The 128,983-nt window shown below is 44.4% G+C and overlaps 5 protein-coding genes across 7 annotated transcripts; 2 read left to right on the top strand and 3 right to left on the bottom strand.

Moving 5' to 3' along the window:
• Positions 1–2,633: 2,633 nt before the first annotated feature.
• On the top strand, positions 2,634–23,017 carry LRRC75B (leucine rich repeat containing 75B; the record flags this gene model as incomplete). The annotated part of the gene is made up of 4 exons (XM_080628915.1): positions 2,634–3,515; positions 8,220–8,348; positions 11,553–11,665; positions 22,495–23,017. Exons 1-4 carry the CDS (start codon positions 3,258–3,260, stop codon positions 23,015–23,017), a joined length of 1,023 nt encoding a protein of 340 aa, XP_080485041.1. The 5' UTR covers positions 2,634–3,257.
• Positions 23,018–37,378: 14,361 nt separating this feature from the next.
• Positions 37,379–41,183, bottom strand: SNRPD3 (small nuclear ribonucleoprotein D3 polypeptide). Of its 3 annotated transcripts, none has more exons than XM_080628517.1 (4): positions 41,088–41,183; positions 40,289–40,438; positions 39,367–39,559; positions 37,379–38,507 (listed from the first exon to the last, which is right to left on the bottom strand). In XM_080628517.1, the coding sequence occupies exons 2-4, from the start codon at positions 40,412–40,414 to the stop codon at positions 38,446–38,448; spliced, it is 381 nt and encodes a 126-aa protein (XP_080484643.1). In that variant the 5' UTR covers positions 40,415–40,438; positions 41,088–41,183; the 3' UTR covers positions 37,379–38,445. The 3 variants fall into 3 exon arrangements, with proteins under 3 accessions (XP_080484643.1, XP_080484641.1, XP_080484642.1); XM_080628515.1 differs by having other exon boundaries at positions 41,066–41,148; XM_080628516.1 differs by having other exon boundaries at positions 41,046–41,103.
• A 6-nt stretch (positions 41,184–41,189) lies between these two features.
• Positions 41,190–51,060, top strand: GUCD1 (guanylyl cyclase domain containing 1). Its single transcript, XM_080628518.1, has 6 exons — positions 41,190–41,608; positions 43,378–43,462; positions 44,945–45,110; positions 45,823–45,914; positions 47,563–47,804; positions 48,430–51,060. The coding sequence occupies exons 1-6, from the start codon at positions 41,572–41,574 to the stop codon at positions 48,519–48,521; spliced, it is 714 nt and encodes a 237-aa protein (XP_080484644.1). The 5' UTR covers positions 41,190–41,571; the 3' UTR covers positions 48,522–51,060.
• A 1,202-nt stretch (positions 51,061–52,262) lies between these two features.
• Positions 52,263–68,564, bottom strand: UPB1 (beta-ureidopropionase 1; the record flags this gene model as incomplete). Its single annotated transcript, XM_080628624.1, has 10 exons — positions 52,263–52,385; positions 54,592–54,746; positions 55,824–55,866; positions 56,691–56,772; positions 59,929–60,098; positions 64,064–64,225; positions 65,265–65,359; positions 66,066–66,153; positions 67,657–67,828; positions 68,464–68,564. The coding sequence occupies 10 exons, from the start codon at positions 68,562–68,564 to the stop codon at positions 52,290–52,292; spliced, it is 1,164 nt and encodes a 387-aa protein (XP_080484750.1). The 3' UTR covers positions 52,263–52,289.
• Positions 68,565–92,878: 24,314 nt separating this feature from the next.
• ADORA2A (adenosine A2a receptor) lies at positions 92,879–117,476 on the bottom strand. Its single transcript, XM_080628867.1, has 3 exons — positions 117,343–117,476; positions 101,319–102,212; positions 92,879–93,877 (listed from the first exon to the last, which is right to left on the bottom strand). Exons 2-3 carry the CDS (start codon positions 101,666–101,668, stop codon positions 92,917–92,919), a joined length of 1,311 nt encoding a protein of 436 aa, XP_080484993.1. The 5' UTR covers positions 101,669–102,212; positions 117,343–117,476; the 3' UTR covers positions 92,879–92,916.
• Positions 117,477–128,983: the final 11,507 nt, after the last annotated feature.

Consider the following 128,983-nt stretch of genomic DNA (forward strand, 5'->3'; position numbering starts at 1 on the left):
GGCTACAGCAGGACTAGAGAAGGCGGAGGGAGGTGGTTAGGGGTGATCTAAGGACTAAAAAGGCTTCTGGATGAGACCAAGATTCTTCAGCCTAGGAAACAGAAACTTGAGAGGTTTATCATTTCAGAGTACAGAAGATGAATAAGGAATGACTGCCTGCTGCCTCTTTCAAAAGCTACAAAGCACTAAAAGAAAACTATAAATGACAGATTCAGAACAAAGTAAATATTTCTTCACGCAACACACAGCTGAACAGTAGAACTCATGGCCATAAGATGCTGTGCATGCCCCAAATTTGCTCAGGCTCAAAAATATTCAGGAAAAACCTGTGAAAGACTATGAAATGTAGAGATCCCCACCTCAGGAAATTTGCAGATTACAGATGGTTGATGGTAAGGAGGGTATTGATATATGATTGATATATGATGTACGTTTTTATGCTCCTTGCTAGTTATCCTCTATTAACCACTAGTAATTCAGGATTCCAGGGGAAAGAGGCCTGCAGTCTGATCCAGTACAGTTACTATTCTGCTCCTGCCACTGACTGATCTATCCTTACTTGCCCAAAAGGCCAGGAGCTGGGACTTTTCCCATTACTGGAAACCAGGATGACAACAAGCAGATGTGCTTACAGCACAGAATTGAGTGACTAGTGAGAGGATTTCTGTTTACCTTCCATTTTTCCCATTTCTCACTTTACGAAAGACTTTTGGTAAAACTCTTTTGTCAGCTATGCTGCACCCAGCCAGTTGCAGTTGGCAGCACCATGTACAGCTGTGTTAAGGTTAGAACAAATTAATATCCTTCTGAGAAGTGCTAATATATCCAGCGGGATGAGGTGGGACCTCAAAACCCTAGCTTGTGGTGACTGTGAGAGACCCTGCAGTCCTCACTCTGTGCTACCCAACAAGCTCGTGAGCTGATCTATCTCCCTGTAATGCAACCACAGCAAAGAGGAAAGGGAAGATGGGAACACTCCTGTAGATTGGTATCCCTCAGGTATCCATCCTTGCCTACTTGCTCAGTCTCTCCTGGGGCTGCACAGGACCAGAGGATGCACTTTTTGACAGAGTCTACTCTTCCCAAGCAAACTCCTGCCTCCTCCCCATACAGGCAGCAAACCTTGTTGACTACCTTAGCTACAGAAATACATCCACTAGCTGTCATATGCCCTTCACACAGATAGGGCAGAATCATTTCTTAGTCTACAAAGAGCTGCCATCCAGCCATTCTCCCTCAGTAAACCCAAGCACTGGTGTGTTTCTCTGTAGCTCCTATTATTCATGCTATCGCAGTGTCTCCAGTTTTAAAGCACACAGACCAGAGAGAGCTGAACTGCTCCTGCAAGTGTTTGTTTGTTAAGAGGATTTGATCTGTGGCAGGATATTTCAAAGTGGCACTCACTTGGAAGTAGAAGGTGTCCTGATACTACTGCCATTCTCTGAGGCGCTTGCTTGCCTTGGTTCTCCCATTGCCTTGAAACAATGCACACAAGCTCATCCTTGCCTACATGTAAACTGCAGATTATGTTTCTTTCTCCTGACTCTTGGAGATAAGTTATGAGACAATTCAGCCATACAAAGCCATTCAGCTTTTAAAATGACCCTTTGGTTACAAACCCTGTTATTGCCACTTCTCCTTTCAGCAGCACTTGCACAACAGAGCAGGCAGAAGCACAAATCTAAGGCAGCCTGTTTAGTTGCCTCCGCTGACACCTTTACCCATCGCTCCAGTCAGTTATTGTCCTTCCCTTTGCTCCCAGTGACACTCCTGCAGCCATAATGCTGCACCCCAAACAAGTGATTTTCTCTTGACCCAGCCTCTCTCAAAGCTCTCCAACCAGATCCTTAAATTCTTACTCAGCATCTACTCCCTCCAAATGGAATCAGCCTGAATCAGGCGCAGTGACATCTCAGGATCTGTCATGCTAATTTCTGTCTTGCAGGTTCTGAGATAGAGCAGGTCTGATCAAACATTGAGTAAAACACTAAGAAGGGCTGTCAGGATTTGGCCTGTCAGGATTAGAGACCCGCATAAATGCTGTGACAAAACTGATGCATTGGCCAGGCTGCTGTAGAGTCCAGCCCCATTTTGTCCCTGTCTCTTCAAGCCAGACTGAGGTCACCCATAGCGCATTTGAAAGAGGCTGCAATGATGCAGAACACACACATCTCCAGCCCCATTCATGGCTGAGGAATGCTGAGAAAGAAAACAAACCTTGCTGGCTCTGTACAGCAAAGAGCCATAGCCACCCCCATTCCCCCAAAGTGAAGATTCAATGACCACAAGAACAGATTCTACTGCATATGCATCTGATGATACTTGTCTAATAGATGCACAAGGCAGTGAGAACCTCAGGTTGTTCCTATAGCTGTGTGCCCTCACATTACAGCTATCACACATCTCCTCTGTGTGCAGGACTTACGGTCCATCATGGGCACCTGGGCTCAGTGTGGTGATAGTTCTGAACAGAAGTGAGCCTATGGCTCCAGCTCCAGAGCAGGTCAGACTGAGCCACCACCACTCAGTTGCCTGCAAAACCTCAGTGGTTTCAGGTGGAATTCGAGCGTTGTTTTCTACCATCCTGTCGCATGGCAGTGATTTTAAACTTGCTGTGCTCTGCTGGAGGCGGGAGGAATGCATAAGAGGAAAACACTTCTGCTTACAGCAGGTAAGGAATAGTGCCAGCATCATACTATCACTTGGAGACAATGGGTGGTGGGCAAAATTCCTGCCACTTTCTAGATTGTTAGAAACACCTCCTCTGGGTCCAACAGCAGACCAAGAGAAAACACAGCCCACAGAAGAAGTCCTAGACAGATGGCGTGTTTTGAACCACTATTAATCTTGACAACCTTTTGCAGCGTTCAAACAGTTTGCCTAGGGGAAAAAAAAAAAACAAAAAAAAAAACAACAAAACTCTCCAAAATGCCTGGATGCAAGGGGCGCTCCCGGCAGCATCCGCTTCTCTCGTTGTCTTTTCCACCGAGCATTTCCCGGCACAGGAGGCACCTTCGGGAGAAGAGGCAGCGAGGGCTGCCCAGCCGCTGGGGAGGCGGGTGCTGGGGCTGGGACCCGAGCAAATAAAATACCCCTGAGGCGTTGCTCCTCCGGGAGCGTCGGGAACCACCAGCGGGGAGCACGGGGAGCCGGGGCGGAGCTGCCCAGACCCCCCGCCTCCCCCGGCGCCTCCCCCGGCCCACAGCCCCGTACCCGCCTGGCCCGAAGCACGACGGCATCGCGGTCGAAACGCGGCCATGGGCTCCCGCCTTAGCCGGCAGAGCAGCCTGGAAGAGGAGAGCACCGAGGAGCCCTGCGTCGGCAGGCTGGAGGGCGGCCGGGGCGACTTCCACCTCTCCTCCCTGCTCCTCCATCCGCAGAAGCTGCCCGGGGTGCTGCGGAAAGCCTCGCCGGCGCCCTACGTGCGGCGGGTAGGGTGGCTGCGGGAGATCCAGGCCACCATCCGGGAGCACAAGCGGGAGCACGCCGTGCACATCCTCAGGCTGCTTCGCAAGGTAAATGATGAGAGCGATGAGGGGCCCCGGCCGCCACCTCCGGGGCAGAGCGGGCAACAAAGGGCTGTGCGCGGCGCGGGCGGTGCCGGCCGGGCCGGGGTCTGCAGACTGGGGCGGGGAGTCGGGGTTTACAAGCTCCCCTCCTCGGCAGTGTGGGGTTTGCAGCTCTCCTCGGCGGGGCGGGGCGGGCTCTTTGTGCTGCCTTTCTCCGCTCCTCGCCCCGGCGGTGCGGGAGCTGCCTCGCTAAGTGCCCGCCGCAGCAGGCACAAGCGGCTGCGGGAGGCGACACCCACCCGGGCTCCCGGCCACCAGCCCGGCTCCCTGTCCGGGCGGAGGGGCTGGAGGATTCGGCTGCTCGCAGGAAAAGGGGGATCCAAGTCTCAGCTATGCCCATCCACACCCCTCAATGCAAGTTGCTGGGTGCACTCAGGATTGATGTCCCCCGGACAAAAGCTAATGCCATCCCGCTGCCACCACATCCCATTATGCCCATCCAGCCAGGGTGGCCAAAATCTGGTTTTTGGGAGAACCCAAAATGGGTTTGGAGAGGAAGAGGACCTGTGGGGCAGTCTTCACTGAAAGGAGAGGTAAAGGGGTCAGTGTATCAGTGGAAGCTTTTTTCTGTCTGCTACTATTCAGGAACAGAAAAGCCAGTGTGCAGACAGTGTGGTGCCAAACTGATGCTGAGGACAGAGCCCTGCTGCTGGAACAGAGCCATCTACTCCATCGCTCAGTGCTACCATCACTTTCCAGGCAAACTCGGCTCCCTCAGCTGCAGGCAACTCTGCAGTCAGTAGCAAATCCCTCTGATTTGGACATAAACCACCATCAGTTCTTAGCTTTCATCTTTGTTAGATAATGACCTACATAATCTTGGGAACATACTGAGTTTCTCACCATAGTGGCAAGTAATCTTTGGGTTACTCGGGGGGTATGCTGGAGCAGGACTGGCTTGCTGGGATGCTTGCAGCCATGTTACCAGGTGCAGGGAGCTGCATTAGCAGCCCTCTCTGCTCTGAATGTCCTGGGCTTCGCTACACATCCAACAATGGTGGTCAGCGCCCTGTGTTCCCAGCAAGTTGCACACTTAGAAGTAAGAACTTACAGGACCAAAACCTACATCTCTACTTTTCCTGTTCACTGCCTTAGCATTCACATGAGGATTGCCAGCAGCTCAACAAACACTGTTCTTGCCACACATGTAGACAGATAAACCCTCAGCAGAAAGTCTGTACCAGTGTGGCAGAAAAAGGTGGAATAACATTTCAAAGGCAGTTTGGAGAGGCACAATTACAAGAAGCTTCTGAAGAGAGAGGCAGCCACTGACTTCATGAATGCAGCAATGTAACATGAACAGACTTTTGTAGTGTATGCCCGAGGCCAGAACTACAGAATGTTATTTTCTATAGTGCTCAGCACCTCTCCTTGAGACTGAAGCACTGAAATCCTCCACAGAACTTGGAGGTTTCCAGAAGATCCAACTGTGAAAAGTCAGGGTTTGAATGCTAAGTCACAGGGCCATCTGGCATGGAGGGTCATTTCTAAGCCCTCCTTTCAGGACCAGTTAAACACTAAGCACATCTGCACTGAGAATCATCATGTCCTGAACATCAGATTTTGTCCACTGCCTTTCCAGTTCCTCTTGTTATTCCTGGTCCCCATCCCTGCCTGTCCATGTCAAAACAGTGACCCTCTGTTCATCTGCTCATGACAGAGCAGTGAGACGTGCATCCTGTAGCCAGAACACCAGCATCCAACACCACCCCAAAGACTCCAGTTCGTTGTGTGCTCAGATATTTCAGAGGCACAAGGCTACACCACTAATACATACCACAAACTTCAACAACTAAACACAACTGTCAGCCAGTCTGGGGTCATGTAACTGTCAACCAGTCAATAAATGTCAACCAGTCCTCTTCACATGTCTAGCATCAGCTTAGAGAGTACAACGATCGGCCTTTTTTCCCATTTACAAATTTACCTCATTCCTCAACTAAATTCAGCCCTTAGCTTGGTCCCCAGCATGTCATTCCTTACAGAGACTGGCTTACCTTGGCAGTAAGATGCTCTAAGGAGTCACGGATTAATGTGTCCCAGGTAAGGGTCTGTTTGTAACCTGTAAAAAGAAAGATACCTTGTTTAGTGGCCAGTGATATTTAACACCATACCTCATCACTGTGCCTTGGGCAGGGTACAAACACCCCAGAGAAGGCAAAGCAATGGTAAGACCAGAATCACAGCCTCCTCAGGTGAGCAGACACGCTCAGCCAGACCAGAGCTCACGGGCTGCTGGTGCATGCCTCCTGCTGCAGGCAGCCTACTGCTCCCAACAGAGAGAGACCTTGTCCAGCCCTGCAGGTGCACCCTGCAGGGTGTAATTGTATCTGCTAGTGGGTTTTGCCCTGTGTCTGCAGACCCCAAAGGGCTGTGGACTGCTCTAGGATGTGGGGAAGGTGTAATAAAGTACAGCAAACCAGGCAGAAGCAGATCCACTAACAGAGATGCAGGGTCCCACCATTTTAGAAGACTGCACTGAGAATAACCGCAAACCACAGGTGTACACTCAGGCACACTTGCTTTGTACAGGAACGCTTGGACAACTTCACTGCACATCACCTTACCAATCTCAGAAATACCACTTCCAAAAGGCAGCCCAGATTTCTGCTGGTCTAAATGGACATCACTCAGCTGAAGCCAAGGGAGACAATGGATTTATACCAGTACAAAGTCTGGTACAATCTGATTTCCCTGCACCCAGACAATGGCCAAGTATAATTTTTAAGATAACAGCACTAAGCAAACTGATCTGGCAAGACTTACAATATTCTGCTGTCTGCAGCCATCCTTTATGTGGTACAAAATTTTCCAAGAAATGATAGAGAGGGAGGGAGGGAGGGAAGTAAGTAAAAAATGAACCAGAAAACATCCCTGGGCTAAGAATTTATGGAGTATCAACATGAAGTGAATATTTACAGCTATATTACTTACAAAGCCCTTGCAGGCAGGATTTATAATGGGAATGCAGATTCATCTTAATAGTATAGCTCCAACTGGGGGAGTTTAATTACTGCTCTGACATCCACTGCTGCATGCCCAGCCATGCCATCCACTCGGCAGCTTTCTTCATCTGCGCATATTACACTTGGTGTAGGAGGCTCCATTTCCCTGAAGCCTTATGGTTAAGGAAGACATTGGCATGGTGCCTTGGTATGCTCCTGGCCCACATCCAGCTGTGTCTGGCTGGCTGTCTTTCGGGACTGATCCACTGCTTGGGTTCCTTGCTTGCTTATAGGTGTCATCTGTGTACACACAGTAACGGGGCTGTAAAGCATTTGATTTATTATCCCTTTCTCCACTAGATCGGTAGCCAGGGTCTCTCCAGTATTTTGCTCTCTGCTCAATCCAGGCAGGAGAGAGTAGATACAACACTGGCTGTACTTGTTGCTTAGGGTTAATATCCCACACCTCTGCTAGCTACAGCTCTGTCCCTGCTGCTGATGGATGTGTGTATACCCAGCTGTTTTTTTTCTGTCTCTCTTCTTCCCTCTTTTTCCCCTGAGCTCTCAGTGCACCTTTCACTGGTGGCGCACACATTCCGTGGAGCAGCGCGAACATATGGGGCACCCATTTGCTTATTCATTTCTCCTGGCAGCAGCATACAGAATGTGCATAGGACTTGTTTTATTCCTCAGCCTAGCCTTCCTTGTCAACTGAATCAAAACCAGCACTATCCCTATTAGGGAGCTCCTTTGTTCTACATTCCTAATCATGGGTTATTCTTTTTCTGTCCTTGAGGTATTTTCAATGTGTGTGGTCTCTCTTTACCGGATGCCCTTTTTTATTTTCGCAGCCCTGTGGCACCTCCTGATTGGAAGTAACTGTGCCATATATTAGATCTTAGCTTTCCTCTTAGCAAGAAACAGCTTAGTTCTTTGCAGTATCACCCATCTGATGCCCCTCAGGGGCTTTTTTGTTCCCAAGGGTGCTGAGGTTTCTTCCAGCATGTCCAAAGGTGCCCCATACTCAAAGTCCGTGCAGGTTAGTTGCATGAACTACAGATATTCCCCTAGCTCACGCTGTGGAAAACAGGAAGAGGACTCCCCATGACTGTCATGGTAGAGCTACCTATAAATTTACCGTTACACCCAAAAGGCAATACTGGCAGTGTTAGCACTTAGTGAGAAATTCAAAGCACAGCTAAACTCCTATTGATGGGCAGGACTTCTGCTCTGACAGCCACCACCAGGGCATATGGCAACATCTAAATACCTGAGAAAGGTTTGATTCTTCCTGGAAAGCTGAGATGGGAGATGCAGGTTTAGAGCCAGCCTTCCTGCACAGCTCCTTTAGTAGATTCACACATACAGGCTGACAAAACTGTGAGCTTCTCTGGAGCTAATTCTCTCTGGGCTCCAGCCAGCCTGGGAATGATACCACTCTCACCTTCCTACGGTAAGTGGAAACAAGGTGCTCAGCCCATAGGCTGACTAGCTGAACTTAACACTCCATCTCATTCAGCTCTTTGGCTGTCCACATTCCCCATCACAGTAATGCTGAGTCAGACACAGCTGCTTCACCTTTGTTGGATAGTTTCCTGCATTGAACAACCAGCTGGCACCTCATCACATTTACTTTCTGGTTTCAAAACACCTCATGATTATAGGTTCAAGGAAGCCCATGTATCTGACTGTGTTTTTCCTGTAGGACCTGGGACTGGAAGGAACATTTCTCAATGAAGTGCTCTACAAAAATGCAACTTTCCTCAACTTGGTGGATCCCATCTCCCATGATTTGCTGATGAGCCTCGCTAGAGATCTGCAGTGTCCCAAAAAGGTGAACCCTTCCCGCCAGCCCAATGAATACTTTGCAACATAGCATTGATGCAAAGAGCACTAATGCAGTGGTGGGTGATGCTCTGCAGTCTTTCAGAACCAGCCACTGTATGCCCTTGGAGTGGTAGCATACAGATTACATATAGATACAGCATAGATTGTAGTGTATGTTTCTGTAGAAATTAGTTAAAACTACCTCAGAACATTAATGCAACTGAAGGAGAGGGTGGTTATGTGCACAGAAATCACTGGTTTTGTGCCAACAGTAAACTTGATGACAGGGTACAGGCCAGATAAAAATATATGGGGTGGACAGTGGTGCCATATTGACTGGGACGCCCCAGAGGTTCCAAGCAGGTAGCTTATCAGGGGGCTTATGGAGCTGCAGAGGGGAACAGAGATCTCTGTGCACCTCTGCCCAGACTGGTGCCTCTGCAGGAAAACAATCTCTCTCTTGCCAGGCCCTTTGCTATATGTAACTGCCCTCACCCAGCATTACATCCCCACTATAACCTTCCAGATCCCTAAGAGCAGTGCTGTAGGAATACATTACAACTCAGGGTCAAGAAGCAAACATATTAGTGCACAGTAACCCTGCATTGATTCAGCATGTTCCTTGAGAGACTGAGGAGAGCAGAGGCAAGGCTGGGTGTAGACAAACATCAGGGATACACAGTTCCACTGCAACATCAGTATCTTTTTGCTACCAGTTTTGTTTTGTAACACCAGTAACTTTTGTTACTCTTTGCCACCACAAATGCTTAGATTTGCAATAACACCCATTTACTCATCAAGCTTGCAAGTGTCATGTTTGCTTTATAAGGACAGCAATAGAGCGAATTTCTTTATTCAAAGAGAGATATTACTTACACAAAACTCAAAGCAAACAGCAGGGCCCTAGGGAATACATCAAATGCTTGCTGTAGATTACTGGCATTTCTAACCTTGTTCATCTGTCATCTCCTGAGGCTCTCATAACAACTAACCTGTCAGGTGTCAATAGACAAAGTACACTGAGACAAAGTTCAATCCTCATAATTGGGCTGCAATGCAGCCTAAATAAGATCTTCTAAAGTGTAGTTTTAGTGCAAATTTTATAAGCATCCCAAAAGGAAGGGGGTGGGTTGCAGCAGCACCTCTTAACCATACTTCACTTGACCTCACCTCCAGCTGTTGTACCAGACCATCTCCAGCCTCACAATGTGTAGAGTCCTTCAAAGGTGGCAGCATGAGGTGACATGACCTTACACAGGGACCTAGCAAATACACACTACAATTCTTACCTATCTGCATATAGTTCTCCTCCTCCATTTTCCATGTGTTATGTGACACACGTACCATTATATAGATAAGATTTTCCCCAATATTGAGGAAAATTTTGAGTACCTGAGCTGACCCTCAAAACCAACAGGAAGGCTGGAGACACTCAGTAAGTACCCTACAGCACTAGCACAAACACCAGCAGTCCATGTCCCCTCTCTGACCCTAGCTGAGCATCTGGTGGGTGTAAATGCATTACAGGCAAGCAGGCTGAGTGCAATTCCCAGTCCGTCAGTGGAAATTAAATCAATGAGGACATGGGAAAGAACAGGAGGGTAATTCTCAGTTGTGAGCCAACAAATGCTTGCAGAGCATTGTGCCAGCTTCTGCGCTGAAGCTTACAGTGCACATGCACCCACTTGGAAGGGTTTGCTGTTTTGGTGACAGCAGGGTGCCACTTGCCGTCTTGCCAGCATTGTAGTAGCCTAAGACAAGGCACCTAACGCAAGGGCATGGGCCAGTCCTTGTGAGGTCCCTAAGGGACCTGTGACAGGGATGAGGGAGTGCTCAGCTGAGCACTTAGGCTGGGATCCCTCCCCACTTGGCACAGCACAACAGCCACATGCTGGTAGCGCATCCCTGGAGAGTTGAGCTGATTCAGTGACTGCTGAGGAAAGCCACAGTGCAGCTGCTGGCCCACAGCACAGCACTGTAACCACTTGCCATAAAGAATGAATTAGCATATTCCCCTACAGCTTTACTATGTGTTTACCTACCAAATCCCTAAATGCACATGTTGCACAACAGCTGGAGGGCTGAGGAATGGGAATGCAGGTGTCTGCCAGCATTTGGAAAATATGATAAAGAGGACAGAAATACCAGCCTTCAGCAGCTGCCATTTGCCATTCTGCTTCAACAGAGAAAGAGAGGTGCTGTTCAAAGTCATGGCAATAGAGAATACATGCAAAAATAAACTCAGGAAGGTATCAATCATGTTGGTGCCATCTTTTTCTGATAAGTTACTATTGCAGGGGCTGGAGGAAACTGCTGGCATTAGAAAGCACCCAAACTCAAACCTCCAGGAGCAGAATGGACACAAGGATATAAGATGGAATATGGGGTACTCACTGATCCCTTGTCCTGCTATCTCTCAGCTGGAACGTGGGAGGAAACAAAGTCAGGGTGCTGCTGCAGGTGGAGCAGGGATATCCCAGGGCACATCTCTCCCAGCAAGCAACATCTCAGGAATAAGGCAAGATGCTGATTGCTAAACTTTCCATATCAGGGTAACAGATAAGTCAGTCCAAAGACAGTTTGTAGCAAGGGTTTGGGAAGCATGGCAACAAGGGTCATTAAGAGAAATTTTGCAGAGTCCTGTACCACATTGTTGGCAGCTTGTCTGCACAGCTGGGGACAAGTGCTGCTGAGGATACAGCAGTGAGGAGCTGAGACACCCGTGCTGTCCCTGCACTAGGCTCTAAACAACAGTGGAGGTCTTCTGAGGAAAAGGGTGTGGGGGGTCCCCACACAGAGCCCCTCACACTGTCAGCCACCTCTGCCCTCCTGGGTGTTGCCTGGCCTAGAGCTAGACTCCCTGCCACAGCTCTAGAAAATAACCCCTCTTCTGAGCTTTGCTTGCTCCTGGGTAGACTGTGAAAGTGTAGCCCCACTTTGGGCAAGAACATACTTGGATGGGCTGGGGTCTTTCCTGGCAGTGCACAGCTCTTGCTGCTCCTCCTCCACCTCAGGAGGAGTTGGCATGTAGCAGAGGCACCTCAGGCCTTCTCACCATTCTTTTCTCATGCTCTCTTTCTCTTCATCTCCGTTATATACATGCACCTGCTCCACTACCACCTCTGCTCCTTTCCTATCTTCCTCTGTTTTCCCCCTTGCCTCCTCCTCTGCTGTGGTGCACACAGAGTCTAAGCTGTCCCTTTGCTTTCAGGAATATGACCCCTGGAAATCCTCAGACAGGATCTGCAGGCAGCTGATTTACCACCTAACCCCCCACTCGAAATGGCACCGGCACGGCATGCCCCGGAGGAAGTCCCAAGTGTGGTAAGCAGCATTGCAGGGATACTGTGGATGGGCATGGAGGGGGATCTACCAGGAGAAACTGTGCTGAAGCCCAGCACCATCCCAGTCTGCCACTGGGATGCCACTGACCTTCTCAGAGAAAGGTAGGACTGAAAACCTGCATGGCAGCCACTGCTCAGTTTCTTAGAAAGCCTCAAGCAAGCAGCACAGGGTCAGAGCCAACACCCCTCTCTTTGGCCTGGCTTGCTATTTACTCCTTTTTATATAGTCTTACAGTTCTTCAACCTCTTCCAAGTGCATCAAAATCAATCCCACTGATTGCAAAGTGCAGACAACTCTCTAGGCAGGGCTTGCAGAGTATTTGGCCTCCAGCTCTGCATCCCACTTTGTCCTTGTTTATCCCAGTAAAACTTCCCAGCCTGTTGGGAAGATCTTCCATTAAAAGGCACTACCACAAGCTGATCACCCCACTCAGCAGGAACCACTGTGGGGTGGCTGGCAGAGAGGTGACCATCTTTACTTACCTCCCATTTCTCTGCCAGGACTAGAAGGACCTGAGATGGTGTAGAACCTCAAGTACAGGGAACCCAACTCAAAGTACAATGGCCACTGACAGCTACTGGATGGCAACTGCTTTCCACTACTACAAACATATCAGACACCCACACTACTTCTCTCCTTGCAACTTGATGGATTTTTCTAACCAGATAAAGAGCAATCCCTACTTCTTTTAAATCCATCACTTCTTTCCTACTTTTCTTCAAGCAAAGCCTGTTCTGGTGACACAGATCACCACTGCTGAAGAAAAGACAGACAAGTTACTAAGAAAAGAGCTCATGTCAGTCCCATTAGCTTCTCAGGAATATATGCAGGATTGGATAAAAAAGTGCAAAATTGGCAGCACTCTGAAAATGGCCTTGGGCTTTTCTGAGAGTGTCAGTCTTTGATGTGTGTACCAGCAACTTAAAATCCCCCATGGAGTTGCCATTTCCATCATACCTTTCATTCTGACTCAGAGGCAGCTCTCCAATGCATCTTAAGGAATAAAATCCCTAATATCATGATTTCCAGGCTATCTGCCTTTCATACCTGTAGCCCCGTTTTACCACTGTGGGTTTCAATGCTCTCGATCCCAGCACTCCACAGGGCAAGACTGTTCATGCTGGTTTGCAGGTGGAACCACAGCACAGAACAAGACCGAGGGACCAGAGATGAGCGAGTACTTTTCCAGATCCACTCAGTTAGATGGCATTTTCCCTATGGGATCCTGCAAAGCACTAGAGATGCAGGATACAGAGAGTAGATCAGACCTCATCCCCATCCCTGTCCAAGATAGACTTGAAGATAAGAAGTGCTGAAAATATGTAGAACTCTGTAGAGGGTGGCTGTCTCAATTCCGTGATAAAACTCAGCCCCATTATGTTTTTCAAAGTCAAAAATCCCTCCCTGCTGCTACTAACTCAACCCTCTGCCTCTGTACTCCTGTCTGCAGAACAAACCTCTCTTCCAGTTGGATTCCAGGATGTAGAGTCAAACTGGAGATGTTCCCTGATTGCACAGTTCAGGGAGAGCAGAGGACTGCCTGCTGCAAACTCTTCACTTACTAACAACACAGAGAGATCTGTGGCCAGAGAAAAAGCTCTGGGCCCCATGAGCCCAAATATCACACAGAGGGGTCACGCCAAAAGGTACAGGGCATTGGCCAGAAACAGAGCATCTGTGAGCAAAAGCAGAGAGCACAGCAAGACAATATGCAATGGAGGAAAATACAGGTCTAAAGCAGGCAGCCCTGCCTGGCAGTCAGGCCCAGCTGCACAGTGTTACATAAAGCACAAAATAATTGTGATTAAATATTAAAAAGCAGAGCTTTACTTTTAATACTGGAGAGGAACTGGCTTGCAGCAAAAGTTCCTGCAGAGCTGATACCCAAGGCTGCTGCAAGAAAATGGATGTTGTCAGTAGCAGGAAGGCAAGAAATAGCTGCTTCATTTGGAGATGCAAGCACCTGGTTTTGTCCAGATGGGCTGTTTTAACCTGATCCAAATACTCTGCTTCCATCTATCTGCTAGTGGGAATATTTTACTGCAGTGTCTGTCTCCGAAGCCCATGCCCTTGGCTTGCACCCTTCCTGCCATCAAGGTCCTGTAAAAAGTATGGGCGTAGCAGTAATACTTTGAAGACATTTCTAAAATCTAGTGGGCATTTGGGACAACAGAGAGGAATCAGTGCATGGAGACCACACTGAGGAACTGAATTAATTTTCCTCTTGCTTTTGTGGTCCCCTGGGCTTTGGCTTCTGGCTTTCACTGAGCTGATGGAGGACCCCCTTGTTCTCTTCTGAAATGTGATTTCTGCTTTCTGGCAGCATGTTAGATGGGCCCAGGAGATAATTAATAAGAGAGCTTCCAGCATCTGCCAGGTTCTAATTACGTTTGGGCTCTTATGGAGATGTGGTATGGCAGATAAAAAGGACCTGCAATACTGGGACCAGATCACACATTAGGTGTTCTTCCCCACTGCTAAATAGCAAACCAGCAGGTCAGAAGTAAACTAACTGTAGTTACATCCCCATGTCTCCTCAGTGGGACCCAAAGCATCCAGCAAGTAGAAACCTGAGCCACCCATGTACTAATAAAGCAGAAATAATAAGGTACATCAAGCTCTCCTGTTATGATATACAGGCCAGAAGCAGAGTCCATACAGAAACATAGGAGAAACCTTATGGCAGCACAGTGAACTCTGCAACAGTAGAAGAGATCCAGCCCATGCTGTGTCTGTTTTCTCTGCCTGGTTAAACTGTCAAAGGTGATGCTGAGAGGCAGTTGGCTCTCTGTATCTGTGCCTCTGGGTTCTTGGCAGTAGCTGTCTGCCTTGTACAATGAAGGGTTAGCAGTGTCCCAGCTGTGCAGTCAAAGAGACTATTTCAGCTCCCCAAATGATACTCAGAAAGCTTGCCATACTGAAAGCAAGGGCTTAATTCTCCTTTCCTGCAAAATCCTGTCTCAGGTCTGCAGCTTCCAGCCAACAGCCACATCTCACTTGCAGCTGACCTTATTGGGTTGGCTGCCTAACCAAACAGAGAAGGTGAGATCTTGGGGGATTTAAAATTAAAACCAGAGAAACTGGAGGATAAGATTTCACAGAAGGGACCAGCACAACTTTGCTGCGTAGTTTTCAGTCACTTACATCCTCCTGGGAATTCAGTTTTAGCACCATTTTACAGTTGTATAGATCACTCACACTTAATGAGCAGAATTCATCCTAGAGTGTTGTATAACTCCAGTTTCACTTCCTTATTAAACGGACATTTATAGTGTAAAGAGTAATGGATGAAGAAATGCTGCTCTACACACAGGAGCTTTTTAGGCTATCAACACCACTTCTGGGGAATTTTGACAGATGCAAGATTTTTTTTATATTATTAATTCTGTTTTCAGAATTTGAGACCTTCTGCAAAGCTAAATTAAGGAAAACTGTATGTGCTTGTGCAAGTGCCACCATCTGCCTCCAGAACAGGGCTAGACCCAGAGGGTGTATTACTTTCTGAGGGCAAGATACACTGGACTGCAGTTCAGAGTGGAGAGGGAGAAGGGTATCAAGTGAAGACAGTCTTTGCTTGGAGAGCTAGATCACAGCCTAGCACTGCAACCAAGCTGTGGATTACAACTGAGCTGTCTGGGCAAAAGTCATGTCAAGGAACCTTAATGGATCTTCCACTTGCCTGATCCCCAGAGCAGGCTACTTCAGTGTAACTACTTCCTTTCTTAAGTGCAAGGATCAAACCTGAATATACAGTAAACACAAGATGATATTTACAATCAGGATGTTCCTGGCACAAGAAAACAACCAAAACACCAACAGATTTTCCACATAGTGACTGGTTCTGGAAAAGCAAAGGCAGTTGTGTGTATGGAGTTAGTAACTCCCAAACTGCATGCCTCTGGGCTTTCCGTTTCACAAGCCTCACCACAATTTTACTTTGCTCATCTGAGTGAATTTCATCTTGGCTAATCCAAAGCTGGGTGGAGAACTGAATATCCCTTCTGGGCTCATGGCTCCATTTCTCAATTATTAATGCACATTGTGCAGACATTGTGGTATTAGATGCACTTTTAAAATGCAATGAAAACACTTGCGTCTAGAAGACTGCAATTAAACAGCTTTAAATGGCTTTGGATCTTTTTTTCCTGAAAACACCACTCAGGGCTGTGGGTAACAGCTCTGGCAGATTAAATCCCAGCCTTTACATGGCATGAGATGAATATTAACTACAGCTTTATGTCACCCTTATGCAACAGGGTAAACAGGCCCCATCATTCCTGTTTTAGAAATAGGAAGCCAAGTTAGAGAATACCAGTCAGTAAACTAAAACCACATGGTAATAGTCATATGGGAGTACAGGAACTACCCCACACAATGTTTTCAAGAAACTGCTGCTCGCAGAGATGTTATCTGGACAGCGATGAGCTGGTGAATAAGTTATGGAAAGGCAGGAACTGTCCCCTCATCTTACAGTGCAGAGTCCCAAACAATATGCATGATCAGGGTTCCCAGCAGCATCGAGAGGCAGGTACATCTGCAGAGGCTGTTGGAGATGGAAGAAAGGGTCATCCAGCAGCTTGACGCTGCCCTGTTACAGGTCAGAAGAGAAAGTCCAAGGCTAGCAAGCAGAAGCTGCAGGACACTCTAATAGAAAGAGAGACAATGAATGAAGCAATGGAGGCTGGGGGACAGATGGCAGTTAAAAGGAATCAGCAGAGACCTTGTGCCTTCATGACTCTTACACAGTTGAAGATCTGACAAAGACATAGGCCAATATAGGACATTTACAGTGAGGAGGCAGCACTATTTGCTGCGTTGCTAGGGTAGACCTAAATAAAGAGGAAAAACAACCAGAGGTCTTGGATGGATCACATGGCAGCAGGAGGGAGGCCAAGGGTTCACAGCTCTCTTGAGCACACCTTCAAGGACAGAGTGAAGATGACAGCAGAGCAAGGAGAAAGAGAGGTGTTCAGCTGTATCAAAACCTACAGGTACTCATGTCCCACCCCAACTGCAGAGGGAGGGTGGTAGAAGAAAGGCTGCCTTTGCACTCCCTGCTCTCCACAGTGAGGGATCTCCCACAGTTGATCAAAAGAGCTTGGGGGCAAGGATGGAGATGTGATTGAGGGACGTCTCATGGAAGTTCCTTCTCATGAAATGCTCATGGAAATGGCCTATATGTGCACTGCCTCCATCTTCACAGAGGTGCTGGGCCCAGCCTTACCAGCTCAGGCTGGGTTAGTCTAGGTCAGTGCTTTTGAGACTTCACTTTCCTTTTTCATGTCTCACTAGAAGCAGCTAAAGCCAACCATGCACAGCAGCACCCTGTGCCACAGAGAAGCAAAGCAAGCAGATTATGCTAAGTAGGTGATTAGAAAGCCCAGAGTCCATCCCCTAAATCACTGCTCAAAGCAGAGAAGCCATCCAGACATGTCTGTCACTAGGTTCTATGCAAGGAATTGCAGCCAAGAGACTTGTGGCTAATTAGCCACTACTGGCAGTGCTTGTTAATGAAGATGGAAATGCTCAGTGATGGCAGTCTCTGGCAACAAAAAATTTTACATTTGGAGGCAAATCAAAAATAGGAGGAGGAGAAGGCTGGTAATTCCTCAGAGACAGGCAAGGAATCCTGGATATCTCTCATTACTGAAATCCAGTCTGACTCAACATTTCCTCCTAGCATCCCTCCACAGCATGGAGACAAGGAAATGAGGCTGGGACTCCACAAATCTGAACATCCTTGGCCTGAACAAGCTCTTCCAAATCCCACAAAGCCAAAAAGAGGCAGCAGCCACTGCAGTGCTTGGCAAATCCCATCAGAGCAATGATCAGGAGCAGTTACACCCCTTCCCTGTAGCCACCGAATTTAGCTGATGAGCAAACCATTGAAGGGATTCAGTGCTAATAAACAAATACAAGTGCTGAGTCCTCAGCTTCATGGACTCAAAGAAGGACTTGAAAGAGGGCCTAAGGGTTAAGTCCCTTAGGACAGGTCCTGGAAACAAATTACTAGCAACCAATTTCAGGTCTCCCCATTATTTCATCTCAAGACAGCTCTGAATTTACTTATTTTAGCTGAGTTCCCAGGAGAAAGGAACAATGAGTGATCCTTATGTGGAGAGAAGAAGATTTTTACCCCAGAAAAAAAGCCAATGGAGGCACAAGATTGATTCATCCCTTTCCTGGCTCATGGTTCCAATTGAAGGAGAGCAAGCTTTATTCTGACATGTGCAGATCCCTCAGAACCCTTGCTCTCTGGGCTGATCCTGGGTGGATCTTACATGGCCAGGCTCATGGTGCAGCCTGGGGACTGCTGAAGGGTAGACTTGGCACCTAGGGAAGGGTGAAAGGAAGGTTGCCTGCCTGTCAGTGGGAGAAAGACCAGACCCCAAGGAGGGAGTTGGGAACAACACAAGAAAAAACTTGTTTTGCAAGAGAAACAAGGAGATGTACCAAGAAGGGCTCTCATCCCTCAGCAGTGCTGGACCAGGGTTGCAAGCAGGAGGGTGGGCAGGCACTGTCCCTCACTGGATGCTTCATCTAGCTGCAAGGCAGGCAGGAGGGGGCAGGTTGCTGATTATCCTTGCTTAAGGTTTCACAGAATTTCTCATTTGCAGCCATTTCTCCAGAATTTGAGGAAGTAGGGGGTTTGTTTCCTCTCTGAGCTTGCTGCAGATAATACAACACAGTCTGCTTCCCTGCAGCCAGGGTCCAGATCCTTATTAAATGCAAATCCCCACAATTATGAATCTGCACACAGCACCAGCTGCAGCAGCATTAAGTTGCTGGCATCCAGCCTCCAGTGCTTTGCAGTCCTCTGTCCACGCGTCCCATGGGCATCAAGACCCATGTCCTAAGTAGCTACCTTGTCCCACACAAAGGAAAAAACCTTCTGCAGCTGAAGTAGTCTTTAAGCCTACTTCACATGCGGAAGTTAGGGGATAATAGACGATCCATTTCCCTGGAAGTAAACCTGGCATTTTCTCAGCTGCTGCAGAAGTGTCTGAGCCTGGTGTGCTGTGTGTTGTGCACCCTCTCCCTCCTCCCTTCTTCCCTGAGAAACAGAGCTTAACAGAGCTCCAAAAAAATACTAAGTGACAGATAATTCAGAGTAAATCATCCACCCACTTCTCCCTGTCCCTTTTCTGACAACAGATATATTTATCTCTAAAGCAATAGAGGAGAATGAGTGGGCAGCTATTCTGTGCCCTGCCCTAGAGACAGTATTTAGCTGCACCTCTTGGAGCTGCACATAACCACCAAGGAGGTGAGAAGAGCTAGCATGCACGGGGCATCAGATCTCATGCTTCAGCACTTACCAGAGCTGAGGGCCTGGCTGCAGGATTAGGGGCTATGTCCACCAGGACGAGGCTTCTACAGACACATCCCTACAAGAGGCATTTTTACAGGCAAGAGAATAACTTAAACACAGAAGGAGCCCACAGTGCTGAGACAGGAGGCCCAGAGTCACCCTGGCAGGTACAGCAATGAGGGCAAAAGGAAGCAGCAAAAGCACAGGAAGGGAAAGAAAAACGAGCCAGCAAAGGAGGGAGGGCGGACTCTGGCACAGGACAGGAGGGTTTAAGCACATTCAGCCAGGAACAGTCCAGTCTGGAGAATCAATTATGGGAAGATAATTTGTCTGCTTGATTTAAGCCTCCTTGGGGTATTGGCTTGTTGCTGGAGGAGCAGCAAGAAGTACCTGCTCTGGTCAGAGCACGATACATGACTTATTACTGCAGTGCCTGCATAGCAGCCAACAGGAGGGGAGGCTTAATAGGCAGAGACAGACAAGCACATTGCGTTTGTCCTTCTGACATTTCCCCTCACGTATCACTGTCTGCATTCAGAGCCAAGTCACTCAAAATGGGACCCCAAGAGCCATCCAAACTCGCCCCCGTTAAGAAAGCTGCTGCTGCACATGCAGCAGAAAAACCGGCACCTGAATGCTGAGGCCCGACAGAGGGAGCGGTGCTGGCTCAGACGTGCCCTCCAGTGGTCCCCACTCCAACCTGGTTCCCATCCCCATACCAAACTGGGAGCACTAAGGCTTTTTCCTTGTAGCTTTGCAATAGGAAGGTTAGATGAGGCTTTGCACAGACTCAGTCAAGGCTTGGGGCTGGAGGGGCCCTATGTTTATGTCTCCTTTGTGTGCTCCCCCCACCCAGGATCTGCCATTGGTTGACAGCACTGGAGAAGAGAAATTCCAGGAGCCATAGGCTGTGTTTGCACAAAACAGGCGCTGAAGTCATTGCAGGCTTGCCTCTATGCTTGTTATCCTGTATTCCCCCAGACCTCCAACAAAGTCTTACTCTAAACCAGTACGGGCAAGAGAAAGCTTCCATCTCACCTCCTGCACCAGCCCCTACTGGATAGAGGGGACTATTTCCCCTGTGCAATCAGGCTTACATCAAGATTCATTTCTCTGTGCTTAATCTCACCAGTATGAATGCATATCTCCACTGTGCATTTGATGTTTGGTTTTGCTAGAAGTACTCCACATCAAACACCCAGGTAAAACACCTAGAACAGCTAAAGGGATAACATTGTTCCAGGGGATACTGAAGACTTCCAGCTCTGAGGCCAGTCGCGGACAGAATTTATACAGTTTGAATCCTCTTTTGTGGTAGATTGTGCCACACCACCGCTAGTCCCTGGTGACAAACTATACCAAAAAAGTGCACATTTATTTACCAGGAGAGTTGACAAAATACAGCTCCAAGGCAGCCTAGGCTGATATCAAGCATCCCTTGATTTAGCAGGAACAGAGAGGATAGTCTAGTGCCTTCCAGACTGCAGTACGCACAGTTCGCAACTCCTGCTGTTATGGCAGCAGCAAAGAGAACTGCACTGCTGCAACAAACAATGTTCTTCACAATCCTGTCTCTGAGGCACTGATACTGGAGAGATATCAAGTACCATCTTCAAATGAAGGCCTTTTGGAGAACTAATTTGTGTGACTTCAGATTAATATTTCACCAGTATATCAGTCTCTGATGTACAGTACAGATAAGCACTGCTTCCCTTGCCCCTCCTGTGATTCACTGAGGAGTAGTCTGGGTTATGTAAAGTGTAAACATTTAGTAAGTAATGCATAAGGCTCTTTTAAACCTATAGGCCTGAATGTAAGTTATTTCATATTGTTACTACCTCTCTACAATTAAAGCTCATTAACTCAAATGCAAGTTTGCAGATACAGCCTGAGCCTTGCACAGTGAATTCCTATGAGAAGCATAAGGACATACAGAAGCAGCCTGAACAATGTGCTGCTGAGCCCAGGACAGGGATTTTTGGCCTTGAGAATTGACAGGACAGGCCACAAGGTCTTCCACCTCACACTCCTACAAGGAAGCACAGCTATAGGTTTGCCATTGTTGAATGTGTCCACAAAGGGCTGTTGCCTGCACTGATGCACATTTATTCACTTGCATGACATGCTCATAGGGGATTATTAAGGACTCAGATTTCCAGGATGCCATGAACTGCATGTGTAAAGCAAAGCTACAGAAGCAGTGTCACATCCTCTTCACAACTACAGAAGGGCCTGGCAACACTAGGGCTTGTAGGGACATTCTCACCTGCCACGGGAGCTCCTGCGGTGCTGCAGCCTCCTCCGAGGAAATTGCATGTCCCCATGTACCCATTGCTTTCAGGGACTGGCTGTGCCACGGGTGTGCAGGACACTACGGAGAGCCAGATAGGAAGAGTGGGGACCTTCAAATTGCTGGTTAATTCTTAACCCACCCTGCTCCTCCCAAGCTCAACAAGGCACTTACAGATCCCACTGAGCACATGATTAGTGACACTGATTAGTGGGGGTTCCTACTAAGGCTCCCATAACCTTAAAGCTAGATCTGCCTGAAAGGACAACAAAACTAATATAATTTACACCAAGACATTAGGTTCTCCTGCAGCATATCCCCACCAGCTCCTATGGCCCCACAGCTTCCACTTCCCACAGCACTCTCACAATCCCACAATCCATCATAAAACTCCGCATCCCACTCCCCTTGCATACACAGCCCCATAGTACACCTTTGCCTTGTGCACATCTTACCTACCTCATGCTCACTCCACTTGCCAGGCAGACAACAAAAGAAATGGCTAAACCCCTCTCTCTAAATTTCTTTTAGCACCCCTATGTCCTCACAGCTGCAACAGATCCCAGATGATTTGCTGACCACAGAGACCCAAATAGGCAGCCACTGGTGCTGCTTAATGACTAAGTGCTGTTTAGGAAGGCTTTTAAAGGGACATACAGTAAATCCACTCCTGGAGTGCAGTTTGCCTATAGATTGTTTCCCTGACAAAATACCCATTTCTCAGCCTTTTAACACTGCTGTCCTCTACAGTAGCCCTGCAGCACAGTCTGTTTGCCACAGACTTTGGCATTCACCTGGAGAGGTGGTGCACAAACAGCCCACGCACAGTGCAAACCAGCGCACCTAGAAAGTTTGCTTGCCTTGGTTATTTCTGCTTTCTATGCATGAGCATTTGTACATGAGCATACATGCCCATTGAAATGCACTAGTGGAAGGCTCTTTAGCATCCTGTGTTTAGCCAGTTCTGGCAAAGTATGTGTAAGTGCTGAGAATATACAGGAAAGCCCCAGGACACAGTCTGCCCTGAGGCATGGTACAAACCTTGCACCTGTTTCTCCAATGAACTTCATTAACCCTTTGCTTAACTTTCTAGCCCATATTCTTAGTGAGTTCCCCCCTGTCCCAAGTGCTCTCTCCCTTGGGTGACAGATGGATGAGAGTGTTCTCCTTAATGATCTCTCTATCTCTCCCCCTTTCTACCATTAGCCTGAAGACCAGCCTGCAGAAGAAAGTGAGCCAGGACTCCATGGATTTGTCAGGGATCCCCCTGACCATGCGGGATGTCCACCGCATGGCCTACTACCTGCAGAACAACGGGGACCACCTCACCTCTGTGGACCTGAGCTTCACCGAGCTGAATGATGACATGGTACGCCTGCTGCTGCCCTTCCTCTGGGCACTACCCAAGCTCACTCATCTTTCCCTCAATGGCAACCGACTGACGCGGGCAACCATGAAGGAGCTGACTGATACCATGAAGGACATGAACAAATTTCCTTGCCTAGCCTGGGTTGACCTTGGCAACAACGTGGATGTCTCATCCATGCCGCAGCCATTGCTTGTGGGCCTGCGCAAGCGCCTCAGCCAGCAGACCACACTGCCTACCATCTACGAGGCGCTTGACTGCGACTCGGAGATCTCCAGCGGGCATGAGGGCAGCCAGCCAGAGGATGAAGCAGCCGGAAGCACCATGCCACGTGGTTTTTCTCAGCAGGGCTGCGAGAGGTGACTGGACAACAGGCCAGCACTGGCACACTGAAGCTGCCCCAAGAAGTCTTGAGTACAAATACCAAGCAGAGGGCCAGCTTACCGGCTTCCTTTGGCTCTTTCCTCTCGCCTTCCTTGACGTGTCCCCCCCACCTGCTGTGAGACAAAAGCCTGTCATCCCCCCACAACGTCCTCCACTCCCGTCCCTCACTGTAAAACCCATCGCCCGTGTTCCAGAGAGGAAACAATGACTTACAGTGAACCTGGTCCCCAGGCAGGGTCTCACTGGAAGACGGGAAAAGACCTGTCGGAGTCAAGAATATCCTCCAGCAGCCATTGGGTTGAGGGATATGGATGGGGAGAACCTAAAACAGAAACAGGCTTGTAGTTTACTTCCTTTCTTCCTTTTCCTGTGCACCTTGGAAACCTTGGGACCTGCAGCCTTGAGTGTGAAAGCAGGTAGCCCAAGAGCCTAGCTGCTGTGGAGCTTAGGTGAAGGGCTCAGAGGCTAGAGCTAGAGCCCGGCAGTGTGTCTCCCTCTTGTGTCTGGCTCCTTTTGTTTTGTTTTTTTCCTATTGTGTGTTTTGTATTAACCTCTGAACAAAGGGACTTGGTCAGAGACCATTGGATCGCATAGGCTGGGGCGGACACATGGCTTGGAATTGCAGCATCAGGATATTTGCTGTGTGACCGGGGTGAAAGGGAGGGGAAGGAGGTATGTGTTGGTGGGAGCATGGGGGATGGGATGAGTTGGGATGGGATGGGAGAAGGAGGGAGGAGAGGGAGTGGGAGCAGTCTCGTGGATTAGCAGGATTGGTTTCAAAACCTGTGCTTTCGTACTAAAATTACAAGTTCCAAGTGAAATGGAGGAAAAGCAGACAGCTAGGTGCATAACTGTGGCACCAGAGAAGCAAGCAGTGAATATGCCAGAGGTGGGCACTTCTCAAATGAAAGCGCAAAGCTTTGGCTCGTCATGGCATATTGCATACCTCAGACACGATGTGAGCAGCTGCATCGCCATTTCCAATGCTGTCCAAACCCCAAACCACCAATGCAATATTTCCAGTGTTTTCCACACTGCTCATGCTCTATGTAAACATAATAAACAGTTCTCTTGGACATGAGCGTGAAGCACTACAGACTCTGAGTATTTGGGTTGTTCACAGCAGCCCAGACACTACAAGAATACAGACCAGGAGTCTTCATGCAGTGCTGAGCAGCGTGGGAGAGGAGCAGCAAGTGCCATTCACATTGGTAAGAGTGGTTCATTCCTCTAATGAAAGTGAAACGTCACTATTCATTTGTAGTAGGCTGCCACCCTTAAGTGTTGCAAGGTGCTGATACAAATAAATTGATCACACTTTAGCTGGTAAGTCAAGTCCTCTCAGTTATCTGTCCCCACAGGAATTCAGAGCAGGTATGTTTCCAAAAGAGTGAAAAGTTAAAGAAATCAGACATATTAAAAAAAAACCCAAACAACCAAACAACAAACATGTAAATCCTGGCCCTCCTAAATTAACAATGGTAACTTTGCCTACCTCTGCTGATTCTCTCTGGGAGTCTCAATACACGTAAGCAACTCTCATATACTAAGCCACACAAATCCACATGAAATAGACACACCTTTCATGCTCATTGCTGATTTTACAGATTCTGCAGGAAGAAAATCAATGATATTTTTCATATGACTTATCCCCTTTGGACCAACAGTGTGAGGGCACTGGATAGTATCAGATAGGATCAACTACCAAAAGCCCCAGTAAATCCAGTCTCCTGAGGAAGAAAGCTGGGTTTAGAGACCCTGTACTGAGTATTACAGCTTGACACTACAAATGCTAGAGCCAGTCCTGTTCGTACTCCAGTCACTGGAGGAGGACCTCATGTCCTTCATGTTGTTAACTTGCAAAAATAAGTGTTGTAGAGTCTGTCCAGCTGACCAAAAGAAGCAGAAGATGTAAGAGGGTAAAGCAAATATAGCTAGGGCCAGGTGCTAGCTGCCCCATTCCAGTGGAGGAGGAAGAGAAAAGGCCCTGAGACAGCCAGAATATGATGTTTGGCCAGGAGGATGGGAAAGAGGGAATGCAAATGTAGCCAAACCCCAGCACAACCCAAGGTGGGAAGCGAGCATGTTCTCCCCTCAACAGTTGTCACTCAAGCTCACTTTTTAGCCCTTCTAGTGAATCTAGAAGTGAGTAAGTTATTTCTGCAGCAAAGACTGAGTTTGGGGAGCATGCAAGTTTTTTGCAAAAGGAAAATCAGAACTGATAAAGTGGCCATTCCCATTACTGAGGGAAAAGCCATGCTGCTTCCAGAGGTCACCAGCTGCCTCTTCTCAGAACAGGCACTTTTCCCTTCTCAGTGTGGTATGTTACAGAATTACAGGATCGTTCTGGTTGGAAAAGACCTTGAAGATCATCTAGTCCAACCGTAAAACCCAACACTGCCAAGTCCGCCACTAAATCGTGTCACTAAGTGCCACATCTACATGTCTTTTAAATACCTCCAGGGATGGTGACTCAGCCACTTCCCTGGGCAGCCTGTTCCAATGCTTGACAACCTTTTAGGAGAAGAAAGTTTTTGTAATAACCAATTTAAACGTACCCTGGCACATTCCCTCTTATCACTTGTTACTTGGGAGAAGAGACCAACACCCCTCTCGCTACAGCCTTCTTTCAGGCAGTTGTAGAGAGCAATAATTTCTCTCCTGAGCCTCCTTTTTGGCAGGCTAAAAAGCCCCACTGCCCTCAGCTGTTCCTCATAGGTCATGTTCTCCAGACCCTTGACCAGTTTCATTGCCCTTCTTTGGACAGTCTCCAGCACCTCAATACCTGCCTTGTAGTGAGGGGCCCAGAACTGACCACAGTGTTCAAGGTGCAGCCTCACAAGTGCCAAGTACAGGGGGATGATCACCTCCCTAGTCCTGCTGGCCACACTATTTCTGATTCAAGCCACAATGCCACTGGCTGCCTTGTCCCGCTGGGCACAGGCTGGCTCATGCTCAGCCAGATGTCAGCTTACACCCCCAGGTCCTTTTCCACCAAGCAGCTTTCCAGCCGCTCTTCCTCAAGCCTGTAGCATTGCATGGGGTTGTTTGACCCCAGTGCAGGACCCGGCACTGACCCTTGTTGAACCTCACACAACTGGCCTCAGCCCATCGATCTAGGCTGTCCAGATCCCTCTGCAGAGCCTTTCTGCCTTCCAGCAGACCAACACTCCCAGCCAACTTGGTGTCCTCTGTAAACTTACCGAGTGTGCTTGATCCGCTTGTCCAGATCATTGATAAAGATATTAAACAGAACTACCCCAAATACTGAGCTCTGGGGAACGCCACTTGTGGCCAGCCACCAACTGTATTTAAGTTCGTTCACTACCACTCTTTGGGCTCAGTCCTCAGTTTCCTGCCCTACTGTGGAAAAGATTACACTATTTTTTTCTTTTTTCCTTCCAAAATACCTTTCACCAAAAATGAAAACCATTTCAAATGTCAGCAAGATCTGCTTAAACTCTTAAAGCCTGAGCAGAGCAGCACTCTGTGCCAAGAAGAAAACTCAGCCATGAAGCATTTTAAATGAAGGCTTGGAGCCACCTGGTGAGTCAGTGGTGTATCTAGAAAGAGAGAGCAGGGGTGCTGAGCATTTGGTACTTGACTGAGCACTGTCTCTGTAAGGCTCTGCACCAAGGCATCTTCACAGCTTCTCCACAACAGTGGCAACCTCCTGAAATGAGGCAAGACCCCCAGCTTGCAGCCCACCACTGACAGCTCTTCCCTGCGGAGCTGCTGACTCAGCCCCAGGGAGGATCTGTGCAGCCTGTTTCAGCCCTGCTGAAAGTTGTGGTTTTGGTCTGAGCTGTGCTGTGCTAATCAGCAGAATGGAGATGAGACATTCAGCCCCTTGCAAGGGAATTTTGTACTAATCCCTGACAATGCCTGGCTGCCAGTGGGCAACTCCAGGAGCTGGAGATAAAGCACGGCTTGAAACAGACTGGTTCAGCTGAGCAGCTGTTGGACTGTGTTTATTCCTCCATAAGCACTTGATTGCTCTGCTGTAGAAACTCCCTATGGAGAACTGATTGTGAATAAATACATGCAAATGCAAATTATGAGGTCCTGGCCTAAGAAACTGCCACTGCTGCTTGGATGAGCTCCACTAGGCTGCAACTTAGCTGTGGAGAAGCTATCACAGCATAGCCAGCTGCTCCCTGCTAGCTCCTGACTGCACTGACAATGAGGGACTCTGTGAGCACAGTGGTATGCATCCAGCTCCAGAGCTGTGAAGTGCCCCACTGCCCCCTAAGATGAGATGCATGCTCAAGGAGCAGGCCTGACAGCCCCAAATACAGAGAAAGCTAGTTTCACAAAAGCCAAGTTTATAAACCAGAGAGGATGACAAACCCAAATGAGCCTTTCCTTGCACTGAATGAGAAAGCTCAGTGCTCTCAAAGGGGATTAAAGGGATGAGCTGCTAATTCAGGTCTTCTCATTGATACCAGAGGGACCAGCTTAGTTATGCTCCTAAATCAGGGGATGGCTGCCCTACAGTGAGCCTGTCTCCTGCTAGATAACACAGCAGGAGAGATCTCTGTCATACTGAATACTCTTATCAGTACCATACTTGCTGGTGCAGGGCTGTAACCTCAGCTACCTAAAGCAGCACACCCCATCATTTGCAGTTTCCCAGCCTTCCTCTCTGTGCAGGTTGCAGCTGGTCAGCCTGTGATGGGACCTTTGTCATGTAGCAGAGGGGAAGCTGGAGCTGCATAGAGTAGTATCATAGCTCTTTCCCCACTTCTGACCTCCCATCAAGTGACAGTCTCACAATAGATCTCAACGTGAGATACTTAAGCACACCTTTCAAAAGCAGGCTTCTGGAAGGAGAGGTCACCAGATGTAAAGCTATGTCACACTTTCCCACCACCTTATTTTTCCCAGGCTTTATAAAGTACCCCCAGAAAACCCTCCTCCTCCTCGAGTCTCTTTTGAGATCTACCATTGCATAACGGCAGGGTATGAGACAGTGAACTCCCACCTCCACAGCAGCTTTCTCCCCAGCACCCCTCACAACACGCAGTTTCACAGCAGACCCCCTTGCATGCTCACAGGGCCACCATCAGCACGTTACCTCTAAGTGCTGGTGTGCATGGCCAGCTGGGGTAGGGCAGGCAGCAGAAGGCTCTAACAGAGCCAGCCCGTAAAGCCCAACCACAGGGAGGTGCACTTATGTGGGGATGCTGAGCAGTATTGCTGCCAGACAGCAGAGTAAAGGAGGAACAGGCCAAACCTTTTCAGTTACCCAAACAGAAATGTGCTTGTTCCCTCCCTACCCAATTGGACACCACCTTCCTCACTCCTCCACTCTGCATTTTGCCTCAGCCTCTGACCACAAAACCCAGGGTAACCACCTCAGAATGCTCCAGGTGGCAATATGCTTAGCACTGAGGTCACCACAAGCCTCCCTTGTTTTTGTAACTCTAATAACAGGTGATCATTTTGGTGAGGTAAGGATGCAAAAACCACCTGAAAGCACAGGCTTGTCTGATCTATTTTTATTTCACACACTTCAAAATCTGTCAATCCCCTTCTCTCCTGAACACGGGGCTCTTTTTTCAACTTTTTGACCTACAACTCCTTCCTTGTCAGAAGGACTTGGAATATAAAGGAACTTGCACTGTTTGGGGCAGGCTCACAGGCTCCTTGCTGGACAGCTGCTGACACAGATGCCAAGATAGAAATTATTTAATCTTAAAGCAAACAAGAGAGGATTAAACATTTGCCTTTAGTGATCACTGTCCATCACCAGATCGTGTTTGTTTCACAGCTCAGAAGAGGCAAAGGTATGCTGCAACACAAACTTTTCTCACTATACTGTCTTGACAGTGCAGCAGGTGAACATTCTTCCAGGGCACTGGCAGACACCCCAGCTCTGAGCTGCTGGGGACAATTATCAGTGGACAAAAGAATCTGTTTTGCAGTTTTCTGGCATTAAAGAAGTGTTCTTGAAATAAATGCAGTAGCTGGTTTAAGGCTGCCAAGAGGTAGCTCACAAAACAAAATAGACCAGAACACTCTTAGCTGAGGCCAGCGCTCCAGGAAGCCATGACCACAACTTGATCTACTTCGAGACACTAAGTACTCTATTATGAATCTCCTCGGTTCCTCTCTGACTTGATAGCATTCCAGCGATGAATAGAGTTCAGTGGTGCCAATTCAAAACCAGAATAGCCACAAAACATAATAATCACACAGTAACTCTTCCCCAGGATAAGGGTGAAGAGGAAAGTCAGCTTCTCTTCCACGTGCATTTACTCCTTTCCCAAATCCCAGCACTCCCCTGCTGCACCCAAAGTGGCTTCAAAAGCAACCACAGGACCACTGACAGATCTTTCCTACAGCACCAGGTTTGTTTAGCTAGCACGCAGGGCATGTCACCAGGGTAGAGAATAGATACTTTGCTGCTCACTGATCCGCAAGTTCCTCCACTTCTGGGAGGATTATTCCTCACAGACAATTTTCGAGGCAATCTATCCCAGGTTGGATACAACGACGGGAAGCACCTGGAAAGCTATTGTGGGTAACTCAGAACCATGCAGCTGCTCGCTCACCCGCCCCCCCGAGGTACATGGGCCTTATTCCACCTATGCAACTCTCCTGAAACACACAGGGCTCTCACCAAGCACAAACATGGCACAGAAAACTGGAAAAAGGCACTTCCCTGGATGAGCAGCAGCAGCTGCCTTTGGGGCTCCACATCAGACTTCTGAGCAGAGCTTTGTTCTTGATCCCCTGAAGTCTTTTGGTTTGCAGTTTGACGTGTGCACCTTTGTCTGAACTTTGCTGTAACTGAGTAATGGAGTACATCAGAACCAACTCGTTTTACCAATAGTTTTGGGGGTTTTAGTTTTTCAGAAGCCGCAACTGAAGGAGAGCAAAATGGAGGACACCAAAGGCGCAGCTTTGCTCTGCAGATACTCAGAGGCAACAGCCCAGAGCATCTCCAGCTCTAAGGTGCCCTCTCCCAGGTCTCAGCCCTGGACTGGCCCATCGCTCAGCTCCAGGATGAAAATGAGTATTCCAGAGAGGACTGTGCTGTGCCTGCCTGTGCCAGCCTGGCATTGCCCAAACCTCCTCCCTCCCAAAGCGCGAGGACCACAGGAGTGATCGGCCATTTTGTCACCTTCTGAACTGGAAGGTCAGGAGCAGAAAAGGCAGCATCATCACCTCAGTTTTTGCACTGCTAATGCCTGTGCTGTTTCAGTCCCTTTGCAATGTTACTAGTTCACTGATTTGCCTCTCAACCAGTGGCACTCACTGACTTTCCAGGCTTTGGCTGTTTTCCAAAGACCTTCGTAGCGACTCCTTGATGGTAACATGCAGTGGGACCCTTTAAAGCAGGAGGAAGGTAATGCCGGGCTCCTACCTGCAGTTCCTGCTGCCCCTCACTAAGCAGAAACTAAGTCATGGCAGGAAATCACAATGCCTGATCACTAACCTGTGCTGTCCCATAGGAAAGGACACGTTCTGCCATGCTGTGGCAGCGGGGCTGCGGGCACTGCTCTGAGGAGAGGTCAGGCTGCCTCCGCTGGGCACGGCCGGCTCCGACCAGTTCCAGCCAGTTCCGCAGCAGCCCCTGTGCTGGGCACAGCTGAGCCCAGCTCCAGCGGTGCTGGCACCTCAGGGAAAATGCATTTAGGAAAGGGCAAAACACCTCCTGGCAGTGAGGGCTGAGGTAAAAATGTGTGAGGAATAGCCCTGTGACACCAAGGTGAGAGGAGGAGGGGGAAAAAGAGGAGGAAAAGGTGCTCCAGGCACCATAGTGCTGTGCAGCCCATGGGGTGGCCATGGTGGAGCCCTGAAGGAGCCCTACATTGGAGTAGGGGAGCAGTGTGAGGAGCAGCAGACAACCCGTTACAGACCCACCACAGCCCCCCGGTCCCCATCCTCCCTGTGCCATGCTGGGAGGGGGGGTAGAGGAGTCAGTGCTGAAGGGGTGAAACCAAGCCTGGGAAGAAGGGGAAAGTGCAAGGCGTTGTTTTAAATTAGTCTTTGTTTCTCACTGTCCAAACCCATTTTAACTGGCAATAAATTAATTCTCCCCAAGTCAAGCCTGTGTTGTCCGTGACAGCAATTGGTAAGTGACCGAAGTGATCTCCCTGTCTTTACCTTGACTCACGAGTACTTTCATCATCTTTTCTCTCCCTGTTGAGGAGGGAGGGTGGGTGCCCTGAGACCCCCAGTAAGTAACACAACTGCAGCTGTCACTGGGGTTGGGGTTCAGAGGCAGACAGCCAAGACACAAAGCAGGACTGGGGATCAGGGTGCTAAAGTAAAGCTAAGGCTGCTACTGGGATCATCCCAGTGTAACTCTTAGACTGGGGGATCAGCGTGTCCCGTAGCATTAGTTTCAGCCTCATGTTCCAAAAGAGAGAATTGAAACATACACCAAAAGCAAGGCTAAATACTGCCAGCCTCCCAAAAAACTCAGCCTCTCTCCCCAAAAAGCCTGAACGCAACAACCTTGACAGCTTAGTTTTAGACAACAAATCTCTTCTTTGTTATTTATAGATGCAAACCGCGCTCAACACACAACTGGAATACAAAGCCAATCCACATTTGTGTGGCAGAGGTCTGTTCTCTTCTGTCAAGAGGGGAGGAGAGGCTTCTACCCTGAAAACAATCAAGTCTTTTGAAAGAAGGATTATAAGTAAGACTAATCCTCTAATCGTCATCTTTGGCTGCACTTGAGCAGAGCGATTTGCAAAGTGTTCTTACCACAGTAATCAAGACCATTTGATAAGTCAATTGTCTTCCCCATATCCTTGCAAGGAATGTAGCGCAGTTATCTTGCCAAGCAACTTCCCTATAAACCTTCAGAAGAGAGGCAGAGGCTGAAACCTCTTCCCCAGTTTCACAATCTCATGTCTTTCTCTGAACACGCTCTCCATAAAGACATTTATCACTTTTACCTATAGTGAGTAAATGTGTTTGCCAAATCACAAGAACTCACAGCAGGATCGCACCCACAGCTGTTATATACTTACAGGTAACATTCCCTTATTCTCCAGAAGGGAATGTTAGCCCATGTCCTTTAAGGATGAAATTAAAAGAGGGATTAGGGAAGGAGGATGAAAATAAATCAGCATAGCATAGATTAGGCAGTCCTTACTGAAACTGCCAAACAAGGAGAATTGACGCTTGTTGCAGGAGAGCAGAGAAATCAGAAAAGGGGGTACAAACCAGCTATAACAGAAACAACAAAACTGCACTTTTCCAGATGCCACCGAAGGACTTCCAGCAAAGCAGCCTAAATATCCTACGAAGTACCCACTCCACTAAGACACCATTTAGTGGCTTACTGTTCAGCAGGAGACTGATGCAGGAGGCAATGCTCAGAGACCATCACTTCTGAGATGATCCAGCAGTTAGAGCACTCACTGGGCCTCTGGAGGCTTTGTCCCTGGTCTCCAGGGACACTGTGAGGCCTGTCACTTAAGGACGAGTATTGAACAATACTTAAGTGCTTATCTCATTGGTTTCAGCAGGAGTTGTGGGCCCAAATCTGCCTTCAGATCCTAGTCTGAAACTGTTTGTGACTTGTTCTCCATCTCCCTTTGTCTTTACACCCACTAATAGTTTTGTAAAGAAAAACACATTAAAGCAACAGCCGGGTACTTTACAGCAGGAACCATGAACAAGCTAAAGGGGCAGTTCCATATAACATGCCATCTCCCTGCAAATCCAGGCATTCCCATTGCCTTCCCTTTGCATTGCCAGCCTACTGCTGTTGATATTCCTGCCGAGCGCTGTCCCAACTCCTTGTTAACATTTTAGGCACTGCGGGACAAAACGTGAAGAGTTTTGCCTTACAAGCAGCAGTGGTTTGCTCCGGAGTAGATGTGCTAGCATCTCTCCACTGAGCTGGAAATAGGGCAAACCCTCAACCAGACAACAAGATTCTAAGTCCCCAGGCAAGGGAAAAGGAAGAACAAATTAAATGCTCGCTGCAAGCAGCTCACTAAACAAAAGGACAATAATAGTGGTTTTCTGCCACTCTTTTAATTTCTCCCAGCATAACTACACATCTTCTGGATACAGTCTGTTCCTTTGCCAGGGCTTCAACATTCTCCCCTGAATTAATGATGCTGGAAAATCTCCACTTTTCATAGACTCTGATAGTCTCTACTGAGCAGCAGAGGGCTGCACAATGCTTGCTTATGCAATGACTGGTCCTGTGCCAGGAATAATAGCCTGTCTACTAGGAACAACCAATTCACACACAAAACCAGAATACTTTTCCCATTAAATGTCTGAATTAGGTGCAGTAAAGCACTGCAAAGCTGGTCATGCTGCACATTAATGTCAGCCTCCACACTGAACTAAATAATCCCACACCCTAGTCTTTGGGAACAGTTAAGCGTGGCACTTCCTTATTCATTATCTCTGAAATACTCTTGACACTATCAAGGACTGTTATTACAGGACCAGGCAACAACAGAACACCTGAAGCAGTTAAAATGCAACTTGATCTGGGAAAGTAATTGCAGACAAGCACTGCTTTGGCTACTTCATACACTAGCAGACATGATCTGCCCCTAAGTGGATGAAGAGGTGGAGAACAGCATCATCTTACTTGCAAAGTAATATGCAGTACACTGCCCATATCAGCATGTTATAATGCTAGTCTGGGCCATGCTTTAAATGTGGTGCATCCCTACTGCCTCATAAAGAAACACTGAAGGCAGGAGGGTTCCATAAAGTTAGTTTTACCTGATATGTGAGGAGGAAGACTAGGTCTTACTGTCTGAAATCAGCTTAGCTGCAATAAGATGCCAGTCTAGTTTTTGGTCTGTCAGAACGGAAACACCAGAAATCCCTGGGAGAACCTTTCCTCCATTTTGAGCCATGGCTGAGAAATAAGAGACCAAATCACTGACACTTTCTTGCAGACCTCACAATTCCACCCTTTTCTACCTTACCAAATAATTACTCCAGTGGGATGTCAGTCTTCCATCCTTGTTCACACTGTACTGGCAAGAGGAAGTAGGACATCTCTATGTTAAATGAAAGCTCACTGTGAAGCTTAAGTAGGAAACAGGTAGAGACTGTACAGTTATCCTGACTACTAGCACCAGAAATTCATGTTTTCCACTTCACTCTTCCCTTCTAGAAGAGGTTTCCTGGAAGGCATGGGAGATCAAGGGGCCATCTCCCCTTACTTCTGCTTTCACTGGCAGAGATTAAGAGGCTGCTGCCTCTCCCGCAATTTTAAGAGTTGGTATAAGCCAAGTTCTGTTACCCTGGAGAACAGGGCTTTTACAATGGGGCATGTAATTACACTCAGAGAAGAGGCACCATGGCTTGGCACTTATCTACACAACATCCCTTCCCAGCCTCTCAGTCATAACACAACACCTCACAGACTGCTGTTTTACAGAGTACCCTTGGAAAATGACTTAAAATACAGCTTTAGGATCAAATGTAACACACACACCTGGAGAGCAGAACTGCACATGTATGGGATGAAAGCACCTGATCAGCGAGGAAGAGTACTACAGTTCTGTGCAAAGCTTTTTTTCCAAGTGATACCTGCTCCAACCATTTAACTCCTCTGTGCTGTCATCAGGATCTCCCCTCTAGTTTTGTTAACAGAGCACAACCTTGGTTTTGACTTGGGATGACTGGGTGAATTTCTACCTGCACTTCTGCACACTTCATTCTGCATGGCTGCAGTATAGTGTCTCTGTCCCACATGAGTGATGCAAAGGCATCCACACTGATGATATCAAAGTGGCGAGTTCACATCAAAGCTTCAGGCCAGTAGCTTGTCTCTCTGTCAAAAGCAGGAAGCTACGGTGAGCCCTGAACTCACTGAACAGGAAGGGGTTGACAAGCCCCCACACAAAGTAAAGGCAAAGAATGAAAAGAAATGATGCGATCTGTAAAAAAAAAACAAAGATGAAAAATGAGGGAAGATGCTAAAACCAGAGCCAGTGTCTTCCATTCCAGAGAAACAGATTAAGTTGCTGAACTCAAGAAATCTGCACAACCTACCTAAGTGCACCCCCCCAACTAGCCAAGTGCCAGGGAAACACACAGCAAAAATCAACAGCTGGTGTAACCTGACTTGTGTATGAAGCCAGCACTCTGGCAACACGGAATAACAAAGAAAATAAGCTGAGTATTTTCACGCTGCAGTTTGCAACAGTACCCAGTTCATGGATTTTATAGCAGAAGTCACATTTCTTACACTATTTTCTTTCCAGAGGGTTCTGGATTCTTGTATTTCATTCTCTTACCGACAGAGCCATCTAGTGGATGAGACATCATTTACGTGCAGGAAATTCAGATGTAGCACACTGCAAGTAAGGGTAAACCCCACTTCACACACAGAATCTTCAAAGCGGCCTGTAACAAACTAGCACATCATTTAATACAGTCAGAAATTGCTAAGAGATATGTTTGCCGTGGTGGGGCTTACGTTTCTAATTTATTTTTTTAATAATAATTTAATTCTTTTCTAATTTAATTTTCCATTTTTTCTCAAATTTTCTTAATTTTTTCAGTAGGAAACTTCAAACTTTTCAACACTAATTCACATTACCTTTCTGAAGAGGGTGAACAGTTCATCCTAGACTTAGCCTCAACCTAATTGCAAAGCTTTTCGTTTATGCAAAATCCAGTATCTTCTTCAAAGCTAACATGGATTAGAGATGTTATGTGCTTTAAATAAAGCTTCAAAGCTAAGGAAACACTGGCAAGAAAAGTTCAAGAACAAGTTTCATGGCTGTGTGCTCAGTGACAGTCAATCATATAGAAGGTGAGAAACATCAGAAGTCAGTGGTCAAAATCTGCTGCCATTTCCCTCTGCCAGCATCTAACCTTTAGGAAAGGATGCATGCTGTTTAACAGTCAGAAGGAAACACCGAGACACAAAGCCCACGGGCCAGATTTGCAGCCTTGCCAAAACGTTGAATCTCTTCCCAAAAATACTTTTAGTCAAGCTCTCCATCTGTGGCTTACGTATTTTCCCACTATTTATAGTTCTTTCTGGAGGCTTTACAGAGATAGGATGCAGAGCTTTGAGGGCTGGGAAGTACTGGAGAGTCCCAGCAAAAGAAAAAGATGTGGCAATCCTCACCACTGGTTCCCTTGAGGTTACATGGAGACCCAGCAGAAGCCAGAGCCAAGGAGATCTGGCAAGGTGAGGTCTCTTTGCTCAAGCTGGAAGTTCACCTGTCTCTCTTTGTTACTTAACAAGGCAGCAGTAACTTCGTTTGTCACCCAGCCATGGCCAAGCTGACACCCTTTAAGCAGAACAGCTTGCCATCCTTCCACACTCACATGCTCCATCTTACACTATTTATGGCAATTATTTGTTGCACTAATTAATCTCAGGTTTCTATTAGGTGTTTGCTTTATAAGAGAAGGCAGTTCTAGCTGCTGAAGAAGCATCCTATTAAATCTTGCAGCAGACACTTGACTCGTTATACAGAAAGTATTCGTATTGTGCCATTCCAGCTCTTCCTCTTGACCGTAACTCCATTGTACAAAAATTCCAACTTGACTAGCAGTACAATCCAAGCCTGATGTATGAAAAGCAGTAAGGGAGAGTTAACAGACTGAAAATAAAAGACATTTCAAATAGCCAGAATATATCACCATATACTACTGGCAACAAGGAAAGCCAGTAGATGTCAACAAGTACCTATTCTTACCTACCAACCCATCTCCAGAGATCCCAGACATTAGCATGAGATACTAGAAGCAGACAGTTCAATTCTTACTATGAAGCCCATGGTACAAAAGAACAAGATGGAATTGTTTTCTCCTTTGTGTGTTAAAACCCATCAGTTCCAGTGGGCGTAGTATAGACTCAAAATGGGTTTCAGCTTCAAGGCGACATTAAGATCGTCTTTCTCAGAAAAGTCTTGTGAAATTCAGGGGCCTTAAGCATGGGGAGGAAATCCTGTAAGAATGTCTTCTTTCCCACAGGAAGAGCTAGAACCAAACTTATTTAAGAATTCCAAACAGTACAAAGAGCTGCTATTACTAGTGATGAGAAAGGTTGTAGCTTGCATACAGACCAGTGCAGTTTTACTTGCCTGTATCTTACACAGACTCTCAGAGGGAAATTACCTGATGAACTAACACCAGTCACAGTTCTCTTCTAAGTGACCATCAGTTTGAAGAACACCAGATTTCCAAAAGAAATGTTTAATATCATTACAGGGCTTTGTGAAAACTGTTCTGTCATTTCGACAAAATCCTCCATCTAGGTGTAAGACAACTTGACAATGTTTTCATAGTTAAGCTCAAGCATATCTTAATCACATTTTAAGGAGCTTTCTAATGCAAATATTTAGGATCATGACTACCCAGAAGAACATGTAGCAGGATTTTCCTAATGGTGCACAGCTTTATTTACAGACAATTCAACAAATTAACATATAACTTTCATGTCTGCACACAAGGGAGAATCTTCACTGCATAAGAGCAAGACTAGCTGTTCTGTACAAGTACAGACTGATAGTTGATTGTATGCAAGTATATGATAAGGTACAGAAATCTTACACTTAAACTTCTCAACCATTTAAGTCAGTAAGAGCAACCACACTACATGTTAAGGAAAAAAAACTTCAGTTACTCAACTACATTTGGCTTCCTGCAGATCAGCTGATGATCTATATGACTGTTAAGACCAAGAGCTGGGGTTGATCCTAAATTTTGTTCAGAAGACTGGCAATTGTATTGAGTTGTATTTAATGGATAACCATTTATAAGACTTTTCCTGTATACCTGCATTACAAGTTTATGAAACATGTCAAATTCATCCTTCATTCCAGGCAGAGGAGAAAAAAAATACTAAGAATTCAAAATTTTCACTGCAAATATGGACTCAGGCTATCAAAGCTGTGTGTTCCTAATGAAAATTATCCTTGTATCCAAAGAGAAAGCTAAGAAACACAAGAATACAAGCTCAAAGTACAGATCTGAAGGTGGATGGACCTCTGTCTACTGTAGGTTCATATAAGCAAAAGAACATATAACGCACAAGAACATAGTGCTTTGTTTCTCAGGGAGCTGACTTTGTCTGTGTTTTCCATAAATGCAGCTGCTAATACAACGTTAAAAGGTACTGTTTAAAAATTCTTCATAAAAATACATTCCCATTCTTTAGAGAACAGATGACAACAGGACTAAACAAGAAACAGGAAACATGATCTCTAAAAGTCAATGCATCACACAAGATAGTCAAATGCAAAAATCAAGTCCACTATTTTCCAAAGCTGTTTTAAATTTGCAATCGATCTACAATGTATTTGCCCAGGAGGAGTCCTGTCATGCAAGAGCAGACAAGTTTTTGTCAGAAACATTTATTAAGCAAGACTGACACCAATACACATGTAACCAAGTTAATACCCCCAGTGAAAAAAAAATGTCACTCGAGACCAAAATTATCTTCGCTTCTGGAAGATGTTGCCACGGCCCATCCCACGGCCTCTTCCTCTGGCAGCCACTGAAGAAAGAAAACATCAAGGATGACATGAATTTGACATAACTGCTTATTCATCTCGACTGACAAGCAAAACATAAGCACCAGTCTCTAGCTTACAAGCAAGGAAACGAGGCTGTCCTATGAAGTTCAGAATGTGCTGTGACAGCAAGAAAGTTGGTGATAAGAACCAGAACTAATGGTTACACAGACTTGCTACTTAGAACAGATGAAGTGAATACTTACGCACTTTGTGTTCCTTCTAATCTGACACACAAATCTGCATACCCAAGAGATTTAAAACCCCACACTCTTCATAGGTGATGCAACAGAACTCTGAATGTTTCAGCAGATTTTACCTCCCCATATAAACTTACTGCATTTGCTAAAGTTAACCAAGGACTTTGCAGCCCATAATTATTACTCTATCTTGTTATAACTACATTGTTCTCCCAAGACAGGTACAAATGAGAGTGAGCTACAGAATGGCTAGTAATTACAGCTTTTCGGTAGGTTAAGTACTATCTTAATATCAGTTTGGTTTTCTCCAAAAGCTTATCAAGAACTCCTGAATCCTTCCCTACATATTCCAAACAGTAGTGGCCACAATCACTAGAAAACAGAAGGCAACGTTTTATATAAAGCCCCTGTTTAATAAGGATACTCACTGTATCTAAATTATTGTAGCATCAATATTACACATTCAGGTAATTGGATAGTTGGAGTCTTGACTCCAACCATAAAATGAAATATGCAGAAAAAACATGTATGAACCAATAATCTCTGTTTCTCACAGCTTACATGTCCTCAGTGATAGAGATGAGAGTTTTTCAGTTCTTTGACAGCAAAATGAGGAAGAGGGACCCATAAACAAGCTACATACCTTGAGCTTTGAGAATAGCTGCTTTTCCTCGCCCAGCTCCAGAGCCCTGGTTTTTATTCTTCATGCTCTTTAGCATAGGAGCGTTCTTCAACATATCTGGTAAAATGAGAAACCGTATCTTGCTGCCTCTGATGTAGACCTGTTCCAGCTGTGCCACTCGTCCGTCTCTGTATGTCACTGTTATGTTGGACATCTGGAAAGTAAAAATTAGTCAGTGCTCACAGAGGCCTTTAACACAGTCAGGATTCAGGTCCGAAAGCCAAAAACTTTCCAAGCACATTGCTTTCTCATCTGGAGTTGTGACGCAAGGATCCAGGACTAATTAAACATACTCCTATGCCTGCTGCTATTCAAGCAGACCCACGACTTATGCTTTCTCCCCAGTTGGTGATTCAGTTTTATCAGCTTTGTTAATTTTGTTTTCTCATATTGAATTGGTTTTAACAAAATTGATTGTTTAGTGTAGTCTAGTCCTAACTATCAAGGAAGCATTTTGATTTCAACAATACCTTACCTAAAGTCAATCAAAATTAAGTCCTCTTGAGATGACTAAAACAACAGGCATCAAAAAAAGCTTTAATTGCTTAAATCAAGGTTTGCTTGTTCTTATGCTCAGTGTCTTTAAATAAGGAAGTCCAGCAGAAACAGTGTTCACAGAACAGAACCTTAAGAACCCCGATATTATTAACAGAATTGTCCAATTAAACTCTAAAACTGAAAAGAATAAGCTCTGGCCTCTTCAGAGCACTCAGTAATCCTGAATCCATTTCACTACAGTAAGACAGTATACACACAGCAATAGTTTGCTTCATCCTAAGAATAAAAGCAATGGTCTTTTAATCATGCTGGCTACAAGCTAGCTATCAGCCATTCCAGGCACAGAGCAGAGAGCCCTCCCTTTGTCCTCCTGAAGCAGGTGTACCTGACAATTCATGTTGTCTTCAGCTTCAATAAGTTTGCCTCGGTAAACTTCTCCTGTATTGGTTTCACATGTCACAATATGGCCTTCGGCCTCATGCAGGACTTTAATAGGCACTCCAATTGACATGTTTGCAGTGCTGTGGCTCTACACCTGAGACAAGAGAAAACAAGAGACATAATTACAAAGAAAGTTGTAGACTAGATTTTACCTACACAAGCTATGATCTCTCTCATTATAAAGTAATTTTCTCTCTCGCTCAAACACACTGGATGCTTTGACAAAAAACTGACAGAACTTGCTTAGAAAGATGTTCATGGGAAGAAATTACTTGAGATGAGCAAAAGCAGGTATTTTCCAGGTCTCTTCCGGCCTAGAAAACTCACTTGCAAATACCAGGTAACGGAACACAGGTACAGCCACGCAAACCTCAAGCAGAAACAGCTACAGGTACATAACGGTGCAGCCACCCTGCCCCGCGGGGGGATGCCCCGCCGCGCTCGCAGCCCACACCACGCAAGGAACGGGCTCCTCCACACCCAGCTCACATCATCCCCCCCAGCCCTGGCACGACCTCCTTTACCTACAGACCCCAGCCCTGGCCCTACCCCAGGGCAGAGAAGGGCCCCAGCGCGGGGGAGCTCCATCCCCGCAAGAATCCGAGCAGAGTCCCCGCGGCCGGCGGCTACCCCGCTGCGCCTTCACCACCCCAGGCCTGTGCACCCCAAGGCGGCTAAAGCGATACGGCTCAAGTACGTGCCTGCAAACCCCACCACCCACCTCAAAGCAGGCCCGCGCTCACCCCTAATGGCTCCTCCAGCGTCCCGCCGTGCTCTGCGCGCCGGAACCGGAAGGCGGCGGCACGGCCATTTCCCTTCCCACCCCACCCGACTGAACACCGGGTTCCACCGCTGCCTCGTCCAACCGGGCGGGGACAGCCCCCTCAGTCGGCGGGGATCCGCCCCGGGGCAGGGCTGACCGTCGCCGCGCCCCGGTTCATCCACCCGCCTCAGGCCGCGCCCCGGCTGCCGGTCCCGTGTCCCCCGCCCGCCGTGTCATGCTCCTACCCACCCACACGCCCGAAGACCACCGCCAACACCGCCGCGACGGCGCGGGGCAGACACCCCGGGGCCCGGCCCCCCGCAGCCCCCGCCTCCGTGCCCGCCTCCGCGGCCGGGAGGAGCCAGCGCCGCGCCGAAGCATGCCGGGGTCCTGGGCCGCCCTGCGGCGCGGGCCGGCTCGCCGGAGCCGGCAGTGAGCGGGCGGCAGGAGCCGCCGTCGCCACCATGAAGAGCCCCCGGGAGGACGGGGAGCCGCCGCCAGGTTAGTGCGCGCGGGGCGGAGCCCTCCGCGGGGCTCTTGGCGGCGGAGTGGGGGCCGGGACCGGGCGGCGGGATGGGCTGCGCGCCGACTTGGGCCGGGGAGGTAGCCCTGGGTTCGGTCCAGCCCACCCCGCGGATCAGTGGCCAATGTGGTCCCCTTCGGAGGCCCGGCCGGCCTGCGACCTCCCTGAGCCGCGAAGCCGCGGGTTTCGCCAGCAGCAATGTAGAGTTACCGGCTCCGGTAAGTTCGCTCTAAGTTCGCTGCGCCGAGGAGCTGGTGAAGCAGAGAGATGGTGTTACAGCCACAGCACACACAGGCTTGTGTCTTATCTTAGCACAGTCCACAGGCACCACTGAAGAAGTCTGTGTGTGTTGGGAAACAGGGTTTAGCTGAATATACAAGAAAGTTAAAAGTTATTACCCTTTTAAGTCTTCCTATAGAAAATACGCACCTCTTCAGTGAAACTTGGCACTTGACAGTAATAACAGAAATAACAGAAAGGGGACGGAATCGTGCGTGGTACTCGGTTGCCATCTGGGATTAAACCATGACACACACCAAGAAAAAATGACAACAAAATACTCAAGAGAATCTGGGAGCTGGGTTTTCATTTTTGTTTTGAGATGCTTAACTAGATGAATCAAAACAACTGAATATACCAATGGTATGCCAGACCTCAAAGTCAACATTGAACAGTGGCACAACCATGAAAAAATATTTGGAAAGAGCCTGGAACTGGCTTGTCCCTACGGTAGGCCTGTAGCTTTGTTAAAAGTAACAAAAGATTACAAGCAACGTTATCTAAAACATTTTAGTTATAAAACAGCATCAAAACTAGAGCAGTCCACATGATGTCAAATGCGGTTTTATACCTATCTTAAAATGTAGCTGCCCTTATGTCACCAAAACTTTCAAAGGTCTTCTCTAGATCAAAGGTGAGGTTACTGAGAAAAACCCTTTATGATTAACTCACTTGGACTGATGGTGAAGCAGCACTAATAAGCAGAGCTTTTCAAGCCCTTTGAGTGCAAGGACATTTCTGAAATGGAAGCCACCACATTGCCAACCCTATAAAAATAAGAACTGAGACAGAGGGATGGAGTTATGGTATTCTGGGACTTTTTGATAGAGATTGTTCCTTCTTCCCCTCTCCCTTTGTTGAGGGAGTTAATACAAAAGGCAACTGGTGCCATTTGTGAGTTTTGTTAACCTGGAATCACTCAAAGCAAATTGCATTCCCTGAGGAAAAAGACAGCTGCAGAAAAGGCTCAAATCTGTGGGGCTTGTAGGAAATCAGTACCTGGAGGTCTTGGTTGTGTCTGTTTTCTTACAGTTAGGTTTAACTCCTTTTGTGGCACAGAAATAGATTCAGACGGAAGAGAAAGGATTAATACCTGTGCCTTACCTGCTATTATTTAGGAGGGGATACAGCTTCATAGTGTGGGCTGGTGGGATGTCACCCCATCAGGAATAACGTGAAACTTCCAAAGGAGAAGGGGGTGTATCATACAGCAGAGCAATCCAGGTATGGAACAATAAAGGAGTACAAGATTAAATCAAACACTTAACTGTACATAAGTACTAAACCTACATCCCTCTCAGAAAGACAAAAATATCTGCCAATCACATAAAGTAAAAACATGCTCCTGAGTTTCCACAACCATAGTGCTGAGGACAAGCTGTGTTTGAATGCCAAGGTATGGAAACCCCATTCCTGTCTGCACTGACATCTTCCATGTTTTACTCACACTGGGGTGTTTTCACTGCAGTTGACTGCATCCAGCTGAAAGTGCCAGTCATTCAGCAGCTCTACCACTGGGACTGTGGGCTGGCCTGCTCCAGGATGGTGCTGCAGTAAGTGACTCTCTTGGCTTGAATGGGTGAGAAATGCCATCTCATGGGATGGGGGTAGTGGGAAGCAACATCCAGGGAGAAGAGGTGTGTTGAAGCAGCTGTGAGTTGAATTTAGTCTTACCAGAGTACCTACATGCTCTCAGGTACCCTCAGAGAATTACTGCTGCTGGGCCTGGCACAGCTTTCCAGCAGGAGCAATGGAAAATTTAAACTAAGCTTAACTTCAGACCCTTTTGAGTAACTGACAGTTCTGACAGATGCAAAGTACCTGTAAGAACTGTACAGGTCAGCATGCATAAGCTGATAAAAAGTTATTCCTCTTTCCTGCTGTTAGAATTCAGAACAGATGCATAGCACAGCAATTCACCTGCCTCCTTTCTGTTGTTCCCAAGTGATTGGTAGGCATAGCCCAGTTTACAAGTACATACTTGCTCTGTCCTGCTGAGCCCCCATTCTGTGGGTGAATGTTTTTGTTCCAGGAGTAGATTCAACTCAAAACAATGCACTGTATTGCCCTTTGGGGTGGTTTTTGGTTTGGTTTTGGTTTTTCTTTTTTTGAACTAGTAGCTGTCCTGCTGAACTCCTCTTTCCTTCCACAGAGGAACATGAGCTTAGGTGCAGGAGAAATACCTATTTAGATGTCCACTTAGTAGATATGAAGCAGAAGATTTTCATTTCTCTCCATCCCTTCTGCCAAGACGTTAGTCCGTGTGCTGGTAATTTCCCATCTTGACTACTGTAACCTCTGCCTCTATTCCCTTTACCTCTTTGCCACTCCAGTCTGTCCAAAACTCAGCTTCCAAGATTAATCTTCTCACCCTGCTGATATGGCCTCATTTACCCTGTATCCTCAGTTCCAGTCCCTCCTTTTTTTTTTTTTTTTTTTCCCCATTTACTTCCATTTGTTTTCTGTCTTCCAGAACTCTCTGTTACTGCCTGTCCCTACCCCTTTGCAGCCTGTCCCAACCTTTCTATTGACTTCATCTCCCCTTTGTTGCCTTTTGTGCCATCAGTGCCTAAGACAAGCTTCCTCTGAATATTTACTGACTTCCTTTACAGTTCCTCCTTTTGAAATCCATCTATTGCGTGAAGCAAGATTTAGTCTTTAACACTTCTTTCTGTGTTTGCTCTAATATGCTTGTACATTTAGACTGTAAGCCCTTCAGGACAGCATTCTATACTTGCTCAGAATAGCTTGCCTATTGTACAGCACCTGTACACTTCCTGTCATTATAAATCAGTCAAGATACACATACATTTCCAATTTTAAAAAGTCAGCAATAAATCCAGTTAAATATTCCCTACTCCCTTCCCTTCCCTTAAATCTGTGGCTCCTTTGTGGGTTGTTTTCTTTTTGGTATTTCTTAGCCAAGTCCATTGTTTCAGTTTTTACGTTCTGTGATGTGGAAGCTTGGGCTACAGGACACATTTTGCTTCTCCTAAGATCTGTGCTTCCCTTCCCTGCCTTTCCTAATACTATAGGTACCTGAATCATTTGGACAACGATGAATTTCAGAAAGCCATCCAGGAACTCCAGTTAACAAAGAGTATTTGGACTATTGACCTGGCCTACCTAATGCGGCACTTTGGTGTCAAGCATAAGTTTTGCACCCAGACACTTGGAGTGGACAAGGGCTACAAAAATCAGGTTAGTATTCTCATGTACTGGGGGACAGCAGAACTGTAAAAGCCCTGTGTGTCATGCTGTAAAAGCTCTGCTGTGTTACTGACAATCAACCACAATCCCTGTAAACAAGGTTTGCCTGTTGCCACATCAGTTCCAAAGGCGATGCTGGATACAAACCGACATACTTAACATCTTTGATTCCATAACATGACTTTTGGAAAAGTTTTCATGTAGTGCTCGTGAAAGGTTCCACCTATTTGACAGCCTGGAGACTGAAGCCCTTTGTCTATCTACAGAACAGGTACAGCCTGGGCAGCAGCAGTGCTAGCTTCCACCCTTTCCCCACCACCGTGCCTCAGCCCTGACCTGGAAGAACCACCTCTAGAGGTGAGAGGGGAACTCAGCCTCTTCAAGACTGCCGGCAAGGGGGCCAGTGAGGGCCCATAGTGGCAATGGCTTTTCTAACGCAAGCTCCTGCCCAGTATGAACCAGTCAGGCTTCTTTCATGTAGGCAGATGAACAGCCACTGGATGAAATGACAATAACTGACCAGGAGTGAATTTAAACGATTTAGAGCAGGAATCCTTTTCCTCTTAGCAGTTAACTAAGGGAGAGATCTCTTATTTCATAGCCAGATCTCCAGCTTATGCAGGCCCTTGCTAGCAGGGATTTTAAGTGGTGGATTACCTAAGGGAAACATCATTCCAGTTCATAACTTTTATTATTTCCACAGTCGTTTTACAGGAAGCACTTTGACACAGAAGAGAATCGAGTGAATCAGCTCTTTGCACAAGCCAAAGCCTGCAAGGTGCTGGTGGAGAAGTGGTAAGCCTATTGTGTTCTTTCCTTTCTCTTTGGAGAATCTGTGGGCCCTATCCTTTACTTGGAGTCAAACTAAACTGGTGAAAGAGACTGAAATCAAGCCCTGAGCCTTTTTTTTTTGGGGGGGTGAGTTACAGTCTTTCTAATAAATCCATCTCAAAAAAGATAATGTGGACATCAAGAGTTAATATCAAAGTTTGAAGAAAAATAGCTGACATAGAATTACTATTTGAAAACCCTGACTGGAGTTGGCTATTGTTTATGTTTTGAAGTGGATTATCCACTAAAATTACCCAGTAGGGAGTGCCTACAGCACTCTAATTGGCCATTGCTAGAATTAAGGAGAGTGCTATGTGGGCACACAACTCATTGTTCCCAGAGCTATGCAAACATTATAGCTCTCTGTTCCTAGACAAACACACAAAGAAAAAGCTTGCAAACAAGCTTTTGCCAAGAGGAGGGTGAAATAAGGAACTTCTATGAAGGAACTGCAAACCCAGGGGAGGAGGAAAAACCGCAGAATTGTTTCACAGCTGACAATGATGTTCTACATGGAAAATAACAAAGTGTCCATGTTCAATTTGAGTTGCATCCCTTTTTATAGCAAAGCTGGATTTGGATCTCTGTTGTTGAAGCAGGGTAGGTGATCAGGAAAAGAAGAGAGGGTGCAGGGCAGCCACAACAGCATTTGAATGCTGTAATGCAACTTGCACTGAGCAGAGTTTTCAGTGTCCTTTTTAACACACACACACACACACACACACACAGAGTCTTTTTGGCACCACCTATTGAACTACAGCTGTGACAGGACAGAAGGTTCAGCCAGTCCATCCTGCATTAGCCATCTTAAGATCATGGCCCGGATCAAGGCAAGGACAGAGAGCATGTCTGCCTGTGTAGACACAGTACTGGCGCTCGGGTGTCAAAAGAGTGACACTGGAAAAGATTAAAAAGCACAAGTTCAGTTAGGTAGTGAAGCTTGGACATCTAGAATGTATCCAAAGAATGAGCTTCTAATGCATATGGACTGCACATGCCGCAGTGAGGGACAGCTTTTAACAGATGAGGTTATAGGTTATGTTTGGTTAACACTCATTTTCTGTAGGAGGTACTGTAGCAATAAATCCTTAAGAGCATCAGGTAGTCCAAAACTGCAAATGGGAGAAGTGTATTCCTGTGTGACAGAGTCAAATTTGGGCACGTCTTAATTTGGTTAGCGATTGTACAATCTTTAACCACACAGCCAATAAAGATTTGGTGCTTAAGAGATAAGCTTTTCTAGGAGCAGGAGAGAACGCTTCGCTTTATGATTTTCCCACAACAGAAGTCTCTCAGGTTACTGACTGAGTTGCCAGCTCCTTTAAAACTCTTCTCTGGGGCATCTGATACATTCTGAGATTACATTGATATTACTGCAGAATCCAGAGCTCTTGCTCTGCACTTCAGCAATAACAGTGAGATCAAAAGGCCTTGAATGACACAGGTTTTGTCAGGCTTTGTCTGTAGCAAAGCTTGCTGGGTTTAACAGCAAAAAGCTGTACCTGTGACAAAACATGCCAGCTGCATGTCTTAAGTACTGTCCATCACCACACACTTCATTGTGTACCAGTCTCTTCCCTGAATTTAAGCATGCCTGATCTTTTTTCTGCAGCACAGTAACTGTTCAAGACATTCAGAACCACCTGTCTCAAGGTCACGTAGCCATTGTCCTAGTGAATGCTGTCGTGCTGTTGTGTGACCTTTGCTCAAGTCCTGTCAAGTACTGCTGCTTCCTCCCCATTGGACAGAAGTGCTTCTGCAGGAATCCTGACTACCAGGGCCATTTCATTGTGCTATGTGGCTACAACAAAGCCTCAGGGAGTATTTACTACAACAACCCTGCCTATGCTGACCGTGAGTAGCCTGTTCCTTTTGGGTGGATTATCAGCCATCATTTCAGTGACATGTCTGTAATACAGAGCTACAGCTGGACCTCCTCTTAACAGTGTGCCTATGCTAACCAATTTGTCAGAAGGGGTTTTGCCACGTAAATTAAATCAGTGCTGTATTTGTGCTGTGATTTACTTGAGGAATTGAGATACTCATTCTAGCAAATGTGTTTGGCTCTCAGCTAGGTTTGTGAGAGATGCTAAACTGTTCCTATGTGCAGAATATAACAGAATGGGCAATTTAGTACCTATTTACAGCATTACTTCCATGAGCACTGGCTTTGAGCTGAAAAGATCACAGAATCAAGAATTGTTGAGGTTGGAACAGACCTTTGAGATCATCAGATCCAACCATTAACCTGGCATTGCCAAGGCCACCACTAAAGCAGGTCCCTAGTTCTGCATTTACATGTAAAGCTTGGTCCATGGTGCATCAAAATGAAACCAATGAGTAAAGCTGTAACCTAAGCTGATAGGTTTAGTCTGTATACTAGTTATTTCTCTTTGTAGAGGCTGCTAACCCCAGTATAAGAGCCTTTCACAGGCAAATTCTTCCGAATTCTTAGTAACATTTTGTTCCTCCTGAACAGGAACGTGCTGCACCAGCATCAGTAACTTTGAGGAAGCCAGGACAAGTTATGGCACTGATGAAGATATTCTGTTCATCTACACAGACAGCTGACATCCACACCTGATGCTCCTGGCCCTTTCCTGTGCAGCCTGCATGGCAGCTGGCTGCTTGTCTCAGGACTGCCCCTGCAGAGACCTTGCTCCTGAACTGCAGTGGGATCTTAAACAAGGGAGGCTTTATAGACATTGATAGGACGATATTGCAATGCTGTCTTTACCTTTTTTTCCTCATGATGTATCTAATTTTTGCATTGTATGTCTGGTTTTTGTGTTTGGTTGGTTTTTGTTTGTTGTTGGTTTTTTTTTTTCCTCAACATTGCACATTTGACAGCAGTTTTAAAATACGGCCCCAGAGCCTAATTCACTTTGAGCTTATTTTCAAATTAAACACATGAGAAAAAAAGCAGCACCAAATTTATGAACTTTAACACTTGGTAATACATGCATAGGTTTAGCTAAACAGAAACAGGAGGGGAAAAAAGAGAATACCTGTTTCTCTGTCAAAGTATCAAGGGCTGATCTTCATCCAAAATCTAGGGATTTGAGGCTCAGCAGGGTGTTATGGAAGGAAAAAAATATTAACTTAAAACCACTATTAAATTACAGAAAAAGCCTTGCTGCCTCATCAGGTCTGTATTGTAGGAATGAAACACATTTACCCAAATTCATCTTGCACAGATACAGCATTTATGCCACTGCATTCGGTTTTGAATTACAATTATTAGTATTGTTCCCTTGTCCCACAAACTTAATCTCTTTTGGCTAAATCCTCTAGGATGACTGCTCAGAGCTCTGCCTTGCCCTAGAAGTGAAGATATTTTATTTGTACCTACAAGTCTTGCTTTTTGCCAAAACCTCTGAGCATTATGCCACCCCCACGTGCCAGTTTCTGCAGAAGCCATTCCAAATATAAACTTTAAACTTCAGCCAATGCAGAAAATGAGCATCTACACTAACGGCATGCATTTTGTGTGTAAATGTAAATATCTGACAGTGTATACTGGATTATAACAAAAATGCTGAATCATTATTTGAGCCAAATTTTGCCATTGGTATTAGTTCAGAGACCTTCTAAGAACAGCTGAAATCAATTAAGAAGAGGGAATACAAGTAAAAAGGCAGGAACTCATTTCCTAGCTCTTACGATACAGTGTAAGTATTGGGGTTAAATTTGAGTTACTGTATTCAGACATCAAGTGAAACTGTTAGTGGCCCGTTCTTAATTCTTTCATGGTTTACATGCGTTTAATCACTTTGCTGAGGAGCGCTCTAGAGTGTAAGGAATAGCCACTTACTTCAGATTTCATCCATCACAATTTCCTACAAGTCCTGATTTCCAGTCCTGTGTTGAAGTGAGCAGAAAAATCAGTACTGATGTAAAGCTAGCACAAGCTTCTTTTGCACTTAAGACAGACATCCTGCACCTCTACCATGGTGTTAGGAAAAGGAACTGTTCAAGTTCTAAAACTGTGTAATAACAGTAGAAAGACATTGTTACTTAGTGGTGGAGATAACAGGAATCTACTTTAAGCATTGTAAAATCTTTTGCTAAAGAGAAAAATTTTCTTCTATCATCAGATGTTGACATACTGAATAAGTAGCTGGAAAGCATTCAGTAAGTAATATTAGTAGAATTAAGATGGTAACAGACATTTACATGCAGTAGCTTTTAAGAAGTCGTGAACAAAAAGTATCTTGACAAATTTTCAGTGTATCATATTTTGTTTATAATCGGTGAAGTTGGAATACATTGCAAAATGAGTAAAAATTAGGATGCGATTTATGAGTAGTAGAACCAGCACATTAGTCACACCCAGCAGAATCCCAGAAAAAAAGTACAAACCTATTATGGATAAGGCCTTCTGATCAGAAGTCAGTCACTGGAAGGCTACTGATGTGGGAATATTTATGCCCCAAGTCCAAATTCAGGATGTTCGATTTGGAGATTGTATTAGCTATGTTACTAATTAACAGGTATGTGTACTAGAGGCCAATAGAGTACTTTGTTAACCCCTGTGGTTTCAGGTAGGTAGTTCATTCACTACCACTGAACTGCCCCAGGATTTATTTCAGAGCAGGCTTGGTTAGCTAAATAAAAACAGTTCTTCAAAGGGCTTGTAAGTGACATTTAGCCTCTTAACTGGTTTGGTTATCCAAATATGAATCTTGAGCTTATGCATAAAACATGAACTTGAGAGCATGCTAAGTGTTCTGAAGTGCACAGATGGGTGTAACAATATTGACTCTTCAACATTTGGTACCCAGAGTTTAAATACTTCAACAAAAGTGAAAGATAAAGAAACAAAGCTGTTTAAGCTAATACAGACGGAGAGCTCCACTGCTGCAACAGGATCTCATAGCTGCCAAATGGAGGGTGGCTATGAAGGATGAAAACATAAGAAGCAAAAGCCAAGTGAAAAGGCTGAGTATTTATGTGACACAAATTCAGATTTAAAAGCAGTTCACTGCACATCTGCATTTTCTGAAACTTTTGTTTCCCATTACAAGACTGTCTATCAAAATACTCATTCTGAAAATATCACTTTGTTTCCTTCATGATGTCAATAGCAAAGTAAGGGGTATTTTACATGCAGGGATTTTATACATAAATATATTTTTATTTGTAATTAAGCCATTCTCAATAAAGGATTAAAGTCACAGATAACCCTGTAACATAATGTGGCAAGTGCATTTATTAACTAACTTACTATGAAACGTTGGAAAATCTTTAGAGCGTATGTTACATATTTAACTGGAAGTGGCAGAGCTGAAATTGTGATTTGGGAAAAAACCCTAAAAGTTCAAATATTTATTTCAGCTATGAAGTCATAGTTGCCAGGCTGTAAATTGTTTTCATTCTGCACTTCCTGAACACCGACTGTATCACCTGAATTACACTAAACCAAATTTCAAGATACACTAGGAGCTGAGAATAGCAAATGGATTGTTACTATCTATATTCAACGGCTGCTTTGTGTACGCCACAACCACCGAGTATCCTACTGGAGTGCAGTTCCAGGGAAACAGTCTTCATTACCCATCCTTATCCCTGATAGCATCTCCGTGGCTTTCTGTTCAATATGCATGGCACTGGCCTGGCCTATGCTTCAGCCAGAGTTTCCATTTTGGCCTCATAACATAGCACTGAGCTTCTGAACATACTAAAAGCCTCTGTCTGCAGCACTACTTCTGCACCTTGAAGGAGCCCATCAAAGACATTGGTCCAACTGTGCTTGTAATTCATAGTATAAAGGTAAATAGAACCAGTGATCTTGCTTTGCAGTACCCAGAGATCTTCAAACAACTCGGACATGTTTGGGACATTACTTCAGTCTAACAGGACTTTATTAAATAGTTTGTAATTAAAAGAAAAGACAGATTAAAATAATTGATACCTTCTTTCTCCCTAAATTATGCTTTTGGGTAGAGGGTAAAGAACTGGAAAGCAGAAGTGAACGACACACGATGCAGAGCTTATGTGAAAATTCTGATTTCCTCTGAATGCATCATTTCCATCAAACTATATCACAATAAACAATACTGAATACAGTTCATCATCATTTTATAGCAATGTATTCCTACTGGATATGTTTCTCATAACAAACGAAAAGTTTGGACTAATCAGTGTAAATGAAAAAAAAACCCCAAACCCAAAACCACAAATCAGAACCAAAGAAACCCTTTTGCAATCATTTTACTTAACAAAGGTTTGAGTTCTACTACTTGAAAGTTGTTTACAGGAAATTAAAATTACAACATTAAAATAACAGCTTGTGATCCACAGTAAGGCTATCATCCAACAGTACCTTTTTATTTGACATTAATGAGATGCTCTCTCTTTGATTATATTGGGTATAAAACAAGGCTGGACTGCTTCAGTGAGCTTGTCTGCATACATTTCGTATCTACCAGTCATCTGGAAAAGAAAAACCAAAACTTCAGTTCTTTTGGTGAGCTGTGGAAGTACTTCAGTAGAAAATATTTACATTCCCCCTTTTTTTAAAATGATGACATATTATTTTTCCCCAAATGTAAAATAATTCACTCAAAATGCAAGACCTCCAGTGTCTTAGCACAAACTAACATACTTTTCTAAAAGAACTCACATTGTGTTGCCTAAAACTATACTTCTACCCAAAAAAAGAAGTACATTTCTACTCTGAAAAGTACAACTTCAAATTGAACACCTTCCTGTTTTGCAGCTCTCCTTCACTGAGAGTCATATCTGCTGACTAATTACTTAAGGCTATTTTGGTTATCCTACATAGATGAAAGTTGAATGTGAAAGGTGGACGGAGTTTCTTAGCATCAACAATACTCTCTTTTAAGTAAGTTATGTCAATGAAGACAAAGGAGTGTATCTGTAATTATCTTGTCATATTATGTCCTTGACAACTGATGAATTCATGCAAACTTACTGTTGGCAGCAATGTGCCACTAATGGTATTTGAGTTGCTCTTACTTTAGCCATTAATAATACAAAATATTATCATTGCTTTGGGTGATACAGTAAGTTAGGAGGCTGGAATACAGCACTTTATGTAGTGCTATCATCCTCTTCCAAAGTGTACAGTCTACAACACTGGCTGTGAGAGGGGTGAATTACTTCTTTCTTGCCAGAGTGTAATGAAGGCTACTTGTTTAACTATTTTCCTGATGTAAGTTTAGCAAAGACATTCTACTTAACATCCCTTTCAGGCATCGTTGAATGCAAATTGCAGATACTGGAGTAGGTTAAATAGGTTCCTGCTTGCTATCAAGGGTTTTATTCAATGGATAACGGATGACTTCATATTTCCTCATTCCCCTCGTATCAAGAACTACCTCTGTCTTGGCCACAAATGAGAGGAAAAGGAAACAGATATCCCCTGTCACATGAACAAAAGCTACAGCTGTGCCTTATGTGCCAAAAGACCAACAATAGCAACCCACACCATCAACATAAAGCTAAGGTGCTGAAAACACAAGTCTTGAACACAACAAAAAATAAGCAATTCTGTCCAAAACAGCCAAAGGTCAGTGTTTTTCTTTTACTGTTTGTTTTTCCTAATCAATACAACTGCTTTTGTTCAGATACCCCTACAACACTGTGGTAAGCAATGCTCCATGTGCTTCCTGACACACTAAATCTCTACTCTGCTATCAGGGCTTCAGATTTCCATGGCAAAGCAAAACTAAACACCTGAGTTAAACAACAGAGGGAATCTCTCAGCACAATTTAATTCCACTACTACAACAACCACCTACCACTACACACATCTGTAAAATAAATGTTTGTCAAAATACATAAATAAAGTCTCATCATGCCACTAAACCAGTATTCAATGTAGCACCCCACATAGCTTGTACTGGCACTATTGAAGGGTTAGCAAATTGCAGTGCTGAGGTGGCAGTTTCTTAAACCAGCAGCGCTGCTGGACAAATTAAATGACGCTCTCAGGAAAACTGATCCAAATGAGTTTTATCTCAGAATATTAAAAAAAATAGCAATAAATAAGTTTGTTAAAGCCACGTGGAAAAGCTTGCAGCCATCTTAACTTGATCTAGGTAAATTCAAAAGTGTGTTAGGATGCTTTAGAGATGAATGCACACAGTTCTCTGTGGCTTCAACATATCCATAAAATTCAGGGAGTTAACAGTGCAAAAAGTTTCCATTCAGAAAGTTCTCAAAAGCATAAAGATTGCTGTGGGTTTCGGTTTTCACTGAATTTCATTTAAACTGACACATAAGGCCTACAGGAATATAAAGATTCACCATATTAGGACAGATCAAAGGCCCATTTCAGCTCAGTGCAAATGCCCACATACCTAAGGAAACCACATGCACTTCCCTAGCGGTCCTTGGAGCTCCTGGCACTCTACCGCAAGGACAAAGGCTAACCTTTTCATTTAAAAGCTATTGGCCTAGTTTCCCTGAGTTTGGCTACTCGTTTTAGGAATCTGTTTGTGGCTTTGGCCTCCAGAACATCCTGTTAAATTAGTTCAACAATTTAAGCCCTGGACTGTTGAGAAACAACAACAAAAAAGGCTGTCTTTAAACTACTGCAAGATCATAAAATCATTATGCAAGCTTGTTTGTTCTAATATCATATGTAAGTTTGTTTCTTTATAAGCAAGCTTACCTTAAAATTCCATTTGTCACTGACTTGCCTGCAAAGATTCAGATCCATCTCTACCACCAGAAGTCCATCCCGAACACGAGAGAGTCCTGGTGTCCTGCTGCCATCTGGTGCAGCTACATAACTTGAGCCATAAAAATAGCCCAAGTCATGGTGTGCTGAAAGAGATTTTTAAAAAGCATGTAATGCCATCTGCAAATAAGTATACAACTTAACATGCAGTGCCCCACAAAACCTGGCTCTATTTCTTGTGGCTGTTCACTAACTTGCTTTAAGCAAGGCATCATTCTGAAGAGTCACAGCATGATCCTAAGGTAACTGCTTTTTTGACCAGTAGTTACTTTAATGCAGAGTACAGCTTTCACGTATATTGAATTAACAGGAAAAAACTCCCTGCACTGCCTTCTAAATAATGTATGATTATGCCTTACCACTACTAAGTCTCTGAACTAAAGGCTTTGCTTTCACTGTTTTTTATTTAGAATTTAAATGAATTCTAATTGTCAACTCATACATTTCCAAAACAGCTGGCAAAGATGCACCCATTCCATTGTCAATACAAAGGTCAGAGGTGAAACCACTGGGATCTGAGGCACAGGAAAAATCTTCATATTGCACAGCTCTCAGTTGTGCCAAAAACCAGCCACATCTGTTGTACCACTAAGCAATGGATACCACAGACCTTTTTCACGCAGCTGCTCCGGAACTAGGTAAAAAGAGGCTCAGGCCCACTCCAGATAAAGCCAGAAGCAGTCATTGCTGCCACAGGACAAATTACAGTATTTAAACATACAAGTGAAGCAGATACAAACAGATCTCATGCTCTCCTCTTTAACTTCCAGCAAATCTGTGGAATAGGGCAAAATAGTTTGGCTGGGGATTTAGTATAGGACTATTACTGTTAATAATCTTACAACTACAAATAAGAAGTCATGCATGCAGTGACAACACAGGCTGATTTGTGGGATTTCTGTCTTCCAGTCCTACAACACTACACTGACTACAAAATGCTTCGTCCTCTGAAAATATACAGAAACCTTAGGTGTCAGCTTCTGGTGACCACATGCCGTGGTGCCTTTAGTAAGAAGTGCGCCTTCTCTCCAGCTTATAAAACAGCAGTCTTAAGTAAGACAGTTGCTGGCTAGCATAGCTGCCATGGGATAGACACTTGTGGGAGAGCTACTGTTTCTAGTTAACAATTACTAGCAACTGCTGCATGTGATTTCTGAACATACCTTTTCCACCATCTCCAGAAGTAAAGGAATTTTTGTAGTATTCCTGTGAAATAAGAAGAATCCATAGGTGGCAGTATAATTCCATTTCACTCAAGAAATCCTTGCTAGTCTATCATATTTAATATGGAAGTTTATATAAATCTAGTAAGATTTTTTTCTGGCATACTATCAGCACTGACTAAAGGGAGTCATCAGAGGGGCCTAATCTCTAAAATGGACAGAGTAGAAAGGAAGATCTTTTTGTGTCACTGCCTGTCTTTTCATACACTTTGGAGAACACGCCTCCTATCAGTTTCACAAGTCTTTCTTTAGGGGCAAAAAAGAAGACATTTAAACAAACACATCTTTGTGGATTCACATAACAGCAAGAGCAAGTCTGGATTTTTGCCAGAACCTTATAAAAGAACACACACTGAGGGTATCTGAACTAATCTGAAGGCAAGAATGAACTCTTATGTGGAATATTAATTTTTAACATAGAATTTCAACATGCAGAAAGAGGTAGTATCTGTACAACAGCAAACAGTTGTGTACCACTGACTGGAGGATGTATTTAATCTTCAGTTGTTTTGGCTAAAAGAATACTTATTTCAATACAGAAACCAGGAGAATTAGCAAAAGGGAGGGTGCCAGTTACAGAGAGCAATTCAAGAACAGGAAGCAGCTGCAACTAAAAAGTAGGCTGCCAACAATAAGGCAGCTCTCAATCTCTTTATCATTGTCCATCTTCAAATTATATTATAAACAGTAATACAGTAATTATACAGTAGAGGAATCTACGCATTCCAGCGCTATTCAGTTACCCTGAATTAACTCATGCTACAATACTTAAATTATGAAATTAAATAACAAAGTGAAGATACACACCGTTCCTACCCTGTTGATGGGACACGTAAAACAGTGATTAGCTATAGCAGCATTTCTTGCTTCGACTGGCCACATTGACTCACTGCAACACACAAAAGAGCAGGCAGGTATTCACTACTTGCTACTGCAGTGCTGAATTCAGATTGTGAGTGTCTCACACTACATTTTCTGACAAAAAAAGTCAGTTACCTACGAAGACCGATCTTGGTCTTACAACCACAATTATTTTCTCCTCAAATACAAGTTTAAGAAATTCTACCTGATATTCTGGTAAATACGGCTTTGTCATGGGAAAAAATAAAATTTAACACAACTCAAGACTTCCAAAGCAATTAAAGTGTAAAATGTTTTACATTCTGAATTATGCAAAGGATTTACACATCTGCTTTCATATTCCATTAACTTTCAATACATCAAACACAATTCTGCGGCAAAGCTGCAAGATTCATACAAGTCGCATTCTTTTCTTCCCCAGACAGTCAAGGAGAGGCTTTTGTAGCAATGATAGGGCAGAAAAAAAAAAGAGGGAGGAATAATTAAAAAAAGAAAAAAATCAAAGGAAGGAAAAAAAGCCTCTTTTCCAAAGGAGATTTCAATTCTGATTAATGTTTAAAAATGAAAGAAATCTTCCTTTTGTTAGTGTGATACACAAGGATCAGACTGGTTAATAGGATGCCTGGAAGTACTCAGAGCTCCAAAACAAAGGTGATATAATTTGTACACTCCTGTGACAGCTTGTACCTGCCAGATTCCGAATACCAAGACAAGGTTGTAAGCATCTGACTGATTAATCGCCTAGTCGGACTCAAGAATCTTAAGAGCTGGGCACTGGACTGATTGCAAGGACTTGGTTTATTGCCGCTTCTCTCAATTGCTTTGAGTCTGGCAGCCAGCTCTTCTAAGAAAAAGGGATTTTATTGAAAAGCTCCAGAACATTACAATTTCACAGAAGAGAGACAGAAAAAAAAAGCTATAGCCAAGAAGCAACCCCAGAGACAGTTTTTACAACAAATACTCTTTCTGCAGTAAAAATTTTGTGCTTAAAAACAATCGAGTGAAAGCTACTAATCTGGAGAACCTGAAGCACTAATGAAGTGCTGTGTGACAACAAGGTAATTTCTGTTTGCTGTCCTGTTAATGGGCTACAAGTAGACAAACATCACAAATATTCCAGTACTGACATAAATGACTCAAAAGCATTGTGTATTCAACTCTTTTCAAAGGACATTTCCCAACATTAATATAAACACATAAAATATCTTCTATACCACAAAAAATTAAAGGCAGTTTGAATGACAGAATCTAACTTGCAGTTCTACCCTCCAGGTTTGCAAATACATGGTTCTCTGCATCAGAACTAGCTGTAGGTATGAAAATTTTATGCCTCTAATGTATTTTCACCATTTCTACCCTGTTAAGAATGCTCATCATCCTCAGAACTTTCTAGCGGGTCAGCAAAATAAAAAATGGATTAATATTCTATGACCATGAAAACTCCAAATTTACATTAAACATGAAAAGCAAAAGGATTGGGGGAAGCTTGAAGAAACAGAAAATAGAATAAAAAGAAGATATTCCTCTTACATTTCTAACTCTGCTACTGCATACCCAGTGAGGAAGTCTATATTGCCTGAACATTTCATACATTAAGGTTTACACAGCTGACACCAGAGAAATCTATTCAAAATTCAAAATCTATTCAAATCTATTCTTTAAACCTAGAGGTTTAAAGAAATAAAAATGAAAGTATTCTGCAATTAGTCCAAGCACACAAGCTTAGCTGAAGGGAGAGAGAAATGAGAAAGAACTTTTAGCATTATAAAAGATCAATATGTGTGTGGGGCTGTTTTGTTGGTTTCTTTTCCTATTGGATATTATACTTTATACTACAATATCATCAGTAACAATGAAATATGCTCCTGTTAGCTTCCTAAAACTTATATTTGGAGTTGGAAACTAAAACACAGTTCAGCTGGCCTAAAATACGGGGGTTTTTTAACTCATAAAGGAAATTCCAAGGAACTCGCAAAGCCAGACTTCTTCCCCCATAACAAAGCTAACCACTCATGCTGAAAAGGATTAAAAATATTAATACTTAGAATTAAGCATAAATTGCCATCACTTCCTCAGCTGTATATATGTAAACACCACACACGACTAAGTTATTTTTCTGAGCCTACTGTACCAGGGAAAAGAACAAAAAAAAAACCCCATAACCCCTAACCAAAACAAGAAAATGCATAGCTGTTCCATCGTGTGCTAAGCTGATGTGCAGACACATTCTGGAATCCCACATCTCAATTTATAAATAGTCTAATTTGAATTTTAAAGTATTGAGTAGAATAGCAAAGGCCAGAATACAATGAGAACGAAAGGAAGGCATGGTGATTTTGTCTAGAGCAGTGGTGTAAAGAACCGCTGAGCCCATTTCTACCAGGTTTGTACCTAAAGAAAGCTCTCCTGCCAGCCCTGAAGCAATGCAGCTATTTTGCATCACCTTGTATCCCAAGCAATGCACAGCCTGTGTCAGGCAATGCTTTGAAAGCATGGCACATTCAAATGTGACTGATGCTAATAAGAGGCAGAGAATATTCAAGATCTAATCCCCAAATTAATCATTATGGGCTAGCTAAGAAGTGTATTTTCTTAGTTCACTGAGCTAGTTTTCTTTTGGCTTTTAGGAAATCAAGTCAGTAGGGTGCAATTAATGTCAATCTGCAGAAGATTAATCTCAAGGGAAACAGTTTACACTAGTTCAGTCTGGTTCAAGAGGTCTGATAATCACAAAATTGCCAGCAGTTAGAAAAAAATAGTTTTTGAGAAAAGCTTGGCAATTTGACACCATACTTATGGCTCCTAGGTGGCCAGTGCAAGCTGGCAAACTAAGCCTGAATGTAAATTACTACTGCCTGTCATAAAGTAAAAATATGACAGAAATAATCTTAGTAAACTCTCATTAATTTTCAGAACAGCAGCTAGATGCTGCTTAACTCTGTCTCAGAGACAAAAGACACGCAGATGTACAACTGAAGTTCCGGAAGAGAGTCAGTGACTGTGACAGACTGGTAGCCCAAAATTCCACGTGGAGAAAAATGCAGAGTACTTCATGAAGGCAAAACAAAGATTACACCTCCAGTTCCAAGACCTTAGGCAAGATGGCCGTGAGGATACAGCAAGGGACTTGGAGGTTCAGTTAACCCAGAAAGTGTGAAACAGCCTAAATCAGTGTGTATTTTACCTGAGCTTTCCAACAGTGGCTGAAGGGTTAAAGATGATCTCTGCTCCATTCATACTAAACATGAGCCAATTCAGAGGGTGATGGCGCCCATAGCAGATGTTCACAGCAATTGTTCCAAACTGGGTCTGAAACACTGGGTGTCCTGTATTTCCTTCCATATAGTAAGTAGACTACAGACAAAAAACCAAGGCAGACTTCTTAAAAAAGTGAAAACTACCACCTCCAACATTGCTTTGACACTTGCGATTTCTGATTATCAGGTTCAAGTAATTAAGCCATGAGAGAGAACGCCTTTCACTTAGTACACAGCTGCACTGTAATGGCTATATAGCAAAAAGTAGCTCTCTTCAGCTGCTGAGATCGAATTCAAGCCCATTTCCCTTCACTCAAACTACATCTAAGTACTGCTCTGATTTTAACATAAATGCTTATACTAATGCTAGAACCTCCTACAGAAGCTTAAGAGACATTCACAAATGCCCAAACTGTAAGCACCTCTCTTAGTATGTTCACCACATGAGAAAATTTTCCGAAGACATAATGATCCTTTGATTCTGGTATAAGACAGAGATGATGAACACTGTTTAAAGGACACGTTCATTCATTCCCTAACATTCCTTCAGGAACACATTCATTCCTTTACATTCACCTGTTATCCAATGACATGCAGTAAGTTTATGAATCCTATGAGGAAGTATCAGTGTATAGCCAAGATTCATTATTTAAATCTCCTATATGGCTATTGCTTTGAACAAACAGAGGGCTCGAAATAACCACCAGGAAAATAACAAGATAAAACTACAGAACACTCCTCAAAGAAACTGGAGCCAACTGTTGGCTTAAAAGATCCCGTTTACCATATGCTGTGAACTTTTATATTATGAGACATTTCTAAACAGTTAGGAATGCACTGGTTCCTATAAAAGGCACGGGTGAAGAGAAGGACAGGGCAGGTAACAGCTATCAGGAGAGACAAACATTCACAGAGGTATTCTAAATGAAAGGTACAGAAATGGTTCTTTCCAGATACAAGAAAAGGGTACATGTGGCATCACTGACAGTTGCCTGCTCAGTGGTAGTCAAAAACCCAAGAAACGTGGGACATCAGCAAGAGGTGTACTAAAATGTAACAGAAAACATTGTTTTGCTGGTTTATAAAAATTTAGTGTGCCCATGGCTTGAGTACTCCAGGCAATTCTGCTGTTTGCATCTCAATAAGGATATACTAGAGATGGAATAAGCAAAGGCAGCTGAAGGGGATGGGGCAGCTCTCTCCTGAGGAGCAACTAAAAAGCCTCTTCAATCTGCAGATGGAAGGCTGATGGTGATACGAGTAAGACTTACAAAATTACAAAGGCAGTGGATAAGATGAATACAGACAGCCTAAAGCAGCAGCAGGAGTAGTGTGTATTCACTAAAATTACACTCTTACAGCTATTTTCAACCAAAGTAACTTTCTTTTCGTGCAACAGGCAGTGTACTTCTGAAATGTGCTTCTTTGTGAAAGCAGGTATTATCACCAGCTTCAGAAGGGATTAGACAAAGTCACTAATAAGAAATGAAATAGACAGGAACATGTCACCCCAAATCCCTAAAACAATGACTATGGATACTGAGGGAGTACACAAGTCACAGTGTCCAGACTTATTCTTGGTAGTCCCTTTTTGTGATGATTTCAAGAGACAGAAAAGCAAGGTACACAATCCACCAGCCCGATCCAGTGGGGCACATCTCTTATCACATTAGAGTGGTGTGTCTGTAACCTATTCCCTTTTTATTTAAACTATCTGCCTATTGTAACAACCACTGCCATTGGTCTTGAAGGAAGCAGGCCTAGAGCAAGTGCAGTTACAGTTGAAGAACAGTCTAGGGCTTCGTGTAAGTGTGCAGGAATGGCATGATAGATACAGGGGGGTCATCTTCTGAAACCAAGGACTAGAGGGTCAGCATGCCCAGTCAAAGTCACATCTTGTGTTTCTTACTCATTATCAGGTCTCATGAAATTGCAGTCTCTTGGGCACTGATTTTACCCCTATTCATGTCTGTAGAGAGCACATGGTGGGCACTCACACAATCCTTTTTCAAAACAATTCTGCTAGTTGACTATATTTGCTTTTTGTTTTTCTTCTATTCTCAGTTTTATTTTATTACAATGGGAGAAGGAAAACAAGAATGCTGCTGCTTCAGGGAATTCATCAGTTCTTATTTGTTGCTCACCAGAGGTCACAAGACGTTGCTCATCTCCACAACAACAAACTGATGTCTCAAGAAGGACAGATTTTTGCTTATTTCTATGCCATACCACACATGGCTGAACAGGTCACAGACCAATCGCATTCCACTTTCCATTTCATTCTCATCGATTCAGCAAGGATAATTCTAACAAGGCTCCTTTCCCTACCTGTTCTACAGAGACAATCCGCAAAAAATCATTTCAAATTCAACACTTCCTTGGGCATTAACTTTGTTGATAGAGAAAACAACATTAAAATAACAGAGATGAGTATAATCCTTCCCTGTAGCCTTCGTGGTTTCTAAAGTTCCTTTATCAGAATTGCTCAGCTCAGAAGATTGGACTTACTGCTTTGCTAACAAAACTAGCTAAAAAGACAATGCTGTTTTAGGTAAACACTACTTGTTTCTGTAAGATAGGTACAACAAGAAATGTCAAATCATTATAGTATACCTGCAAGATATACAGATATAATATCGTGTTAATTCTGGCATTTAGGATTATAAGAACTAACTGCTGTTACAAATCATGCAAAACTTTTAATGAAACTCTAAAAGAGTATTTTTTTAGGTGCATTTCATTACAGTTTCATGGCTGGAAACAAGGAATTTTCTTGTAATCTGTTGATGCTCCACAGACACTAGGACATCATATTTTAGCAAGAGAACAGGAATATTTTTTTGTTTGATTACACAAGGAACAAATCAAGAATGTGGAAAGTAACCAAAATTCATTTTTGTTAGGGCTTGTATTTTATATGGGTTTGTTGGTTACTGTTTTGCAAGCTAAAAGACAGAGCTGATAAAATGGTATTAAATAACAAAAATAATTGTTAAACATAGGAGTCAACACCAGTGACTGACAGGCCTGTGCCAGAAATCTGTTGAGTAGAAACCTATTAACAGCCTCCTCTGAAGAAACACAAACCAGTCTGATCAGATGTGGGAGACCAGGTCAGAACTGCCAGTGGTCTTCAAACATGAAGCTTCAAGACACCAAAAAACTTTTTAAAATTAATAAAAATGCAGTTTGGACTCTGAAGTGTCATCTTGACTGGGGCATTTAGACAGGGAACAAAAGCAACTGCAGGTATATTGCAAACCCCAGTGCTTAGAAGCAATGTGTCTGTTAATAACTCACTTTAGCTGACAAGGAGAGATTCAGTTAGGTAAGACAATGTATTTTTAGACTTCGGTTAATTTTTAAACCCCATCTTTCTTCTTGTGATAGTTCTATGGATGGATAAACACATTTCAGATCTACCAGTTTTCCTCTGACATTGCCTTTACTACCAGTTCAGCTTCTGAAGCTGATTCTGGAGGACAGCCTAAAAACTGCTTCAGTGGAAGTAATGTGATTAGTAAACAGAAGAGGCCATAAACCAGCTATTCAGTCAGAAGAATAATGAATTAAGGGATTCTGCTCAAAGAAACATAAGCAAAGTAACTGTCATTTCCAAGACAACCTCACAGAGAAACAGAGATCAAGATCTTAATGCTTACACCTGAACCATGAAACAACTGCCTTCCAAAGTAAAGTAAGTTCAACATGCACACATGCAAAAACTTTCTAAGCCAATCATGCATAACTAACACAGCAAAGTTGTGACTAGGAACTTTGTTTTAAAGATCCTTGATTCTTCCGTAGTTTCCATCAGGCCAAGGAAGAGCACCTAACAAAGAGTCAGTGTTATTTGTCCTTTTAGAGCCATCACTCTCTGCTCCTTATAAATTAACTTACCATAATTTCACCTGAAAAAAAAAAAACCAAACCCAATTTAACACTTATTGAACCACATTTTCTAGAAATACATTCCATTTGCTGCCAACCTGACTCTGACAGAACATATGCTGACATGAACAAAAGCTGCAAGGTAAGACTACCTTGAGAATTACATCTTACCTCATTGAAATCTCCAACCCTTGGAATGTGATTTTTTCTACTTTTGCCAAGGACAGCTCCAGAACTAGAAATGACCACTGCAGTATTCCACAGAGTTCCCCCGTGTGTTTCATCTCGCTCCAGGACTGGAGATATCACAACCATATTGTATTTCTTTGCCAGCTACACAAATGAACACATTTCTTGTATCATTCAGAAGCCTGCAGTATATTCACATTTTGTTCATAAAGGATTAAAAAAAAGTTTTCATCTGGTCCATTACTCCGAGAGTTATCAAGGGCTAATGCTTAACTTGCACTGCCATGCCCACATCACCACAGTTTCTTCAGCAAACATGGACACATCACAGAGAGCCTTCCCCCTGAATCCTTCAACTAGAAATGCAAGGTACCAATAGGAAAAAGCATTTTAACAGCAATGGTCAAACTACAGAGCTGACCTCTATCTATTCACAGGTATAGGAAGAGACAGATCCCATCCCATTCTTCTGTCTGTTGAAAGACACCACAGCAAGCTGAAAACAGTTATTAAAACAAAAGTAAAATGTTAAATAACACAGATGTAAGTTTAGAAATAGAGCAACTTCTTTTCCTTCAAATCACTTTTTATCCACACTTCCCCAGTGTCATTAATTCCACCGTGAGAAGCAACATGTACTTGCCTAGATCAGACTAAAGATATTATGCTGTCTACAAATCAATGTCAGTGCACATCTGGGCAAATTTGACATCAAAAGAATCTTCTGTTGTTTCAGCCACTTGCAAAGATTTGTGTGAATGTGTTCCCTGTTTAGAAAAGCCTGGCTATTCTCACACCTTCATACAAGCATTGCTTAATGCTCAACTATTCTAGGCAAGCAAGAGCTTTTACATAGAAATGGAAATTAAAAATATTTATGTGAAGAATGGTTCCGCCCCTGAAAACTCAGGAACAGTTAAAAGGGCAGTTTCAAATGCCTTCCATGGCAAAAGGTAGTCTATAAAGGCAAATAGCTTAAAAAATAAATATTGGGCACAGTTGTTGTCCATTTCTACCTCACTCACTATCATAATGTTTGTCAAGCAAGTTGAAATTTTTACTATTTCAGTTTCCTCAGTGGTGTAAGACCAGTACACAAAGAACAAATCCGTGCTCATCAGTGGCAGGTATGGGCTGGGGTTGGAGGCTTCACTGGGGTGTTTTTGCTTCGTTGTTTTTTTACCTCTTGACAGAATTTTGTTGTTGGCCCATCCTCTGCTGACTCAGCAAATTCTGTCCAAGGAAGCTTCTCTCTTGTACAGAAAGCAAAGGGCATGGCTGCAAAACATCAATGCAAGACAAAATTGACTGGAATGTTCATGTCACTCAAGAAATACACACTGCCTGCATAAATACAGACAAAAAATAGTTAAACACTTAAGAAGGATTCAACTTTTCCCTTGTTTCAAGGCAAAAGCTAATTAAAATACTTTAAACAAGGACAAGGAGTTTTGGGCCTATACAGAGCAAAATGGAAGAGAAAGAATGCACTTAGTGAAGCCTTACTGGAGGTAAAAATACAAAATACACCCTAATCACTACTGTACACTTTCTGTGAATAACCTGTTTTCGCAAACATTTTATCAGCCTTCAGTTTGGTTTTTGCCTCTATTCAATCTCAAAGACTGCATCTTCATTAAAACTGAATTTTCTTATTACCTGTCTAGAGAAAACCCAAACATTTTAGGAGAAAAAAAAAAAAAAAAGAGGAAAGGATCGTGAAAGATGACATGAAAAAGGAGCACATCCAGAAATATCACTGTTGCAGCACACACCAGTCTTCAATATAACAGACTTCACTATAGCATCTTCCACACAGTTCTGCTAAGACTGGGTTTTCCCTTAGAAAGTAAATCAGTGAACTGTTCTATCTTGGAAGATCTCTGCTGTTTACTTAAAAACCACACTTCTAGTACAGGATATGTGTTAAAATAGAAGGAACTTGACCTCTGAAAATCTAGAAGAAATCACAGAAAATACTCACTCCAAGCCTCCTGGAAACAAACTATGTTGACCCCAGATTTTGCAGCTACTTCCACAATCTCCGCAATTCGTTTGTGCAGTGCAGCCACCTGATTGTGAGAAATGTCATGCTATAAAAAATGCTGTATGTTCTAAGTCATTTGTATATTAACAGTCTGAGTTTACAGGTTTTGTTCACACTGAATTTATCTTTTTCTATACTTAGTCTCATTGCTTTCAGGGGGAATAACTCAAGAAGTTATCATTTCTGAACACTGATAATAGAAAGAGTTAGGTTTTTAAAAGCATTTAGATGCTGAAAATAGAGAAAGCAAGCCAATGGAATTCTAATTCTACAGTTACAACATTTAAATATATAGCACTTCATTGCTTACTGATCTGCAAATAGCAAAAAATTGTAACAAAATCAGCAAAAAATGTTGCTGCTCATTGTAAACAATCTACAGAATAATGTTAAGTAAATACAAATTCAAAGTCAAATACTCAGAATCTTAAAATGTGACATAAGGACAGTATTTCCTTCATTATCCCCAAATCCTGCTCACACTTACAGATCTCGGACTTTCTCTGAGTTATTAACTCCAATCTATTTTCTAAAACCCTCTGTCATAAAACCAAAGCAGATTATTGCTAAGAAAAAAAAATCAAAGCATTTATTAATTAGTCAGAAAATATTGTTTCAAAGTACTTTTTTCTTGGGTATTCTACTTAAATATAAGCATAGGTGTAGCGCTTTGCATTGATACTTTCAGCTGTCAATAAAAAAAAGTCAACAGTGACCTATGAACTCAACAACTGTACACTGATTTACAGAAATAGTTAACTAGTTATTTATAAGGTAAAATCATGAATATAACTGGTAATCTTTCCACAGATGCTACAAAGAATCCACAAACTTGATCCATTTACTGAATTAATTATTTGCAGGTGAGACAGGTAATCTTTCCAAAAGAAATTACTTCAGAAATATTCTGTCCTGTCACTGTATAAAACTACTGCTCCAGGAGATTTTACAAATAGGGTATTTTCTTTCACTTTTTACAAGCTACTTTTAGGCTATTTCTCTACATGTGTCACCTCAGTGCTTTTGTGTCCAAGATGACGAGAAATGATGGTGATGTTGTAGTAAGATTTCATTTACTGCTGTACAAAGAATCATGAACACAGCTTTATTAATCTGTGTTTACCCTAACAGATTTTCCTACAATGGAACATTTCTCGGTTAAAGCAAGAACTGCACCTGTGCTTCCATGGCTTGATTTTGGGTAAATGATTTCCTGTTGCATTTTGGAGGCAAAGGATTTTCACGTACAAAATCAGGGACTAAGTATTTAGCTTTGGAAACACTGCAAAGCGGGGGGAGGAGCAATTCGCTAGGTGAATGCAACACAAGAGATGTTTCTGAGAAACATTAAAACTGAACATGTCATTTAAATTTCTTAGAGTATGCTGTATTAAAAGTGGTGGGTCCCCTATTGCCAGACAATCAGCAGATGCTTCACAACGGAGTTTCTAATATCAACCAGTGTGCTATGCTTCAATCCAGTAGAGCATGAGTTACACACAAACAGCCCAGATCCCAGTTTGTGTACCTGGACTGACACTGCTGTGTCTGTGGGAAGCGGGATTTTATTCTGTATCAGTCCCACTCGAACAATACGTGGCCTTCTCAATTGCTCTGGTTCAGCATCAAATCCATAGCCCTGCAGCTCAAAATCTCTTTCCTGAGCTGCTGATAGAGCAGCAGCTGGCAAACGAAGTTTTCTGAATTGAACAGGAAACAAAAACCCTTCAAGATGAGATGCAGTTAACTAAAAGGATCACAAATGCAGTCTACCTCTCAGAGACACCCGAGCTCCCATGCCCAAATACTTTGATACTTCCCAAGTATAACGGAAGTATCAGAAAGTAGCCAGGTCATGTGCAAATGTCACTGCTCTCCTCCATGACAGCAGACTCTCACTGCCCTCCTCTGTAAACGTCAGTTCCAGACATTAATACCTTGCTACAGAAATCAAGGCGCAAGTATGTACAAACCTTCCTCTACCTCCCTCGGATTATAAACACTTTTCCTCTAACACATTTTCCTCATGATAGATCCCCGCTTTTCCAGCTGCCTCGCCCCAAACCGACCAGATCCCCCCTCAGGTCTCTCACTCCAGTCAGCCACCTTCTCACAGCACCTCTGTATCACCCAGCTTCCCAAAGCTGGAGTACCTCCACAACTATTCCACTTACCACAGCCACCACAGGCCCTACCCTTCTTCCTCCTTTCAGCACAGCCCCGTGTCCTGCGCACCCCTCCTCAACCTGACTCCTCTCCCCTCTCCAAAGGGGAGGAGAGAGCCGGGCCGGGCCACACCGCCCGCGGCGGGGGAGCGGGAAGCGAGGCAGCGCACCTTGCCTCGCCGCCGTAGAGGATCCGCTTCACCTCGGCGAGCTCCTCGGGCGGGATGTGCCGCTCCAGGCACGACTCCACCGACTCCAGGATTCCGGCCATGGCGAAGCGAGGCGCTCCAAGGGCTGGGCACGCGCTGACCGTGGGCCACGCTTGCGCCTTCACGAACTTTACCCCTTGGCGGCCCCCGTTGGAACCCGCCCCTCTCCCCTCAGCGGGGTTTGGCGGGAGGCAGCGCCGGTTCCGTGTCGCTGTCGCATTGGGTTGTGCGGCCTGAGGTGACCCAGAGAGCGAAGGAGGCACCGGTGTGGCCGTGCCCCGCTACTTGCTGCTTCTGGGGCAACTCCCCAGCCTCCGAAGTAACTCGTCTAAAAGCAGAACATCTGTAGGAGCTTTTTGTAACGGTACTTTTCAACCAAAAGGCTTAGAAACTGGAGGCTGTAAAATGGGAATGGTTTTCACAGGTATGTGCGTGCCCATTTTAGCAGCAGTAAGACTCTGAACAGGAGGCAGTATGAACAAATGATTTTGTCTTCAACATGGATTTGCGGCCCAATATAGTTGGACATTGATTCTGAAACCAAAGGTAATGTCAGACAAAGGACTGAGCAAATTAAGACCTCGTTCTGGGGCTAAACAAAGTGCATCTAAATAAACCCTGCTAAACCAGTCACTGCACTGAACTACTGTCTATGCCTTCTGCTTCAAAATGCAACTGGAATTCACAACGTGGTAATGGTTTTCTCATTGCTCATGAAGCACTGACCCCAGGGATGGCTACACGCATTTAAATATATGGCACTAAGTTTAAGAACTGCTTTTTGTGTCTTCCGGAGGATGTAACAACGTTCAGCACTTACCATTTGCAGTTGTTCTGTATTTTGAGTTAAACATTAAGCCTTTTAGGCTAAATAAATTAAAAAAAAAAAAAAGAAAAAAGGCAGAGAGTGTCTAATATTTAACTTTAAACAGAAAGTGTCCCTGGATAGCCTGGACAGCACTCTTTCACTCTAATCCACCCTCTTTAACCCAAAAAGAAATAGCGATGCTCTGTATGCCCAGTGCACCATGATAAACATGCTGTTTTACTAGGGGCAGGAACTCCTTGGAGCAACTCCTCAAGTGCTGTCTAAAGGTGTTAGTCTGCTATTAAGGAAATCCTTTAATCTTTGTGGGAATTTTGAAGATAAGCTGAGAATATGTTATAAAGCAAAGAACGGTGAATAAGGAGGAGAAGAAAAATACCCCATCATCTCGAAGGAAGGAACTTCTAAAAAGTCTGGATAACTAGTACATTGTTTTGAGTACATTTGTCCTGTACTCATGGGTGTAGCATCTCCCTGTTCATGACCAAGGGCCTAAAAACCTGTTCCTAGGAATTACGTTACTTTTCCAATCACATTTCTGAAAGGCAATAATAAGCAGTGACTGATACTTACATAATATTTATCATCTGATGATCCTAATTTGTTTGAATGGCCAATTTTAAAGGTACGTAAAGGTAACACTGATCCATTCATGGCTGGCAGATCTTTAAACATTGCAGAATGCGAGATCAATGCAAAAAATCAAAAGGAGCGTGACCAGCAGGTCGAAGGTGATCCTGCCCCTCTGCTCTCCTGAGACCTCACTTTGAGCATTGTGTGCAGTTCTGGTGTCCTCAACATAAAAAGGGCATGGAACTGTTGGAACAAATCCAGAGGAGGCCACGAGGATGATCAGGGGACTGGAGCAGCTCCTGTATGGAGACAGGCTGAGAAAGTTGGGGCTGTTCAGCCTGGAGAAGAGAAGGCTGTGTGGAGATCTCATAGCAGCCTTCCAGTATCTGAAGGGGGCCTACAAGGATGCTGGGGATGGACTATTCACCAGGGACTGTAGTGACAGGACAAGGGGTAACGGGTTCAAACTTAAACAGGGGAAGTTTAGATTGGATCTAAGGAAGAAATTCTTTACTGTGAGGGTGGTGAGGCACTGGAATGGGTTGCCCAAGGAAGTTGTGAATGCTCCATCCCTGGCAGTGTTCAAGGCTGGGTTGGACAGAGCCTTGGGTGGCATGGTTTAGTGTGAGGTGTCCCTGCCCATGGCAGGGGGGCTGGAACTGGATGATCCTAAGGTCCTTTCCAACCCAAACCATACTGTGGTTCTATGAAATCAGCTGACAGTACAGGAGGGAAATCAGGAGACCAAGTAAGTTCCTTTCCATATCAGCAAACCCAGGATGCCAAAAGAAAAATCATTTCTGGAGCATTTGTAGAAACAAACAGAAGGGCCTAGGTTTCTCTGGGAACTGCTGAAGTTCTTTTCTGCCTGGACTGCAGATTAAAAGGAAAAACAGCAGGTCTATTTTGTATCCAGCTCCTGAAGAAGGTCACATAACTGAACTTTTCTCTTCAGGCTTCTATTCTTAGTGTGAACTTTCACTGACTTCTCTATTGGTGCCTTGTTTATTTGTAATTTAGTAAATTGTACTACATGTAGGAAATGGACTTCATGGCAATAAAACTTAAGCCCCTTAAAAGAATACTCACGAACAGTGGAGATCTGAAAAAACAGTACATTTCCTGTGCACCATATCAACCATCCTGCAAGAACGCAGTGAGGTCCAGACTGCGTGAATAGGAAATGGCAAGTCTAATAACGATCAAAGGAGATCAGGCTATTCCATAGGGACTGCGCCTATATAAAAGTATAACTGTAGCCAACATAATAAACCTTCAAAGCACGAAATGTTAATGTTGAGCAGGAAAGTAACCTAATAAAGGACGATGCCTTCCACATCCCAGACAAAGCATATTAGAGAGCTTAGTTTTAAGTCTGAATGTTCCACCTCAATCATTGCAATTATCTATTAAGTTTGATGCTGGAATTCAGCTCCTAATTCTGTTTCCGACTTCTTCACATGTCTGTATTTAAGCTTCTTCCCAGTTCTGCATTACCCGGACCAAGAAATTATTTTGGGAAATAGCTGAACCTTTTGGGATGAACGCAGGCTGTAATAACCTGTTCAGAGGGAAGTCTTTTACTCACAAAGAACAAAAGTTCTTTGAAGCAAGAGAAAACTCCTACAAAACAGTTCTGAAGTTTTCATCTCTATTGCCCTCAGTCAGGGTGGTCCAGGAAGTCAGATGTAGAAGGCGGGACCACACAGTGTAATCTGTACAAAAAGCAGTTCTTGGCACTTCTGTGTTGAAACCCTGTGTTACAGAGATACCATCTTGGAGCTAAAACTGGGTTTTGACAATTCTGGTCCACACACTCTCTGCTGCAAGACTGTTCCCAAGAGTTCCTGTAAAACCCCACAATAGCACCCTGGCATTAGTCAGAAGCACCCTGGAGAATGAAGTTAAGGGCCAAATATCTAGAGTTCAGGCTAAAATTGGGAAAGACCCAAGAAAAGATTTAAGCAAACAAAGTCTTTCCACTGTAACCCAAGATAGGAGCAAAGGCTGAACAGCATCACATACAGAGCTAGTAGGCAGGATTGTAGGCAGCATTTCTGTCTTTCTTTCCTAAGTTAGTAGTATGTACATACACTCCCTCTGAAACACCCAGCATCTTTCAAACCCAGCTACTATCATGCGAATCATGTTTCCAGACACTTTCTTCTCCTGTCATTCCTTGAGATGGGTAACACAGAGTTCCCCAGAGCAGCTAAATAAATTCATAACTCATGTCCCTAATGCTATAACTGTTCCAGATCATCCACAAGGTCATGCTGCTTGTTGTTAACACCTACCAAGGGATTTAAGTGGATGTGGACCCAGATGTGTCCTGCAAGGCCATATGATATTGATGTTCTGTCTGAGCTTGCTTTCTAGATGCTGCAACACCCTTCAAATGACCTTCTACACTGGCATTTTCCAGTGGCCACAAAATAAAGTACTGAGTTGTTCCACAAAATAGATTACTGAAACTGATCTTTACATTGCTTCACCTCAAATACAGGTTCACTTGCTTCATATGGAGATATAAAACAATTCTCTTGGAACACACCCGATTCAAACATACTCAGCTAAAAGAAGGAAGAAAGTTGCTAAACTTCCTTTCTGTCCTGCTTTGGTTTGTATGTTGAGCCAAATGAGCTTTAAGGAAAACCAACATACTCTGTTGTAAAGTCGTTCCTTTGTACCACAACCTCTTGTTAGTTACACTTAACTTTGGCTGGGTTTTTTGGCTTTGGGTTTTTTGTTATTGGTTTTGTTGTGGCTCAGTTTGGTTTTTTTTTCATTTACACTGGTTCCAGACACAGAGCTCTTTCTCTGATTCTACTTAAATCTTTATAAGTATTCTTACCAGTTTTAGAATGGGTCTGTACATAAACTTAAGCCAAAACAAAGTTGAGAATTTTGATATGCATGGAAAATTCTGGTCTACAATTTGGTTTGCTGCCTTTCCCCTGGACTCTGCAAAAAAAAAACACAGGTACAATCACCTATCGGGTGGGAGAGCCAAATTATAAACCTCATATAGTTGGCTTTGTGTCATCTGCTTTGGGCTTCCTGCTATTCTGAAGGCTGGGTGAGGGGAAGTGGCTGAAAACTAAGGAAGTTTATTGTTGACAATACATTTTGCCTGCTCTCAGGCATGCCTGGAACCAGAGCAGTCCCTAACCAGCCCCAAGTCTGGGGGTGAAATACAAGTTTTCAGTCACCTTCTTCTCCCTCCCACAGGAAAAGTTCAGCTCACAGTTTTCAAAGTTAAAGTACCTTGGGTAGAGTCCTTCTGTTGTTAGTGCTGTTGTTGTTCTACTTAGAAATATTCTCCTTGCTTGGTTTGACTAAATCACACCTGGAAATGTAATCTTTAAACCAGAACAGACTCACAAATTGACCACTTTTCCCAATTAAAAACTTCATTCTTCCCTGGAATATGGCTGTCTCCCTGGTGCACAGGAAGGGCATTAAAGAAATAGTACACTCATAAAACACATTTAATGATCTAACATTTAAGAGCAGCATTCTTGTTCATTACTGTAACTTTCTGCTAAATTACCACCAACAAGATTGCTCATGGGCTCAAAAGGTCAGTGTTATTTTTGCTGTTGAAATCATGGAGTCTGGGAAACAACTGTGTGTAAATTGCTGATAAACTGGAACAAAGACAGAAGAGAAAAACACTGAACATATAAGAATGCAAGTAAACCAGCAGGAAAAGGAGGGGAGGGGAAGAATCTCATGGACAGTTTATTAAAAGAACAAAAGAATAAAATCTGGCACATTTGTTTTCCAAGGGTTCAGGAAGCCCGGTCTTTAAGCACCTACTATAAATAGAGTGTTTAATCCTTCATCAAAGCGGGTAGTAGTCTATACCAAAGTGAATGAATTTTAGGTATAATCTGGGAAGAGGAAGATGTCCCTCCCCTCACATTAGGAGAAAGAGCTTTTGTTTCAGTGCTTGCAGAAATAAGGTATTTGAAAGTGCAAGAGCTGGAGAGATGAGGCAGAGTCTGGAACATGATGTGTGTGTACTGCCAGATTCCTGGTGAGAATATTGTTACAGCATGGAACCAGCAAACATCTAATTTGGTATTGAATAACCTGATTTTGAGGAAGATGGTCTTCAAGCTTCAAAATTCTCAAGGAGTTCCTCTCTGAGGGGAAGCTCTATTTGAATTCTAGAAACTTCTAAATTTCTAAAATTAAAATTCTAGAAAGTATTTAACAGCGTTGATAGGAATGACATATAGAAAGTAATGGGGACTTATTTGAGATTCTGAAAATGACAATTTTCAGTCATTTAGCCCTCTGTAAAGCATCTGAGTGTAAAGTAATCCCCAAAAGCTACCCCAGAGCCATCCAAGTTAAAACATAATGTTGAATGGGCTTGGGTTTGATGTTATTCAAAACAACTCAGCAAGGAGGTTGAAGAGGTTTGTTTCTACCTCCTGCCCACTGAACTGAAAGCCTAACACATAACTTTTAGGATAGGCACTGAATATTCTTCAGGCAGGTCAAAGCCTGCAAACGGCAGTCAATAAAGGGCTACATTAATCTTTAGTTTCACACTTGGCAGCACAAAAGGAACAGTAACACCCACTAACAGTCAACGTCTTGCATCCTGGGAAGGCATTCAAGCTGTCAGCCATGAAATTAGAATAAGGCCTGCCTCTCACAAAGGATGAGATCCTTCCTACCTCATGATTATTAAGGAAAACCTGTTAGGCATACATACAGGCATGGAAAAAAGAACCTCCAGTGCAGATTGCATGGACTGGCCCGAAGACAGAACATTCTCCATATTCAGATACTTCCCCATTAGTCTCTCACCATAGCTATCCATCTCACAGTTCCCACAGAGCAGAGGTAACTAGGGCTGCAGTGTGATTTGGGTGGCAAGGAATGGAAGAAAAAAGGGAGCATCTGAGGGCTCACACTGCTGCAACATGATGTGGGAGCACAGGTTTGTGCTAAGAAGTGGGGAAGGTGGCTTCAACCCTTCAGTTGAATTTGTCCCATGAGCTGATGACAGCCTCTAGCACTGAGGAGCACAGTCTGTCAAGATTTCAGGCATTCAGGAGGTTTGTACACAGGGACTTACATTGACACCCAGCCCGGAAACTTATGCTTCAAAATAATTTGATCTGCTTTATAAATTATTTCTGAGCAACATAGTCTTATCCCAAAGTGAAAATATCAAAGGTGCTAACCAGAAGTAATATTCACTTGAACTGCAGACTCCACCACAATCCAAATCAGTTGTCCAGGGGAAACAAGTGGGAAGACAAATCTTTTAAGGACAGCTCATGGAAGCGACACTGTGAGGCCTCAACAGCACATTTGTGCAGTGAAGGCCAGTATCTCTGGCTCACAGCAACATGTGAAATTGGGCAGATGGTTGCAGCTGCACTTGGCGAACAAACAGTAGTAACCTAAGCTTGACACTATAAATGATGGTTATTGAACGAGTGTCTTCATGAAAAGGCTAGATGTTGGCAAAAGGGCATGAGGAAGACAAAACAGAAGTTTAATTAACTTGACAGGAAAGCAAAAATCTCCTAGATAAAAGGAAAAGAGCAATTTCTGAGCCAAGTATTTAAAGGGTTCTCAGACCTTCCCAGGCCAAAGAGTGTCTGTGTGTAATGCTGACTTCCTTCCAGCTCCGTCTGTGCCAGAAATAACTCGTCAATGGAGTGTATGTCAATAGTGTACCTTTTACCAAACGCATTCTTGCAAAAAAGTGATAGTTGCTGCCAAGATGCTGCTGGCAAACAAGGAAGAAGGCAGCTGCATTTATGAAGAGTGTAACACCTTCTACTCTCTTTCTGCTTGAGCACATACACATGCTTGCTGACTCATAATGGCATGAGCTGAAGAGACAGAGCAGAATGTGTGCACCAGGGCTAGAGTGGATCTACAGTGACCAAGGGGAGAAGGGGAGGACTGACTGGCCTCCTCAAGACCGTGGGTGTCTTCGGCATCTTTCAAAGGCTCGTTAGCAGTTTACATCACTGATACTGTCTTTCGTATCATGTTGCTCCTAGGCACAGCAGACTGAACCCCTGGAGTCAGCTGGTATGGTGGTCACACAACATACTGACAACCGGCCAGCTGAGTTGTAAGCACAGAACAGGCTTGCATGTTGCCTGTAGACAATACGTAACTCTTGACTTGAGAGAGGCACTGAAAGAATCGTACTACCTATATGCATTCATCCACCAGCTGGCTGAGGTTTGCTTGACGTGCTGCAGTTCAGGATCTGAGCTTTAATTTAGAAAGAAAAGTATATTTCTATCTTTCACAGTTTAAAGGAAAAAAAATCACACCTGAATAGAGCAGCTGAAATAGCATCTGCTGAAGTCCACAGACAGCCTGAAATCAAAGCTCTGAGAAGAGTAATATGCCTTCTACCCAGGTATCTCACTGGGATCCAAAATACAAAGACTGGCTTTATGCAAACACAGAAATAAAAAGTCTGTATTAACCATTTCATTGCTGGACAGCAGTGTATGAGACTAGAATTTAAACTAGTTGGACAAAGATGAAAAGACTAGACTCCACGTGGACCTTTGGTCCAACCTCACGGTGCAGAGTTCAGTGGGTCCAGAAGAGAAGACAGTACTAAATTTATAGCTATCATCTACTATTCAGGATGGAATGTAGTCCTTTCCAGTAATAAGCGAGACATTCCTCCCACAGCCAAAGAGAGGGGCTTTTATCATTCTTCTTTTACACACAGGGCACCCTCCTGCCCCCCCCCCCCCCCCCCCGGCACTGCATGCATATAGCCATTTCCTGAAACATTTCAATTTGTTTTCCTTAGGTTATTTGTGTCTACAGCCACCAGCTGCTCTGTGTCAAAGCCGGTATGTTCAACATACTATTCCATTATCCTAATAGGTTGAACATGTCCTTTCTCCCATGAGAGCTGTTAAGATATCAGTCTTGGAGAAAAGAGACAGCTTTAGTCCCACTGTCACCTCCTCTTTCCTTCTGAGTAACACACTGTCCTCAGTGATCATATGGAACATAGCTAACTTCTTAGAATATCTTGGTATTTTGTGTTCACACTTGCGAGAAATGATACTTGGCCATTTAATATCCAGCTCTGCCCTGAGCAAAACCACACACATGTATCAAGTGGGGGAAAGACAAAGCTTTGAAGGCTTGAAAGAGACAGTGCCTAGTGCTTTCCTTTTTTTCATATGACAATTTTCTCTACCATATTATAGGGCTCTGTAATTTCAAATTATCACTTCTCCTCCTCCATCAAGATATTAGTCATATTTCCAAAACTGCTCTCTTGATCTTAAAAAGTCTTGGAAAACATCTCCAACTCAGGTCAATGACATTTAAACTGAGGAAATGGTCACCTTTGGTTCTTCTCCTCAGGATCCACATGCCCCTGGGAATGGGAGAGCAGAAATTCCTGGCTGGTTTCCATGACCCCAAGAACTGAACATTCCTTGCTTGAGGAGCCTTCGAACCCCTGCAGCAACTACAACTAAGACCGCTTGTGTCAACACAGATTATTCAAAAGATGCTGTTTAATGTTGCTATGGGTAGAAGGCAATGGGAGGGGAGAGGGAAGGAGGAAGGGAGGGAAGAAAGAAGGAGAGAGATGGAGACAGGCAACACACAAACAAATGAGCCTACATCAAAGATATGTAGGATCTCCTGGGGGAATACTTAACAATAGGAGCACTAGCTTTTGCTTGGCTCCAAGAAGCAACTCTGGTTGAGAAAGTCCCTGAGCACAGGACCCTTCTTTTTACACACCAGAAGTAAATGGTTTTTAAACAATACATAGCCCTGTCCTTTATTTGCATGCCTGAAGATTTCCACTTACCTCACACCCTACACTTTCACAGAATCTCAGAAATAACTGGTGAGGGAACAGGAGGCAAATGTAACACATGCTCCCTGGATAGATCATCTGCAAGACATGGTCCACCCACAGATGTAAGGGAGTGCAGGAAACGAGTGAGCGTGGCAGGGCTGTGGGATGGATAACTGGGGCATGCAGGGAAAAAAGAAATGGGATAGCATATTGTCCCATAAACAGCTAGCCCAGCGCCTCCTTTCCAAATCAACTCTCTTAATGATCTGACAGGATATTCACAGCACTCAGTGACAATAAAGGAGCATTGTTTTCCTTTATCAGTGACAGCAGAAAAAGGCAACGCTACAGCACATCTTCCCCCAACACACTCTCTACTTGATTCAGTCTCCAGAGAAAAAGGGAGCTTGCAAAGTCTTCATATCTATGTTTTAGTACCTCCATACTATGCTTTTACATCTTTTGTTCCACAATGGGAAGCAGTCACAACCACATCACTCACAAACCTGTTGACGCTCAGTTCAGCTCCTCCTGGTTCCAGCATAATGACAACCACCAGCATCAGCTCAGTTCCAGGAACTGAATAAAAGAAAATCATGTTTAAAAGCCTCCATCAAGCCAGGCTGTGCCCAGGGGTGCCCCCTTAACACAGCCTCCTCCTCCTGTGTTAACCAGAAAAATTAGTGCAGAGCCCATGTGTGCTTACCTACCCATTCATCTTCCCCTCCTCACCCTGGCTCAGCAGAGCATTATCAGGCATTTCAAGCAGAGGTGATGATGTGTGAGTAGGGTCCATATGGCCCCTTCAAAAGGCACCAAAATTTGTAACTGACCCAGGAAGACAGTGTTCGTCTCTATTACTGCTGCATCCCCTCCAGCTGTAGATTTTTATGATCCTGTAACGCTAGGGTTGTATGTTCTCCCCAGAGAGATGGGCAGTCATAGGTGAAAATTAACAGGCATGCAGCTAAACCATAGCAAGCTAACGAACAAACTGATACTAGGGCAGAATGGAGAGGTTAATATCAGTAGTTCCCATTGAGAGTGGCTGGGGGATCCCCATTTACAGATGATGGCAAAGAGGCTTTTAAAGATGTTTATGCTTGGAAGCAGTTGCTGGGAGCAGCAGTGGTACTGTTATTGTGGGATGGGACAGTGGGGGGATGCCAGAGTGTTTCCTACATGTGCTGTGACTCAGACCATACCCAGCCTCTTTTCTAATACACAGGGGTCCCAGTTTTCATTTCCTTCCTTGCTGGATTGGTTTTGTAACCATAAATCCAACTGTCAGGCTTTTGGAGGGAAGAAGCAATTACACCAAAGGGCTGTAAACCAACACAAAGTTAGGCTGTCGTCCTGAGGAAATGCAACACTTCTGAGGTTCGCTTGGACCTTGCATCCAATACAAAATTCAGCACAAAAATACGATGCACTGACTATCACATCTGCTGGTCCATGCTTCTCTGTTCAAGTTATGTGCTTAATTTCATGTTAAATTTACAGGTCTTCAAAACATCCTTCTAACATAGTGTAATTCTGCAACATAAGCAAGCCCTCTTTAGAAACCACTACCAGACTACCTGGGAAGCTTTGTGTACACAAAGCTGTCGTTTTCGGTGCAGAAGTTCTCCCAAAGGCTAGAAGCAAAATGTTAGTGGAAGGATTCCTCACTTCTTAGAAGTAAAAAGAACCATTCTCTAGTCATGTTGAATCAGAAGATCTTGAATTACCAGTCCTAGAGGAATGTTTACTTACAGTGATTTAGCAGAATGATGGAATAAAAAGGTGAGAGAACCAGCAGCATAAAAATACCATCCAAATGATCACAGTTCCAAAATGTTAGTGCCCAAACCCTGGAGCCACAGATTATCAGATAGAAGCTGGGAACAGCAGTAAGAGTTACCTGCAAATGGTACTCATAACGATTGTGCACTTTAACCTAGCTCTCATGAAGATTGATGGATGTAGCATGCAGATGTATTGCTGCCTGCACCAAACAATTGCTAAAAATCAGAAAGATGACATAGTGCAATTTGCAAATAATTACTATGCCTGTGGCCTTTCTTCACCTTTCTCTCCTTATGCATTAGACAAAATATCCATGTCCCAGGCAATAATCCTTCCCAGTTCAGATCTCCGCATCCGACTCTTTCTTCCTGCTTCTGATTTGCCAGTCATTCAGCTTCCTTCACCCATGTGTGCTTGACCTGTAAGTATGTTCTCACTTACTTTCATACACTCAAACAAAGCTTCTAAACTGAGTACCATTTTGTCTCTTAGCTGCCTGCTTAAGATTCACAGCTCCCATATGGTCTGGATGAGATCAGACACATGATTGAATTGGTTTCTGTTACTCTGTCTTATTTCTATGTCTAATTTTTCTACACTGTATTCTTTTTCAGCTTGTTCAATGTGTACAGCTGCTAGCAAAGCAAGGGCCAAGCTTAACAGCAAAAGAAATATTTAAGAAGATCGTTCCCCTTCTTAAACACAGAGACCTCAATTTAACCCACAGAGAGTGTCTCTGATGGTTTACCATCAGCCAGACACAGGAAGCACCGAGGTGGCTATTCTTGGGCCTTTACAGAGAACTTGAACACAAGTGTTTTCCATTCATGCTATGGACGGTTCTGCCACATCACCTCTCTGATCCTTGACTAACAACAGAGGGAAGCATTGAAAACCATCTAAAGCCTAGCCTCTTAGCATGACTTACCTTGTTTAACAATGATCCCTTTGGGCTTATTGTGTCTTGTGCGTGCTGGGACATGTTAGCAGTTTAACTGAGGTGAGGGAAAATAGCACTTTTATGAGTTGTCAGTCCAGTGAACACTCAGAGTGAGAAAGTCTTGTTGCTCCTGACCAGAGCTGCTCACCCTTCAGGGGCACCCAACTGAAATACCTTAACAAAGGATCAATTATGTTACAGCTGAGAAACACAGGAATGTCTTCCTGAGCACAATTCCAGAACGTGGTCTGCATAGAGAGGGAATTGAGGGAACAAACAGAAAGCAAGGAAACAAAGGGGAAAACCCTCCAAAAGCAAAAGAAGGCCTCATAAACATGAAGTGAGAGGCAATACTGGCTTGTCCAAGGAACAAAAGGGTTTTCTTCTATTCCTCCCATGATCTCTGCCAGCAGTTCTGCCCTGTTCTCCCCCCCCCCCCCCCAATACAAATTCACCTTCAATTACCTTACCTCAGGAATATTCATTAGAGGAAGATGCCCTGAGTGGATCAAATTAGTGCCTTATGAAAGCCCATTCAGGAAACATCTATGTGATTCTTCTTCAGTTAGCAGGAGGGGATGGAGTGGGGATGCCAACTGACAAGGCGGTTTTATGCAAACACATGTCTTAGGACTGATGGGATAGCAGTGCTCTGCAGGCACAATGCAGAGGGACCACATCCTGCCTGCTCTGTTCCAAGTACTGACGCAGCCTTGCAGTTGCTTTTGTTTTGCCAAAACCATCGTATTTTAGAGTTGCAAAATTTCTAATCCTGGATAGAAAGTGCTGGGATGAACAACTGGGCCAAGAGGTATCCACAGGGGTCACCCCATTTTCAGTTACATGAAACACAAAGGGCAATCAGCCTCAGATGTCTTTGGACGGTGTTGTAACCTCAGAGCTTTGATACTAACTTAAGGCACTGCAACAAGCAGCCAAGTCACTTGGAGCAACAACAGAGATCACAGCACTCCAAAATGTTCCCCGTGTAGCTGGGATTGGGAAAAGGTGAGATTTCCATGTGCAATAAATACAGAGATCTTGACTGCTACAAAATCTACCAACCAACTAGTTGAAACTGCCTGTGACACACTGGTGCATGTCTTCAGCACATTTCCTTAGGTGCTGTACACAGATCTCATCCAAGAGGACAAAGCCACAGGTTAGCACCTCTGCTTCTTGAGTATAGCAGGGTACAGGAACATGGTGTCTCACAGAAATGTCCCATTCTCCTGCTTGTGCTGCCCCAGGGAAATGGGATGTAACACGCTGCCAACAGCTGTGAGCAAACAAGATTGTCCACACGGCAGCTGTAAGGCAAACAGGGCTGGAGAGAGATAAATTCCTGTCTCTGACAATAGCTAATGGGCTCCAGGCAGACTGGCAGCTGCAAAGCACCCACTTCTCTGCTCTGGTGCTGCTGACCAGGCACCGCTGGGACTGTTCTTTGAGCTGGTGAAGAAAAGAGGCAGAACAAGTCTGCTTCAGTCTATTTATATACTGCAGCTCCATCTGCTCCTCTCCACAGCTGGCAAGGCCCTGAGCTCAGCTTAGATCCTCCCAACAAAAAGCCTCTTCATGAAGCATGGGAATTCCCTCCACTATCAACACCATTTGGATTGGACTGATCAGGCTGAGGCTATTTTGGGCATCACAGGTGGCTTCTCCATCTTGCTGGGCACAAGGATGGAGCCAGAAGAGGCCCCTCCACAGTATTACCCAGCCACACCACCAGGGATGAACTCTGAGCAATGTGGGGCCTTGGATAAGCCCACAGGATGTGGGAGAAAGGGATACAAAGCAGAGGCCAAGAGGAGAGAGTTCAGCGGGTGGGATTCACAGGTGAGACAGCATAGAGCTTCCAGCAACACAGAGACCCTCAGAACTGCTTTGGAGACACAAAACCAACCAGTTTATTAGCTCATTAGCTTGAGAGTCTTTGCCCTGGGCAAAGCACTAACTCACGCCACATCTAAACTAAAGATCCTCACTCCACAGACCCTTTACCCTAGAGAGCAACTCCTCTGGACAAAGCAGAAACCTCCTTTTCTCTACTTTCCTCTCTGTCCAGGCAGTAACCCCTTCCTTTGTGCTAAGGTTCAACATCTGCTTGCTCCTGTTAGAGAGAGCTCCAAGCTCTGTCCTTCCCCCTGACATGCAGCAGAAAGCTGTCCCAGCCTCTCCTTTCTGTTATCTTACCACATGGATGTTATTTCCTGTGTTTATTTTTCTTGCCTGTCTAGCTGGCCTGGAGGGTCTCACCTGCTGGAAAAGTGCCATTACTTCTCCATCTGCAACACTGACCAAGGATTAACAAAAAAATAGGCTTAGGTCACTTCTAATTTCCTTAGGATGCCTGACTACCAGCAGAGGCCAAAGGCCACAGATGCTGAGAGAGAGCAGGTTCCTGTGTGTCTTACCTGGAAGCTGACATCAGCAGATGCATCTCTTTAGGAAGCAGAACAGGGACATGTATTTTATAGCACTCGGATTTCCAGCCACTTGGAAAACACCAAATCCATTGCTACATCCACAAGGACCTCTCTTCAGAGACAGTGAACGTGTCTGTGCAGCAGAGAGAATGCAGCCTCTTCCAAGACCTGATTGACACACAGGCTTCAGCATTCAGTGTTATCCACATGTCACTGACCCCAGGATGCAACCTCGTGCTTTTGATGGGAAAAAAACATTGTGCTCTCCCTGGGAGGATCATATGTCCCACACAGTGCTTCCAAATTGGAAGGCCCTTCTGTAAGGGAATCAGACTACAGTTAACATAGAGAGCACGTCCGTCCCTCCAGCCACACAGTGGAAGTCTACAGGAGGGTTGTTGCTACAGTTCTTCTGAAAGCCCAGGTGGTGCTGCCCCAGGGAAGGGGACAGCCAGCCTCTTCATCTCGGGTAAACCTCTTGTGCTTCCTGGGCCTGGCATACTGCAGGAAAGGAGGATCATCTGCAGAGGCAGAAACTAGGATGGGAGGGAACTTGCATGGGAAGCAAGTGCTCAGAGAAAGCAAGCTATAAAGGCTTCTGATTAAAACCTTGATTCCCAAGCATTGGCTCAATCCACAAGGAATTTGGTTTAATTTAGTTGCAGATGAACATTACATGGCTTAATTCTGCAGACTGGAAGGCCTCGGTGCGAGTGAGGGATGTTACTGTATATTTCTCCTGGAAGGAAACCAAAATGCTATTTCTCATGAATTCAGAAAGAACGCAGCTGTAGGACAAGCAGCTGACTCTCAGCTTTAGCTGTGGCATTGAGTTACCAATGGTGGGAGAAAAGACCATTTCTGTTTTCCCAATGCAACCTTTAGCATTTTGATCCTTCTGGAATTAGAGGAGGATCTTGAGGAGGGTCTGTGATTTTTTGTCTCCACCCTATTCTTTTAGTGCTTTTGGCATGAATATAAAGAAAGGCAGAAAGCACTTGGAATACCGGACTGCTCCCAAATGGCAGGCACCTCAGAAATTAGGCAGCCAGTTGCCCTTTACTTTCAGGTGCTGAGTGTTCATGTACCCCAGCACCCTGGTGCCAGTGGTGGGTGCTCTCCTCTTGAGACTCTGCCTTTGAATCAGCCAAAATCTTTGTGAATGAACTGCAGCTCTTCTCCTGTAGGCTCTCTGAGACTGGGAATGCAAACATTAGCCCTCTTCTCCCCAGCGTCTTTTGGCTCTGCAGAATAACTTCACAATCTGATGTGTTACCATCACTGAACAGCTTCAATATAGCAGCACACGATTCCCAGTTGTCCACAAAGGAGCCTTGTGTACCACAGCTCCTGCCACCAGGGCTAGCTCAGAAAACCTGTGATTGCTCACAATCATGGTTAACAGAGGAGATGACAGGGCAGGAATTTGCTTGGCAGCAGGCATGTCTCAGAGCTACCGTTCCTGTCACACGCAAAACTGGCCACATCCTCTGGATGATGGAATTGTTTAATATCACAGGATCCAGCGTGCATGGCAAAGCTGCTCCAAAGACATTAATACTGGAAGCAGTACTGCTCAATACAGACTTACATGCTTGACAGTTCATAGTAAATGAAAGGATGAGAGTCCTCTTTGCCCCAAGATTCATACCACTGCAAACAGCATTCTTCCTTTGCAAGACAATACTTTCCTTTTTGTGGCCCAGTGCTAAAAGGTTGTATCAGCGTGGATTCAAAATGACCTTCATCCAGCCTGGATCAGCATGGTCAGAGATGCTGGGTCCAGTGCACCTGCCCTGCAGAAGGCTTCAGCATCTGCCACTATTGAGCCCTTCAGCACACCTCCAAAATAGGAGCTTGGCAAACAAAGCTAACAGAGTGCATTACTAAGCAGAACATTCTGCCGAGTCCCGGCACCAGGACTGCATGTTATAGGGCACTTGCCAATTCGAGTCAACTTTATTTATTATATACTAGAAAGGTCATGACAAATCTCAGAAGATAAAATCTGTGTCTGTCAAGCCACCTTCCTTATTTTCATTGGCCTGGACCCTCACGTTCCACACCAACAATAACAGGACATGGGTTCAAGAGGTACCATGACTGCAGCTTACCCTGAGATGGCCCAGGCTTGTTTTGCATTCTTTGTAGATCTGATCCAGGCTGCTCAATTCTCTTTATTTGGCCTTTGCTGGTGGTTGTTTTTGTTGTTTTGTTTTGGTTTTTTTTTCCTTGGATGCAATCGCCACAGTGTACAACAGCCTCCTTGCATCCCTGGAACCCCAAAGCACAGGCACAAGCTTTCAAGGCGCAGATGATGCCAAATGCCCAAATGATGCAGCTGCAAGTTCTCCAGCAACACGAGGTATCCAACTGAGATATGCATAACTCCCATTTAGAAATAACATCCTAGACCTATACGAGCTCAAGAAGACATCCCCATGACCTCATCAACAGCTGAGGCAGCAAGATACCCCCCACACATGGATTTTCTTCACTGTCATTATGTCATTATGAGCTGTTATCTAATCTCCTTGCCTTAGGTAAGGCAAAAAATGAGAGCTGCCCAGGGCTTTGGGTAAATCCTTGGCAAACAAAGCCTGAGTGTTTGCAGCTCCAGTGCTGTCAGTGTCCAAGCTTGCAGGTTTAAGGACTGCACTGGGCTCTGTAGAAGTTGCAGTCACCTCCCTGGATTGCAGCTGGACACTCCCAAAACCCACAGTCCCAGCTGTGGAGTTCAGTGCAACAGGCTCAGACCACACAATATGGCTCTGCACTCCAAATAACCTCATTTGTACACAGTTCAGTCTGAACCATCAGACTGGAAGCTCTTTACCCATTTCTCACCTTTCACTTGCTGAAAAGTCACCAGTCTACTCTGAGGCCTCAACTTGGCTTAGATCTTTTTCTCTGATGTGCTGCAAGGACTCCAATCCTTGAAATGAATTTCTGATTTTCTGAGACATGGGTAGTGCGTTCCTGTCGCTCTGCAGGATCTCAGCAGCGACTGCTGCAGTCACACAGCAGAGAAGTGATAGTGCTTCTAAGAGTGGCTCATCTTACAGCCAAAACCCCTCCAACAGTCCCATCCACTTGGTCAGTTCTGAGGAAACAACACCAATGCTCAAAAGTGCCCCTTTGTTCTCGGAACAGCACTGAAGAGGAGATAGGGAAGTCAGGGAGGAATACAGCTCCACTTACCATTGAGTGGGACCCCAACCTGCAGTGAGTCACATCATCTAACCTGAGGTGCTTACTATTTGTGGGATCAGAGAGGTGGAGTCCTCACAGGATCACTCCAAGCTGGCAGAATTCTGTCTCCCTCCCCTGAATGAACACACAGGGACTCTCATTCCTCATTTGGTCACTTGAGTCAAATGCAAGTGCATCCTTCCTGTGAAAGTAAATTGTGAGGTGCACAGGGCCTCAAAGAAGGTGCTCAGGGATTTTAATTCCTCAAAACTTCCCTTGAAACACATGATGGCCAAGAGAACAGCAGGTATCTATGTACTATTCTTAGCAGCAAAGGCTTCCTGTTTAGGGGCAGAAGTGACAAGGAAGATCTTGCTGCCTTAAATACTGTGAAATGTTTTTTAGCCAAAACCATTATCCACCCATCAGTAGGGAAAATGCCATCCTCCACAGCTCTATCCTAGTTCACCACTCAGAAATGTCATCGGTTCCCCAGTGCTGCAGTAAATATTACACTTGTTGAGTTGTATTATCCTCAAACAGCCTTGGCCTACAGCAAATGCTCTGCAAAGCCCAGTTTCTCTGGCTGACTAAGCCAAAAACTGCTGAGCAGAGGTTTCCAGATCAGACCAATTGTGCTGTTTAACTGGGAGCTCTCTCTGTTCTTTCAAGTACTTGCTTTCTTCCCGGGTCCAGGTAGGGCCATTGTTCCCCTGGGCTCCTGCAGACGCCCATTGTTCCTCCGAGCTCCCGGCCTTTGATGCTGCAGAACAAAATGCACAGTGTTTGTGAAAGGGAAAAACCAAAACCCTTTTCAATTACACAGTTGGTTGAACAACTTGGGCACAGCTGGCCACAGAGCACCAGGGAGCCAGCACTGCTCCACAAACCGGGGCCTCCAGCGAGGCCTCTAACCCAGCTGCAAAGTGAACCAAGAGAGCGAATGACCAGTCATTGATGGTTATTTGGTGAACTTTCATTTCATTACTTCCCAATTCCAAATGCTCCTGGACTGTAGACTTCCACGAACCTCCTCACACACACATTTAGTAGCTGTCAGCTGGAAAAAGCTGGAAATTATTCCTGCTTCATCCTTCGGCATTGCTCAGAAATGGCCTGTAGATTCACTGCCTCCATTTCCACACTAATGTGGCTGATGGGGCTATCTCAGCCTGAGTGGCACAGCACAACAGGAGAGAGGTCTGAAACTGCGAGGGTCTTACAAAGAGGTCTGAAGTGCACTGGCAGGGCCATGTGGAAGGAGAGCCAGCAGGCTGGGATGCCCCTCTCACAGCTGCAAAGTTGTTTCAGGGTCCAATTATGTACCTTTCAGGTCCTGCTACGCAACACATTGTTCCTGATACTGCAGGGCTTTGGGCAAATGCAGTGCTCTACCTTGTGTTCAGTATGCAGCTGTAAACGTTTGCTCTTACTGCCGAGATGACAGATCCAGGATGTCAGAGATGTGAGGGCTCTTCTAATCCATCTGGGTCTGTTACCTCGGTCCATGCTAGTATGTTCTGCAACAGAGTAGGCAGCAGCAAGAAGGGAGATCTCTGGAAAGATCAGTCTATGGAAAAAGCTAGTAGAACGATAAGAAAACACTTGCACAAAACAGGGCAGCGAGCCGAGCCTTCCTGAGACAAAGGCACTCACACTCTCTTTTACAAATGTATTTTATTATTTGAATGCTTATTAAGAAATGTAACCAAGACAGACTCAGCAGCACCGGCGGCTCCTCACTGCCCAGCAGTCTGACGACTTCACAGATATGAAAACTTCACAGATTGACAAAAAAAACCCCTTTTTGTCAATGCACTTTAAATACATTTGCATGCACAGATTCTCCACCCCCTTCCCTCCCCTCCCACTGGTAACTGACAAACAGAGGGAAAACAACAACTATATTCATAAACCATTTAAATTAAAAGAGTAATTATTTTATAGTGACAGCGTGTGCAGCAGGGTATTCGTAGTGTCTTGGTTTGCAGACCACAGAGACAACTGCTCCACAGGATGAGGGCGGGAACGCCAGCTCCTGAGACAGAGTGGGAGAAGCAAAGGATGGACTCAGATCAACAGGTTACAGCCTTGATTTTAACACATCCTTGTGTGAACAGTCCCAGCAGATAAATAAGACAGGGAGTTACACACAACACTGCCCCAGTTTGGGGACTCTCAGTCTGTCAGGGTTAGGCACCTCTCATGCAGATGAGGAACTGGTGGGATTATACTTTTTCTGATGTGTTTTACTGTAAAGAAAGCCAAAAGCTCAGGGCTAGAGAGACAAAACTCTGGGATGACTCAGTGCAGTGAGTCCCAAAACAAATTGGGAGAGAACTGACTATGAGGCAGCTAAACATAGCAAAGACCACTGAAGAGTATTCTACAGTTCTAATGCATCACAGCACTGTTACAGCAGGCTTGTCCCCACAGAACACGGCTGGACTGATTTGGTTTTAGGTAGGGCTCATGTTCATGAAGCAGAAGGGCTTTTGTTGCACCCGGACACAGTCATGAAATGTGACAGTGTATCTGAAAAGGAGATAATCCACAAGAACGGTCTCTACCTTGGTCACTAATAGACCTTATGAAGTGAACCCTTCGCATGCACCAGGGAAGGCTGACCCTCTGTAGTGACCCCCGGAGAGCTCTAAGACTGTACATCATTTCCAGAGTCCTTCCTCAGCAAGCCACACCTTGGTCTTATGCCAGTGCCATCCGGGCCATCCACAGCACCTCCCAGCACATTCCTGCTCCCCTGAAATCCTCCCAAACATCTCCCCTACAAATCTCCCTTCACCACCAAGACTTCCCATCCACTCTGACCTTCCATTCTGCTCCCACACCTTAGAGACTTTTCTATATCCACCAGCATCTCCTGGAGCCTCTTCTCAAAGAACAACCAAAGATTCAGACTCTGCCCCATGCAACTCCCAAGTCCATCTGCACAATAAGCTTCTTAGCACCAACTGGGACCAGTGGCAAACCTTTTCTGTCTACGCTAACCCCAGCTGTTTCATGATGCCAGACTGTTTCTCTGTTCAAGAGTTGCAGTTCAAGCTTGCACAGAGTTTTGAAATACCACTTATTCAAATGAAACCCTGCAGGACAAAAATATAAGTGCACTGATTTGCACACACAAAACCCAGTGTTTTATTGAGGAGAGGGCCCCAAGAAGAACTCTTGATAAAATTACTCCTGGCAATTGATCAAACTTTACTTTCCCTGAAACCCTGTAAAATAAATAAACCCTGGAGCCAAAATGTCTTCAGGGAATGGTGAAATTCATGGATTCCCTCACATCAAATGAGGCACCACATCTCTCTATGGATCTTCAGCCACTTTTAGTAAGAAGTTCCAGTTGAATGAAATCAGTTTCTTCTTACCCCAGCTCTTACCCTCTGGACCCACTGAACCTTGGATTCCCAAGGAGGCCTTCTCCATCCTTTCCTTATAAGTCACCTCACTCTTCCCTTTGTCTTGGTACCATCTTTGTTTATCCAGAAGAGCTGTAGTTCATCAGTTAAACATTCTCCAGCTGGAAGGAGAATGGGGATGAGTGGGAAAAAATAATTTCATTTTTCTAATGATCCCTATGCAGTTTGGAAGACAGGTACTTTCCAGGAGTGGAGAACGCTGCCAGAAGAGCACATTTCATTGATGGGACCATACAGCTCTTTTTTCCTTTAAAAAAAACCCAACTAAACAATGAAACCCAAAAAAGCAAGCCTTGCAATGGTGATCCCTGGGAAACGAGAAATAAGAAGTCCAAAATTCTGTTCAAAAGGCATGAGCCTGTCGAGCTCCTCACAATGACTGAAACATCTTCTGAAGGTCCATCTCAGACACAAATTTGCCAGAAGGCCCACACAGCCTGTGGTGCAATTGCCATCCCTTCCTTCCTGTGACTGCAGATTCCCAATGCTATATATAACATGCTGCCTCCTTACCCCCACTGCACTTCCTCCTGCACACATCCCCTGGCCCCTTTACACACTCTTTTCCTGTCTAATCTGGATCACTAATATTGAAAGGGATTGGACACACTCGGGGGCATCTCATACAACAACAGAAAAGCTAATTTCAAGACGTGGAAATTCAGTAAGCTTACTGGAACTAGATGATCTTAAGGTCCTTTCCAATCCTAACTATTCTATGATTCTACATGGCAATCTGGTTGGGCAGGCAAATTTTCCAGAGTGACAATCCTAAATCTGTCACATCAACATAGATCAACTTGATTCTTGTGGCAACAAAGCAAGAAGCTGCCATAATTGAGTGTGAAGAAGCTCAGGAAACAATAGAAAGCCAGCAACCCACATCAGCTGTTGAAAGTCTGATGCAATGTGGCATGAAACATCTCATTACAATGGCAACTAAAGCTCAATAGGAGACACTTCTGCACTCGTGTGTGTTCCAGCACATGAGTGATGCTGGTATTTTCCCACACTTCCTTTCCTGCTCTGCTTCTTTGTGGACCTAATTGTTATTGACATGAATACCGGATGTAATCTTGTGTTATTCTTAGAAACATTTCAGCTCCCAACTGAGGCCTGAAGAGATCAGACCCCCATTTTCCTGACTGAGTTCCTCTGCCACTGTTACACAGGAGGTCAGAGGAGCCATCCCACAAATAACCTACAGAAATACTCCATGCAGAAACACCAAGAGTAACAAGATCCCAGGTCACCCTACAGAGGAATTACGTACAATGTCAGTCCTGGGGAAATGGCTTCGTGTGTGTTAATGGCGCTGGAGTGATAACCCACTCCTCTGACGTCAGACTACGTAGAAGAGCTGTGCCAAGAAAGCAGCAATTCAATTAAACTGTAAAGTCAATTGTTCTACAAATTTACCTGTCTTTCTGCTGAGGGTTGTGGTGGCAACCACATCTTTCTGTCTATCTCTTGTGCTAGCCTGGAGCAGTTACGTACTTGAGCACATTTAGCACTATAAACTACCCTCCACCTTCATGTAGGGACACTGGCAAAAAGAAAATTATCCTCAAATAAAACTGACTTTTCATTTTAATAGTTCACAATATATAAAATAAACATGGAATAAGAACACACAAACCTAACCTGCTCTTCCTCAAATATCAAAATCCAGTTCCCCTACCCTTTCTGCAAAAGAGATTATTTGGCTTCTGAAATGTTAGTTGACACATGTGAGGAGGAGCCAGGTTTGGGGGGATGATATTTCTGATGTTTTCAGCCAGGGAATAAGCTTCAGATCCCTGGAATTAGCAGACTTTTAGTTTTCCAGTAGGACCATTACTGCCTGTCTCTCCAGAAGGCTGGTGGTATTAGATGTGAATTATTTGTCTGGAGAACAAAACCGAGACAATCCTTAGGTAGAATTCAAGCTGAACGTAGCATTCTGCTGTCCTTGAGCTACACAGCTTCATAAATTATCCAGAAAATTATCAACCTGCTGTTAAACACTTCTGCACGAAACCACACCAGTGCATACATTTGCTGCACCACGGATCTGCCTGTTCTCTTACACAGGAGACTACTGCAGTTCCTAAGCTGGTTTCCACTACTACCGATGTCTTTCAGCTTCTCAGAGTAGAAACATCTTCTAACCAAACAGACCCACTTCTGTTGGCCTCTGCACCACAGGGACACATCAGGCTTCACAGTAAAGCACTTGAGGAAAAAACTGAAATCACAGGAGAAAAGGTGTTTAAATACAGCTCATTGGAATTCACAAAGTAAGCGTTAGGTATGTGTGCGTGTTCTTCCCCACCCCAATAAAGAAGATCACACAGCCTTTTGAGTGAGGATGAAAATGAACAAAATATGGAAAATCAGCCCCCCTCACACACATCTGGAGCCATGGAAAGAATGTGCATTCTAGGAGCTCAGGAGGTCAAACACAGAGACAGGGTGGGAAGAAGCAGACAGTGCCCACCAGCCTACAGACAGCTCACACACCTCGAGGCATGACCACCCTGGTGACACAACCACAACCTGGCCTGTTTGCCTGCTGTCTGCAGCACCAAGTCCTGCTAACAGCCCTTTTGCTAAGGGAAATCCATATTACAGACTCTGTTTTCATTATTTGCTAGACAAAGTAGAGAGCTGTGAGTTTATTTGCCTTGTGCATCTGGAACGTTGAGCGCTCAGGGAATGGATATGAGTTCTGGCCCATCTTTTATAACTTAACATAGAAGTAATCTTATCAAGACAAGAAAAAAAATATTCAAGCAACCTGTTCCAGTACAAGCTTTAAAAACATGAACTGAAGGACAAAATGCCACGGTTGAAGGTATCCAAAGTTCCCATCAGGTAAATTCCTTCCCTCTCCAAGCAGCTGCTGGCATCCTTCCTGACCGACAGATGTTGCTATCCCTCTTGTGTTTGTTGCAGGGCCAAAGTACTGAACAGCCCCTTCCCTGCTGCTCTTCGCAGTTCAGTGAATACTTCCAGGCACACTTTTATTCCTGCTGGTAAAGCCAGCAAAACCGACATACAACCACAGGTACACAGTACAGCATAAAGTCATCATATGCCCTGCATCAGCAGGGTCTCCCAGTGCTGAACTTGGAATGCCATCTTTGACCTCGGCACTGCTCTTGGCGACAGGTCATTGATGGGTAACGTGTCCTTCCTTCCTTATTCCATTCCAGTGGTATCTTGGCTTTTCTCCAGTCTAGTATTCAGGATCATCCCAACAGTCCTGGGGAGGGACCCCTTTCTCCACAGCAATAGAGATGCACACCTCTCCCCCCGCCCCCCAACCTCCCTTTCTGCCATGGCAGAGGTCACCAATGGGGAAAAAAAAAAATCATTCTACCGGGAAGACTTTGCAAGTCTCATCAGGAAACATCAGCTGCTGCCAAGGCTGCTCTTTCTAGATCTGAGTAAGACACCTGGGCATCAAGCAGCTCGTCACTGTGCAGCTCCCTGCTCATGCACACATCTGAAAGAATCCCATTTTTGCAGGAATGTAGCAGGTGACCATTTGTCTCCATGTCCAGAGCATTTCCATTCTGGTGCCAATCCAAGCCAGCTTTGCATTTGTTTAGGTCCTGCTTTTCAGGATCCCTGTGGATCTCTCCATTGGTGTATACCTCTAATGCATACTCACTGATTCGTATGCTGGCGTTCTCTGCGTCCCCACCATGAGTGGAAGTCCTGGAACTGGCTGTTCCTGCCTTGAATGGCTCCTTCCTGCCCAGGATGTGCTGGCTGATGATTTTACGGAAGGTGTATCGGAACTCCCTGATTCGGTAGGCATAAATTAGAGGATTTACAACCGAGTTGGCATGAGACAGGATAATAGCCAGATACATCAGCCAGAGGGGAGCATGGGCACAATTTGGGCAAAATAGGGTAAAGCAGTTAATAATATGCAGTGGAAGCCAGCAGACTGCAAACAACCCAACAATGATGGCTAAAGACTTGGCTGCATGGACTTCCTTCTGCAAAGTAGAGCGAGAACGCTCCCCATGTACCATCTTGTTCTCCATCTGCTTGAGCTGTCGCCGGGCTGCCATGAAGATTTTCAAGTAGATACCAAACATGATGAGTAGGGGCAAGAGCACACAGGCAAAGAAGTTGTAGTAGACCATGTACTCCATGGTGACCACAGCCTCAAAGAGACATGCCACCATACTGTTGCTGCAGTTGATGGGAGAGGACTTGTTGGAACCCAGCTCTTCAATCTGGGCACGTTTGTGCCACCCTAGCATTGGTGTCAAGCCGATGATGAAAGATAATACCCAGCAGATGGCAATGATACCTTTAGCTCGAGAGCCAGTCACCAAGCCATTGTACCTATAAAGCAGAGGAAATGCGAATTACATGAGTATAATTCAACAAGCCCCTGACACTCACACAATTTCCCAATGGCCCAGAAGACACAACACAGCAAGAAAGGCACCTGCTTCTTCAGATGGGCCCTCGAACTGCCATGCAGAACCCACGCAGCAGAGCACAGCAAAGACTCCATGGTGATGTTGTATGCCACCTACTTCCCTCCCCTTTCCTTTAGGCAGTGAATATGTGACAGAAAAACAGGGAAATTGATACAGTTTTCATCTGTGTTCCTTCACCAGCCCACTTGGTCATGCACATACATCTTGCAGCCTGGATAATCAAACAACACTGTTCTGACCCTTAGTGATGAAGGCCACCATGGCCCTCTTGCCAAAGTCTGAGATAGTTCCTCCTTTCTGACAAAGGAGCAGCCTTTTAGCATAGAATTGCTATGCCTGTCTTGCAGTAGATCTGCAAACCAAACAGCACAAAACAACCTGGAGGCACAGTGCTGCTGGCCCCGCGTCCGTGGTCAGGTGTGCTCCAGGAAAATTCTGCTGACTCAGCAGCAGAAGCCAGGCTGGCATTGCCTCTCACAGCACCTCACCCCGCTCCACAATGGCCCTTTCAGGAAGGCCAGCACCACCAACCTTCCTGACACAACTGAGACAAGTCAGCAGTTTCCTCATCATCCCAGTCTCCTTTGGTGTGTGCAGTGCCCCCCACAGAACACCTGTAGTCAGAGCACTCATCTTAAGTCCTTTCTGAGAAATGCCTGGCTGCACTGCACACACCAAAGGAGACTTCAGTGGTGGAGGTATTGATCTGTTGAAAGAGGCAACAAGCAACATGGCAAGAATCTGACAGTACAGGCAGGGACCTTGGTTTGTTTGCAGTATCAGCAAGTTCCCAAGGCCTCACAGGTTACTGCGAGTCCTGAGCTGACTCTACCAGTTCTTCTCTCTGAAAATGTAAATCAGGGCAACAGTTTATTTCAATGCACTTTCCTTCCCTTGGTAATGCTTAACATGGAAAGTAGATGGCTGGATTCCCACATTGTCCAGTGTGGGTCCCACACTGTACTTGACCCCATGTGTCTGCGATCGGACAACAGTAGCGCAGGGCTCCCAGTGTTTACCCAATGCTCCTTCTCCCTCTGTCCCCAGAATTCTCTCAGCAAACATTAAAAATAAAATAATCCAATAAGCCGCAGAAAACTTTCCATCTCTCAATGAAACAGTCACTCCCACAGGTTCATGCTCCTACCCCGATGCAAGTTCAAGACAGGGGAGGAGAGAGGCTGATTTTGCTGGACACAGTACAGAATGGAGATCCTGCATGTGCTTTAAATCCCTGCTGATGGGCCTTGGGGGAGAACCAGGCTCCACACAAAGCCTGGCAGGCTTGAGTCTCCATTCCTCGGTTGCATTTCAAAATCAGAAAAAGGAGTGGGTGATGGAACCAACCACACAATTCCCAGTATCCAAAAATACTGAAATCCCTCTTCCATAAATGAGGGAGGGATTTCAGCTGATTCTGAGAGATAAAAAGCTTTCTCCAGCAAGCAGCAGATTCTGCTCAATGTCTAGGGGATGCTAAGGGCACAGCATGGATGGTAGCAGAGGGCTGATCACATTCAGACCTCAGCAATGCAGCAAAACAGCATCTGTGCTTTGAAAAGTACACTCAGGGAGCAAGAGCTTGGCTGAAGGCACTTGAAGCTTGGAAAAAACCAAACCAAAAAACCTCAAAACCCCAAAGCCCTGGAATTGGCTGCATCTTGTCAGAGGAATTTTGAAATTGTGCAGCTGTTATCCCACGACTAGAGATGTCCCTTCCCTTCCACTAAAAATACATTCATTACTGCTCTAGGCAAGCACCCCCCCCCCCCTTCTCCCTCCCTCTTCCCCTCTGGGGAATCCCATGCAACAAACTTTACAAGGCTTAGGAACAGCACTTAACCGGAACAGCTGCCTGCATTCCAGCTGCAGTGTATTGTGTTGGCAGTGCCAATTGCCAGCCTACCAGAAAGTGCATTTCCACAACGCCCTGCTCAGTATCTCCAAGGGTTAAGAGAGAAAGCTCACAGCATCTCATGACGTAGCACTATGTTGGACAGGAACCCACTGAGAAATGTTAATGTGTTTGGGAAAGCTTAATTTCTAGGATGCACAGGGACACCTCCGGCTGACTGAGGGAGGGTTATTGTCCAGGCAGACTTCCCTGGACTCATTCTTTTTGTCCAGTTAGAGATGTCTAAGGGACACTGGAGAGTTCATGTGCCTGTCTCGGCATCTTTCTAGGCTCACAGCAGCCAGGCCATAGCTTGTCTCTGTAACTCCAGTGCTGTACAGCTCTACATGGCAAGTTCAGGGTTTCCTTCCAGGAAGCATCACATACACTGTGAATCGCTGGCACCTATGCAGGAGACAGCCTGCTGCAAGGAGCTGGTCACGCCTACAGCCCAGGTTCTCCATAGCTGGCAGGTGACTTTGTAGTGTGTCTGATGTGTCCAGACAGCACTGGATTGTCCATGCACAAGCAGTTCTCGTGCTTCCTGGAAATACTGGACTCGCTATGCAAACAATGACTTATCCTCGTGAAATTCCAGACACAAAGAACATTAGTGCAGAGCACAGGGATGCTCACAGTGGAGCTGGGTGTGGGGATGGGTCACCTGACTCCTCTAGAAAACAAACCCCACTTCTGCAAACACATTAAATTGTGGATGTTTTCCCCAAAATAATTTCACCTGCCCTGCTGCTCTTCCAGCCATCAGCCTGGCAAACTGCCTCCAGCAGCACAGCTGCCCTTGGTGCATGAACAACTCATCAGTGCTGCCTAGGATGAGGATGTGATGCTGCTGGGGCCTTGTCACCAGGATTCCTTCACAAAGTGTAGCACCTCACCAATCCAATTCACGGACTGTGAAGCTGGGTGGAAGGCAGAGCTGGTATAAAAACCACAGTTAACTCAGGTAGGAGTTAAAATCTTTCCATACATTGCATGATATGCAACTGGCCTAACTCTTTGTCATGGCATCCAACCAGCCAGCTGCTTGTCTTCAAACCCATCTCTGGCTGACAGCACTGCACATGTTGGCCAGATGGCTCTGCCATGCATGGAGCATGTTTCAGCCACCATCAGCACACCACACCAGAAAGCCTGTGCTCAGCACTGAGGGCATTGGGCTTTGATCTGAATCCCAGCAGTGCTCAATGGGTTTTAACAAATCACTACAAAACACCATCCACTGGACGCATCCGCTCCACAGCCCACACCTTGGGAGCTGCAGTCATAGGGGCAAGACAACAGGAGGATATTCTATCCCTGTTACATGCATCTGGAAATGACAGACACTGACAACCCCAGCATTGTCCAGGAAATCTTGTGGCAGAGCAAGAAGCCAAACCCAGACCTTCCCATGCATCACCTAAACAATCCTTTCCCAAAAGTCTCACTCAAGAAACTTCTTCCCCTATTACCAGGTGCTGATACTAGTGCTTGTCTAGGCTATGAAGACAGTGTAGGGTTGGATCCCAAAGGTGGGCACAGGGCTGTAAACTCCAGAAGCAACAACTGTGGGCAGGCTCCATTCTTTTGCCCAAGGCACAATCAGTTTCCAGACTAAAAGCTTGGAAACAGCAAGTTCCACAGTGGCCCATGAAGCCGCAGACAACTGGCAGTGCTTCCAAAGCCATGCCCGTGCTTGTTCAAAGGAGGAAGGGAATTATTCTTTCATTTTAGGCTGAATCTGCCCATGATCTACTTGACACAACAAAAGAAGGAAATGCTTGTCATAAAGTCAAAAGGTTTATGGTGAGCAGGGAAAAAAATAAGTCCAGATATGGCTCAAAGAGACAATAAAACTTTAAATCCCTGATTCACTGATTCAGATGTTCATATATCAGCATTTGAGAAGGCAATCCTAGAGAATTAAAGCAACTGCTAAAACAGCCTGTTGTCAGCACGAAGGTCCTTTCCATGTCCTATACTGTATTCAGGGTTTGTGTTCATCTCCCCTATTCTACCTACCCCAGACTCTGAGAAGTCAGTTCTTCATGTCCATCACCCCTAGCCTCTGGCAGAAAACATTCCAATGCCCCCTCAGAGCTGCAGTTTCAATCACCACTACATGGGATAAATCTGTCCCAATGTTCCAAATGACAGGGAGCTGCACCTCAGTAACGCTTTCCTAGAGAAGCATCCCAGCAGCTTAGGCAGTCATCTCCAAAGCAGCTTTCATCAGAGGAAAAGGTCTGCACTTCGGCAAGTTACTGTAGTTGGCACTGTATGACCTGCATCAGTATTTAGGCCACGACACCTGAATCCAGCACACTGAGCAGGCAGTAACCTGAGAAAACTTTTCTGTTTGGCTGTAGGAAGAAAAAACGCCTCCCCTCTCCCCAGTGCATCAGAGCTACCTGTCCTTCACCACGGGAGTATCCTTACCATAGATGCCTGCACCAGAACACGTGGCTGGGCACTGTGCCCGTGAAGCCTTTGCTGGTACCAAGGAGCCTGGAAAGTGGCAATTGTTTGTGGCCTATGACTTCATCCTGCAGCTCAGACTTGCAGCCAGTTTTGTTCAGAACACCCAGAGGGTTTGTATCAGCGAGCACAGCTTTCAGGTACCTGCCATGTTAGAGACATTTCAGATCTTATCCCAGGCGCAGCAATGGCTCAGACTCACTTCGTTGGCAGTGCTTTTTTGCCACGTGCAGAGTGTTACCTTTGTATAAAACATGGCAGAATTCAGAAAAGGGTTTGAGAACTTGTGGAAAGGTTATGGAATTCACGTTTGAATCATTTCAAAGGCAGAACACATGAGACTTGCACAAATTAGATTTAACGTATTGTTAAAGTTTACATATAGATGTCTTTTCTCACTGCAATTTTTTGGGGAGAAGGTCTTTTATCCACAGAAAAAAATCATTCTAAAGGTAACTAATTATGTACGAAGTGTCCAAAAACCAAGCAGAATCATAAATCCCACACTTCTGCCTCCTTAATGCTGACAGATTATTTGTGTGGGAATACACATGCACAGATGTATCCAGAGACATGTGATTACCTTCCTTAGGACAAACCAAACATGAAACAATTAAAAAGAACAAGAAAATATAGGTTTGCCCTTTTTTGGTTTCACTAGAGTGAAGGAAGTCTGTTTTATTATTTTCTTGAGAGCATTCATCTAATGAATATTAGGAATGCCTGGTGTTACCTTTCTTGTCCTCTGAAGGGGAGAGAAGAGGCTTTCCCAGGCATCAAATGACGGAGTGAAAATGTTCCATCTTTAGTGGCAGGACTTTCCTTCCACTGGTTTGACACATTTTTGAGACAACCGGATAAAGGACGTGAGCAATCTAAGTCATCCCACATCTCCCTCTTCAGCTAACCAGCTTTCACTTGCTCAGCATGTCTGAGGCTATACATTTAATGCTTATTCATCCATAAAGCCTCCAGGGGAAACACAATTGACAAGTGCTCCACTCCTACTGTAAAAGGGGAAACCAGTGGAGGACAAGGAGAAGAAGAACCCATGGATGTACCTGTGGGTTTCTGCACCCAATCAGCTCCACTGTCCCCAGGGCAGAGGAGGGTGTGTTCTGTTATGTCAAAAACAAACCAGCAAACCCAGTAGGGTGCCCGGCACTGATCGAGTCTGGTTTTTCTAAAGGACTCTTCACCTTGGCTATTCCAGGAAATTAAATTTCAAGACAAGATCATTACAGTGATACCGCCAAAAATGGGCAGAAATCCAGATTTTAAAATCCTTTTCCTGGTAAGTCATCCTCTAGCAATAAGAGCGCTTAAACTGTCCGCAAAAGCCCTTGGGGTTAGGCTCATGGGAGAGGAATTAAAGACATTAGCCCTTCTCAAAATCATTTCAGAGGCAAGCTCCCAAGAGCTACTCTACATATGGTTATATGGTTATTTGTACCATTTATCAATAGTTTTGTTTATAAACTGAAACCATAGAAAAGTGGAGACAGTTCGATTTATAGGTAACTAACATCAATAGAGTTTTCCCTGCAATGGAATGGTCATTCCTGACAACTACATCAAAAATAGAGGCTGTGACAGGTACAGCTCCAGGTTTGGAACCTGACAATTAATGGTAATATTCCAGCAGCCCAACCTTGCTGAGGCTAGGCTCCAGGAAAGGCTACGCTGCACTGGTCCACATGGAAAGGCAATTTCTGCAGCTTTAGGGAAAAGTATGATTTCTATTTTGGAACGGAGGGTTTGTGTTAATTGACATAAGTGCTGGATGACCCAAGTATTCACAAGAGACAAAACTAAATTGCGGAGGTCAGCATAAGTGAATTAAGCTCAACAGGAGTGAGGATGTCCAAACACTCAAGCTTGAGAGCACAATAATCAGAAATTTGTTCCATTTTTGCAGCCATGTTTGTTGTTAAAGATAGGAAGCAAGTCTATCCATTTCTGACAGTGGGCTGCATCCTCCTAAGAGCAAAACAGGAAGGAAGGAGACTCCTACACTGTGCCTACACCAGCCTCTCCTGGCGCTTCCTCTACATCTTTCAAGCTTACTGAATGACTTGGAAGCACTGTCACACAGCATTCAAACCCAGCCCACAAAATTAAATGCTGCTTCACACCCACGGTCAGATATATCCCATCACAGCAATGTGCTTCTGGAACGCTGAACTGAGTAGCAGCCCCTGTGCGTGTGGCAAAACTTCCCCTTGTCCATGGTTGCACACAAAGTAGCAGATAGTCATATTCAGCTTTCAAGCTCTAACACTGGAATGTGCTTTTCTTCCTTTAAAGGCCAGAGCAGACACCACAGAATAACCATCTGCAGCTCTGGTTAGGGACAAGCCTCTGCCTTGACCTAATAATGTGTCCTGATGTCCTTGACCTAATTATTTCCAGAGGCAGTGCCTAAGCTATTCCAAATCCTCCTAAGACCCATTTCTTCGTCACCTGCTGCTTCTCCTCCCTTTACATTTAACAAAACCCCATCCACACTCTCCACAACCCGCTGCTATGGCTGCAGGCAGAGTCCCACTCTCCCCATGGGGAAGGAGATGAGTTGTCCTCATCCCCTTCCTGCCCCCCACCATGCACTGCTTTAGCTCCACTTTCCCACAGGGATCCTTCTGGTGCTGTTGGCTGCAGCTCAGAGCGCAGGTTGAGGTTACGCGCGATCCTGTCTAAATTGGGAATGGCAGCTCCTAGGCAGTGCCATGCAATGCCATGAGCATACACCATATGAGAGCAGACAAGAACTGGAAAAAGAAGCAACCAGAAAACCCAACAACCAAGGCAGCCTTCAAGACCTAGAAAAGTGGGTTTTTTCATTCAAATTACAAGAGAAAAAGTGCTGATTCTCATTTAACTTTTCCTTCCCCAGTTCATCTCCAGATGTGTTGTTATTACTGTGTTCATCCCTCACCACCCCAGCCCTACCAGCCCAACCCGTGCTTACCTGAGGGGAATGCGGATCGCAATGATTCTGTCAATGGCAATAGCAAGGAGGCTGAAGATTGAACTCTGTGTCAAGACCAGGACGAAGCAGGCAATGAAAAGGCAGCCATAGAAGAAGGCACAGAAGCCAGTGCTGATGGTGATGGCAAAGGGGATTGCCAGCACACCCACGGCAATGTCAGCAGCAGCCAGGGACACCACAAAATAGTTGGTGACGTTCTGCAAGTTGCTATTCAAATAGACTGCCCAGCAGACCAGGATGTTCCCCAGGATGGCCAGCACTGCAATGATCAGTTCCAGGATGATATAAGCTATGTCTGAGAGGAAGTCGTCTTTCCCATGTACTAGCATGGTGAGAACGACCAGGCCAATGTGAGAACGTGCCAGAAAAGCTCAGCGTTCATATCTGCAGAGCACTGAACAGCCGAGATACCTCAAAGCTGCCTTTGGGTCTGAAGAACTCTCAGCTGCCAGCTGGTGAAGGTTGCTCACACATCCCTTTTCTCCCCATAGCTTTTGAAGATCTTTACAGTAGCAGGTGTCAAGAAAATAATCCCAGGGTTTGCCAACTCCAGCAATGTGGATTAACCAGATGCAGAACAATTCAAACTCCAGTAGATGAATGGACAGGAGGATATCTCATGTAGACATACACTGGTTCCCAGGCCACACAGTCCAGCAGGCAACAAGACACAGAAAGTGTATTGTATGGCAGCGTCACATCAGCTACGGCTTTTCATTTCCTGTTGACAATCACACTGCTAGTCATGGCTTCCTGTCATGTACATACCTACTAGCAACATCCTCTGGTTCCCTTTTTCACCTTTTCCCACTAGGACCTGGGAAATATTCTCTTCAGCTGAAGGAAACATTCAACTTCTTCACTTGCAGTTTCCTTTAGAAAAGAAAAAAAACACAAAGAGCAACCACACACGCTAAGTAATCAGCTCTATGGAGGAGATGGAAAAAGCAAAATCTCATTAAAGTGGCACATTAAATTGATAACGGACATAAAACAGACCTAGAAGAATACATCATTGGCAAAAATCTCACATTCTTGTCTCTCCTGAAAGCTGCAGGGCCAAACCCAAGGTTCAGGAAGGCAGTAAGTCATTCACAGTGCTGATGAGAAACAAGGGACGTTTTGTTTTCGAAGCTACCAAGTGAGCTGGCACTTGAGCAGCTGCTCAATAGTCTGCTCTGAAACATGAGAGCCCCACTAATGATGCCTTGGCAAGTGCTGTGGCTGTATGAAGGAAAGGTGGAGGAGCCTTCTCACACACACCTGCCTCCCCTGATCCAACACAAAGACCTGAGCCATCACGTGCTGCCCACCCTCACGTGCTTTGCCCTAAAAGCACACTGCTCTGCGGTGACACAAACCTTTATTCATAAGGGGGCTACGTTGCTGGCATGTGTGGTCACCACTCTGCTGCCATACCCAATCTCTCCTCCAAGTGCAGGAAGGACACTGGAAAGCGATCAGCACCAGGGAGAATATTTTGAGGTATGTCAGATGGTGACACCTCTGAGGACTTACCTGCTGAGCATGCACACTTTCTGCAAGGGTCAATGCAGGCTCCCCTCCTGCAACGCCATCATTTTTGTTCAAATAAATCTTTATTCTATGAGGAAGCCTTTTATTCATTATACCTGCATTGTCCATGGTGTTTGTTGCATCCACAGATTCAAGTCAGCACCTACAACCAGCCAGTAACACACCCACCAAGATACACTTCTCCCAGAAACACACATAGGCACAATGCCAACGTCATCTCTCAAGTATACATTCATGTTCCTGCAGCACCATGCACACAAATCTGGGATTAAAGCTGTTGCTGCTTCAAGGAAACACAGTCTCTAGAGCTGCCATTTCACAGGAACAGATAGACATCACCTACATGCTTGCACGTCTTACACACTTAACTTGCAGGTCACCTCATCCCTCTGCTTTGAGATACAGATGCATTTCATCAGTTTCAGCTAAAAGTATAGCAATGGAGAATACAGTTCCCTCAGCTTTGTGCCACAATCAAGAGATAATTATATGCTGTCCTACCCTGTCACTTCCTGAGTGGGTTCTAAACCTTATTTAGAAAGCTTTAGCAGTAATATTTTCTCATTAATTTAAAAACCCACAGCTACTTGAAACGTCAGAGAGCTGAGGGAGAGAGGGATACAGCACTAACCCATAAATCACTCAAACTCAGTTTCAGATGCAGCATGAACCTCCAAACCAAAAGGTTTTCAGGACCCCAACCACAGGTGATCTGGTGTGGTCTAACTCAGCAGGGTTTCATGCCTTCACAGTTCACTCTGTTTTCGAGTCAGAAACCTAATTTGTCAGGAGAAAATAAAAGGGTAAAGACAGTGATAATAAAAGAAAATATGATTAACTTGTGATTCACATCTGATCTCAGGAATATAACCTAATTTTAGGCCTTTCATTGATTTAGAGCTCTATTGCTAATGCTGCATTTGAAAGGAAAATGAATGGTTCTTGGTGGTTTGGATGTGCTTCAAAACCTTAGCCTTTCCTCCACCTTCAGCAATCTTGTTTATGTCCTTTGTTTGGTTTGTGTAGAAGAAATCAACAGAAGAGTTGTGATCTAGCTGTTAAGAGGAAGATAAAGATCATCTATTTAATCTTTCCCAAAGAAAAAAAAAAAAAACCCAAACCCCAAACCAACCAACCCTCTATATTGTCTATCTTCCTTTAGCAAAACCTTCAGTTTTCCGCTGATCTCCTGAAGATTACTTATACTTTCATAAATTTCAGGGATGTCAGTGATATGCTCCTACTCTGCAAGCATCAAAATGTCCATTATAAATCCCAATAGGTTTGTTTCAAGGCAGAGAGTGAAAACCTCCCCAAGAGTCTGATTTCCAGGGAATTAATGTAAGATAGAAATAAAGAAAAGCTGGAGGTAGAGAAAAAGGAAAGGGCAAGATGAAAAATAAACAATGTTTTGTGCATGTGTGTGATCAAAAAAGGGGGGAAAAAGACAGGAAAAAGCTGTTAGGAGAACAAAACCCCAACAAAACCACGGAAGGTGTCCCATGTCCCTTGGCATCATGGCAGCAGAGACAGCAATAGGGTAATGTCCAGCAATGGAGCAGGGAGCGAACACTTCTCTGCTTCCCAACATGCTCACGTGTTTCCATGCAGGTCAAGCTCATGACCAGACTCCAGTGTCAGAACAAGCTTAATTAAAATTAACAAATTACTGTGACATACTGGGGCCAAAACCACTGCTGTGTAAAGTAAACCCACCACAAACACCTCCACAAGCTACTGAGATGAAGTCAAAAGAACGGAACAAACCACTTCTTGAAAGGACCTAGAGCTGGTCACCTTAATCCTGATGCTAAGAGGATTTACTTGAAGTCCTGCTATGTTGTTCTTGCACCTCATATTCATACCACATACACCTCGGTGAAATTACTGGGATACTCTTACCCATTTCAGGGCTTCCTTTGGTAGGATTATGAATCCATATTGATCCCAGATGCATTTTGTTTAACCTGACTCTTTCAGTGGCTCAACTCAAACCCATTTTCCAACAGGACATGGAGGGAAGAAACAAAACTATGTTGTGGAGGTCCACCACACACTAATGGTTCAGCACAAAGCTGGAATTGCCTAAAGCTCTGCGTGCATCCTGATAAAGCACAATGCTGGAATCTGAAGTTCAATGACCACATCACATACTGTTTTCTAACACAGCAGAGCTTTTAACCTTACACTTCAACTGTTTGTTTCATGGTCTGATGTTAAATTTGAATTTACCTCTGAATTTGCTTAGTCCCTTCCCTTTGTTTCCCCCCTTGCCTTCACAAACAATGGCCTGATTCTTCAAACCAAGCCCTAGCCATTTATTCTGAAGCAATCTGTGAGATGTGATGTCCAGGACAACGTGTCCTTCCACGCTCTGCTCTCAGATGGGCTGGAAAACAGAGTTCTGCAGAGCCAGCACATCTCCAAAGAGAAATGACTGGAGCTGAGCAGGTGTTCCAGCCACGACACAACAACATCTTGTGCCTGCTTCAGCGCCAGTGCTGCTGCAGTAACCACTGGCATTAGAACAAGTAATTATTAGCCACAGAACCCCAGCACATCAGAGGCCTCACCTGCTACCTACAGAAGGTGCCCCAACCTGGGAGGTTCCCATAATCAACCTGAACTCACCCATCTCATCTCATTCATCTCTTGCAATGTTAGCCTGTTACAGCTTTCACCCAACATGGTAACAACTCTAACTGTAGAATTATTTGCAACTTGCTTTAGAACAGGCACAGGCTCAGACATTCTGCTTATATGGCTAAAAATCTGATGCACAGGGACAGAAATGAAATACAGACCACCTAGAGAAGAAGACATATATCCAGAGGCAATACAAAATGTATTATTAGATTTATCTACTTCATGCAAGACTCAAAGGCTCTGCAACCAGGTCTGAAAAGACAAAAGTAATTAACAATCTGCTGTACTTACTGGGGGAGTGTATATTTAACATCTCAGGCCCTCGAGGGATCAATATTGCAAGCTTCTTGAAACTTAAGAAAAATAACCTGTATCACACAACCTGCTGGACAGTTACAATTAGTATTTCTTCTTAAGTCCGTGTTTTATTTTGTTAATTGGATTAATTCCTTCTTGATACCCTGGGCTATGTTCAGCCTTTCTCCCATTATTAAATAAACCTTTTTAGCCACTCACAAACCTGTAAAGCTGTTGCTATGTTCGTTTTTAGTGACTTGGAACATTCTGTTCTCTCTCATATTTCAGCCCCAATGAAGAACTCTCCTTGAAAATTCAGTAAAGCATCCGAACGGTATGTTCACATGAAGCCTTCACTGCTGGAGTCTAGGCAAGCTTTTGTCTGGCCATCTCCAGTTGGCTTTGGACTGAGGTGTTGCCTTTTCTCTCTCCTGAGCACCAAAAGCATCGAGGTAAGCCCTTGGCCACTGCCTGGTTGAAATTACCCACCTCAAATAAGTTCATTTCCTGTTCTTGGCCTCTTCAGGCTGAGTTCAGGCGCCCTGGTTTGGATGCCCACACTCTTGCACACTGCTCCATGTGCCAGGCTGCTGTAATGACAATGCCTGTGACACTTCAGTTTGACAGCTACTCTCAGACTTTAGCAAAATCTCCAGGAGACCAGCAGCCTTTAGGTCACCCAAGGCAGTCAAGGAGCACATAGGCAATGAGCTGCAGCTTCCCTGTGATCCAGAGAGGGTTGTTTTCTCCTTGGCTGCTTCAGGACAGGGTAAGCAGGCAGCTCACGAGTCCACTGGGGAATCTTCATCACGGCTCATTCCACAGATCACAATCTAGTATCTCCTTTTGACAACATGACCCTTTCCAGGTGCCAGCCACAAACAGATTACCTAATACCCTCAGGGAAAACCCTTGAATTTACACATGGCCATAAGCAGAAAAATTGGTGCTGCTAAATCATTTGTTTCCTACTTTCCAAAGCCTGGAGGGGGAGATGCTTGTCAGTTTTCATCCCCTCTTTGAAATCCCTTCAGCTCAAAGAGAATCTCCTTATCTTTAAAATCAAAGACTCTAAGAAATCTTGTCTCTCCCCATTACTTTGGGGGATCAAGTCACAATAAAGAAGGCAATGTGCTCACAGGCAGCACAGATCTGCAAAACAACTCGGGCTGTAAAACACAACGAAAACAGCTGGAAGGCAGCAGTGGTCGTTTTCTGCATTGCTCAATGGTTTCCTTTCTAAAGTTTGGTATTTTATTAATACTCTACATAGTTTGGCTTCCCTGTGTCCCTGACTGCTCACACAAAGCCAGTGTGCTTGGAAGTATCAGAAAGCATCCTCACTCCTCCCTCCCATCCAGGGGTGAAGAGATGTGGCTGGGTGGGGCAGGAAAGAGAGGAGAGAGAAGGCATCACCCTTCTAACTAGGATGTACTTCTGGTCCCCCTATTTGCTTTACTATTGGCTGCTGGCTAAATGATCTTTTAGGTCATCTGCTTACAGTAATAGGAGAAAATTAAATATTAATAATAGACTATTTCCCTCTAGACTGCTCTTTGTTAACAAAGGATACAAGTGAAACAAAGCATGCAAAATTATCAGCACACCGTGCTCTTGGTTTTCATGTACCTAGAGCACATGCAGTTTCCTTCGGCATTCCCTGGAGTTAGAGATACCCCAATGTCGTGCACACCTACCTGTGGGCTCCACATGGCAGTCTGACCCTTCCAAAGGATTGTTTCAGACTTCATTCAAAACACCATCTGATCTGAAGTCCTTATTGACTAGGGGATTACTTGAGACACCCATACTGCTGCAGCAAGTGACAGCAACGACAGCATAATAAAATCATACCCTTCAAGCCTGTTCCATGTCTCTCTCTCCTGTTTATACCCCATACAAAAACTGCAAAACAAAAAAACCCTGAAAGTGAAACCTCACTGGACAACAAGCAAAGGTTGTAACACAGATGGGCTGGCTAATAGGAATATCCAATTTAAAACCAATATCTCAATGTTGCCTTCCTGCCCTCTAAATGCTAGAAGTGGATTAAGTTTTATTTCAGTAGTGGAAGAGAAGACTAGAGCAGAGCGCTTTTGATCATTTTGTTTTCTTAAGTGAACGTTATAAATGTTTCAAAGCAAGAAAAAACCCCTCACAGTAATTATTCCCATTCTAATGGTCCCAGAAAGCCAGGGAGGGCAAAACTAAATAAGGCTGAATGACCAGAACTTAAATAAGCCAGATCAAACAAACAAACAAAAGGGAAAAGGTTCCCCTGTGCTCACTGAAGTCTCACTGGGCAGCAGGCTTCTTGATATATTGCCAAAAGGCGCAAAAACATGTTGGGTTTTTGATGAAGCCATTTGTGTCTGGGATTGATGATGATGATTTACCTATGGTGGCATTTCCAAAAATAGAAAACAGAGCATTTGAATGAGCTTTCATAAGACAGACATGTAAAATGCATAATTAAAACACCATGTACCATGGCCAGAAACAAGTTACTACTGCCAATATCATCCACAATGTCTCTGAGGAGCCAGTTTTCCTTTCCTGTGTGAGTGAAGAACTTAAAAGCCAACTCTGCCTCCCCACAGCCCTGCTAAAGCCAGCTGTGTTCTACATAAAGAGCATTTCCTTCAAGAGCAAAATAAGAGAAATGAAGAAACAGGATATCAAGAAGAGGTGACCCACTGAGGAATACAGGCAAGGGAGGAATTTGCTCTGAAAATATTTATCACATTGCTAATGCATCCATTCTGGTGTATTTTAAAATAATGGAGCAGACTTCTCTCCAGATGTGACTTCACTTCTCCTTTCTACATGAAGTTTCCAGACAGGCAGTTGAGAATTGGGTACGTCTGTTTGTTTTCCTGCATTTTTATCTAGTTGTACCCAAACTCTGTTTCCCTTCTCCAACTATAGGCTTGCTCTCCACCAGGATTTGCGATCGTTGCTTCCACTCCTCCGAGCACCTTCCTTTTACAGGTTGCAAGTAGTATTTGTGGAAGCTCTGCCTGTGAAATAAAACCTACTCCAATCTACTCCAGAGCAGGGAGTGCTGTTGTAGCAGCTCAACCAACATCCTATCTTCTACAACAGAAGGAACATAACTCCTTCCAACTCTCTACACGTAACTTACAATTATTCCCCTTAGAAGCTGTCCTTCCCTATCCTGATGAAGGCACTGTGCAACTTGAACAGAGATGAGTAAATTCTACCTGCCTCCAAGCCAAAGCAAAGCTGTCTCACTCCATTAGCTCATCCACAGCTCATATGCTGACCCCTCTGAGGAAGGGTTATTACTGAGGATGCACCACGAAGCTCCCATTTCCACCAAAGTGGTTTGACTCATATCCACCCACAGTATGAAAAGCACTCAAGCTTCCATAGGGTTGCTAACCCAGCTCATCACATCCTTCCTCCCCAACTTCTCCCTGCTCCCTTCTCTTATCTTAGTTTAAGCAGTGACACAGCAGCAGCACAGAGCCTGCCTCACAGCCAAACATCCCCTAAAACTCCCCCATCCTCTGCCACTGCACACTGCTCACTGCTTGCTGTTTGCTCTATATGGGCTCTTCACTGCTGGCTCAGTCACAGAGACCGACTACATGCTCCCTGGGCCTTGCAATACCTGCTGAGTTTTGGCTACACAAGAAACCCTATTTGCTCCCATGCCCCAGGGTGTCTGCTGGCCCCCTGCATCCCAGCCTGTGCACCAGTTTGTTTATTACCCAACTCATTTCACCTCAGCTTGTCAATCAGCTACTAGTGAAAAGGCATTTAGACAGAGTGACAATGCTGGTGGTGTTCATCCCAAAAGCCACAGTAACTAATTTCCTGCCCTCTTGGTTTGTTTGCAGCAACTTTCCTTCTTCCATTTTTTAAGGTACTTACCCTGAGTTGCTAATGCCTATTTGCTCTGTGTCACACCTCATCTGTCTCAGTCTCAGAGCTATTCAAGACATTTTTAGGACTCTGCCACCCTCTGTGGATAAGGAGGAGACGCTCTGATGAGGCCACATGCCCTTGCTTTGTCCCTCCCTCTTGTCTTTGCTATCTCTGACTTGCACCATGCTTCTGTTGCTCTTGCAAAGTGACTTGCATTTTCACTGTTACAGTTAGGCACTCCAAAGCAAGCCTTTCTTAGAGGTACTCAAAACGACGGACTTTTTTCCCCCCAAGTATTTGGTTATAATCCGATTTATTTAGAACTCTCCGGTGTCACTGCTTACTGATACCGAAGTCTCAGTGTTTAGCTGCTGCTCTGAGGACTCTACCAAAATCCTTTCTTCATTCCCTTAGTCCTCGTCCTGTGGTAAAAGCACATCCAATTACAAGTAACAGTCTGCTGCCTCTGTCCAGTTCCTCCTCAGGCCAGAGACACTGATGTTCTGGGGTGGAGAGAACATGCAGCTGCTGGTGAAATGACATTTCTAGTCAGCCGTTTCTCTCCTTCTGCATCAAACCACTGCACTGGAGTAGCCATTAATAAATCATTTTAGAAATGGTTTTACTGGACTTGCTAGCCGTTTATGAGTTAGCGTGCCTGTCTAGAAAGGCAAGGAGAGCAGCCACAAGTACCCTGCTGCAACAGACACACCTCCACCACACTTGGGAAGCAGCCCTTTTCTTCTATGAAAACTTAAAATATTTCACAGTTTCTGCACAGTAAGAGATCATAAAAAGCTCCAGCTGCAAAGAAACCCTCCAATCACTCCTCAAATCCATGACAGTCAAGACCCTCACACCTAGCTGAACAAGGATAAACCAAAGACTCCCAAGGCAAATTCTTTGGGGATTGTGGCCTTTGAGTCCAAACACAGGAGTTGTACTCAAGGGTGGATCCCAGGGAGGTGCCCATAACAGACATCCCCAAGGCTCGAGGATGGCTTCTCCCAGGTAAACTGTGTTCATCTCTTGCCTGCTGTAACCATATAACTAGGCTGTACTGTGGCTCCATGGAGGAAAAGGAAGATTTCCTTTTAGGAACAGGTAGGAAAGACAATAAAAACCATCAGTGAATCCTCATTCTGCACTTCAGCCCACAAATACAGCTTCTTAGCTTTCTATATCCTGCAAGAGCTTACACCGTACACTTGTACCGGAGAAAAAGAATCACGTAACTACAAATCCACCACAATCCTCTATGTCTACCCATGTTATAGCCCTAAATGAATCATAATGGTCAAGCAGAGTCTGGCTCAGCATTTAGCAATACACAGGATGACATAAAACAAGACTGATGTTTTTTAGGTGTTTGACAAAACAGTTCTAACAGGTCCAGCTAAAGAGGCCTGATTTCTGGGAGGCAAGCACTGTTTGGAATCAGGGTATTTTAAGGAATCCCTCACTAGCAGCCATTAGCAGGTCACTTTCTTTTTGGCCAAAAATCCAGGTCTGCAGAACATTTAAGAAACTTTTTACAAGCCAATGTGCTTCCCCACACACGCTCCAGGAACTGTAATGGTGCTGGTGCCAGCTCAAGTCAGTCTGATGTTATTTTCCATTGTCCCATTGAACCTGGGCACTGATCTGTGGATCAGACGTATGTGGAAACTGTAATTATTCAAATCAATTTCAATCATGTGCCTCTCTTCTGAAGATTGTATTAAAACTCCACATAGCTCTTGAGTGTCTTTTATCCTGGGAAATATTTCCCATGGAAAATCCCAGTCTGCACCCAGGTATATGGATATTATACTGATATCAAAGTTGTTATCACCACAGAATATGATATATAACAGTCTACTTCCCTTAATTCCTCAACCTCAACAACTGATTCATACCAGAATTTGATAATCCTATTATGGGGAAACCTCAATAACCAAAATGATAGGTCAGTTTGTAGAGGACTTTCCCAGTGCAAGAAGGGGGATGTAGGTAACAGACCAACATTGCAGAACATGCAAAGGGAGCAGAAACACTTATGCTTCCCCAATAAGAAAAAAAACAGGGGGAAAGACAAGAAGTGAGAGGAGAACACAGCAGTCTAAAACCAAAATAGTTCCAAAGAAGCAAAACCAGGAGAAAAATGGGAGAGACTCTGAGGTCTGAATACTAAATGAGGAAAGAAACTTCTAATAGGGAAAACAGTGCAGACCTCACCACTCCCAAAGGGATGCATTAAAAGAGCAAAATGAGACTAAATTGCACTTCCCTCTGTTCAACAGTATTACTCACTCAAACGCACCAGGGACTCTGCCCAGGGAGATACGCAGACGTGACCCCCAGCTGATGCTGGCTCGGCTTCAGCTCAGCTTCCAATGGCTCCACCAGTGAACAATCCCTCTCCTGCCCTCCTTGAAGAGCTGCTGAACAAGGAGCCACAACTGTGCCTGTGAGCGTCACCTGGGATAGAGACAGGGGACAGGGAGACAGAATGCTGTATCTCTGCTAGCCGGCAGATAAAACAGTCCCAATCTGCAAGTCCTAGAGGCCTCCTGAGAATGCCTGAGTGCCTTCCAGCCTGGATTTGAGTGCAATCACAAATGCTAATCAACATAGAGACAGGAGCCCAGCATGTCATTCGTCACGTCTCCAAAGCTTCAGGAAAACCCCCCTTTCCTCTCATGGCAAAGAAGGACAGGAAGATTCTCTCATCCTCTGTATGCCTTTCCTGCCCCCTGTCTCTGGCTCAAACCATCCCTTGCAAGAAGTTTCACTCCCCGCTAACTTCTCCATTGTCTCAGATGCATTGTTTGCAAATGTTCCCTAAAAATGTTGTGTAAAGTATTCTTTATTCCTGTTTCAGGTCTTTCCACATCCCTATGTAACACCTGGACTTTATCTTTCTCTTTTATCTGTCAGATAGTGATAAACCTACTGCACACAACCCCTGACTTATCATCTAAGATAAATACAATTTGTCTTGGAGCTGCCATTTCTTTTCAAACCATGCCTTCCACTGCTGCATTTGCAATTGTAACAAATAACTTATTTTATTTGGGTTTGAATTATGTAACTTTCAAAAAAAAAAAAAAAAAATTTAGAAAATCAACCAAACAACAAAACCCACCATCAAGAGCCCCAAAACATACATAAAATTTCAAGCATGGCCCTCCTGGCATTAGATTTACTGCTACTTCATGGGCGAAGAGGCTCTTGTATTGCTCTAGTGTATCTTCTACAATGACATTTGCATATATTGTACACTGTATTTTATGCTACCTGGTAATTTTCGGTTTCAATAATCAACGAACACGCCCAGTGATGAAAAGCTTTCATCCAGACGATGAAATGCTTTCTCCAGAACAAGTCATAAACTACACTGATAAGGTCTGTGTTAGTTGCTTACATGTAAGTGAATAGAGAGGTCTAAAGTGCTCTAAGCTATCACCTGAGCCTCTGCTGTCACTTTAGAAAGGCATGCATCTCCCTCAGGTCCTATCCTATTCTCTGCTAGCCCCACTGGGATGTCTCACATAGCACTAAAGGTCTGTTTATAGCACCCATATCAAGCCCCAGGCATTCTGAACAGGAAGGGACAATGCTTGCACTCAAAACACACACCGCAGCACTGTTAACACTTTCACCTGACAGCAGTGATTGCCCTGAAATGCAAGTTTTACAGAAGCCATTTGTTGCATTTGGCTTCTCTCTGAATTCTCCTAAGCACTTAGTGGCTCTTCAGCTCTTTTCCTGACCTCATCGCTGCATGTTTATCCGAATGACTTGATTCTAACTTTGCTGTTGCATCATCACAAGGAGCTGTAGTCCAGCCTATCTACCCCATCCCTCCCATGCTACTGCTGATCTCCAGCCACACCAGGCACAGGGTAGCCATGTTTTGTGTGATTTACTCCTTACAGAACACAGATTGAAGACTGAGAGATCATACCTTCTTCATACACCCAGAGTTACCAAATAATTCCATTTGCTGAAGCACTTCTAAATACTCTTGCTGAGCCTCTCTCTGTGGGTTGCCCACTGTGTTCAGGATGAGGCATGACTTACAGCAAAGGAAGTTTAAGCTGGACATCAGGATGTTCCCTGCACACCAGGAAAGTAAGGAGTCTCCACTGTAGGTCTTTCGGAGCAGGGTAGAGAAATAGATGTCAGGAATGGCAAAAGCATAGCTAATCTTGCCTTTGGGCAGATGACCTCGAAGTACCTCCTCAGGATATTTTCTGTAACTGAGAGTGGTATGTGCCATCTGTCCATTCTGATCAACAGAGATTTACTTCAGGAGGAAAAAAAAGTGCAATACAACCGATAATTACTCCTAACACAGATGCAGCCATTGGGAGGGGGGAGGCACCTCCCAACTCTGTAGAGGCCACTGAAGCCTTCAGAGGTTGAACCACCTTCTGTGTAATCTGCTGAGATCCTTTTGCCCTCCCAAAGCAGAATGCTGTCAGTTCTTTCCCCATAACAGACCAACTCTCAACATTCAGCTAGATGAACATCTCGCTAAGTAAGCAACTTTCTCTGCCTTTTTAAAATGGGCAGAGAGGTGAGGAACTGATGCTGTTGTGGGCAAGTAGCTTCACCAAGGCTGTTGAGATGCACTGATACAAACCTGCACATGATCCATGAGGCAACCAAGACTTCTGGTCCTAAATACCAGACCCTGGTGAACGGGAGTAAGTCTCCATTGACTCGTGAGAGTCCTCCCTGATTCACTGACACATAGTTCAAGATCTCTTGGTTTTCAATTTCGAGTTCAACAAAGAAGAAAGCTGTAATATCCCACCTCTATTTTCAGATGGAAAGCACACAATAAAGAATGACCTGGACAGTTATTCACCATCCAGATCAGATGGAGAGAATGAACAAGAAGAGCTGAAATCTGTTCAAGCTGAAGACAAGGACAAGCTTTGCAGGACACCAACAGAGATGCTGATAATGCTGATATCAGCCTTCGGATGGAAAACACCTCGCTCACAGATGCACAGAACTCTTAGAGAAAGCTTCACCACATTATGCCTTGTCCCATCTCACGTGTAAAATGTGGGTGGAAATGTCAAACCAAAGCGAAGAGCTGAAGCATAGTGAAAATAAGTGCTTTAGTGGAAAATCTGTGAAGCCTTAAGCATCCTGTAGAGATGAGAAATTGTACAGCCATCAGTCACCCAGGCAGAAGAGAAGTGGTAAAGGAGGAGGTTTCCCTCCACATCAGAGGGAAAAGCTGCCAGGCTCAAGACCGAACAGGATGGACCCAGCCAGCCTTCCAGGACCTTTCAGAGAAACACAACTGAAAGGAAGGGTGAAAATTCAGAACAGTCCCTCCAAAACTCCTGCTGTACTGAGCTTTTCCCAGTAGTTCTCAAGAGGGCTTAACCACATGGCTGAACATAAAATCTATCATTGATGATTAAACAGAAAAGATGAATAGCTTTCAAAAGTTGATTACATCCAAACTCAATAGTGCCAGCAGCCCTTATGGAAACATCCTATTAAAATATCAGCAAAACCAGAAATGCAAACAGAGGAGACCTGGCAGGAGGCTTCTCAGCTCAGAACTTTAGTGCCATTTGCACCCACTGACAGAAGGGCAAACATCATCATCACTGAGCTGACATCTCCTGACCTGTCACAGGCTGATGCTGATTCTGGTTTTTATGTATAAAAATACATATGAAAGTGAGACAGATTACCTGTGTGTGTGAATTCCAGCCTTACCCATGAGCAGCATTAAAATGGACCTGCTTGCCTTTTTTAGTTTTTCACACCCAGGAACAGGTCATTTTTATTTTATGTACACACATACATGTTTGCAGTTTGTACCCATGTGTTTTCTCTACAGATTCGATGGCTCATAGCTTTCCTGGTTAATTCGGGATTAAATCCATTTGCCACATTAGATGGGATATTATTTCCATTGTATTTTGGTGATACGTAATTGCATTTGTATTGACTTTTTAATTGCAATTCGAAATAAGGTATTTCTTCCACAGATCTAATTAAATTGAAATATTTCTCACATCCCCGTTGTTCACTTTAATGCCTTTGTATTTCACTTGGGCAGTATGTTCTGGGGTGTCTCTAAGCACACGACCTGGCCATGCTTTCTTTCTCCCCTGCTGAAGAAAGAATTCATCAGCTGCTAACAGTTCTTGAGTTACACAGGTCTGAGACTCATGAGCCTCATAAGAAACCTGGAAATAAATACATCCAATGATTTATCTAATAGCTGACCATCTGCTTAGGAAAATAATTTTAAGTAGTTAGGGCAATTCTATTAACTGCTATTTACCATGTGAGTCATGTTGCTCTTTAAGTTAACCCTAAGTTAACACAGTTTCTTCAGTGGGCCCTGGGCCCCCTGCCCAAGGCAGTTTTGAAGAGGGTGCTTGACCACCTTTATGACTTTCAAGCTCTAGCAAAGTCTGCAATACCTCTGCACCCAAAACCCACCCCAAGCTCATACTGCACCAGGGCATAAAAGAGCATTAAAGCAACTTCTGGGCGACATTTAGGCCACACAAACAAACATGCAGAAAATTCTCCTCCCAGAAGCATTCCCTGTGAAGGTACCACATACCAGCCCAGAACACACCAGCGGAACACAGAACGTACCAAACACAGCAGAACATACCTGCTGCCTAATGCACTGCTCCAGGATGGGCTCCCGCACCTTGGTGAGTGCCGTCTGTCAGGGCAGAAAGCCGCCTCACACATCCTCCCAACCGCTCTAGAGACAACCAGCACCCTGCAGCCTGTTCCCCTTCATCTGCCTTCTCCTGCCCAGGACAGAGATATGAGGCCCCTCTGTGTGTGGCAGCTCCACTAGCATACCTGCTTGGGTCCCAAGGCTTACAGAGCTCCCACAGGCAGCAGAAAGACACCGCTAAAAACTGTTTCAGTCGCTTGACACAGATGAGGTGGGATGGGGACAAGGAAGGGATAAGTGTGTGTGTAGGTTTAATGCCGTTTACTCAGTCCCTGCCCTTTTTCCCTTAGCGTGATTGCTAAGTGCATGATCTCCTTCGTTAAACACGATGGAGAAGTTTACAGGATGCAGGGTGCTCCTGTAGAATCACTATTTTATGGTTAAGCACAAGCACAAATATCAGCTGAAGGGGCAGAAGGAGGGCTGGGTGCAGGGGGGCAAAGTCCAGCATTGATATCTGAAGGAAGATCCGAGGAGGAAATATCCCGGAGCGTGGGGGTGTGTCGCGGGACTGACAGTTGGTTGCACCGGCTCCACGGTGCAAAAACCATCCGAGCCGGGCAGGGGAAAGCGGTGGCAAGGAAACCTCGCCGCCGTCCTGGGCGGGGGATTCGGCAGCACCGAGAGGGCAGCGGTGGCCACTTTTAAAAGTCGCGGGGGAGGCAGGAGCGGGACCGAGGACACCGCGGGGGACGCGAGGGAAGTTGAGCCGCCCGCGGCGACTCGCGGGACCGCTGCCCGCCGTGCTCGGGATGCTCGTGCTGGGGCCACCCGCACCGCGCGGACCGGAGGGAGGCAGCGGGGCGTGACCCGCAGCCCGCCCCAGCCGGGTGGTCCTGCTGCGCCCCGGGAGCTCGCACACCGGGCACCCGCCCCCCTCACCGAAGCGATGCCGGCATCACCCACCTGCCCTCGGGGCGCCGCTCCACTCCGCGCCGCTCCGGCCGCGCCCGAGAGCCGTGTGGCGGTGCCGGCCCGCCAGGCGCTGCCCCGGCCCCGCTACCGCTCCCGCCCTGCGGCGCCCTCCGCCGCAGGACGCGGCAGCCCCGGCGGCGCGGAGCCGGCAGCACCGACTCCCCCTGGAGGGCGGCGAGGGCGGCGCCGGGCGGGAGAGACGGCGGGGACGGGCCCGGCCCCTGCCCCAGCCCCAGCCCCTGCCCCTGCCCCTGCCTCTCTCTCAGCCCCAGCCCCAGCCCCGGCAGGTCCCGCGGCCGCAGAGCAGCTCCCCACAGCGGAGCGAGCGGCGCCCGGCGGCCCCGCAGCTTTACCTGGCGGTAACCGGGCACCGCGGGGCTCCGCACCGACAGGGACAGCCCGGAGCAACATCTCGAGAAGCGGCTGAACGAGATTGCCACCTACTTCAACTCCAGCTCTTGTCTTCAGGGACCTGCAAGGGCCAGAAACGGGCTTGATCTGCATACAATGAAAGGAGAACAAGGAGAGGAGGGCTTTCTCCGTACATTCTATTAAACATCTACTTCTTTCCAGGCTTGAAAGCCCATCCAGGGAGTTTACGCCCACAGCTATACAAGTGGCATAGGGCAGTGCAACGCAGAGGTATCTGCAAGAAAGACTGCACGAGCAGAGAAACTTGCACTTTATTCTCTACTCTGCTTAACTGTCCTTTACTACCAATGGAAAGGAAACCCTGTGCATTACTATTTACTACTCTGGACGTGTTTAAGAGTTCTCAGTAAAGATATGAAATCTTTTACACAAGTTTCCCATTTCCCATCGAGTAGGTCCCACCAGTGTGCACACAGTGTTTCCTGCCCCTGCCCCTCAGGGCTGTGTCTGTCCCCAGCCATGCCTTGCTACTCTGCATGAGCAGACTTGGGGAACAGCCATGACTCATCTCACAGCAATTTTGAAAAGGGGAGAGAACCTCTCAAGAATTTGAACCCGCTGCTCTTTGCGGATCCCTTCTAAGGTTTTTATTATTTCTATTTTTCAACTTTACATCTTACCAAGTCATTTATCTACACGTTCCTATTGGTTGGACGTTACAAGCAGGAAAAAACATCAGCACAACTCCACACTTCCCACCAACCCCACGGCAAATCCCAGCCTATGAAAAACCCAATTCATTGCAATGACAGGCACCCCAGGCCCTTCTGTGCAGGGGACTGCTGCAGCTTGGAGGCTTGTGCCATGCAACTGCAGTTATTATTTCAGGATTCCCAACTCCGGAGATGGCTCATGCCACACCTGCCACACTTTACCCACAGCAGCAGAACCGGAACGAACCACTTCACAACACCCTTAAAAAGCTTTAGCAACCTAGCAGCCAACCCCTGTGCTGTGCTGGGCTCCTCTCTTACCCCAGATGGGTGGCACACAGGCTGCCTCACCACATGGCTCTGAGTTACAGAGTGGAGGCCAGAACGCTGCTCCACACACAATGGGAATCCTCTAGGGAGGAAAAAAGTGATTTTTCCCAGAAGTCGCAGAAAAAGCTGGAGTAATCTCCCACACAGTAACACGTAAAGATTTTAAGAACAACATATATTGACTAGCCAAGTCAAGAAAAAAAGAGAAGTGGGTGACTACGAGACATTTAGGAGCCTCATCAAAACATGCTCCAATAATGGTGAATTTAGAAATGCTGCCTGCCCACATGAAGTTTGCTAGGGCTTTTTGAGAAACTCTGACCCTAGAACTGAGCACTGCTCGTGTACATGGCAAAACTGAGACCATTACAAGAGGCAGTATTTTCCCACTCCTCCATGATGCTCCATGAAATTTTATGCTGTGCAATTGTACTTGAACTGGATGGGCAAGTGCCATGCTGTAGCGATTACCTGTTTGCCAGAATTTGCTGCTCCTATTCAGCACTGCTCCTTCCCAGGGTAGTGTTTCCTATATGGTAGAGGTTGCCTCACGTCTCTGGCCCAGATCCTCAAAGTCATCCAAATGACTCTTTCCCACTGAAATCATTGAAAGCTGGGAATCAAAATACTTTCAAGGAGCAGGGATGCAGTTTCTAAATCTGATTTTCCTTCTGAATACATTAAAATCAAAGTTGCTGCAGTCAGCTCCCTTTATTAAGCTGTCAGGCTGCCTTCTTCCAACCATCCCATCCTCAGCACATCATCTTACAGGTTTCCTGAGCCACAGATGTTGATCAACTTATCTTTGAAGGACCTCATAAATGCTCCATTATATGTTTCTTCTCCCAGTTATAACTCTTTTTTTGATTTTTGCAGCTAATCAGTTTTAAGATTATTTGATGTAGACCATGTACATTTTCTTTTAGATCATCAAGTCATACAAGATCCAAAGCAAATATTTGAGTGCTTTCACAGGGCTGGCTGATAATGGCACCCTGACAAGCTTCTAATGTTTCTTAGAAGCTATTTTTCTTTTATTCCATTAAAGCATTCTGACACAACTACCAAAGCCTATTACCTTCCTTTTGGAAGGAACCAAAACCACTGGTTCCTTCCCTCAGTGGCCATTCCAGATTGGATGGCGTATCTGGTCGCCATTGTCACCTACTGATTTTCTCTGTGCAGCTGAGAAGCCTGCAGTGTTTCAAGGTGTTAAATATCAGTATCAACACCTCCCAGAGCAACTGAGTGAGATTCTCTGTTACTTTTCCATGCTCATTTCTCACTTCTGCATAAGTAAATGTGTTTATAATGAGCAGCTGCTGCTTTATGTCCTATTTAGCAGGATAGGAAAGCCTTGATTACTACACTAAGATCTGAACACATCTGTTGCCTTTCATTCGAATTAAGAAATTAATTGGGTTTTATTATTTTTATGTTATTATCCCTGCTAAATATCAGAACTGCACTGTTTTTCAGATCATATTTCTTCTTGTACGCATTCAATGTGTATTGTTCTTATCTGTAGATGTTTCTGCTTATGCTCTCCCTTACCACTGGCCAATACCAACAGTAAATTGGCAGTAAGGAATACAATAATCTCTTATATTTTTACTTTGTTTTTATAATATATGAATGGATAGCAGTACAAGAGAGTGCTAACTTCCTTTCCCTCTTTAGTCACTCATGAAGGAAAAAACAGCATTACTGTGATTGCTGTGGCCATATACACTTGGAGAAGGGACTACATGAAGAAGTAGGCTGAAACTACCTGGAAACTAGAGCCTCCAGCAGCCACGGGGAAGGTACTGCCACATGCTCAGAGGTAGCTCAGGCTGCAAGCGGAAAGAAGTCCAGGACTGCAAGGAAAGAAATTAAGTTTCTGGTTCTCCTGTGTACAGCCAAGAAGGGCTTTTTCACTCCTGAAAAGTGGAGTTGCAGTAGCATACTATACACTACATCTTAACTGAACAAGCCAAACTCCTGTATATTGGGCAGCTGAAAAGCAGTGATACAAGATTATTTGCACTTCTCAGACTTAGCAACTGAGCTAAAGTAGTAAACTCTAGAAGGACTCTCTAGAATAAACTGTGAAATGCTTCCTTCAAAAAGATGAGAGCAAAGTAAATAGAAACTTCACACTTGAGACCTGTCATGAAACTCACCCCTCTCTTTGCCGATACTCTATGAGTGACAGTCTGCTTGGGCGCGTCAGTGATGCCACTGTAAACACAAAGCAGACTCCTGCAATGACTATAGCCAAAATCAGCCTGCCACTCTGGTAAGCAGCAGGAAAGTCATACCTGTGTATTGAGGCTTACTGTGAAGGACTGAAGATGATCATCAGTTTGTCTAAAACAGAACAGGGAACAATTAATGCTTTTTAAATAGAGAAATTATTTCTGTCTAAGAAAGAGATTACTTTCTGTCAGTTTTGGAGCTCTTCTCTCTGGTGAAGCTTTTCTTTCTAACCAAACAAAATCATCTGATATATGCAACATTACATTTAAGGGATGTGTATTTTGCAAAGCATCATCCAACTGACTATTGCAATAGCGCACATACACAGTGTTGTTCAACAGGACACTTAAAATGATGTATTTGTACGTAATCCCATTCCCACAAACACTGCCTGCATCTCCTTAAAAGCAGTAAAGGGCACTTGTGTTAGTCTAAGAGAAGGGATGGAGGCAGGGTTACCTGAGGTCTTTGGAAACACTAGCAAATTCTTCAACATGACATATATACCTAAATAAAAGAATCCTTATGTGTGTATATATAAGCCATTATTTTTGCTCACATTGGTCAACAATAAATGTCAGTAATTTTAAAATCAACACTGGAAAATGAAAAGGCAGCAGCCAGATCTTGTGAAGAGAATGTCCTTTAACCAAATTACACATGCAAAATTCTGCTGGAAATGCCCATGGCTAACAACTTAATGAAGGACACTACTTGGTGTCAAAGAGCAAAGCCTCCTCACAAACCACTCAATTCCAGCATAGGAAGAGTTCAGCTTTTACCTAGGCTTAAGGAAAACAAGCTGAAGTCAAAGCAAGATTTGTGCTGAAAGGGAAACGCGAACCCTATCTCCAACACTGTTTAAATCCTGCCATTTGCACTTAGGTCAGGAACAAAAGGAGGATTTTCAGCAATTTAATGTTAAGGGTTGGACTGTTCTCTGTAAAAGGCACTGTCCAAACAGACTGTAGCTTCATTCCTCTAAGCACTATTCAGCATGACAGACTAGGAGATGGAGTTCAATCTAAATTTAAGCATTCTCTGTAGACTATTAATAGCAGAAAAACTGGTAGCATGAATCATCATGTGGGAGCTGCAGAGCAACAGCTATTATATATATATAATAAGTTACCTTTATACAATAAATGAACTGTTGGAGTTGCAAGGCCCAGCAGAGGAAGTCAGATGATTCTTCTTCACTTACACTATTCTCATTTTATTCTAAGGAGCAATGAAAGGGCAACCCTTATGTAACTTGTCAAAATACACATTGTGTATAACCAAGCTCTGTCATAACACAAATTGGAGATGAAAAAGTAGCTACTGGCCGTGTTCCTGCTAGGCAATAGTGAGTCTTGGAAATGGTGCAAAATGGTGGAACTTCTTAGGTTTATGAAGTTAAGTTAGTGTTTCAGTATCTTGTTCCAATGCCTGTGCAACTTAATGCCGTCCCTTCACATTTCTTCTCTATTGGGACAATAGTCCAGCTATATTATTTTGTTAGACCAGCCATTTTGAAGAAAGATTTTTTGCAAAGACCAAACATTCTCCAAAGTTGTGATTTTTTTCACAAGATAGTTCTGGTTATGAGCACCACAGACTTCATCATGAGCTTTACTCCATTGCAACTCATGGACTCTGAATGTGGCCACCCAGAGACACACAGTGTTAACACACTGGCATTTTGGTGCTCTGGGGGACATTTATTTATGAAAACCATGATATAGTCAGCACCTCTGTGAAGTTCTCTCCAGACTGTTGTATCTCCTTCTCAAGTTTCTTTCATTTTTAAGAGCTTAACTTTTAGGCTTCTGGTGTGAGGAAAGAGCCTAAAATTGACTCAGAAAAGGAAGCATAAACAAGAGAGTGAGCTATGAACAGCACTGGAGAGAAGCACAAATATTTCTTCACACGACAGAATCAATGCAAATGTCTAGCAGTAAAAATACTGTGATAAGACACCATTGTGTTCAATCTTGTTTTCATAATGCCATTAAAGAGGTTCCAAAGAGATGAAAATCCTGAAGGGCAAAGAACATGTAAGAAAAGTTGACATCATATTTTTCCAACAGGGCATTTCATATATAGAAATTCAGTTCCACAGAGTTCAGTGAAACCATGGTGACACAGAAGGCAACGGCAGGCATAAAGACTAACAAAAACCTTAACTTTGATTTGGATTGATGGCATCACTCCTTATCTACTTTTCTTGAAATTCAGAGACAAATCTTTTTCTAAACATATTCCTGCATGGGAGAGGTTTCAATGCAATTTTTCTAACTGAAATTAACCTAACAGAAAAAAACAACAAACATTTAATTAGACATAAATACTCTTCTAATCCTGAGCTGCCAAGAATAGACATTAACAAGCAAACTTCTCCATTCCAGGTAATGGTTGCAGCATCAAGCTATAATTCATATGGAAGGTATTGGAGCTTTCCACAATATAACCCCTACTTTTTGAGCAAATTAAACAGTAGGTGCTGGCTGTTAATAACTTCCCATCTGGAGAAGGGAGTTAACTTTTAATGATAAGTTAGTGTCTCTGCTATAAAAGAATTTTGTGTGGAAAGAACTTACATCTTCCTCGGCCCCTCCTGTCTAGGCACGTTGTGGAACTACAAAGAGCCTTTGGCAACACAGATGATACAATCCAAGTCTCTTCCATTGATCAAACCACTTGTGAAACCCTTGATGATAATTTTAGTTGAAAATTCTGTAATGCTAACCTAGTACATCATTTAACTGCAGAACAACAAATATAAGCTTTTGTTTAACACAATGAATATTATATTGCTGTTGCTTCAGAGGTTTTTATTTTACTACTCCCTATAGCTGCAGATTTTCATTTTAGTAAGACATTCAGAAGTTATTTAACTGATTTCATTATATTCAACACACTCGTGGAGCTTGGAAGACAATGTATGAAAAAAACAACCCAACTTTGGTTAGGGACCATTATTTCAGTGGATATGGGAAAGAAGAGTTGTGGCTCTACAGACTGTGCAGACACTACTAGTTTAGTGTACCTCAGGCCTGGCCTGTGTCCAGCTCACTGCTGTTGTCCTGACCTTCAGACTGCCAGCTGCAAGTGTACAGGTCACTTCTACAATGCTGTCATGCACTTGCTACAGAAAAGAAAAACATCTATTTTCTGACATGAGTTTAATATACTATGCTTTTAGAACATTTAAAAAAACCACCCCAAACCAGTATGAAAACTGATGATCCATACTTAAAACCAGGATATAAAACCATTTTGAGAACTAAAGGAGAGTTTTCTTAACTCCCTCAAATTCAGGGAGAATATTTCACCTCAGGAAAGGAGACGCTTTCTTGCAGAATAACATTACTTGGACAAAGATTGCTGAACAGTCATAAACCACCACACAAGCTAAAAAAAAAATGTCAGTCCATTTCAGAACATTTGCAATAAATAGCTCATTCCAAAGCTGTGAACCCAATTTATTCCAGAGCACTTGAAATTAAAGCTCTAAATCAGCATTTGGAAACAGTTACCATTGAGGATGATGGAGAACAAATAAGGTTTGAGGTGTTCAATTCTTCATTTTCACCTGGAAATTTTATTTTTAGGCATCATACTTTGAACTGTTCTAGAGATTAAGTCCCCAATTCCTCCCCAGCCCAATTGCTTTAGAGAGGGAGGGCACGAGCACACACACATGCACTGCTTTATGTGGGCTGGGTTAAGTAACATTAATTCTAATCCTGCAATGTATTACACAAGTTGCCTAAATGGAACATATTCTCTAAAATTCCTTTCTCTGCTACTCATGTTCAAGACTAGGTCAACACTGGCTATGTAGATGCCTTAAGTATGTACTTCTTATCCAGGGTATTCACAAGCTTATCATTTAAAACCCTTTGGGAGCAGATACTGTAGAGTATGCTGGTATACCAAGAGAGACATGGCTTCCAAAAAATCATGATGTTATGTGCATACAAATCATTCACATGCACTTCTCATCCATAGCGTATAAACCTCCACAAACTACTTCCTGTGACATTTACTCTTGAAAAAATACGGTGTCAGAAATAGCCTTAAAATATTCCCTTTTGTAACAGCTCCACTCAAGAAAACATGAACACACATTTTACTATTTGCAGTCTTTATTTCATGAATAATTAAGAAGAGAACATGGCAACATTGGCAAACTGAAGGCATACATACTAAATACTTATACAGAATACATTATGGAGAAAGTAAATGCCCAGATCTTCAGTGGTCCTTGCAAATTAAAAGCATATTAGGTCCTCCAAAAGGTTTAGCTTAAAATATGCTTGCTGACCTTTTAAGTTCCAATGATGAACAGCTTGTGCCTTACAAACCAGAAGCAGGGTGAAATACAATTTGAACATACTTCCAAATCTTCCTCAGACCTGTATTTCTCAGGTCTAACTGGAAGCAAACAAAATGTTGGTTTTTTTCTCCTTACTTTTTATATATACACACTAATACACCACCCTAAGTATTCAAGACGCAAGCACTTCTTGAAACATATTCAGTTTTATTAAGAATCTGTAGATGTACATACATGTATAATGCGTATACATGTACGTAGATATATATATCTCTATGCAAAACCTCTCTATAGATGTAAAATGTCCATATATGCCAATGTGTGTGTAAAACATTTGAAAGGGCTCTGGAAAAAAGCGCTTGTTGTCTAGAACAAGAATTACTAAACCCATATGTAATGTTAGGTAAGTCTACAGTTGTGTTTCAAGGGACTATAAAGCCAATACAAATCAGAAAAGCTGGATGGATGAGAAGAGTTTTTAAGATTCACTGTGTTCTACATCACCTTTAAGAGCCATGGAAAATGAGCTTTAAATTAGCTATTTGAGAGATATTATTGCCGGCTGCAGTGTCATCTCAAACAGGGTTAGTCCTTATCCAACATAATGATGTGAAGTTAAAGTGAGATATCAATAAAATTCTGTTCTTTCATGAAGTCTAAATTAATCACACTGTTCTGCTAATTCTGTCTCACACCTGAACTGAAAGGACCCTCACCCAAGGGTTGGAAGGTACCTATTAATGCCCTTCTGGTTTTGATCTGGAGAGTTGTCCAACATTAAATGGGATCACTGATTTATTTCATATACATAGAACAACTCTTGATCATTACTGACCTAAAGTGAACTTACAGTATGGAGGCTAATTAGTCCATGTTTAGTAGTGTTATACTTTCTTGCCATTAGATAAAATGCAGGAAAAACATTTCTGTTCAAAATAACCCTTCAATATGTTTAAAAGTGCTACTTAAAAATAGTAAAATTGACCTTACAATACACAGAAAAAGAAAAGTTTCTAACAAACTGAAATGTTGTAAGTTACAAGGATTAATTACTTGAGTATGTTACATGTACTTGTGCCCTCTTTACTGAGCTGATTCCCAAGTAATCATCCTAATGGAACATATGCAATAATTGGAAACCAGTAAAAGCCTCCACAGAAATTTCAACAATGGGACAAAAAAAGAGCAGCCTCTTTCTCCCCACCTGTTGAAACAGAGTCCAGAAACAAAAATGACTATTCCACTATTGCAAATGCAGTCTACTGTCAAAACAGGTCAGTTCATGAACTGTGGAACCAGGACTGCCAATGGCTCCTCTGCAGCAGGAAATGTCCACTGGGCTTCCTAACTACCATATAAATACACTAGTTACATGCAATTAAAATAATACACATATCACTAGAATGAAAATGCACGTAATACATAGCTACACTGGGGCAAAGTAGGTTTTAAGCCTTAACTTCTCCAAACACCTTGCCTTAACTTCTCCAAACACCTTGTTCATATTCTGGAAATCTATGCAAAATACAAAAGCCTTAGAAAAGTGCAACAAAACTAGCTTCATGACATTTTTCTTTCCACTTCCATAAATACAATCTCATAAAAATATTATTAAACAGAAGCATACTTCCCAGTGGAGAACAAATGTGCCACATTTCAGCTTTGAGTAAGGGATTTTGGCTAAACTGAAACCCCCTGAAAATAGAGGATTAAAATGAAACCAGCTTAACTGCATCAGGCTGCCATAAAACTCTGCCAAAAGTTTACCCTACTGTTTTGCATCCACAAGTCCTGCTGGAACTGATTGGAACTTTATGGGCAACTCTGTGGCAGACAGTGGCATAAGGGTGAAGAATATTCCAAGTAAAAGCTAAGCTAATGTCAGTTGGAAGAAGTCATCTTGTAGTCATAGGTTTTACTGAAGTTTCAGTGTAGAGGAAATAACTATTATTTCAGAATGAATGAACTGAAGGAGACGAGGACAGAGCCCTTGTCAAACCGAGTTCAAGGGTGCTGCATCCCAACAACTGGCAAGCACAAATACATAAGGAAAAAAGAGCACTTGTATCAACACATTAGCAGAAATCAGAACTGTACAAACTTTGATCTTTTAAGTTACTTTACATTAATTACCAAAAGCATAGTTGCTACATATTCCAGATGCTTAACATCTTGGCTTTGACAATTAAAGAGTACTACAACACTGATACTGAAATCAGGGAATACAAAAGAAAAAACATACATGAATGAAGGACTGGGAATGCTCAGCAGGCCAGACAGGAATTTAAAACCCATCCAGCCACTCTCCTTTGAAGGCAGAAACACTGTGAGAGCTACCTTTCTAAACAAGGACAATTAAACATAGAGATGTCTGTAAACTCTTAACTCATCTAAGGAGTTGATAACCTGGGGGCAAGAACACCTGATGGACATCCTGGGATGATGTAGGCTGTATGGGAGATAAGGAAGTCATGGGAGAGTTAAGCAGCTCTAACATGTTTTGCCAATCGACACAACAGGAACACACTCTACACTTGGGAAGGCACGATGGCATGTCCAGAACTTGTGGATGACAACTACACTTCAATACCAGTTCTCTCCACATCATTTCTCAAAGTGATTAATATTACTGAGCATTCAGACACTAATGCTAGCTTAAAGGAAGGAATTCCAGAAATAGAGCTTGGCAGAACATAAAAATAAACCAGGAATAAGTATTTACCAAGTCAAGGGAAAGACCACAACCAAAGTATATAGGCAAATCAGCCTGTGCATGGACAACAGTATTTTAAAATCCTCTCTCTTAGGCCACCTCAGCAAGAGTAGTACTCACAATAGGCAAAAATATAGTGTTAAAGGTGTACAATTGGATTCCTTCCCAGAAGAATTCAGCCCTTTATCATCTCTCGCTTGATGCAGCCTGCAGTTAAGCTGTGATTGTATTAGTTGCAAGAGGCAAATAAGAAGTCCTCAAATGAATCACATGAACACAGTTTTAAAGTCTTAACTTTAGCCTGTGCATAGCTTCACGCCAGCTGTCCAGAGGGGGAAACTTTGGAAGATACTGTCATGTACCACCTGAAACCAGACAGCATTTCCAAACCAGTCACAAGCAGAACACAGAAAGTAAGAAAAAGACCTAGATGTTCCCAACTAATTTTGTTTAAAACAAAGCTATAATTAAATTTGTACACTGGACCAAAACTGTACAGCAAGAGAGAGAACTGAGTACAAGTAATTTTTTGATGATGCAAAAGATGCAATAGAATCCAAATGTCTCAAGTGTTGAATCAGGGAACTGAAAAAAGAATAGGTAAAAACTTAACATTGATATCATTAATAGAAATGAGATGCCAATGAGAACTTTTTGTCACAGCTACAAAATTCTTAAGGCAGATCCTCAGCACTTCAAACTACAGTACTGCCAGCAACAGCCAAAGTGACTTCTCCTTAGGCATGTAAACCCAGAATACAACTGCTGCCAGTGATATTAACGTGAGTTTACATCAATACATTACAGCTGAGTTCATTTAGCTCTGGCATGATGACGGGCTTTACAGAAAAACACAAACAGTGGAAGCATTTTACAAAATTAGAGATAAAAAAATATCAGAAATGCTACATGTAAATTCGGGAATATCTTTTATGCAAA

This window comes from Psittacula echo, assembly GCF_963264785.1.
Source record: "Psittacula echo genome assembly, chromosome: 13".
NCBI lineage: Eukaryota > Metazoa > Chordata > Aves > Psittaciformes > Psittacidae > Psittacula > Psittacula echo.

Excerpts from the sequence above, each read along its gene's own strand:
- SNRPD3 (XM_080628517.1), bottom strand. The coding sequence starts at position 40,414 with ATGTCAATTGGAGTGCCTATTAAAGTCCTGCATGAGGCCGAAGGCCAT. Across the intron at positions 39,560-40,288 it reads AAGACAACATGAATTGTCAG|ATGTCCAACATAACAGTGAC; the intron begins GTACACCTGCTT and ends TTTACTTTCCAG. Across the intron at positions 38,508-39,366 it reads AGCTATTCTCAAAGCTCAAG|TGGCTGCCAGAGGAAGAGGC; the intron begins GTATGTAGCTTG and ends TTCTTTCTTCAG.
- GUCD1 (XM_080628518.1), top strand. The coding sequence starts at position 41,572 with ATGAAGAGCCCCCGGGAGGACGGGGAGCCGCCGCCAG. Across the intron at positions 41,609-43,377 it reads GGACGGGGAGCCGCCGCCAG|TTGACTGCATCCAGCTGAAA; the intron begins GTTAGTGCGCGC and ends TTTTCACTGCAG. Across the intron at positions 45,111-45,822 it reads ACAAGGGCTACAAAAATCAG|TCGTTTTACAGGAAGCACTT; the intron begins GTTAGTATTCTC and ends TTATTTCCACAG.
- ADORA2A (XM_080628867.1), bottom strand. The coding sequence starts at position 101,668 with ATGCTAGTACATGGGAAAGACGACTTCCTCTCAGACATAGCTTATATC. Across the intron at positions 93,878-101,318 it reads GCGATCCGCATTCCCCTCAG|GTACAATGGCTTGGTGACTG; the intron begins GTAAGCACGGGT and ends TCTGCTTTATAG.